General features: G+C 40.3%; 3 protein-coding genes across 5 annotated transcripts; 2 read left to right on the forward strand and 1 right to left on the reverse strand.

Annotated features, from left to right (window-relative positions):
• The first annotated feature begins 22,673 nt into the window (after positions 1-22,673).
• gria4 (glutamate ionotropic receptor AMPA type subunit 4) lies at positions 22,674-119,691 on the forward strand. Of its 3 annotated transcripts, none has more exons than XM_022748471.1 (18): positions 22,674-22,773; positions 25,943-26,101; positions 62,801-63,040; positions 66,386-66,438; positions 66,694-66,825; positions 69,138-69,191; positions 70,025-70,183; positions 74,928-75,095; positions 75,709-75,813; positions 76,706-76,816; positions 85,958-86,164; positions 88,410-88,625; positions 89,474-89,634; positions 102,127-102,325; positions 106,502-106,749; positions 110,614-110,728; positions 114,965-115,102; positions 119,477-119,691. In XM_022748471.1, exons 1-18 carry the CDS (start codon positions 22,680-22,682, stop codon positions 119,639-119,641), a joined length of 2,724 nt encoding a protein of 907 aa, XP_022604192.1. In that variant the 5' UTR covers positions 22,674-22,679; the 3' UTR covers positions 119,642-119,691. The 3 variants fall into 3 exon arrangements, with proteins under 3 accessions (XP_022604192.1, XP_022604190.1, XP_022604193.1); XM_022748469.1 differs by lacking the exon at positions 110,614-110,728 and adding an exon at positions 112,936-113,050 and having other exon boundaries at positions 22,680-22,773; XM_022748472.1 differs by lacking the exons at positions 85,958-86,164; positions 88,410-88,625; positions 89,474-89,634; ... (3 more) ...; positions 114,965-115,102; positions 119,477-119,691 and adding an exon at positions 78,347-78,382 and having other exon boundaries at positions 22,680-22,773.
• Positions 119,692-129,995: 10,304 nt separating this feature from the next.
• msantd4 (Myb/SANT DNA binding domain containing 4 with coiled-coils) lies at positions 129,996-133,411 on the reverse strand (the record flags this gene model as incomplete). Its single annotated transcript, XM_022748421.1, is given in 5 exon segments — positions 129,996-130,078; positions 130,081-130,753; positions 131,895-132,194; positions 132,331-132,426; positions 133,238-133,411. Coding segments are annotated over 5 exon segments (1,326 nt in total), but the record flags the coding sequence as incomplete, so codon positions are not given.
• Positions 133,412-135,486: 2,075 nt separating this feature from the next.
• On the forward strand, positions 135,487-143,356 carry aasdhppt (aminoadipate-semialdehyde dehydrogenase-phosphopantetheinyl transferase). The gene is made up of 7 exons (XM_022748497.1): positions 135,487-135,879; positions 135,974-136,087; positions 136,630-136,750; positions 137,713-137,834; positions 138,621-138,782; positions 142,383-142,451; positions 142,630-143,356. Exons 1-7 carry the CDS (start codon positions 135,709-135,711, stop codon positions 142,795-142,797), a joined length of 927 nt encoding a protein of 308 aa, XP_022604218.1. The 5' UTR covers positions 135,487-135,708; the 3' UTR covers positions 142,798-143,356.
• The last annotated feature ends 823 nt before the right edge of the window (positions 143,357-144,179 follow it).

A 144,179-nucleotide genomic window follows, 5' to 3' on the forward strand; every position in this document is an offset into this window, starting at 1 on the left:
AGTGTCAGTGCAGGGTTCACTCTGCTCCCGTTTTTTATTTCATATGATTCAACAGCTCCCATCTCCAGCCATTTTCTGGCGTTCAGATGTATTCACAGCCAAGTATTGCCAAACTGACCTACACAAAGCGTGATGGTTTCCACCTCAAACAAACTGTGTTATTGGCCCAGCATGCATTGTTATACAAATGTCACTTATCCCTTACTTACCCTTATCTACCATTAGCAGTATCAGGTTTTTCTTTTCTGTGAAGTCCAAGCTGTGTTGAAGTACACCTGCTATAAGTATCTGTAGTGCAGAATTATATGATATTAATAGAGGTTTGTGTCAGTTTCCTGCTGTCAACTTAATACCTGACGTGATCGTTTATCGCTTACACCGTAGTCGTGACAGATACAGTCACAAAAAAAGCAGTGCTGTAAACCAGCTTCGTATGTTGTTGTGATCTCACTGTGTCATGAGCTGCTGGTTTGTGCATGTGCACATGGATTGGTCCGCAAAAGACAGACAAGAGTAGTTTATAGAAAATGTTTTAAGTTACATGTTGTTTACAGTTCAGTTCAGGTTTAAGGCTGTTGGATTCCACATAGCAACATCCCTCAAATTCCATTTGCTTTATTTTTCTTCCACAGAATGATAAATGCGTGACCAAAAACTGCTTCAGTAGTATTTGTAGGTTGACACCACAAATAAATGGAAAGATAAATGTTGATCCTGTAAAGATGAAGTTCATCTTCTCCTCTATGTCTGTCCTTGTGTTAGCACAATTAATTCTCTAAGTCACATGTAAAACCTTGAGTGTGTGTTACTGTAGCAAGGCTCCTATATGTGTTAGAGTGGTGTTGACAGCCACACATGCATGTACCCCCACATATGATGTCTACACACACACACACACACACACACACACACACACACACACCGCTCCCTGTCACCCCCCATTATCATCATGATCATTTATTAAATGTGGCTTCCGCCAGAACAAGTGAGACTAAGAGTGAGGGAGCTCAGGGGAAGGAGGGATTGCTTTCTTAATTAAACGAGAGGAAAAAAGAGAAGGAGCATGGCGCCACAGGCTGGGCTCCTTTGAAGAAAAAACATTTATCTCATTCACTGCATTCCCCTGCTCCTCGTTTCTCCCTCTCTGAGTTGGCTTAGTTACTCTGTAGCAGAGAACAACACACACTCACACACACACACACACACACACACACACACACCCACACTTGGAGACACACACTGCAGTGCGCTGCGGCTCATTTTCTTTGTAGAGGTGTAACATGAGCATTGTTTCTTTCCAGGTCACATAAAACCATGCTAAATTATATAACATTAAACATTCTTGTTTGTCTTGAGTCTCTCGCCACTCACATCACAGACACACACACACACACACACAGACACACACACAGACACACACACACAGGCACACCTTAGTGATTTTGCTTTGGAGGGTCAGCACACATTCTTACTATTGTTTCTTTGACTTTTTTCATGCCATGTGCAGCAGTAAATAAACTCAACTCATCCATGTGAAATATTCATCCATGCAGTCAACATCAACCTTTACATACTGGAGTCGTGTGGGATTTGTGATTCGCCCAGAAAGAGAAGGGTTAAAAGTTGTTAAAAATGTTTAACCTTCTGGAACGTCACATTGAGGCAAAGCTGGAAAGTTTTGGCTTTATCAAATGTTGGTGAAAGACATTATTATTGCAGTTTCAAGGATGAATTCCTGTTTTGAACAACCCCTTGTGTCAGAAATTACAGGCACTAGCAAAAAACGAAGTGCTGTATGAAGAGGAAGCATGTTCCATATTGCATGATGCTCGCCGGCATGGCCACACTCCAAATAAGAAGGAGCTGTTGCATGATTTGTTTTTTCTCTCAAATAAGCTGGTCTCTTCGAAACTGACAAGTCACTTAGGCCGAGTGATGGTTGATGGTGAATGGTACACAAATTATTCTCCTGGTTTGGCTAAAGTAACAGCCAGTGGAAAAGCTGTCTTGGCAGAGGGAACCTTAAATGAAATCTCCTCGATTTGCTCAAACAGAACTCCGGAGAGCTTTGAGCTCCAGTGGAAGCTCTGAGGGGATTTAAACACACACTGTGTCCTTCGCCTCTCTCCCTGCAGGAAGCGTGCAGAAGGAGCGTCACTGAACATAGTCCTCTTGCCAAACCCAAAATGACAAGAGGAAATAGATGACACATACACCTAACAGTAGAATGCGACAAGCCTCTGCCCAGGAGAGGTTGGAGTAAAACACTGCTGAACTAACTGGACAGGCCGTGACACTTTTAAAAGCCCATCCGTTTAGAGTTTTAGGCAGAAATGGGTGACAGAGCAAGTTTGTTTTTTTCCAAGGGGAAGCAAACTTAAATTCAACAGACTGATCCGCTCAGATCTCAAAACATAAGTGCCCCCCCCCCCTGTCACTGTCACCTGGCCGATTGCTCGTTTCAGCTGAGAACATGTTCCCCAGAACTACAAGATTGGCCAGGGCGACAGCATCATTACCTGAGTCACTCTTGTCACGCACATGGTTATGTGCATTCTCCTCACTAACTGCTCCTGCCTGACCCTCACCTACAGAGAGGGGTGGAGGGGTTGGGGGGGTGGCAGGGGCAATGCATCAAACAGCTCTCCACAAATGCAGCCACCCCCGAGAACGGATTGTCGTGTTGATTCAAGCGAAACCACGGGGGGACAATGAGTCTGCAGCTGTGATGCAGAAAGAGCCATTTCCATACACATGAGCTGAGCCTCATGATGCAAAGGTGGTGACAGTGCAGCATTTGTGTCGTGGTGGCCTGAATCTAGATAATGATATCAGCGCTGAGGTCGGGAACGCCTGGGAAATGGAGCTGGAGCTGCTGAGGAGCAAATGTTCTCTACAGCCCAGCAGTAGGAGTACCTTTCACCCCGTTGTGGATGTGTCTGTAAACACTGACACTATCCTAAGAGGTGTGTTCCTGCAGCAGAACCTGAAGGGTTCTCCAGTTGTTTCATGGCAGATTTAGTGCTGTAGAAACAGTTAAGTGTCAGAGTGTGTGGCATTTCTGGTTTAATGGAGTGCACAGAACCAGCAGTCGAGGCTTTCATGAATTTGATTGGGACACTACAGTTAGTTTGTCATCATGCTTACAGCTATAAACATCTGGTAAAGGTTAGGGAACTGCCATGATAAGAGAAAAAAAATAACAGGAGGACTTCTTTTAAAATGGCACAAAAGACCAAAATGTGAAGGAGGGGAAAATGCAAAAAAATCAAGTTAAATTAAATAAATAAAGCCTGAAAATGGTACTGACTATTTCCTCCTCAGCCCTTATAATAGTTATTGTTATTTATTTATCAGGATAAATACCTGCACAAAGAAAGAGAGAGAGAGAGAGAGAGAGAGAGAAAGAAAGCTTCTTGCATTGCAGATAAAGGTCATGAAAGGTTAGCGACTTCTCCTACTGCTCACAGTCAGTGCTCAGTCAGAGAGAGAGCAAGAGGTGGAGACAGCTGAGAAGAAGTGAGAGAGGAAAATGGAGGGAGAGTTATAGGTGGAGTTACTGTAACATACAAAAATATGGGGGTGGTGGGCATGAGAAAGAGGAGGAGGTGAAAGATGTGAACGCGTGGACGGATTAGAGAAAAAAAAAAGGGAGGACAGAGAGAAAAAATGGAGAGCAAGAGATAGGACCTGAGAAATGGAGGGAGAGACATAAACCAAAAAGAGAAGAGGGTAGAGATGGGACGAGGTTGAGAGAGAGAGAGAGAGAGAGAGCGAGAGCGGATTTCACACAGTAGACCTCTGACGGATGGTTGGCATTTAGCTCCTCACTACCTCCGGAAATAACTAATTAAGCATGGACTGGTGTGTGTGTGTGTGTGTGTGTGTGTGTGTGTGTGTGTGTGTGTGTGTGTGTGTGTGTGTGTGCAGGCAGACGTGTTGGCGCATCAGGACAGGGCTAGGAGCTGTGAAGTGAGAATAAGTGATTTTATTTGAATTGTAAATGTATCATGTTTGTAATTCTATTAAAAGTAGCTTTATTTATTTGGTAAAAGCACCATCTTCACTGTGCTGCCTGTGCCCGGTCTTGTAGGTGCGTCTGTATATTTTTGTTTTTAAAAGGGAATTAATTCTGTTTACCTTCCAGCGCTTATTTCCTGAGAATGGCTGTTTTTGTTTCGCTAAAAACCAGAGAAGGTGTAAAAGAGTGAATGTGGGAGAGAAGTGAGGCTTGTGCAGTGAATAAAAATATTACCTTTGGTTCTCTTAAGATTGATTGAGTACAAGATGATCAAAAACTGCACAGATAACAGCAGGTAGTTTAAGGAGACACAGCTCTGTTAGTGTTCATCCCAGGCCTTGAATGATTTTACACACACACACAAGAGAGAGTTTAACTTTTGCCAAATGCCACCAGGTCCTGGCACATAAGCTTTTATTTTGATTACCTTTTCTATCCAGTCCATATTTTAAATTGTCAGACTATCCCCTTCTGGAGTACATTTCCACCTGTTTTTTTTTTTTTTTTGCTTCTCTGCATGCACCCCACATAGTTCCTCTAATGCCACTGAGTCTGAGAGGTGTGGGATTGCTTTCGTGGAAGAACTCCAACACAGCTACGGTGAGCCAGGGGTATATAACCTCCTGGCAAGTCACAAGATGATTTTGGAAGGGCATTTTCATATTTTCACCCCTTTTCCCTCTAATATCGAGGCCAATCCAACATCTTTCTGATCTGACATTACCTCCAACGATCGAGGTCTGTTTATCAGATACGTGTAAAACTGTGAGATTCACAAACATTAAAATTTCTGTGAATTTTATTTATTCTTTTCTTATCAGTGCAAATCCACAACTAGATTGTGTCAAATCTCCATGTCAATATATTACATAATATCCTTTGCACTGAATATGCATCATGACTACAGAAGAGAAAAAACTCTGGAGCTAGCTACTGAAACCATCCAATTTTGAACATGGCTGGCATTACCCTCAATTATAAACACCCCAGTGGACAAATGGCATTAGCAATTTCAGCTGCGTGGGCATTCAAGACAGAAAATGAGAGCCCCTGAGAACATGTTTACTTTCAACACTATAGTAAAGCTAGTCAAGATCACACTTTGAACTTTCTGTAAATCATTCTGCGACTTTTTCCCTGCTTGTCAAGACATCATATGACGTATCCACAGCCTTTATATACACTGTCCCTGTCCTCCTTCCTTCCCTTGTTTTGTTTAACATCCATATCCTAGTCATTAGATATAAAAGCAAAAGATTAATGAACACACCAGAATGCATGTTTGCTTAGCAAATACAGTAGCTAACACAGCTGATGTATAGAAATGTGCAGGAACCATTAAGTGCAGTTTCATAGACAAGATCAAGGCCTTGGCTAGAACTCGGATAGATAATACAGAACAGCTTATTGTTGCCAGTGTTTACATTGTATATCGTGTTTGTTAAGTTTGAAGAGTTTAACCACAAGCTTTCCTCTAAGATATTTTTTCTCTCGTCCATCTGGTATCTCCCTCTGTAGCTTGTTTGTCCTGTTGATTATATGGAGGTTTGCCAGTTAGTCAACAAAAAGTCGTCCCCAGACAGATTTTGTTTTACTAATCAGAGGAGTTTCTATAACACAGTTTTGATTTATTAAAAGTACAAAATTCAGACAGTGTGGAATTAGTTGTAAGTTTTGGTTTAGCAGCAATATTTCAAGTGTGTAGCTCTCCTTCAGATTTCTGCCACTTATTGTACAGACAGTCGCTTTTATCAAAACATGTCATACAGTGGACAAGTTTCACTGGGGCATTCGTCTATTGACTATTGGACCTCTGTGAACCAATGTGTTTACAACAACATGCTCCAGGATTTTTTTTAAAAACAGAATAAAAATAATGCAAGAGAAATTCCCAAATAAATCACATTTCATGGACATCATGTACGGTGGACGGTGTACAGTGTTGTCATAGATGTATGCTGCACGATTGATCCACTGTGTGAAAGGATTGTTCTGCGAGAACAAACCCTGCAGTGATAACTTTGCCCCCCGACAGAGGGAAGAAATTAACTGGAGTCCGGATTAATTTATCTGAGAGAGTCTGGTGGATGACAACTAGTGTTGCTGCTCCTCCTTACATCCTTTTGGAGCTTTCAAAAAGGATAAGCTTTATTGAACATTTCAAGACAACAGAGTTTCAGTGATGTAAAGGCCATTACCAGCACATAATAGCTCCTTCTAGGGAACAGAGTTGCAGTTTTAGAGCTGAATTCAGAGGGAAGGTGTAGAAACACGGAGCTGAGGAAAGAGGCAGAGACGCCAAGACAATTGACAGAAATGAAGAGATGAAAAGGGACACATGGAGAGAAAGCTTTTATACCAAATGGTAAAGTGACAAAGTGCTCTGGAGAAAGAGGGGGAAAAAAACAGTCAGATATACAGAGATGAAAGGAGACAGGTACAGCTTTCCTACTAAACCCCACCCAAAGTGCTCTTCAAGTATCTTGAGCTACTGGCAAACACTTCTCACGCTCTCTCGCTCACACACACACACACACACACACACACACACACACACACACACACACACACACACACACAGGCCTACACATACGCATTCTCACAATACTGTAATGTCGAAAATGCTCTGCAGATAAATTTTGCACACCTGAAATACATGCACACAGGAATACAGACAGCGTAGCTTTCTAAGGGGGGGGGGGTTAGACAGAACATGCCCGCACCTTCACTATATATAGATGTCAGTGTTAAATCAACACACACACACACAACCTCCCTGGTTTTATTTCTTTTTCAAAACAGACCAAAAAAAGCTAGTGTTTAAAAAAAAAAAAAAAAAAAAAAGGGTTCACATGTGGCACAAATTATAGATGTAAAATTTTCTCTTGTTTATATTCAATACACTTTTAAATTGATTAACACATCTGCAAACTGTCATAAATCACACACAAATGTGACATAATTAGTCACAATTGTATTTACGCCATGACTGTCATGATTAAAGTACTGCCAAGTCCTACACAAGACTTGGCACGAACACTCACATGTACTCTCATTGCGCATACACACACGCACACACACACACACACGTCGAGTCATGTGGTTGTAGCACAGACATGATTTTCTTCTGTTTACAGTGAAAACAAACAAGCATTCATTATTCATGTTGATTAAGGAAACAGCTCTGTTTCTGTGTTCCACTAACAAGCCAGACAAGGGGACGGGAAGAGAGGGAAAACTGCATTTGTCTTCATTCCCATCAGCACATTCATAGGCACAAACACACACACACACACACACACACACACACACACAAATACTGTACTGTACACTACACAAACAAACACAGCGACATTCAGCTAACTGCTCACTATCCATTAATAACATACTGTAGCTCATATCCTATATTGTTGTGTTGAGATGCTTTGACCTCATGATGTAGGTTTTTCAACAATGCTGACTCAGCAGCAGTTGTATTGTCCAGATACATGTGTATTTAAAGTAAAGGTCACCACACAGGTGATCTCCATTTAACCAGTTATGTTATGCGACCTCTACGACTATGATTTAGTGTCCTATTAAAGAGGGTGGATAATTCTGCAAACATGCAATTTGTATTTTATATTTCTAATTTATTTAATTCATTTTGTATGGGTGAGCTTTCAGTTTGACAGTAAATGCTCTTTTTCTGTTGATCACTGTCAAAAAAAAAAGAAACTTGAACTACCCACTGATTCACGTTGTAAAACAAAAAAAGCATGGAAATCTCAAATAATACCATTTGTAGGCATAGTATGTATTTGTGAGTAAGTATACGTGTACATCAATATTCCAATGATTTAAAGTTAGGAAAATGCTAATGCTTCTATACTGTATACTGCATAAGCTGGATAATATTAACTAATCTGAGATTACATTGCGATATTCTTGAATATCATTGTGTGTGTGTGTGTGTGTGTGGGGCAAGATTTGTGTTTCCTGTGTTTTCCCCGAATGCGTCTTAAGCAGCAGCAGCAGGAATTTTTAATTACTGGTCTGAAAAAGGAGCTCAAGGAAACCTTGCTGTATGGTCAAATCACAATATGTAGATGAAATCAAATTGGCAAAAGGCAGAACAAGGCTTCATTACAGATGATGGGAATTCATACCTGGCTGTCATGGCGCAAGTATTATCATTTGTTGGAGGCATAACAGAGAGGGAAATAACCTTGAGATATCTGAATGGCTGCAACGTCGCTGGCACAAAGAGAAAGTAAAGTTTCTTGCCTTCTTGCAGAATGTGATTATGAACAATTTGGTTTCCCATGGTGATCCCAACCATGCATTCTGATGAGAGACAAGACAGAAGTGGCAAAGAGGGTTTTTTTCAAATTCAAAACTGAAGTCGCGATAACTGGAACACTGATACAAAAAAACACATGCACACACTCACACACAGCATACATGGATATATACGTATATATATATATGCATGTTCTCCCCCGTGCCTGTGTGGGTTCTCTCCGGTTCTCTCCGGGTACTCCGGCTTCCTCCCACAGCTAATTGGATACTCTAAATTGACCGTAGGTGTGGCTGTGAGTGTGAATGGTTGTCTGTCTATATGTGTTTGCCCTGCGATGGACTGGCGACCTGTCCAGGGTGTACCCCGCCTCTCGCCCGAAAAGATGCTGGGATAGGCTCCAGCCCCCCCGCGACCCTACTAGAGGATAAGCGGAAGAAAATGGATGGATATATATATGTATATATTCCTCATGTTCTCATTATTCCATATACTGTAAATACACTTCTACACACACACACACACACGCATGCATGCACACGGATAATGTTTGTTGGGTTGAAAAGGAGACATTTGGACCAATTCCCTTCTTTTGAATATTCATGAGCACCTGCTTTCTACTAAACACTCATGAGATAACCAACACAGCATTACCAAAGACATGTATATGTGCTTTGTACTTTTATGTGCGTGTGCATCTGTCTGGAGTAAGTTTAATTTTAAGTAGAGAAGACCATTTGGACTTGAATAGATGGAACAGCTGCCTTAAGAAAAAACTCTTGTATGACAAATGTGCTGAGTTTTGTTTTTTTTTTTCAATCATATCCATATTCAGCAATTTGTGAGACAAGTTGATTTGAAGCTCCATTAAGAACTAAAGTGGGAGTTGGACTCAGGCAAAAGTATTGTTGACATTTATTGTGGGCAAAACTTTCAGCATACACGCTTTTATTCAAACTCAATTACAGTAACAGTATATTTTAGCCAAGACAAGTTCTGCAGTAGGAAAACCTCTGTCTTTTTCTGGTATCATTCACATCTAGCCTTTTTTTTTTTTGGTAATGCCATAATTAAAGCAGCATGAGACTGAACAATAGCATTGGCTTTTCAGATTCTGATACTGTAAATGCTTCATTCTTTGCTCAAAGGATGAACAACCTTGTCTCTACAAAAAGTGGATAGCAGAAATGGCTGCCCTTGTGATAATGTACAGTATAATGTGATGTAGTGTAATATGCCTCTTTATAATCGATTATAAAAAAAAAAAAAAAAGCCAAGATAATTTAGCAAAGTATGGAGGAGTTTTATTCTTTTCTTGGAAATGTACTCAGTGCCAGGAACCAGAATTGTATAATACCTAAATTGCATTGTTAACAGGGCTTTGCCCTTTGTTGTTCTTTCCTCATTCTATATCATCTTTAAGTGTTATAATTGTGTTACTGTCTGAAGGTAGCACTTTTTCGTGGTTGTGTGTGTGGGAGTGAAGATGTGCTCTTTCAGGCAATACTTATTGTGAGGATTTAGGGTGGGATGGGATTCCAACAGCGGACTCTACCTTTTAATATCATAAGAAATGCAAAGGCTGAGTTATAACACCTACTTGTGTTGTCCTGCTTTATTGCAGGAAAATTCAGCAATATTCAAACAACATGGCTAACACTGTCAGAACACTGTTTTTTTTCTCATGACATTATCACTTCAAATGTTTACTCTCCTGGTCGTATTCACCGAGTTGTGGATGTTTTGCCCCAGCAGTCATAAACACTTTCCAAATGTGGTTTATCTGTGTGCAGCAGTATTAGAGGGAGGGGGTGGAGGGTGATGCATGCCTCTGCCTGTTTCAGTTATCAGAATTCAGCTGCCATTTGGCCCATTTTAAGCTGTGGTTTGCTTATAAGGCATGTTTTTAGAAATCCTAAATTATTGGCAACATTACTTGAAGGGCCGTTACACATATTCATTTGTAACAAGGCTTTAAGTATCAACATTACGAAAAAAATTATGTCAGGCAGAATTTCAGGACCAACCACAGACAACAAATCAGCAGATTCGGTTCAAGGATTTATTCAAACAATAAAACACAAAAAGCTCACTGGATGGTGAGGCCGGGGATCAAAACTAAAGAACTAAACTAAGCAGAGCAAAATAGGCAAACTAATCCAGAGCCAGGCATAAATGAGTCCAAAAAAACTGGAAAGCTAACTGAATCACAAGGAAACACCAGGGGAGCAGAACAGAGGCACGAGGAGACACCAGGGAAACACTTCAGGCTAACTGACAAAGACAGAGACTGAAATACACCAGGGAGGCAGGGATGATTGGAGACAGGTGTAACACATTAGGGTGGGGCAGACAATCACAGAAAGGGAAAACAAGACAGGAAGTAAAATGACAACCTGACTCAAAAGGAAGTAATTTCAAAATAAAACAGAAAATAAACAAAAGTTCAAATTCCATACAAAGCAACCAAACACTTTAGACATTTTAGGGGCAGATCATGGCTTATTAGACCACACGCAATGAGCACTCTGATGATGTCATGATGCTAATTAAAGCTTGCTTTGTTTTGGTTTTTAGCAATACATCCAATCATTTAAAGAGGCCAGTGTGTTGATCTCTGCGAACAATGAAGATTGATTGCACTGAAGAACAGTTCCAGGTGATGAATTTTAACACAGTTCAGGTCAGTAGTGTCACTCGTGTGTATGTGAAAGACTGACTTCTGTTTTTTTAAGCTGTTTAAACATGTTCATAGTCCCTTTATAGTCCACTCCATTCCTCAAATTTCCACACACACATACCGTATGTTGCATTTGAGGTAAGGTATATAATGCAGGCATGCACTGACGCTGGTATTGACAAGTAACCAACAACCTTGTGGTGAGGACATATCATGTGATCTCCACACACTCGCACCGACACACACACACAGAACACAAGCCATATCCAGCTGACATGTAAGCCTTGATGTAGACCCCCATGTCCCCCCTCCAATCCAATAATTTCTCTGAGGCCAGTTCTCTGCAGGCACATTCACATCACAGAAAATCTTTTCTCTCTCTTGCGCTCACTCACTCACTCACTCACTCACTCACTCACTCACTCACTCACTCACTCACTCACACATACATACACAAACACACACACAGCTGTAAGCCATGATTGGGGTTAAGCCTCAGGTTATTACTGAGGAAAGTGGGTTGGGTGAATGGAACATGGAGATGGTCAGATATACAGTTTGTGTGTTTGTATGTGTGTGTGTGTGTTTGTGTGATGTGTGAAAGAGAGGAGAGGGTTACAATCCGCTCTTTAACTAAAAGACCTCAAACAAGGCGTAAGAAATATGGAAATTAAATTAAAAACAGTTATTGTGGCTTGCAGGCATCAAGTTTTATTTTGATTATAAAATCAGTGATAAGATTTTAAAAGGCCTTTAAGGACAAAAAGCCTCAACCGATTAAACAGCCACCATCCACTGTAGATGTATAAGACATACATTAGAATTTTTAGCTGTATATCTAATCTAAGTTACAAAATCACTCAGATCTCAAGTTAAAACATCAGAGGTCTTTTGAAACTACCATCATAAAATGAACAATAATAACACTTGCTGAGCAAAAAACAGCAAGCGATTCAGAGATTCTCGCATAAGTTTTATTTGATTGATCAGATACAGCACCTGGGAAAATAATCACAGCAACAACAACAAAAAAAAAATCATTATATTATAGGCCACATACTGAATCTATAGACCTACATTTGAACATTGTACATGCTGACAGGCTATGTTTCAAATAAATGCATCTGTACTCTGATAGAGAAAAAAAATATTTTCAACATGTGCAAATGTATTCATTATTTATTTACTCTTGAATAACATATATATTAGTAATATGACATTCAGTGTCAGATTCATTTCTTTCTTCTTCTATTTTGGGCTTGTTGCTATCAAAATTTGATGCACATTACTAATACCAATACCTCGAGTATCTGACTATTTGCATAACAGAGATACTAACTCATAATATTTCTTCGAAGTCCTGGAAAGATACATAATTTTTCATCTTTATCAGGCATTGTTACGCAGCTTCTCCTGAGTTTTTCTCATTAGCTTTTCAGGTTAATTGGTGACAGAACAATGAGGAACAGAACAATGCAAGTAATATGTAATTTTGTATGGTGTATATATGTTGCAGTCTAATTAAATGTGCTTTAAATTGTTTGATACATGACAGTAGCCGCCCATATAAATAGTAGATTATAGAATGGTTGAGAACGTGTAAATGTTGCTGTAAAGTCGAAACACATGGGAGTTAATTGCCATGCAGGCACTAATTAAAACCTACAGAAGAGTGAGAACTATAGTTCAAGGCTTAAATCTGTAAGTTTCTGCACATTGTTGGTGCCAACAGTAAAAAGACAGAGTATCCACAGTGACTGTGTCGTACCTCATTGTGGTGTGCATTCAGCTAAATGTAAATGTCCTCGACCAACCGGTGCTTTTATAATGTCCATCTTATATAACTGCTGAAGTGATTAATGCAAAATAAAGGCTGGACTGAATGGCATATATTCATAAAAGTTAAGTTCACAGTAACTTTTGAATAGCATTTACTGGCATGAATTGCAGCACATAGACAGTAAGTTTCACAATAAATGTGCCACTTTTAACCTTTCAAAGTTTTTCAGTTTTGAATAAATTGGTGCACAAGGTAAAAAGAGAAGATCATCAAGTCAGAGAGAAGGAGAGAAAGGCAAGAGATGGGTAAATCATCATACTAGTGGGGAGGAAAAGAGATAGAGAGATGGAGGCAGAGGTTTGTGACCGCTACATTAGCCTCTGTGCTTGTCTCCCTCCAGCACCATTAGCATATCATTAGAAAACATCTGAACTCACAGATGTTGGACTCTTAGCCTGGCAGGCTTGCTGAGAAGCCAACACACACTAACACATCCACACACAGGCTGACTGCAAAGCTAGTGCACTCTTAGGGTGAGCACACACACACACGCACACACAGCGTGAACTCCCAGATGTTTTACGTTGGCCCATGGCAGGATCAGAGAAGAGGAGAAAGGAGCTGGCACAGATCTGACTGAGAGATGCAGAGAGAGATTCTGTATGCATCCAATCAGTAAAAGCATATTAAAGTACAAAATATGGACCTGCAGACCCAACAGCAAAGTCGGTCCAATTTTCTGTTTCTATTTGTGCTCAAATGCATATGCATGTCTTTAGATCTATATTTGTATGCATAGGTAAGCATTTGTGTGTCAGTGTGCATATGTGCTCATACACTCATATTATCAAGGCAGTTTACAGCCATCTGCCAGCCTGTGGGGACAGTGCTGTCTATGATCTGTCAAACAGTCTGTATTTAGTCTGCCTTGCCAGAACCCGGGCAGAGCATTTAGACAAGGTGTGTGAAGATGCAGGACCATCGCACAAGCAGGTAATCATTATCTGACAGGCACCCAGGGATGGCGTTTAATGGTTTTGGCAACTAGCCCAGCTAAGTCATTTACCTGTCGCCTCCATACCATCTCCACAAGCATTCATCAAAAACAAAGCGATAAGAGCATGGGACATGTGCAGACTTAAGCACAGCAGCTGCAGACTATGTAAAGTCTTGTGTTGCATAAAGTGGTTTTATAAACCAAATGAAATGATTTCAAAACGTAGACATTCATACTCTGCATATTGTATATTGGCAAAAAACTTGCCAAAGTAGTACAGGTTAATTCTTCAGAGCAAAGGAAGAGGATTCTGGGATTTGTAGTGTAACATTTGAAATTTCACATTTAACACAAAAATCTTGGTGATGATTGAAGATGTTCTGGGTAAAATGCACAGTTCGTTTCCTAACATATTTAAGAGTGTCTCTATAATGTATGGAGACATATAAAATGCAAATTTAATGTATACCAACCCAAAGTGACATTATTTAAACGGCTTGGACAGTGTTAACACATTAATATAAAATATCAGCATTATACAGTACATATACAAAGTCAGACAATCTATTCAGTTCTCAATCAGGTGTCTGCAAATAGATGTCATTATAGATACAAGAGATACATACTTAGAGCAAATGACATGCTTTACCTGTGACAGACATTGGCAGTGTTGAGTTTGATTGTTTGTGTGTAATGTACAGTATGTGTGTGATTTTTCTTTTTCCATAGTTTTAGTGTAACATTTTTAAGTCACTAGCTAACAAATTATTTCGAGCACAAGTTCTATAGAAGGAAACCACCTTGTTGTGAAAATCTCAATGCTATCCATCTACATGACAAGTGGTTAAAAAAACAGCACTGCTCCCTCCACTAGATCAGTTGTTTTTCTTAGACCATGATTTCCATTTTATTGTATTTTTAAGCAACACGTAATGATATAATACATAGTATTTAAGATCCATGTCTAAACACCAATTTGTGATTGTTAGTTTGTTAAAGTGTTTCTACTGTTTTGTCAGTAATATAATCCTACAAAAAAACTTTATACATGTTCATGTGTTTTTGTATGCACAGATAGTAGGGTTTTTTCAATTTGTGATAGTTAGAGGCACTATGTAAGTTTTTCTCCCCCTAATTTAGTGCAGACATTTCGATCAAAGTCAAAACAAACTATAAGAATACACTGTACATGAGAGAGTACTTGTACATGTGTATTGTTAGTGCACAAATACTGTTTGTGTTTTTCCACACATTGGACAATCTCAGACTTTAAACAGAACAAAACAATAAATTGTGTCTTTTTGAGACAATGATGAGCACAACTGTGCTGGCTTAATCTCTGATTTACTAGCTACCTCGCAGTTCCACCTGCCTGTAATTTAGCCTGACGTTAATTCTTGCCAGTCGTCATATTGATGCTGCACGCTGCCACTCTGTCACTGAGTCAAACCATAATACCATTTATTTACAAGTCACGGTTTATCGGCGCAGAGGGCTGTGATTTGACAGGTCCGGGAGACTGAGTGGAGTCTGTAACCGTAACGAGCATGCTCGCTCAGTCAATCATCAGTGTGTTCACAAAGACCTTCAAAACTCCTCAAAGGTGTGTGAAACTACAGGATGCATGGGCTCTTGCTTCAGCCTTGCACTGTAATAGAGCAAGCTGCAATGAATTGTTGTGACACTTTGTTACTGTTTTATTTGCGTCTTGGTATTTCAAAAACACAAGGGCACATCAATACTCACTTTTAATAGAGATGCTTGTTTTCTGAAAATAAAGCTGTATTTTGCCCAAATCCAGGAAAGCTGCAGATTTATAATAAAAAGGGTTCTCAACAAGGAAGAGCATGGATTTGCATAACAATGAGAAAAACAACACCCATGACTCCTTTGCATGCCAACTGCCTTCTGTTCATTACTGTTGAAATATTCCCTCCATCTTTTCAATGACAAAATCAGCCTGAAGTTACAGGGGCTGAACAGTTGCTGCATGTTATAAATGCACTGCTCGCCATTGACTTGCATTGATCCTCACCTTACTTAGAGTAATGTGATGAGTCCCCAGCTGCAACCTCACAGTGTAACGCCATCAATTGATTTGTATCTGCTAATGTTCTTTTTGTCTGTTTCCAATAAGATACAAGATAGCTGCTGGGTTTATGGGAGGTTGGGAGGGTGGTGGTGGTGGTGGTGGTGGTAGAAGGGGGTTAGAGAAAGAAAGAAGTGAGTGTTGAGGGTATGGGAAAAAAAAGAGATATTCTTCAGCAGAAATGAGGAGCGATTTCGCTTGGCACAGTAGGTTGAGTTGCAAGGAAAGAAAGGCTTCAGGGCAAAAAGGAGATGAAAAGATAAAGGTGACGGAAGGATACAGAGAGGGCTGGTGGATACTGATATTACCCTAATGATGTGCTGAAGGAAACGGGTTAAGGGAGGAATGGAAAGTTGGAGGAATACAGTTAAGGGGGTGAGTCACAGGGTACATGGCTAAGGTGGAGGACTGTGCTGTAGGAAGAGGAGTATGAAGAGGGTGGGGAAGGAGGAGGTGATGGGAAGGAAGAGAGGGACATTTAGATTGATGAGTCATCACATGCAGGGTATGGAGAAAGAGAAATGGAAGGATGGATGGATGAATAACCAGAGATGAAAGTGGGGGGGGGGGGGGGGGTATTCTTGTAACCTTTCAAGCAGGAGTGATGACAAGTTGGCTGGATGACTGCTGGCACAACATCACACTTGTAACACACCGCGACACAATCTATAATGACTTGATAGATAGATAGATAGATAGATAGATAGATAGATAGATAGATAGATAGATAGATTGACAGTCATATGTTGTGGCTACTAGGATGGTCTTTTTTGTCTTTCCTGTCTTTTTCACTGACTCTTTATCCCGTCTCCAAGGTCTGTGGCTACTGTCTGTGGGTGCTGCAAGGGCAACTGCGAGGGTTAGAAGTCACATTGTTCATCATAGCACAGTAGAGCAATACACATCCATAATGCCATGGATAGATTCACAGGTGTGTGATCTCCAGTTCTTTGAAATCTCATCTTTAAATCTTCATATTTATCATTTTTCATTTTTCATCTAAATAGACTAAAACTCGCTTCACCCATTGGGATATCGCATATGTGGACTGAAACAATAACTAGAAATAGGAAAACAGGAAAGGTATGAAAGATTCAGGGTCGGATTCTTGAACATATAGAGTACATATGGAGTCAGACATGCTCATGTTCACCCTCTTAGTTTATTATGTTAGCATGCTAATTGCTAATTAATAGGTGATTAGTGGTTTGTCGACTAATGCCAGGGTTGGCATTTCAATCCTCGGCGCGTCCTGTCCTCCAAAACTTTGAGCCCCAAATTGCTCTCAATGGTTAGGCCAGTGTCGTGCATATTAGCTTGCTGCCATTGGCGTGTGAGTGTGTGTGAATGGATAAATGAATGAATGAGAGTCAAATTGTAAAGCGCTTTGGATACAGTCCATTTACTCAGCACAAACAACAACAGAACAAACACAAAGTACAACAGAGGCTGATGGGAACATCTTTAGTATTGCATGTATGTCAAAAACCAAAGTATTGACAAATTAAAAATTTGACCTGATGATGCTGCTGTTGAAAAGTCAGGGGTTCACCGAAGTTGATACAATTCATCCTGAGGGAATCACAATCCATTCAAAAGTTGTTGAGATATTTTAGTCTGGACCAAAGCAGTGAACTGACAGACTGGCCAACATCAGTGTTGCCTGAAAATATAACAAACTTTGTGATTTTGGTTTAGATTAAAAAGAAAATGATTGTAGGTTTGTGGGCTCAATAACCACGTTTCTTTCCACTTTTTCTGACTTAATGGTGAAAGCTGTTGGTAGCTGTTTCAGTCATGATCCAGGTTTGGCATAGTCTTAAAAGCAGTTGAGATGCTGGCATTGGGCCCGATAGTCCATGTCATGTTTGAACTCTGGCCAGGAGAGACTTGTCATTAGACTTGTTAATTTGTTCTACAAACATGTACTGCTGTACTACCATATTGACTATCATCTTAATGTGATTAAACACACATTTTACACCATGAAATTAGGCCACACAGTACAAAATTGAATTGTTCATGTGATTTACCAAGAAATATCCAAATGAGAGATGAAGATTTCCTCCTTAACATCACCATGAATGTGCCGATTTTCACTCAATGTGGTTTGAGTCAGAGTACAAAGTTAACATCAGAGTGTCAATTACCACATGCCTATAGCACTCTCTGTTGATGGGTCTTTATTACCAAGTTGGTATATTGACTGTGAACTAAGTAATTGACTTTGGTCAATTCAGCAGACAGAGAGAATGCCTTGGAGCAATGGGAATATTGATGAATGGATTTAGGTACATTGGATACATATATAGATTAGACACACTGTGAGATATTGGAAAAAGAGCAATATTTTTCCACTGTGGCATCATCCATATGTGGCGAGTAGAACAGAAAGGTGTGTGCCACAGTGTGTGTATTTATGTGTTTGAAATAGTGGTTACGACACTACATTTCAAAGTGTTCAGATAAACTGTGTAATGAGAAGATGTCGGTCGTGCATTAGCTGTGGCATTATTTGTTTTTGGCAGCAATGTGGAGCACTTTGAATTCACTAAATTCCACAAAAGACTTGTTTCACAAAAATGTCTCTTGGGTTAAATAAAAAAATGTATTCTCAGCATTTTAATATAAAATGCATTAATAATTTGTCAAGGGGTCATGATCCATTTTCTGCCTTTTTAAGGAAATCGCAAATGTCAGCTGCACAAAATGGGTAATACTGATGATACAAGGTTTCAACAAGAGACAAACAAAATGCAATATTTTCAACAGTAGTGGCCGATGGTTGTGTGTTTGCTGGTGTGTAAAAGAAAGATTGTTTGGTTGTTGCTTGCTTTATTGATTGCTTGAATCTTTCATTTAGTTACTCACAATTCCATTCTTTGGGAAAATCCTCTCAAAGACAAAAAGGATTCAAAATGCATTTTCATTTTGAATACACTTCCTGTATGAAACACTATCCTTTAGATACAGTAGAGCTCGGTTCATCTTATCCTTGATCCTCTGTACCTGTTGTTCATCTGGACATCACAAACTAATCTGGTAGTAATACAATAGTTTGATTCATTTGTTTCGATTGATATATGGGCTTACACTCAAATACAGTACATGAGCCATTTGGACATTTCCTTGTACCAAGCTATTTCTCTTTAGACTCTGAAAACTTGAGCACATAGAAGAGCCCTGTGCAAACCTGGTGGAGAAAACCCACAAACGGACACAATCCACTATCACAACCTTCTTACTTTGAGGTGTATTGAAGTACAGTATACTAGTTTTCTACATTTTTCTCTTTGAAAGACACTAGTAATGAAGCCACTACCTTTCATATATGTATGAAGGGGTGTCACAGTTCCCTTCTCTTTAAAGCGTTCTGATAATTTACTCTTTAAAATTGGCCTGGTCTATATAGGAAACAACATATTCACTTGGCTAACCTTGCGTAGCATGGTTGATATGGGCATGCACATGATATTGTTAACAGCTAACACCTTGAGAATTCTACTGTGTTCTAATGCTTGATTTTGGTTGCTTTGTTTGATATGAAAAACATAATATTCAAAAGGTTTCTTTTAATGATTACTGACATGGATTACTGGTGAATAAAAATGCTGTTCATAATTCATATGCTTTCCAAGAGCCACTGAAGTGTCCCTCTAAAGATGCCTTTAAACACCCAACAATTCACCCCTCTGTAAAAGGACAATATTCCCATGGACAGGCCTCACAAAACTGTAGTGTGAGTGCAGTCATGCAGGCAGAACTAGAATGAAAAAATATACTGTTTGTTGCTCATATTCATTTGGCTTATATAATTCTGTTGGAAAAAAAAATAAATGTGTAAGTGTGCCACAACCCTCAACCCACTCATAGTAAAACCTTAGGTCCCAAGTTGGACTGTACAAGCATGAGAAACCTCACTGCTAAGACACAGCAGTACAAGTCATTATCACATTCAGTGAGCACCCATAAATAAGTAAGAGAAGTGAGTGAATGAACTCCCTTTACAAGACATTTTGTTCAGAATTTCACATCTGCAGTGATGGTGAGCTAAAAATAAACTGCAACGAATCACCATTACCATCAAAACAAACAATGTAAAATATCATCATACAGATGGCTTAGCCCTGGTCTACCAAGACAAGTTTGGGAAAATGCCTTTAGATGAATTTTCCTGCTCATCTAAAGCTGGCTTTTGTATAAAGCCATTATAAAGCACAGCAGCTCTCCAATGGCTGCAGGTTTTGTGATAAGTCACAACCAGGACAGGCTCTCTCTAAAGTAAATGTTTGTACTGGAAACTATGGTGGGGGGTGAGGACGTTTCACCATGCTTATGTTGCAAGACTGAGAGCATCATGTAGTTTGTACTGAAGCTGCTGCTGGTTTTCTCTATCATTTCCATTTGCAACACAGTGAGAAAAAGAATCACAGTGGTAGCCTACATTAAATAGTGAGTAAGCCTTGGCTCTGCATTTGTGACCTATGTCAGTGTATAGGCAATGATACTGTATTTCTGTGGTAGTCAGAGGTTTTCCCACTTAACATCACAGCCACTCAGTAGTTAAAGTTTGGTCTGTATCCACAGTTCAGTCTCCGTGAAGCATTACTGATACACATGATTATTATCAAAAGGATTATGACGAACCCATGTTGACTTGGCTAAAGTTTTGTTTCAAGAATGAAATACCAGAAAATAAGAATCTGCACCACATGTTACGCAATACATAATACATAAGTTTGTATGTGTGGCACTCACACACATTAATATGCCATGAAGGCCAGTGAAGTCGCAGCCTGCAGGACTGCATAAGGTGATTTTACCAATTAGCCCATCTTCCATCTAGAGACAAGTAACTAATCAGTGAAATCTCCTGGTGTGGGATGTTTGTTTTCAGCAAAAACCTGCTTGCAGACTCTGTGCTCACTGTGGAGCACGGTGAGAGAGCTGTGAGGAGCCCGTCGATTTCAGCACCATGGACAGAGTCTGGTGGGGGAAGTGGACGCGGGCAGCATGAAGTTGAAAACGGCGAGTGCTGTGTTGTTTTGGTGCATATGAAATCTGCCTCAACACACAGCCAAACGTACACGTGTCCTGTTGTGGGCTATATTCCATTACACCAGTAATCAAATAGGAAACACCAATTGATGGGAAGCAGATCACTGTGCATTGTGTAGAGTTTTTCGTTGGCTGTATCTTCTATTTGCTTCATGAAATCTACTTTAAATGAAACTGGAGGCCGTCCCTGTGTGCATGCCGTTCTATTACGGAAGGAGAGCTGGGTCCAAATCTCATTTTAAGTAAATTAACATCCTGTCTGTATTTTTTTTTTTTTTTTTTAAAGTGTGGTGTAAAAACGTTGAACTCGCATTTTTTTCAGCCTATTTGATTTACTCGTATGTTCTGCAATCGGCCGGCAAAACCCCTCAGAGATGGACAGACCGCATCTTTCACTGGGACAACCGTGAAGCATCCCTTTCGTTTTGCCATCTGGAAAAATGAAACTGTGCTCTCCACCGTGTAACTACGCGATCCCAGACCGTCTGTCAGTTTTACCGACCTGCTACCGGCAGGCTAGATAAAACGACTCTGAATGGGTTACGGCTATAACACAATGTACTCTAACAGGATGTAGCCTACTGCAGGCAATGATTCTTTTTTCTTGTCTTAAGCTGCACAAAACACCTCATTATCTCTGGCTTTTGTCATTCTGTGTTGCTGAATGATCGCGCTTTCCTTCTTGTGCAATATCTGCTTTTTTTTCCCCCCTTTCCGTGGCCAGATGTTTGTGCTCATGAGGTCTTGACGTTGAAATAACGAGGACTTTAGCGGGTCCCCAGGGCGCCATCAGCGTCCCGCAGCTGTAGGCGGCCTGAGGTTTCCCTCTCTGTCAGCTGGCCTGCACGCTGCTGCCTTGGTGGGACAGACAAGAGTCAGGTTTGGCCGCGGAGTGAGTGGACCGATGCGTCAGGATGGATTGGGTTTGTAATGCAATTAGTTAGGCGCAGGCAGAACGTCTCTATCTGTCTCTCATTCTCACTTCAGTCTGCATCGCCACTACAAACACAACAAATCTTCAGTCTTCATTTTCACTTGAAACACTTTAATATTTTTTGCTTCCATTGCTTCTTTCTCTCTTGCGCGCACACGTGCATTTGTGCATGATGTGTAGTGTACGCGGACGGGGACCATGACAACAAATTAGTGCGCGGAAAGACGCACGCACACTCACTCACGCGGATCCTTTTTTTTTTTTTTTTTTTTTTTTTTTAAAGCTTCTTCTTACATGTCCCCTGACCAAACCTTATCAATAGACTACAGCGGAATTCAGTGTAACAGCAAGTTAAAGACAGCAGACGGGGAAGGGAAAAGTGGGAGATGGAGAGGAGGAGAGGGTACAGAGAGAGAGAGAAACAGACCCTTTCACTGAGAGAAAGAGAGAGAGAGAAATAGAGGGTGTGTGGGAATGAGAGAGAGAGAGAGAGAGACGGGGCGCGCATGTCCAGTTCCTCCATGCAGACTGTTCTCCCAGCTCGCCAATCATTCTAGCGAGTTTCCCCACTCTTCCCTCTCTCTCCCCGTCTTTACATGTGCACCGGACACACAGCTCTCTCCTGAGCGGACACTGCAGGGGAAGAAACGAACGAACCCACCATGGAATAGGAATACTGCTGGACAACACGGGGGAAAAACTCTCATCTTTTCTTCTTTATTCCCCTTTTTTTCTGACGCCTTTTTTTTCTCTCTCTCTCTTTCGCATCCCCCCCCCCCTCTCTCTTTCTTTCTCTCGATGTCTCTCAACAGTTTCTGAAGGGATTGAAGGAAAGAAAAAAATGAGGATTATTATTTTTTCTTGGCACTTTCTCGGGGTGTATTCCGCCCTTTGGGGGCTGGCGACGGGGGCTTTCCCCAGCTCAGTGCAGATAGGTGAGTTGGAGGGTTACAGATTTTACGCACGGACACTCAGATCAGACACACTACACTGAATATTTGTGGATTTTAGCGGATATCAGTCACCTAGAAAAACAAGGGGGGTTGCACCGGGACCCTTCATACACCAAAACACAAAAATCACTGTCAGACACAAGAAATTCATGCAGGGGTAATGGAAAGGAAGAACACACAACTATGGAAACATTTTCCCTCTGGTGCATCTTTTCCCTCTTGTTTTGCATCCAAGACATTTTGCATCTCTGCTGTGACTCATATGCTTTTTAAATGCACACTAACTCTTTCACTCTGTCTATCCTTTCGCTGTATTTGCGTGTATCTTAAAGGCTGTTCTGGGCTCATGAATGTTTCAGGGAGCTTTGTTCCCCTCTAGTCTTCTTCACTGTTTAGACACTGCAGCACTCTCTCTCTTTCTCTCTCTCTCTCTCTCTCTCTCTCTCGCTCTCTCTCTCTCTCTCTCTCTCTCTCGCTCTCTCTCTCTCTCTCTCTCTCTCTCGCTCTCTCTCTCTCTCTCTCTCCCCCTCTCTCTCTGCCCTTTTCCAGTTACCATCCTCCTGTCAGTGCGGGTGAAGCCTGTCTTTCAACCCGACTTAAACTTAACAAATTCTGGATCATCATTGGTTTGCTCAGTGCATATGGACCACACATGCATGGAATCTCACCCTCTCTCTCTGTCTCTCACTCTATCCCTCTCTCTGGCACACACACATGCACACACACATTCGTGCAGGCATGTGTGTGATAATGAATGCACTGCATCACTCCTTGTGGGGGGCAGCTGGGAGGTCCTATAATGAAATTCAGCTCCTTGACTCTGTCTCCCTACAGCTGCCAATAAACTTAATACGCTAAATATTTTCTGCTTGGCACACACACACACACACACAAACACACACACACACACACACACACACACACATATTTGCACTGGTTTTCAAGCATGCATGTGTGCATGTAGAATGTGCACATGCAATCATAAAAATGCACGCATACTGTATGCCGTGCGCACAGCTTCAAATGTGCATCCACACGCATGTGCAACGTGCCCGTGCACACTTTTACACTGGTATGCATACATGTGTGCACACAGTGAACATGTATGCATGCACACGCATACATACTGTGTACAGCATATGTTCTCATGCAGAAGAACACACATGAACACTTTCCCTCTCGCACACTGACCATCTTCTTTAAACACTCAAATATACATACTTGATCATTCACTCAGCTCTCCAGCAGTTCACTTGAGGAGTCATTTGCATATCTCTGCATTGCACAGAAGTGTAATATCACTGGAAGCACAAACAGCTTCTTTTTGTCTTTGTGTGTGTGTGTGTGTGTGTGTGTGTGTGTGTGTGTGTGTGTAGAAGAGAGGGAGAGACAGGGACAGACAATGACACAGATGAGAATGTTTGTGAAATGTATTTGAGAAACTGGTGCAATAACATGTCATATTGGGACATTGGCATGTCTGTGAATGTGTGTGTGCTATAAGGTGGAATTCTACCCTAGAACAGAAATCACAGTCTTTCATTGTAACCATAAGCAGGAGATTTAGTGTCAATTAAACTTAATCAGATAATTATAGAAAACAAAATCAATATATGCTTCACACATTACCCATACATGCTCAGGATGTGTTGTCTTTATGTATCCATGTGTGTTTAGTGTCTGGCCTTGGTGACTGATCTACAGTGATGCTTCAGAGAGACACAGAGAAAAGCATAGGGGAAGGTTCAGCATGAATGACACATGCAGACACACAGATGAGTGACATGTTATGTAGTGACGATCGCTTTGTTCAACATGCTCTGCCTCCCAACACCTCTCTTGTTATCTTCTTCTCCTTCCCTCTCTTTCCTCTGCCCCCCCCCCCACCACCACCACCACCAATGCGATGTCCAGGCTTCACAGTCTGCCAGTGTAATCCAGCTGAGCTGAGCTGAGTCTGATTCAGTTAAACTTGGGTCAAATCACTTTACTTCAGTCCAACATACTGTATGAAGAAATGTAGAAGTGTGGTATTTCATGGAGACAGACAGTGGGCAGTTACATTTCCAGGTGTACCAGGTGTCATTGGGAAACAAATGTTGCTGCTTTGATTTCAGCTTTAAGTTTTCCCAGAATGGCACTTGAACTTTTTCAAATTCTCTGTGAATGTTTCATCACTTTATACTGATCATGGCTCTATTGCAGTGATTCTATCATCTCTGACTGCCCATGTCCACCTACAACACTCTGAATCATCTTACAGACTGACTTTGCCAGTTGTCTTTCAATTATAATATTTTGGTATTTTATATATTTTCAGTTTATTTCCAGCATAGCTTTCAGTGTTTTCTTTTCTTCTTTCTTTTTTTTCTTTCCTGTATTATTAATCAGGCTTCAGATGACTCCCCCAGCTTTTCTCAAACAGAGGTGGTAATCTGCCAGTCTTCACTAGAGATACCAGATCTCTCTCTTTCCAAAATTTCTGTCACGTTCTTCTTCTCCTTAACTCTTCCTCTGACGCCGTCTCCACTATTTCTTATTATCTCTCGTCTCCCCTTGTTCTCACTCTGTCAGACGCACCGTATTGAGGGATACTCTCATTTTTAAAGGCCAACTGACACTTAGCACTCACCTCCCTCTTCCTTTCTTTTTCATGGCCCATGCGCCTCCTTTATTTAGCTGACACTTTTTGATCTGGCCTTCCTCCCTCCTGTTTTTCTTTTATATCCTCTCCTACTCATTATCTCTTTGACTGCCTTCCTGTCGGCTTAGTTGTTTCTCTTTTCTCCTCCTCTCTCTCTTTCTGTCTGTCTCCAGCTTCATCAATGAAATACACACTGTGGGTATCCGTAAGTGTGTCTATAGTCATGTTTATGTGTGTGTAAGAGCGAGGATGTGCCGAAAGACAAATTACCTTTTGTAACAAAGCTAATGAAGATCTTGGCTTTCTTCTCTCCCTCCCCTCCTCTGTTTTTCTCTGCCCTCCCTCTCTATCTATCTTTCTTTCCCCACATCACTCTCCTTCTTCCTGTCTCTCTCCCTCTCTCACCACGCACCCTTCCGACCCCTCTCCGCCCTACAATAACTCACTTCCTTTCCTCTCCATCATGTTCCTCTCCTCCTTGCCCTCTCTCTTTGTCCTTCTCTCTAGGCGGGTTGTTCATTAGGAATACTGATCAGGAGTATACAGCGTTCCGACTAGCTATCTTCCTTCACAACACCAGCCCTAATGCTACGGAAGCTCCCTTTAACCTGGTCCCGCATGTCGACAACATAGAGACCGCCAACAGCTTTGCCGTCACCAACGCATGTAAGTGTTTAAGTGACTTAAAAATGAGGCTGGAACAAATACATGCAAGTATTTATTCCTCTTTCTTTCTCTTTATCTTTGTCTTGCTTTCTCTCTACATGTTTGTTTTTCAGTCTCTGTATTCTCTCTCCCCACCACACTGTTGGGTAAAGATTGCTTTAATTAGGAACTCAAGTTATTTAAAGGATCAGATTGCAACCTCATTATCTTTGTCACGCACAATACAGGAGCTGAGTTTTCTGTGGCGGACTTTGTTTGAAAACTGGCTTTTGTGCAATGGTTGCTGAACAAATTGCCATTTTGAAATGTTGATTTGTAGGTGCTGGGCAATGTCACTGGTTAGTTTTGCCAACAATTATGGCCAACACAGGTTTTTAATCACATCCATATGTTATCCACATCTAATCCCACTTAGCACTATCCACCCCATCTGCAAAAAAGATATTATCCATCATGAAATACTGCAGCTTGTTACAACCATAAAATTAGTCTCGGAACAGTTGCAGACAGTGGTGAAAATGGGTCCTTTGTGTTCAGAACAGAGGGGAACAGTTGGTACTTGTGTCCTCTCGGATCATTTGAGGGATGACAGCTAATCTTTCACCATCCCTGTCTGTACTGTGGGAGTTGAGATCTAATCCTTCACATGGCCTCTCAACCTGGAAGCCTGTGAGGAAGACTTTGAGATGTTTGTACTGGCAAGTCGGTGTTAACAAGGCTTAACAGTTCAGATCTGCTCAGTATGCTACAGGTGTGGGTGTGTGTCGAAATATGAAAAATGCTATCACGATGAAAAATGTCTGTGTAACGAGAAAATATTTATCAGGATGTATGCCGATCCTGTTGAATACTTGAAAATGTTTTTGACATATTTTACAATGGGCACTGGTCTGTTTTGTGTTAGATCAGGAAAGAATAAGAATAACCAAACATGAAATGCTGGGACATTTTCTTGTCGACAACATAATCTTAAATTGAATTTGTGCTTATTTGATGTTCTCTCTCCGCACTCTCTGATATCCTGATCATCCCACACTTTTGCTTTCATAATGATTATGGATGTTTTTTTTTCTCCATGCGAGCACACAGTTGGCTGGTGGAAGGCTTTTATAGTAAATGTATTCCTTCAATCTGACTGGTGTCTTTAGGCACAATCATTGTTATTCTTTTATCTCCCAGAACAGTGAGATGTCCAAACTCCAAGCGGCTTTGTTATAGCTGTCTGTGTTTTCACATGACTTTGCTGAGTGACACTGGGTGAAAGCCCTGCTAATCTAAATGCCTTGAACGTGGTTAGATGTATCTCTGTGTGTGTTCTTGTGTGTGTTTATGATTGAGATGGCAACAATCTCCACAGGATACCCTTTGTGTAAGTCTCTTGCTCATCTGCCTCCTGGTGAGAGAAGTGTGTGTTATAATGTCGTTGCATGAGAGGAGACAAAGGTTCAGTTCTTACTTTTAATAGGTTTTTGAGAAAGTTGATGCACTTTGATAAAAAAAAAAAGTAAATTAAAAAATAGAAGTAATGGGTGTGAGCAGTGTGTGGAGGTTATGTTGATTCAAGAAAATAGCATGAAAATATGAAAATCTGTGTTTCCTTTGCTGCAAAATGAACAAGGTGCTCAGTGTTTTTCATCATTGTACGGTGCATCTTGAATAGCTTTTTGTACTGTCCTTACAAGCTGAATTTCCCTCAAGAGTATCCTATCATATCATATCCCCTTATTAACACAGTACCATGGTGCATCCATCTTATTTTGGGGAAATTTTCGAGCGATTGTACTGTAATGTTTTACCTCCTTATCTCATTAAACTTTAACAAATCGACCACTCAAGCTGTTAACTAGCCAGTGCGAACAAAATCAATACAGTATAATACAACAATACAGTGCTTCTCCTTGTGGTATTATATCAATGTGTTTAACAAGATTCTTTAAATATCTCCAATTGGTGAACGGAAGCTGACTCAAGCTGCCCTACTGTCAAACACGGCTACTGAAAAGGGCAAAAAATGAATGCTTCAGAGTCTGAAATGTTTTGATCACCTGGCAATAGCTTTATGTTGTTTTATGCATGAGAAAATGAATTTAGACGTCTTCTGTCCCCGCAAGGCATTATTATAGGATTTAACTGCAGCCAAATGCAAGTCACATAGAATCATAAATCAAACTGTGTAATGCAATTTCCAAGTTTGTTGTTTCCCACCCCCTGTATTGTTGCCCCACATGAATGAATAGACAACCTACAATGATTGGAAAATTAATAGTCCATCTGCCTCCTCCCACCCACGAATACCATCACATGCTGCATCTATTTCTGTTCACTGTTAATCTGTGTGAGTGGGAAGGTACACACTGAATACACATCAGGTAGCTTTGTTATAATGTGAGGGGAGGAGTATGGAATTTACTGGTGATGAAGAAAGGGGTGTGCTGAGAGGAAATTTTGGCAGAGTCATTTCTTAGAGTTTAAAACCACTCAGCAGGTGTTTTACAATCAGCATGCATGCACTGAAGCCCAGCTGACTGAGATATGTTACAGTGGGTGCCGGAGACCAGGGTTGGACTGGGAAAGAAATTGCTCCAGCCCTGGATTTATTGACTTCGACTGGGGTGCGACCACGCTTGTATCCCAAGTGACAGGCACACAGAGAGGGCCAGTAAAGAGACTGACAGGGCTGGTGAAAACTTTATGGATTTTTTGACGTTCTACCCCCCCAACGATGCGACGGTCCACCAGGATTTGTCCCGTTATGCTCGAAGGCCAGTCCAACCCTGCCAGAAACCTTTCTCTCTCTTTGTACGCTCATTCCTATTTCTACCACAGTATATCCACCAATGACCAGTGGCTTAGTTATAACAAAATCAAGCTGTGCTCTATGTGCAAGACATCAAGAGTGTTTCCGTTTGACAGAATGGTGCAACCATAAAAAAACATGGAGTCTTGGGTTTTAAGATTCCAGCAAGTGTAAACATCACATAGCTTCAGTAAAGAGTTGAAACAACATGATACAGAATTTATATCTTACACTGTCAGATAGTGAGGAATAAGATGGATTTTCTAATCTGCTTATTGGGAAATGAACTTGAGAAAGGGTATGTTAACGTATAAGACCAGCAACATTTTTTATTGTCAACAAATCACATTTAAAGACCAAAACCAACAATGAATTGATCCTGTTTAATATTGTCTGTGTTGCCAAAGCCTGGTAGCTTGTTCCTGTGTGTGATAGATTTCAATATTAACAAGTCAAACTCCTTGACAGACTAGCAGATCACCAAAGTTAACACAGTTCATCCTGAGGAGGACATGTATGTCTGTACACATTCCTTTACTACCGTGCACACAGCCACTGTTGTGTTTATTTTGAATCAGTCCCACATGTAATATCCTGCTGTTTTATACGCTACCATAGCTGAAAATAGTCCCGAACAAATACACAATTTATTCCTGTTTGAGTGAAGTTAGCTAAAAGCTACAGTGCCCAGCTGTTTGAGGAAATTAAGTAGCCTATTTAAAAGTTAAACTGTATTTATGTAAGTTTTTATGACCCCATTTTAAAGATTTATGTCTTCAGTTGAAACACATGGGCTGAGGGCTCAGAGCCACAGACGGACGAGTGAAGTCAGTAATGAGCGATGGACGAATGTATTGTTGTCTTTGGTCTTTTCATGGGACGTATTGACAAGAGGAGAAGTATACAGGAGAATAAGGCATGCTTTATCCTTTGTATTATATATATATACTGTATATACAGTATATATATATATTCTCTCTTGTGTTTTACTTTAAGATTTCCTTCATTCTACTCATTCTATTCAGATATCAACCCTTTCGCTGTTTGTCTTCCTCTTGTACTTGTTTGTCTATTTCCATTTCTCTTTCCTGCCCACATATCATCTGTCTATCTCTTTCTCATAGGTGTACAGATATACACACACACACACACACACACACACACACACACACAAATGGAGGCATTGGGCCATAAGAGGAGGAGTGTTTTGAGAATGAAGCTGTTCTATGTGAACCGTCTGCTCTCTCTCTGCAGGCTACATATATCCACCTCTCTCATTCTTTCATACCCTCTTTCTGTCCCTTCTTCGTCCTTGCCCACTTGTTCCACCTCTGTTGATCTGTTTCTCCATCTCTCTCTGCTTCTCCAACCTCTACCCTTGTCGCCCTCATCTCCTCACTCTATCCCCCTTCCTCTGCTCCTCAATTCTTCGTCATGTTTTGCCATCCACCCCCTCACACCCTACACCCCCATACCCCCCCCCCCTCGCACAGGCGTGGTGAATGGATCTCTAAATTAATCCCTGACTCTTGCTTTGGGTGGTGAGCAACGCTCCAAATTAGAATAGAGAATTCTGCCTCTGACCTTGGCCAGTTCCTCTCTATTCTAGTATTCAGGAAGCCTGAACGGATCATAAAAATCCCTGGTCCCCATCGTTTTTTCCTATTCACAGAGGGAATACAACCCATTTTCTTCTCCCAGGGTCACACATCCATATATCCTCTGCTGCTGTCAATCTTTCTTTGTTGTTTCCTGTGTGTGCATGCATACCTGTGTGCCTGTCTCTTTTCTAGTATATAGATATGTATATCTGTGTCCTGTAGATGTGTTGTTGTGTCTTACTTTCTTTCATCTGTTCATATAGTTCCTCTTTTTTGATGTGGAGAGGCAAACTATTCCACTGGGCTCACTATGCTGTGTCTCGATTCACTGGCCTATAGAAAATAATGCACATGAATTAGCATAACCAAAACCTGCAGTGTGTGTGTGTGTGTGTGTGTGTGTGTGTGTGTGTGTGTGTGTGTGTGTGTGTGTGCGTGTGTGTGTGTTAGTGTGTGTGTGTGTGTGTGCGCGCGTAGTGACACATCTGTCCATACTGAGTACACACTGTGTGCACACCTGTGTGTCACTGTGGTGCATGGGCATGCATGAATGTGGCTGTGCGTGTGCCGTGGAAGAAACCCCGCTGAGACAGCATGTGATGAAGATAGACAGAAAGTGATAAGGTGAATTAGGGACGGAGGAGAGAGAAATGGAGAGGAAAGGATTTGTAACAAAGAGCTGGTTATGCCTGATTTGTGGTGCCAGAGCTGAAAGACACAATGATGTGTTGCCACGGCTGTAAATGTGTTTCTTGATATGTGGGATGATACTTGAGTTTTAATCCATTTTTTAATCCAAAACTAAAACAAATGATAAATGATTCTATTCTATTCTATTCTATTCGTACTGTACAGCACTTACTCTAATGATGATAATGTGTGGTGTGGTCTGGGGGTTTGGATGGTTGATTATTGCGGTGATGCATAACCTCATTTGTCATCGAGAGTTAATATAGATTTGTTCTATAGTGAATCATTCACAAGTCAATACTGTTTATGTATTATTGACTGCCACAGATTGCATTTACATGTAGACTTCACCTGATTATCCTTGCAGCCTGATTGAGTTAAACTGATGGAGTCAGAATCTCCTTGAGGTGTCAGTCATTTTGTCCCTGTTGTTTGGAGTTAAGGGCAAAATTAATTAACGTGGAGATGTGGTGGCGATTAAGATTCTGGATTAGATAATGGTTTTTAGACCTGCACTCATGACAAGACAAAAGTTCAAATCTTATCTTCCTTCACATCTGTATTTACTGTATTTGGATTAATATAACAATCTAATTAAATATTTATGCTTCACCTCAGTGTAACCTTGGCTTTTCCATTAGTTGTTGGTGCTTGTCACTTTTAGAATAAACCTGTTGTCCAGAATCCAGAATGTGGGCCATAACAAAACATTTCTGATGCAGTGTAATTGGATGGCAATCAGTGTGTGACTCCGTCAGGGTGGGTTAGATTGAATCTGTAAACTCTGCGGGGTTCAATCAAAGAAAGACAGTATGTCATAAAAACAGTATCATAATAGTAAACAACACAGGCATCATTATACAGAGTAAGTGGGAATGGGGTCACTGGGTGTTCTTTTCTGATTGCCATTATCTCTCTATTCATCACAGTGACTTGTGTGAGGTGAAAAAACGAGTAGTTCCACCACTAACATACAAAACACAGAACTGCTATCCCTCTATTTTAAATTGTAACTTCACATCAGGCTTAAAAACAGTGTTCTGGTGCCCTCTCTGGCTGAAAGTTTCAAGCCTTTGTTTTTTACCTATGTCCCCAACCAGCAGCATTGATGGGTGTGGTTGGGTGTGGTCAGAAGTGTGCTTGGTTGCACCTGTAACCACACCCAACAGTGATGTCACAGGGTCCTGGAGTATACTTGTACATCACTGCAGCAAGGAGAGAAGTTAAACCATTGGAGATCAGCAAAAGATTTTCAAGTGTTAAAGGTTTGTTGGCATCAGTGACATCTGAAAACACAGGAGTAAAACAGGTAGCTTGATTTATGGATATGCTGTTGCTACCTACGCACGTAACCATTCCAGCAATGCTACACTTAGGCTTCACCAAAGCTGACATGCGCCTCCTGAAAAATGTAGCTATACGTCAGGGACAGCTACGGAGCTACCACATAGAGACCACTGTGCAGAACTGTGGAGACAGATGATAACAGCAGAAGCCTGATCACATGCAATACATGTGTCTAGTGTTGCATACATGTGGACTCCTGTTAACCCCTTGTGTGCACTATAAATCTATCCTAAGAAACATCTTACATTAGAAGGGTAATGTGAACAGTCAGAAAAAGAACAGATTTCAGTGGCTTTACAGTTCAGTGTAATTCTAAAAATTAAAAGTCTCTCTTCACAAACTGATCAAACTCGAGGCTGGTAGACATTGTTGTGGACAGCTCCTAGTGCTGTTCTTTTTTCAGGGTTTTTTTTTCAGAGTCTCTTAGCACTTTCCTGCCCATTAAAAATGGAGAGTGGAAACACACCCTTACAAGTCTTTGTTCCCGCATTGACAAGAAAATAACTGCGTTTGCGGTGATTTAGTTGTTAATTGAAAGGCTGTTAATACAGTGATGAATGTAAAGACAAACATGTACAAAAACACACACACACACACACACACATAAACACACAATTTCAAAGAGTTCATCAGTGTTTTCACATTCACTATACATATTCAGGGCTTTGATCACGTAGATTCCTGGAACACCCTGCTACAACTCTGCAGCACCCACCCACGCACCCACACACGCACACACACACACAAACACACACAAACACACACACGCTAACACAATTTATTTTGCAGTCCCATACTCTCGCTCTCTCTCTCTCTCTCTCTCTCTCTCTCTCACTGACACATATGCACATTGATTTGCCAACCTGTCCATATATATTGCAACTTCCTTACAGACAGCATTTCTCCGAGCCTTTTCCTAGCTCACCTCTTTCATTAAACGGCTCAGTCATCTTGTAGATGATTTGAGACGCTCAATAATAGCACTGTACCATCATCTTTATTGGTGACGTTTTGCATGGTCATATGTCTTCTTAATGGCCACACTGAGGGAAATAGAGTGGAATGATATCTGAAACCCTGGCAGGGCAAAGAGATTTACATTGCAGCAAGCCTTCGTTTATTCATGTTACTGGCATACTGGAAGTGCCGGATGACTCTGACAGGGCCCTAAATGCTTTTCCCGGCATCAAGATGCATTATAGCATAGCATGGTAATAACTTATAATAATAATAATAATAACTTATTAATTTCAATTTTTTCCCATTCACAGGCACCTTTATTGGAGCATTATTTTCTTAGTCACCAGTTAGTAAAACTTTGAATTCCAATTCAGTGGTGAGTTAAAGTCAGTTTTTGTTACTGGAATAGTGATAATGAAACAGTGGGAAAGAGCAACCATATATACAGAGATGCATTGCAGCTCAGTTGATAATTTTCTATGCATACTGTGCCTTACATAATGTCATGAATCCTGCGCCTGCAAGCTCTAGAGATGGCAACTTCACTGATCAAGAGGTTCAAAGCTGCCTCTCAAATTTAATGGCTCTTATTTCCTCCAGTCAAGCTAACTGCCTGAAAACCAACAGTTTCACAAAGTATCTGGGCTCATATTCAAAGTGTTTTGTCTGAATTGCTGTGTAGAAGTTCATCTAAGTTCCAAGTTGGGAGTTTATTAAGAGCTGCTGAGACAGGAAAAAAAAACAAAAAAGGTTATGGCGGGAAAGAAAAGAAACTATAGTGAGCTCTACTGGATGTTTTGAAATCAGTGTCTGATGTCTGTCACACACACACACACACTCACAGAAATTGTAACTGTTGTTAAAGTCAAAGTTATGTACTGAAAAAAAAAATGGCAAAACTTTAGTGGCCATATATACACACAAATAGTGCAAAATGAAATTTTCTTTATTTGAATCCTTTAGGTCTGATCATGATTTGTTTGCTATATGAGTGTGCCTGACTCAGTCTCCAGCCTCAATGATAAATTTAGAAATTTTTAAATGGAAAACATCTTAGAATTGCAATGTTAAGACTGACAAAACCATTGCTTAGAATTTTCTCATAATCAACACTTAAAAGCTCATGGTAATGCAATATGTGGATTACTGCCACAACGTGAAGCTGTAAAAAGGGAAAATCAGATGTTTAATTCCCTGCAACTGTATTACACACTAAGAGAATGAGATTTTGCAGAGAAATATCTTTTTGTTTTCATGCAGTATTTCAGTTAATCACAGATTCTATTATTTTTGCAGCACTGGGGTCATGAAACTCAAAATTCTCCACTTGAAACAAGGTCAAGAAAACTGAATAGGGGCTCACAAACAAAACCCTCACATAGAAGGAGCAATGTAAGATATTCAGGACTCCATGTTTTTAATTATAGAGAACATACTTGCAGTGCAATGTAGAAATAGACTGTAGGCTTTCCACCCTCATGATTGTCTGCACTGGATTAAGTTTTGTTCAGTTCAGACACTAAATGTAATTTTCACATCTGGTGACAGTATGTGCACACAGACATCAGTGGCAGTGTTCCTCACCAAGGTGTCAGTTTTCACATTCTCTCATTTTCCTTTAATCACCAGTGACGATCAAAATGCTCAACAGTATTCACTGCGTGCATATGTATTGTGGCTCTTGTGGAGTGCTGTAAGTGCTCCCTGAAGAATCGCCCTGTTGCATCATTTTATTCTAGCCTCAGCAGTAATGACCAAACAGCAAGCAATGTTGTTAGAGAATGCAGCATGTCGCAATGAATCCGCACATTTGCTCCAGGTAATCTGATTTCATTTAGTGGCACAATAAAACAGACTCTTTCTCAGTGTGTCTCACTTCTTTCATTAAAAAGTCCACTGCCAGGGAGTAAAACTGACATCTCAATGCACTAGAAGTAGTGAGAGGGGTTTTTAAGGGCAGTAAATGTTCGTGCTTTTGCAGCTAGAACTGAAGGCTGTGACGCACAGGCAGAATTAGACTATGGTATTTAATAATGTTTGTCAACAGTTCTGACACATTTTTGTTCTTTAATACCAATTGTGCAATAACAGTGGGGTCCTTTTTCAGTATCATCTGAAAGAAGATATCAATATTTTTATATTAACACTGGATTGCATAACTACATGTATGTGAATGGGATTACTCATAGTTATTAGCCCAAAGACAAGTCTTTTGCTGTCTCTGCAGATTCCCTCGCCTCTACAAAGGTTTTTAGCGTCTTTCAGCATTTTGTTTTGGTTTCCTAGTCTGAAACCGCATCATTTTTAGTTGTAGCAGGCAGCTGTTTTTTAGTGGGTTCCCACCCTGAAACCCTACTTCACACTCGTTAGCCAACATCAAACGACACACACAGTCAGCAACTAGCTAGTGAACAAAATGGAACATTTAGCAGCTTAAGAACCAGATATTTTCCCTCAAAACTTAATGGAGACCAAAAGGAGAGCTAAAAGGAGAGTGAATAATGGACTTATATTCATCAGTTGTAGAAACACAACTCGAAATGAATGATAATGCTGCTTTGAATATGCTATATGTATAAATAGGCAACTATTTGCTAACACTTAAAAGGTGATAATATGTCATTGTTGTGTTTTGCAGCTTTACCAAGGCCTTAAACTTACAGGGTGCTGGTGGCTCAGTCTTCCACATCGTTCATGTGCCCAGAACATGTCACTAAAGATCTATTCACTCAACCTTTATTTAACTCTCAAAGAATCATTAAGGGCATGCCTTCATTTTCAGTGATGTCGAGAGTATACTTAAAACAGAATAAATATACACGAAAGAACGCACGAGAAAAGAAACAAGCAACAGCAGAACACAGTTAAAAACAGTTATATTGAAGAGCAGAGCAATTTGTGATGATGGTTTTAAATTGACCAATAGGTACAACTGTGTAGTTTTAATGTGTGGTGTAAAATGTCCCAAGTGTGTGAAACACAAGCACTAAAGGCAGTTCTCCGAAAGTTAGTGTTTTACATGTGGGACTTTGAGCATCAGCCATCACTCGAGTGAGTCGAGTGGTGAGAATGGGACCACTTTGAAATGTCTCTAAAGACATTTCAAAACAATGTTGATCAGACATTTAAAACAGTCAAATACAAATTAAAGCCAACAGAGGGAGTTGTGGTACTTCACTGTGAATGTGATGAGTTTTTAAAGACCAATAACTTCCCAAATATTTTTGGACTAACGCTGCCAGTTGGCAATATTTTTACTGATGTTCAAGAACTGAAAGTACAGAAAAACTTTTAGTTATTATAGTGGAAACAGCCAATGAAACAGCATTTAGGGAATCATACTGATACTAAAGCTGCACTGAAACTCATATTAATGAAATTCTTTTTTATGGGTCTGCAGTTCCTTGAAGCAAGATGAGACAGTCTTATTGCAGGTCTTACAGACTACCAACCCTGAAGCTGGTTGAGTTAAATCCTCCCACAACAAGCTGCAGTGTTTGGTCTGGTTCAACCAAGTGATATTAAAGTAACAATCAGAAAAACAGCTTCATTATCTTGCTGTGGTCAAGAAGGATGGAGGGTTTTTTTTCTTGTTTTTTTTTAAAGCTGTATATGAATTCCAGGTCAGTGCTGTATTCTCTTACGTATTTGTTCATGCCTCAGTAGTAATGAACAGTGAATAATATTATTAGACCATTCAGTATGTCTCACTGAATATCCGCATTCCCTCCAGGTAATGTGACTTCACTTGGATAAAAGGCAGACTGTGACTCTTTAACAGCTGACCCGCACCCACACACACACACACACACACACACACACACACACACACACACACACACACACACACACACACACACACACACAATAAAAGCCTCTGTTAAATGTGTTTCATTAAGACCCCTATTTTCCCACTGGGCATGATAGTTGCGCTGTAAACAGAAAAATATCTGTTTCCTCTGTGTTTGTTTTTCACGCTCTGGCGTTTGGAAGATGAAAAGCATGAGATGAGATGACAGTGGATTTTAAGTGTTATGCGTCGCTTTAGCAAAACGCAGGGGTATTTATACTGAATAGAGACGTGTTTGCAGTAATTGTCTGTGACGTCTTTTTGTTGTTCTTCACTCTCCCGGCTTAGCTGCTGTTGTTGTCATGTTCTGATCAAAGGATTTCCATTTGTGGACTTTCTTCTCGTTCCCTTTCATTCCTCTCACTTTGCTTTTGTTGCTCTTGTAAGCACATGCATGTTCTCGCACATAATCATAACAAAACATGGTGATTTTCTGTTGTCTGATTTTTCTCCTACTGTCTTCATTTCTTACCTCCAATTTCCTTGAGTCATGCTCACACATTACCTTTATTTTCGCCCTACTTACAGCATTTCCTTCCTCTCTTGGTCTCTCTCTCTCTCACACACCCTTTTCTGTGTGTCATTGCTCTGTCTCATTACTCATTAGCTGTTAAGTGGTTTGTGGTGTGGGTCAAACACTGTGACGTGTGCATAGTCAGTTTATTTCAGCTTAAACTGACACATGAGTTGCTGAAGCACATCCTGTACCTACACCTACATCGTCACATCTATCACCATCTATGTGTCTCTGTGGTTGTTTTGATTTCCTTGTTTTGAACTTGGATTATACTAACAGATACTAACAGAACTTTCATTTCATTTCCTCTTAATCATAATGGTCACCATGCTATTGCAGTTTTTCTCTCTCCTTAACACACCAAGACACACACACACACACACCAACACACACACACACACATAACTCCCCATACCTTTTTTGTGTGTGTGTGTCTGTGTGTGTCTGTGTGTGTGTGTGTTTGTTTCCATGGATTTATGATGTGGATGAAAGGAAGGGCATTAGTTAATATTGATGAGTACTGCCACTCAGTCCTTCTCACTGAGGCTCACTTAGAGATGAGAGGCATGACCTTTACACACTCACACTCACACACACACACCAATGTGTGCACCCCGACATACACACTCACAAATGCAAACAAGTAATATACGAAAAACACCAACAAAGGTTCAGGCCATTCACTGTTCTATTATTATAACTATTAACTATTCCCATTTTGTGTCTTTAATTGGAGAAACCCAGCGTCTATGTTTGTGTGTTATGTGTTGTGTGTGTGTATGTGTTGTGTGTGTGTGTGTGTGTGTGTGTGTGTGTGTGTGTGAGAGTGCGTGCGTGCGTGCGTGCGTGCATGTGCGTGCGTGTGTGGTTAGAAGCGTGTGTGGTTAGAAGCTGCATTTGCTCACACAGAACATTGAGATTCTCCCAGACCTCAAAGCCAGTGTCGGCCTTGGACCAATTCATCGCTAATGGCGCATTGGTATTCAGCAAAGGTAATAGATTCCTAGGTAACCAGCAGGTAATTCATCACACTTACAAATAGGAAGAGACAGAGTAGGAAACGAAAAAGCTATTAAACTGATCAGAGCAGTAGCAGAGCTCATATGAAGAGAGAGAAAGGCTCTTGCGGATGTAGAGGAAAATAATTAATTAAGCATTCTCTGGCAATCATCATGGGGGCAGGTACACATAAAAAGGCAGGGAGGGCGGGCATACATGAACACATGAGCATAGTCACACACACACACACACACACACACACACGCCCTGCACACACATTACACACACAGAGACTCACCAGTGCAGCTCAAACGAGTCATTTAACCGCTGTGCTAGACTGAGAGGTGGCTGCTGTGTATGTTTGGACGTGTTTTTGTTTGTTTGTTTGCTGGCCTTAGAGGTCAATTTCTTCCTGACAGCATTGGTATTTATCTCCTTAAGCTCCCCTGGTTTACCAGTGTGCGCTCATGTGTGTGTCTGTGTGTGAGATAGAGAGAGAAAGAGAAAAAGAGAGCGCTCGTGTGTGTTTGTGTGTGTGTGTGTGTGTGTCTGTGTTTCAAAAGTCACATCACGGTTTGCCCACTCACATTCTGGCCCCGTCTTGCTGAGGTAGTGGAGTGCATCAAATAACACACACATGCACACACACAGACACACACAGACACACACAGACATGCACACAATCGATCTGGCTCTTCAGACAGTCACTGTGATGGATGGACACTCCCTTGCTTCTATTTTTACCTCTGCATGTCTGCCTTCTTATCCTCAGAACTATAGAAACATGAAGAGAGTCCCTGTATCATAATACCAAACACAAACTATCTGTCTGTATGTCTATGCCAAGAGGATATTTGCAATTGTCTGCATTCTCATAACTAGTGTGTGTTTTTCACGCCCAGCAGGTTTTTCCTGGCTGAGCCACATCTCCGTCGTTCAGCCTCCTGCCTCTCCCACTTCTGAGACAGCAGTGAGGCACAGCACCACATGGCACCACTTGCTGCCTCACGAGGAGGTTCCTGAGTAGTTTTACTTCTGTAATCATACAGAAATATGTCGAGGCAAAACGCAGTGAAGAGTGATGGAAGGCCGGGCATTGCTTCAGAAGCAAGTTGCAGACTCTTGCTCTTGCTCGTGGTGCTTGGATATGCAGTGTTAATGGTCCAGAGAGGGTCTCATTGGGCTTTCACTTCATCTTATGAGCCGAGGCAAGGCATCTATCTTTTCCATGAATAAATAACCATGGGTGTGCATATAAGTATAATAAGTTGTGAAACTTATTTTGTGCCTCAACCAGCTACATTAAAATGCTATTTATACTTCTGATGCATCAGAAGTAACAAATCAATATTGTACATAAAAATAACACTGACAAGGGTGCACTCTCAGTATAGTACTTTTTATACTGCTAGTGCATTTTGAATGATGATGCATTTGTTTGCTTCTATTGATAATAAAATAATAGTTGTACTGCAGTTTGCAGTAGTTTTACACAGTGGTATTGACACTTTTAGTTAATTAAAGCATCCGAATACTTCTTCCACCACTGCTTATGGTCACCCTGCTAATGAGCTGGGTGCTCACAGTTGGCTGTAGGTCTCCAAGCTCCCTCTGACTGTTGGCTATCTTTTTATCCTAAGCATCGTAATTGCCTTAAAGCTATCCTGCACCAGGGACAATGAACTAAATATTCTTTTTTTTTCTGCTGACCTAACTGAATGATTTGAGAAGGTGAATTTGAGGTAAAGGGGTAAGCTGTGGTTAATGATCACCATATTTCCTCCTCTGACCCCTTGCTGTCCAATATTATTAGAAATATTCCTCCACAAACTTTGACATTGGCATCGTTAACACTAAAGGACACTACAGCTCTTCATTACTGATAGTATGTGTCCTCCCATTGGAAGGCAAATTAAACCAGCATCTACACAATACAACTTGATTGGAGACTCATTCAAAAGAAATTGATGTAAGTGGAGTCAGCGCCCACTTAATTAAGTATTGGAGAATCACCCTGAAATTATAAAATCAGTCATGTCAAGCTGTGTGTGTCAAACACGGTTGGTCTGTGCGATAATCATAGTGACACATTCTCAGCTGTTGCTTCTGTGACGGCTCCATTTAGAGAGGCATTGAGTTGGGAAATGTAAACTAGCTGAGCAACCACATTACCTCTTGGCGGTGCGGAAAGAGTTCAAAACAAGGTCAAAGCCTTCCCATCTGGGGCCCTTTTAGTTGGAGGAGCCACCAGAGGGTGCTTACTAAATGGGATCACCAACTGCCTGGAGGACCCCAGTGCTGTTGTCCCCCTCCTCTCTCTCTCTGACTCTCAAGGTAGAGGGCACTGCTCGCTGTCCGCTCCACATTAATCTAACAGTCTCTAGACTACTACGAGTACCTATCATCATAAGAAGATATATTTGTATTTCTAGAATCCTGTCTCTTTCTTTATAGCCTGTCTGTGTCCATCCATCCATCTGCCTGCAGTACATACTGCGTTTTAGCTAAACAAAATTCATTCTCAGCCATTATTGCGTGTTGACTGAGCAGCTGGAGGGAAACACTCCACTCTGAAGCCCTTGATTGCAATAGCTGTCAAAGTACAGTTGGTAATTACACATATAGAACTCCCATAGGTAAATGTCAAACAGTGTGCGGGAGCGTGTTTGGTGTGTCAAGACTGAGCCCTTTAGTTTTCTCTATTTAATTTTCTTTCTTCTCTGAGAGATGGAGAGGAGAGGAATATTACCTCAGACAGCTTTTGGTGTTTGTAAGGCAGTAGGTGAGACTAGAAAGGAAAGATTTGGGTCAGGAATGTGTTTGGTGTCTGCTTGAGGATAGAAGGGGAGGGACCAGAGAGGGTGAGAAAGGGAAGAGAGGAAGGGGAAAAGGGTAAGAAATGAACAGGAAGGCAACTCTTCAGCTCACCAGGAGATACAGTTTACACCTGTGCATGTGTTGTATATATATCTCTATTTTAGTATATGTTGCCATGTTTAGATAATCACATCTTTCCTCTTGGTGTAAAGCAAACCTGTTAAACCTGCTGCATGATATAACACACATCGTTGTCTGCTTGACGTTCTAGAAAATACTGTTTCGTTGTCCGCGGTGTGTGCATGAAATGATAATTGTGTTTGTGAGACAGTGACAAAGTCATGAAAACACTCCCACAGACAAGGAGCAACAGCTATGACAATCAGCTCTCTGTGGGGATTATTACACTGAGTCTTATCATGGCAGTGTTATTCAGACGGTGAATTACTGGCACCGATGCGCATGCACTTAAACTCTCTCCCCATCTTGCTCATTCACATGATTGTCGACATGCACATACACACATGTCCTACTCTCTCTTCGCTCATTCTCCCACAGGCTCTAGTCCTCACACACACACACACACACACACACACACACACACACACATGGTCATACGCTCGAGGGGGATGATAGGATGATAGTACAGATGGCATACTGGAGTAATATTCTCCATATGGGAAGGTAATTTTGTCAGAGCAGTCGTCTGGGGAGAAGGAGAGAGGGAGATTAGATCTGCAGAGGGAGAGAGAGAGGCGGAGGTTCTGTAGTACATGGCCACGGGATCATGCAGGACTGAATTTAGTCATTTAGAATAATTGCTGTTTATATTATACTAAGTAGATAGCAGTAAATGTAGTTATAAAAAGCAAGATAACACAGCTGTGGGTGTCCACTGAGGCGTGTTAGTTTTTTATTTTTTATCTGTATGATGTTTTAATGTCCCTCGTGACTTGGCATGTAGCTGTATGTATATATTTTAATTAATTATTTGTAGTTTTTTTTTTACAGCATACCAGACTTTAGTAGTGATACCAGTGGAGGGACACTGTGTGGTTAAAGATGAAGAGCACCCAAGTAAGGTCTTTCGTCACCGTAACTTAGAACAGAAGGACTTACTCCATGCTGTTACTTTAAATTAGACATTGACGTTCTCAGAGATTGAGTCAGATTCTTGTCGTTCCAGTAGGTTATCACAAGGTAACTGTAGAGAGAGCACAGGGATTCTGGAAATGCACATTTAAACGTACACAGATGTATTACATTACATTTATTTGGCAGATGATTTACATTAAGTGTATTCAAGCTCTAAAGGAACAAGAGCTAGATAAATTGGAAGTGCAAGCCTCCCAAATAAATGGCTAAAAATGTGTTCAGAGAGCTGTGGTTTGTGGGGGTGGGAAGGCGTGGCTCCTTTCACTACCCTGTAGACCAGCACCAGAGTCTTGAAGTGGATGCAGCAGGGAGAAGGTAAACAGGATAAGACTGATGACTTCAGTTAGTGTGGTGGTGATGCTGGTGCATTCCTGAGCATGTGCCTCTCCGGGGTGGGTTATAGATTCAGCACCACGGATAGCGCCTGTGACAAACGGCGTCTCCACTGGGCCTTTGAAATGTAAGCTTCAGCCAGACTCATAGCAACTCTTGCTTAATTCAAGTATCTAAACCATCTATGTAAGGAAATGAATACAGAAATGATTAAGTAATAAAGTTATTACCCAAAATATCCATGACAAATGTCTTTTGCACTGCAGGGCCGTTCTGTTTCAAACTGAGGGGATGATCAGATTTAACATCTTCACACAGTTTTATTTCATGGTATTGTATTTTCTTCACATTTGGCAAAGCTAAGAGATAAATCCAAATCCTAGTGAAACTGCAGCAAAAAATGCCATTAGGTATTTTCTCTTTGGTCGCCCTCCATATAAATTTTGACACAGACGAATACAGTACACAGATAAAGAGCTACATCCAGTTTCATGTTGCTAAATTGGCAATTGTTTTAATTGCATACATGTGAAGTTACAGTCGCTAATAACCTGAAAATATGTTTTAGTTAATGACTCCATGTTGTGGTTGTTTAATATGTTGTAATTAGCACTTTTTTTATACTGCTGCTAACTACTAATTCATATAATATAGATTTTCACCCGCATACAGTCGATATGTTTGAATCAAAATAAGTTTGCCTTAATTGGGTTAACGATTGTTCTGCCTTCCATAATCACCACATCTTTGATACCATGGTCTGATAAATGCACATTTCTAATTGGCTGCATGATGTTTGGAACCTCCAGCATGGACACTTGGTCCGTTTAGCTGGCATGTGTATTTTCAAAACCACTTACCGTGCACCCATCAAATATAGATTTCTTCTTAAAAGTCCACCTCGTGTCTCCCCCAACCTTGTCTAATTTGTGCTGAAAACATGGGACATTTCCTCATTCAGCACTGTTTATGCGATGCATCTGTGTACCCCACCCCACTGAACAAATGAGCAGCTAACTTAGCTTCCTAACCTCCTTTAAAATGTGCATGTTCTGTTTTTGACAGATGACCACGGCACATGCAGAATAATCAACCCTCTATTTGATGTCATGTATTATTAGACACACTGAGAGTCATTACTCTGCATAATCCAAATCACTTCCAGTTTTGTAGAAACAACTGGAAAAGACTGGAGGCTATAGATTGTAGGTTCTTTTTATAGAGCAAATCTATTTTTCATGAGAAGACTCCTGCGTTTTGAGCTCCCTGGACTTTTTGAGTGTTTGCCTGCTGTGGATGATGAGAAATGGGAGGTGGGGGGATGAGTTACTGAATAGACACATATGACACAAACTACACATCAAGCTTGGGAAAGATGTCCTTTGTTATTAATTGTAACAAGAAGGGATATTTTCTCTTGGGCAGATTATAGGCGGCAAACTGCAGTATTCACTGAATCTGTGTGTGTGTGTGTGTGCGTGTGTGCGTGCGTGCGTGCGTGCGCTCCTGCATTTGTACTCATCCAACCATCCATCTAAGCAGTTGTTCATATCCTTGCACATGTCTTTGCACATTCTTCTTCATATTTATTGTGTGTGCAATTATCTGCCCTGTTTGTTTGTGGTTATCTGCATACAAACAGCTTAGCCTCAAGAAGGACAGAGAGTGAGTCATTTTCAAATGCTCCTGGAAGCATGATGTGCAGATAAGGCCCTGAATGTGTATCTGCACATATCTGATGATGTGTGTGTAGCGTTTGAGCCCAGCAGTGTGTGTAAATAGCATGGTTTCTGCTAGGGGGAAATTAGTATGGCTGACCTACGCCAGTGCATGAATATTACTGCATAACACAGAAACGCTGGTTTATCTGGTAGAAATGAACAATTAATTAATTTAGCCCTGCAATTAAGATACACAGAGATATGAGGTCTGTAAAGCAAAATGCAAAAGGAAAGTTGTTGATGCTGCTTTGAGTATGATTGTTTGTTTCTTTATTTGTTATGTACTGATAGCAACTAACCCCTAGCTGTGTGAGCCAGGCTAATAATGACAAAGCCTTTGTTAAACAGACTTGGTCAATAGTGAGAAGCATTCTGCTCACATACAGCACAGTCTTCCACTAGTCCTTGTCAGTGGTTTGGCCCAAGTTTCCAAGCCAATTACTTGTAAATTGATTATGTTTACTGAACTCACAGGGCTAACCTGCACCAATTTGTGTATTTTCCTGGACTTTAATTTATCTGTCCCACATGTATGTTTTCACTGTGGTTGTTCTTCTAATTAAAAACAGCAATATCAGCTGCTGCAATGTCTTTACCAGAAAAAAAAGGAAACCTGCCGAACACTTCTTTTTACAGAATTTCTCTGTCAAGGAGAAATGTGCTTCAGACAGCTTTCTAACTAGGACATTCCGCTGCTGTGCGTCTCTGATAAACTTTTTGCATTGTATTTGCTGGGCAAATCCTCGGCATTAGATTCCCTAAACAAGAAAAAAATAAATAAATCACTGAAAAACACAGTGAAGAAAAATGAAAAGTAGAACAGAAAGCTGTGTCCACATCAGTGTATTGAGACTCATACTGCAAACACAAAAACCTGTACAATAGCTGCAATGTGTTTATACATCTTGCAGCACTAGTGCATGTACATGGGCATTTGATCACTGGACAGCATTCTGGCCATCATGATTTATGGTCCTTTAAAAACTGCAGGGCTTCAGCTTCTGGTTTATCTAGCTTTTAGCAAACCTAGAGAGGTGCAGAACTCTCACCTCTCTTTCGCTTCATGAACGCCGAGTCAGCTGCTCCTACGGTGCATATTCATCACTGCTGTTCAATCTTTGTTCATGACCGTTTTGTTGGCAGCTCACAGAATGTCTGCTCTTCTTGTTACTATAACTGATATCTGACTTTGCCCTAAAATTACATGATGTGCAACTGTTCATGGAAAAAATTGGACTTTGATTTTGATTTCCAGGAGCTCATAGCTTTCGACCCTGTTCTGAATTAGCTTCTGTTACGCTAACTGTCAGTTTTCGGGGTTTTTTTTTTTTCTCGTAGAGAGTTTCTATTATCACTCTTTCCGAAAAAGTTGGAACTACGTAATGGGGTTTTCTGTCCATTCTATCCTTCTCTATGATTAAAGTTTTAGCCATGTCTATTTGAAGAGGAGCTGAATACTAAAGACATTTTTCATTCATTTACTGGATGCCTCTCTATACACCCTTTTCTGTCTTTTATCAGTGAATAGTTTCACTGGAGCAATACAGACTGAGTACCTTGTCCGACAGCACCTCAGCAGTGGTTGTTGAGAGAATTTAGAAAACTATTAATTGGTCTCCCCTGTAGCCATACTTGAACCAGCCATCCTCGGGCTACAGTCCTATCCAGTTTACTTTGACATTCAAACATGTTTTACATGGTTAATCCACTAGTGTTTTGACTGACTATTCTATCACAGTATCCTCAGGATTCCAGTCTCTTGTTGCTGGAGGTGTTTGACCATCATGCTGAAACTCTGCTTACAATTCTCCGGATGAGGACCTCAGCGAAAAAAGCTAAAATGTAAATGGATAAATGGATATGTTTTGTAAAGGAAAGGGATTGGAAGAGCATGAAGGGACCTTTAGGGACATAAGACTTTTGGAGCTAGTTCATTATCCCTTCACTTAGAAAGGGCAACATAAATCTGCACTCGTAAACCAAGGACAACGTTCAGAATAGATTAGGTTCACAGTTATGTTTTAGAGGTCAGTTTAAATGCTTATGTGGGCAGTGGAATTCTTGGATAGGTTTCTGTAGAGGACTGAAGAACAGAGTTCATCCGTCATGAGTGGTTTGGTCTGATAAGGCTTAGTCTCCGGAGAACTTGTGTTTGTTTCATTATGACTTCTGTTGACGTGTTTGTAGCGTAGCACTGATGCTGTAAAATGTTAGTAAGTTCATCTAGGGTTATGGCGGACTTTCTCAAGGGAAGAGGGAAATTTATGAGCACACTTCGATGGTGAATAAGAGAGGGTGTGTGTATGTATGTGTGTCTGTGCAAGTGTGTGTGTGTCTGTTTAGCTTCCATCAGCAGAGGTTGACTTTTTGCTTGGGGACAAGGACTGTTCGCTGTGCTGCTGCCCTGCAGTGTGTCTGTGTGTGGAGGTTCCTGGGGGGACTGAAAGTGTAGTTGCACTCAGAGGAACAGGGAGGGGGGGAGGTCTTGTTCTCTTACACACTTCCACTGTCTCCTCATCGCTTCCGCTCACATTTTACTTCTTTTTTTTTTCTGTAATTCAGATGTGCTTTACTAAGCCTTGTGAGCCAAATGGTTTCTAAAATTCCAGGAAATAAATGGAGCAACAGATATATCAGGCAGCGTCGCCTCTAACAATCTGAACTGGGGATATTGCTGATTATATCATGCTAAGTATTAATCAGTCACTGTGTTTTGTGTATAAAGTGCATACTAATTAAAGATCAAGGCAATCACAGTGTTTTCTAAACAGACTGGAGTTAGATGAAATATAAAGGTCTAAACATTATTACCACCAACTATCAGCTGTTTTCCTTCACACCCAACCACATGTCAAAAATGTTAATTAAAAGTAAAGAGAAAAGGAGTATATTATTACTGCAAATCTTTAAGTCATATTTGTGTTGTTCCAGTAATGGTAATGCCCAACTGAACCAGCCATGGTCTTGTACATTTCTTACCTACAATAACCAGCTAACTCTCTTCTGCTTCCATCAGTGATGCAGTAGATGCAGTCCTGCCCTCCGACCTGCTGAAACATGGTATTAGAACATCAGATCTGACTTGCACTCCTGTTCCTAAAACGTTGGGAGAATTTATTGAGGTCAAACTAATTTTGACCAGCCACTAGCTACCCTATAATCCAGCAAATTATGCAAGATTATTCAGTGCTCTCTTACTAATTAGTGTCGGCTGTCATGCTAAGCAATGTGTTTTTTCTTTTTTTCAACCCACTTGTCCAAATTGTTCTCTGGAGCTCATTTAAGTCCTTGACAAGTACATTAGCATTGGAAATAGCTTGTCATAACCAGACAAGTTTTGTTCACACGTTTTCTTTAATGATTAATGTGTTGGTTTTGGATTCCCAAACCTTCTGTCTAAGACAATCTGTGTTTACCCAGGCTGAGAGCTCAGCAGACGCACAAACAGTATAGCCACAGTCTGGTGGTGGGTTTGAGAGGATGCAGTTTTTGCTCACAAGTTTTGACATTTGGTTGGACATTTCACAATCCCATGAAAATGATTTGTCTTTGAATACTGATCAACTTGCTGGTACATTACACAGAGTATGATTGTACCCGTGGCCAGACGTGTCCTCACAGTTACTGGAGCTGCACATGTGCTCCTTTGGATTTGATTCCAACATGTACCATCCAGTGGGGCTCCACAAATCATACATTTCTTATACAGGGGAGATACAAAAATATTTATAGCCAATTGTGCAATAACGCAACAAGTGCAGATAATGTCAGTCAGTTCCTAATGTTACTGTTATATTGCAGCAGTTAAAGTATGCACTTGTTATTTTACTATAGAATAAGTTGTGAAAATTCTTGCACTTGCACAGCCCTCAGCTGGTGCCTACACTGCACCATATAAACTATATGTCATTTAATTCATAAAGTAAAAAAGTTGTTATTAAATCAACAAAATGTTTATTTTTGTCTTGTAAATTGGAGTATGAAAACATGATGGAGGCTGCCCATGTAGATCTGATCCAAAGTCAGAGATACTTAATCCCTTTGTAGAAACACTATCTCCTCCCCCATTAGCAGGTCAGAGATGTCAGGGCCAGCTGAGGAACAACAGTCCAGAGAATGAGTGCCTGTGGGAGCAGGAGGCATATCACTGAATTGGAATAAATACAAACAAATACGATTTGGTTCTCCTAATTAAATAGCTGCCTTTGCCCATTCTAAGAGAGAAACGAGGCACTTAGAGCTTGTGTCCACCAAGCAACATTTTTTTTTTTTTTTTAAAGCTAGCAGCAACACTCAGCAGATGCTTGGGGAAAGTGCTCGTCATGGTTTCTACTGTTGCTATGAGACGATATGAGACGACTGGAAGCACAAAGCTCTTTGGGTAAAATTGGTTTTTAACTTTAATCACACTGGCACACTGAGAAAAAAAATATGCTCAGCTCTCAGCACTTTAAGAAGCAAGCATCTTTTTCTCTGCAAACAAGGAGGTAATGAGGCCAGCGAAGAAGGCTTCAAAACACACAGCTTGACTGTGTATGTGCAGGCATTTACAGCTGAACTGTAAACTTCAAACATCTGGGAAATATATTTTCAAAAGACAGACATCACTAGTTATATAAATTCCAATAAATTGTTTCATTTGTCAGTAGGTTTTATCCTTTATACCAAGAGCTGCTTTAATTGCATAAAGGTAACTCCTCCATATCTAAACAGAAAATAATAAGTCTGAAGGTGATGTTTTTGTTGACTGCATGTATACAGAAAAAAAAACATGGACAATGACAGTAGTTTACTAAAAATAAAATAAATACTTACAAAATACTACAAAACTTAATCATCTTAATAAAGTGATGTGTGTCATGAATGATGCTTTGCAGACTATTATTAATTTATGTGTATATGGCATTTTTCCTTATTCTCCTCCTAAAACTCATATAGAGTAATCCAAGACGTGGATCTACTGTAGAGTAAAGCAGACCATACGCTACTGCACCTTATGCATTACATGCATTTTGTACATTCTGTAAAAACTAACAGCAGTGTAGCATTGGTAGATAATAGATGCATCGCACCTTGTTTTTTTTTTTAGCTCTGGTTAGCTTTTTGATTAGCTTGATTAGAGTAACCTAAAAGGGTAAATGGGAAAACAAACCACCCTTTTGTGGCACTTTTCTACCAGAGCGGACAAAGCGATTTACAATTTGGCTCTCATTCACTCCACCAATTACAGTGTAGTTGCTCTCTAATGCCTGGTATTTCTAAAGGACACTTCAACATGAGGACATGAGGAGCCGAAGATCAAATCACTAATCAAACTGTTTGTATACCTCCTGAGCCACGGCTGCCCTAGCGTGACCTGTGCTCTGATAAGACGAGTCAGTTGAAATTAAATTGAATTGAAGTGAACTGACCAAAACATATCAAATCCAGTCAAATTCAAAAAAAGAGAATCAGCGATGAGAGGCCAGAGGAAATGGGGGGAGAGAGAGGAAGAGAGGCAAGCAGGAGAGTGAGATGGATAGACCTAAGGAGGAATGAGGAATAGTGAGGTGAGGAGTGAGACAGCAGGAGAAATGGGTGGTGGGATGTCATTTCCTCTGTTAAATTACTGCTCTGTTTATCTTGTGAGCACACTCAATCACTGTGGACCCACTCAGCTGGAAGGGCATACACACACAAACATGTACACACCTACACGGCGATGAGGACATATTTTTATTACTTTTTAGGACATTCCATCAAGTAATATTCCTCCGTTCTTTATTGTTGTAAGGATGGAAAAGGATAGATATACAGCACACACACACACACACACACACACACATACACACACACAGACACACACACACACACGCACACAGACACACACACACACACACACACGCACAGGTGTAGTTTTTGGCTGGATGTGTTTCTGTCTCATCTCTCTGGTCCACTGGGAAACCACATTCCCTTTCAGTTCACACTCAGTATCTCTGTTACTCATACTTGTATATTTTATCGTCAAAGAAGAAGAGGCAAGGTCAGAAATAAAATGAAAGTGATAGTGACAGAGAGACATATTGCATTTTTTAGAGCAACAGCAGGCGAACAATAGTTGCATTATTAGAGAAGGTTAAATAGTTTTTTCCCTGGCAGATTCTCAATCTGTCGCACAGCCTGAATCATTTAGCATCACTCAGTCGTCAGCGCTTTGTTCTATTATACTGCAAGAAAATACTTTTGAGGAAAGATGGACAACTTTGTGATCCCACAATTTCCTACAGCCAAAACTGGAAATCCGACAAATAACCTTCATTGTCTCTGAGTTACTTCTCGGACTTGCTGCTTGTTAAAGAGTGTCAAACTGAGCTATTGTTCTCATGCGGAAAGCGCACCAGATGCAGCGCTACCTTTGACACTGGACACTAATCCAAATCCTCACTGCTGCACTCAAAGTTGAAATGAGTCGAAATTCAGTCCAAATTGCACCTACCGTTTCCAGACTGTCCTCCCAGCACAGAACAACAACATCAGTTGTTTCAGCAAAGGCTCAAAAATGACATTTCACAGTTTTATGTTCAGGTGACAACGACCTCTAACTGCTGCAGGGATGATAACTCAGCAAAGGAGGAAGTTGGGTGCACGCATAGAGAAGGTTGGGGTGGATGATTGGGTCAGCAAAACATCGGCCTTTGCCACAGGAGAACGCTGTTTGTTCCCCATTTTCCTCAGTTCACGAATGTGAGGGGAAATTTTGATGCATATGTGTCGGAGATTTTGGTGGGTGCTAACTGATATCTGTGAATTCCCAGCCCTCCTGCCACATGCACACTTCTGTATTAATGCATCTACGTATGCCCTAGTTAGCTCTCTGGGGGATTACAGAACTCTTAAGGAGCAATCACACACAGGCATATCAAAAATGGAGGCATCCGCTTCTAAAATGCCTATAGGTAAAACATGTCGAGAAAAAATGGCTTCATGCACCTGGGGCTGTCGGGCCAGAGCGTGGAACTGACAAGCTGAGAATATTTGAAGGGTTACGCGCGGCTACAACACTGCAAGGAAAATAAAAAGCACATCATAAGAGAGGAGTGCATGCCAAGTGTGCCATACCACAGGAAAGCAGGTTTCACTGTGTGAAGGGAGATGAAAGCGCAGCACTTACATACAGTATACAGAGTCGAGCATAGTGAGTGAGTTTCTCCTCCCCTCCTCCTCACTTTCTTCTCTTCTCCTCCTTCTCCCCCTGTCTGCTGTGATGAATGGTTTTGATATTGGCTGGCCGTGTGTGTCTATTCTGTGTGTGTGTGTGTGTGTGTGTGTGTGTGGTGTGGTGTGTGTGTGTGTGTGTGTGTGTGTGTGTGTGTGTGTGTGTGTGTATATGTGTGTGTGTGTGTGTGTGTGTGTGTGTGTGATGAATGGCTGTGTTTGTACCGGACAGGCCCGCAGGGCTTTAGCTACTGTTAGTAGTGCTTAAAGATGACTGGAGTAAAAAGGCTCTCTGTCACATCTTTCTCTCTCTCTCTCTCTTTCTCTGCTTCTCTCTCTCTTTCACACACAGACACACACACACACACACATATGCACACACACAGATTAGCCCTGTTTAAAGGGCTATGTCCTAGGGGTATGCAGCACAGCACTGTGACAGGTGACATGTCGTTTCTCTCTTATCTTTTCCCTGCCTCTCTCTCCCTCCTTCTATCTTTTATCTCCATGGCTGCAGACCTCATTGGTGAGGCAAACTTTCAGTTGCACATTTTTAATATTGTATATGCACCTCCAAACATGTGTGAGTGTATGTGTGTGCATGTATGTGTGTGTGTGTGTGTGCATGCATGCATTTTGAACCGGTGTATCATGCTGTGAGCAGATATGCTTTAAGCCACAGTTTTGCCTTGAGCCTCTTTTTGCCAGGTTCAGTATTACAAGATTTATAATGCGCCTCAGTGAACACAGGTCCTTGGGACATTTTTTAATAGTGTTGCCATGATAATGAGAACTGTTTTATTCCTTAAAGGGCACGTGATTTAGAAAGTTGGAATAATTATTGTAGCTGCTGCTTGAATGCTTAACAAAAATGATCCTTTGCCATGATGACACATCACTTTTTTTTTTTGGATGTCATGAAGCAAACTGAATATTTCCATAACAATGTCAGTGTAATGTGTATGGCAGCCACTGTCAGCTTAGCAGCCAAGTCATCATTCAAGGATCCTGGTTATGGACACACTTTCTTTTCCTTTCTGATTTAAGTGAGCTTTAAAAGCAATGAATAATCCTGCTGTTATCAGGCTGTGGTCAACTGCTGTCCTGGTACATTGTGGTGCAGACTGCACACCACATGGAGCACCAGGCAAGAATACATTATGTAGGCAGCTTGTTTCTTTTTTTTCTTTTTCCACAATCTGGTAGACATGCCAGTTAAGCAAATGGTGTCACCGTTGTGTCTATTTTGGAAGCTTTAGTCCATGGATCCTCTGCTTGTGGTTAATTATCTAAAATCATTTGGTAATGTTGTGACAGGTTTATGTGCTTAACATGCAACAGATACTGGGTTGAAGAACAACAGCTCAAGGCTTGTGGGTCCATCACTGGTTATGGTAGGCTCCAGTTCCAGGAAGTATCTAGAATACTCGACTTCAGCAGTTTTGTGGGTGTTACTTCTTTTGATGGAAAAGCAACAACCGGGCCCAAGTCTGACACTGTGTGTGTGATTGTCTGTGTGATACAAGCCTGATGTTCTAAGTAATGTGCTGAGCTAAGAGATATGAACTAGAGACACTAATGAGATGTCACCAAAATTCGTTAATTTCTTCATGACTTTACAGAAAAGGAAACAGAAATGCTGATTGGTCGTATCCATGGCTCATTGGACTGAGATGGTACCAGTTACAACCGACATTAATGTTCAGTCACTTTTGCGTGTAATTCCCTTCCTCCCCATTTTTTGTCACTCTCCATTTTCACTTTTGACTAATGCAGAGAAAGGCCACACATTTAATATTAAGATGTAATTATTGAAGTCTGAGATTTCCCTAATGTGCAGGGCATCACACCACATCACAACAGGGTATTAAAAGTTATACAGAGAAATCCAAAATTGGCTATTTATGAAATGTCAATTTCATAGTCGTGGCACCCATTTGGCATTTAGAATGCAGAGAGACTTTTTTTCCATCAAAATATTACTTCTACTTAAATTATATCTTTTTGGAGGATGTTATTCATGTCTTAAAGTTTTCAGTCTCACCGTTCATACAAGCAGAAAATAAAAGACAATAGATTCCACATCATGATAGATGATCGCTTCTACATGGGTGGCATGTTTGTGCAGTGGTTAGCGCTGTCACCTCACAGCAAGAAGGTAGCAGGTGTGAGCCTGCAGGCCGGCTGCAGCCTTTCTCTGTGGAGTTTGCATGTCCTCCGTGGGTCTGCGTGGGTTTTCTCGAGGTTCTCCGGTTACTCCCACAATCCAAAGACATGCAGGTTAGGTTAATTGACGACTCTAAAATTGCCCGTAGGTGTGAACGTGTGTGTGAATGGTTGTTCGTCTCTGTGTGTCAGCCCTAAAATGATAAGCAGATTCTTCATCATAGCAATATGATAATGTCTTTATCAATAGAGGAAACTCAGTCAGGGAAAGGAGTAGATGAGCTGTTAAAGAAAAGTACAATAAAGAAAAAGAATCATATGCAAATCATTATCTCCTTTGTATCTTAAAAAATTACCATTATAAGCAACAGAATGTGGGTACCATTACATACCCATGACCGTCTTTTTTTATTTCACTTTGTAACTCTTAAGTTCTCATTTCATCTCATCATAGCCAACTGTAAAAATCATAGTTTTTTAAAATTGCCCTAGAGCGAGCTGTGTCATGGGTGATTGTGAATGATTTTCTCTTTTTAAAGAGTTTTTTTTTTTTTTCTTGACTTCACTGCACAAGGGAGGAAGCCTTATGTCAGCAACTATTAGCATATTCACTAACTGCGACAGCACCAAAGGCCATAGAGATAACTGTGCCCCCCTCCTGGGTACCTGCCCTCATTTTCCCCAATCAGTACTCTTATTCTTAGAAGCTTTATTCATGCAGCCTGAGGGCCAAGGCCTGGAGGAGAAGTCGGGGGGAGAAGGAGAGAGGAAGAACAGGTGCAGAGGAGTGGAAAGATGTAATCAAAGAGAATAAATAAGTGACAATGGAGTGAAGCAGTCTCACACAGGAGGCTTTTCTCCTGCTGTCCCTCACCTCTGACCTCATACTCAGCCCTGTATTCAGACGCAGGTGCCAAAAAGAGAATTAAATATAAAAAATTAAAAAAAAACGATGTATTCTGGATGGCCTTTGAGGCAGCTCTGCGAATACATGTGTATGTACTGTTTTCATTTGATGAATCAAATCCAACACATACACACACACACACACTCTCACACACACACACACACAGTCAAAGAGCTGTTAGAGCACTTAAGGACTAATTTCCAGCCTTTTGTAGTCCTTCACCGGCCTACAGGGCAGCAATTCCTCACTTTCTCTCTCTGCCTCTTTGTGTAGATCTACCTTCAGTATCCAATTTCTCCTGCTCTCTCTCTCTGCAGTGTCAGCTTGGCAGAAGTGCGCTCTCTCTCGTCAATGTCAGAGCCCCTTGTGGGTTTTGGAACTACTCTCTTCCCCTCTTGCTCTTCCTCTCTCTGTCTGCTTCTTCTTTCCTTCCCCTCACTGAGAACAACTGAAGCCCCCTTCTCCCCTTCTCTCTGCGTGAGGCAGTTTTGTGAAAGAGGGAAGATAGACAGACAGGAGAAGGAGGCAGACAGAGGGATGAATGGCCTCATTCACAAGCACAGCGAACCAGACACACACAGATACAAGCGCAGCACACAATACACGATCACTCTCAATGATCATTGCCCTGTTGATGAAGCTATAGCGGCTCAGTTATCTTGTAAATCAGATATGAAATCCATAAGGTGGCTGAACTCCCCTGCCAGACTATTGATTGTCAAGCTTTATCTTTTATCTTGTCTTTATAATGCTGCTGATGAGCATACTTGAGGCATCAGTATTAACATCTCACCAACTGAACTGTGTTTTGGCATGCTTGATATCATAGATGAATCTTAATAAACCAGAGAGAAGCAAATTACAAAGTATCTATTAGTTATAAGCTATAACAAGCATATGTTTCCGGGAAGGAAACTACAAAACCATTGAATTCTCATTCATGGCGCTTGTCTTGGTGTCCTTGGCTGAAAACAGTTGGCCACTGTTTAAATAACTCTCCTGTATGCCATCTCATTTTCGTCGGAAGCGTGCACGCTCTCTCGACGAATATTGATCTTCAGGCTTTTAGCTTGTCATCATAACATTGCTGCTTAAGATGGATGACAAGTTGTTGCCTGGGTTAAAAATAATCGTCCATATTTATCTGGGGTTGCATGTAATGGAGGGGCATGTTTTAGACTGCTTAAAGTCTATTGAAAAGTATTATTGAAAACAAATAATTGCTTATATACTCATTTCATTCATTTGTATGGATGTTTTACCTCCACTGGATTTTTTTCCGTTAAAACAACCTGTAAGTATTTTACAAGCATTGTATTTGATAAAATTCCCTTTCTAACATCTGAGGTGCCACTGCTTTCTTTCTGAGAAGTTGCTCCATTATGCCATAATCCATGTTATGGTGTAGAGGAACAAATATGAAATCCATACAGTGACAGTGCTCTCTGCCAAATACTATTGATTTCCGGACTTTGTCTCCTCTGTTGTCTTTATAATGCTCCTCTGTAGTGGTGCTCAGGTGCCACTGTCAGTATAAAACTATAGTGTTTCACTGTCCCACAAAAGGAACCTTTACATTGGTGTTTTATATTGAACACAGTCACAGTTTTAAACCAGAAATGTTGTGACAGGTTGTTATCAGTGGTTAAAGCGGATGCAGGAAACTGCATGCACTATACTTTTTGGGGAAGGCTACTCATTTAAGTCTATGATTGCATTCATATAATCCACAAAAAAACCTTTACAAATTCTATTTGAATTTCATTTTATGTGTTGTAAGTCCTTAGCCAGTATTTTATATAATATATAAATTACATGCTCTAGGTTCTGTCTGCTTTATTACTGAACTCCAGACTTGATCTTTTGTCTGTCGTCACAATGCTGCTGGTTTGGAGAGCTGAGAGCAGCTATCAAACACTAGAGAAAAATAGGCAGTGTTACCCAGTGAGCAAGTACCATCCACCTATAGTGAGAGCTATGCAATTGAAATCACCGAGGCAAAGAGAGCTCCACTCTTCATTGAATGTTCAGCAAACGAATGTTACCCAGAAACCCAGGGGCATGCACAGACATTTGAGAAGCAGTGGCTCAATTCATGAAGTGGCCACCACTGAACAGCAGAGACGACAGCAGAGAGACAAAGTTAGAGACTAGCTGGTGAACGTTGTGGAGCATTAGCAAGATTCTGAAAACACATTTCACTCAAGCTGGTGGAGACTAAAAACAAAGCTTAAAGGAGGGTGAATACTTGTATTCGCTACCTGGACAGAAACACAACTCGAAATTAAGACTAATGTTGCTCCTGGTGGATGTTTAAATAAGCAACTGTTTGCTAATGGGTTAGTCATATAAAGTGAATATGTCAGTGTTGTTTATTTGTTTTATCAAACTTTGGAAAGCTAAAAAAGCAGAGCAATAAAGCGGCTGTATTTCTGTTTTGCTGCAAATTGTGTCTTAAATTGTGCTGATTATGAGCTCGCATAGCTGGGGGCTGCTAATGCTTGCCATGTGACTCAGCATTTTCTGTTTCCAAAAGATGGAGCCTTTAGCACATTGTGTAGGCTATTGGTTTGGCTCTCATTTCTGTGTGTGATTTGTGTTTTTACTGCTAATTCACATTCATGAATCTTATCATGAGTATGCAAGATAAGTTGCATTGTGTTTAGTGGAGGACTTTATGGTTTACTAGTATTAGCTAACTGATGTAAATCAATACTTCTTGCAATAATTAGTCGATCATTTCAATCCTTTTTCAATGCGAAAAAAGTTCTGGTCCCAGCATCTCAAATGTGAGTATTTGCTGTGTCTCTTAGTCATATCTGACAGTACATTGAATATCTTATGACTTTAGACTAACTTGAAGACTCGAAATGTCTGCAATTTGCTAGTTTTCTCCGAATAAGAAATTGTGAGTGCCATTTTTTCACTATTTTTTACCATTTCACAAGCAATTAATCAATTCGTCATGAAAAGAATCAACACGTTAATCAATAATGGAAATAATTGTTAGTTGCAGCCTTATCATTGTTGTGATATTGTTGTTTGTTATTGTTTGTATGTCGTACATATACGTACACAATACATGAAGTAGAAATTGAATGGCTTGACAAACAATTTCACCCCATTCGTAATTTCATGGATAATTACTTTCACCAGTGAACTCATTTAGCATGCGAAACTACTGATAAGATTATTTTGGAAATGGAATAACTATAGGGGCCTCAATAAGGACAACACACTCTGTTAGTGATGATTTGATTTGTAAACGTTTTAACCAACTTAACCAAGCGTAGGACCAACCCCAAATTTTTTGTGCAGTAGGTTTATAGATGGTTGGAAGAGAGAAGGAGGAAAGTATCCAGAGCTGGAGCTAGAAATGAGGTAAACTGGTGAAATAAGGTGAATTTCACACAACTTCATTTAACTGCTCTTGCAACTGCAAAACCACTCTTCTTCAATTTTTTTTTTTACCTTTGTATCATTTTTTTGTTCTTCATACCCTTTTTCAGTACATTAGCTGTTCATAAGTGTTCATTTATTTTACACTAGAGCTGCAGTCATTGTAGAAATTCAGAGCTGAAACTGAATATACAGGAGCTTACGTCTCTAGAGGTAACCACTGTAAATGGCTGAAATGTGAAATGTCAGTGTAAGGCATTGGGCGGTAGATTCCTCTCTAATTATATAGCTCATGAAGCTTATTATTGGCATTGACTGTGCTGCACTGTAGGTAGCCCCGAGCAATGCCAGGAAAAATGCACCTTTGGCTTTAATCTAGTTTGTATTCGTCATTTATTCAGGTGATTCTTTTATCTTGGCCTTTATGTGTCGGTAATGAGAGTTTGTAGTATTTTTGCAGTGTTTCTGTGGCTGTCTGGAGAATGTCTCCACAGCTAGAGGATTGTTATTCAGACTAGTGGGTGAGAAGCAACTGCAGCATCAGGACAGAAAGTCTGAAAGTTGTGTGTGTGTGTGTGTGTGTGTGTGTGTGTGTGTGTGTGTGTGTGTGTGTGTGTTGGAGGTGGGGCCGTTATGCTAGATTTGTGTTCTCACACAAAACAATGCGTATAGCTGACTACGTGTGTCTGTATATGTGTTACTTTTTATGTTGTGCTGTATTGCAGTGAATTTGTTCTTGCTGTCATGTGAAATACAAACAAGCGGCCGGTCTAGACACATAAGCACTATACAGAGAGAGGTAAAGAATGAGGGAGGGGAATGTATGGGAGAGACACACAGAAAACAACACCAGAGAAGCAAAGAGAGCTAAGATATATAGTGTGTAAAGTACTGTGTTACTTCAGCATCATATTTTCTTCCCCGTTATGCAATCTGAACAAATATGAATTCGATTTTGCATGATTGAGGGGGCTTTCCAAATGCACAGACACAAATGAAATGAATCAGCGAGAGGCTGGGATAGCTGCAGAGGAAGATGCAAGGATGCAGAGGCTGGATATACTGTGTCGAGTAATGCAGATAAAGAGTGTGCAGTTAAGAACCCGAGAAGACAGGAGATTGTACACAAACAAACAAATATGTGGAGATGCTGAGACAACAAGTGAGGGGAGGCAATGAGAGGTAGAGGTAGAGGAAGTCCCAGGAGACCTATTGTGTCCGATTCTTTTACTGTGATGATGATGCACCGTGCCGCTGGTCCCCTCCTCTCATTAAAGCTTTATGAGGCAAGCTTAGCACACATTTTATTACAATGACGCCACTGTCTGGCACATTCCAGCCTTGCGGCGGGGTGGTGGTGGGGGTGGTGGTGGTGATGGTGGTGTTGGTGGTGGTGGTGGAGGAGGAGGAGGAGGAGGAGGAGGAGGAGAGTCTTGCAGAGAAACAAGCCCATCGAGACACACATCAGAAAGGGAAACATGGGAGAAACTAAGAATGAACAAGTCAGAGAGACGAAGCCAGGATCAGAAGGCATAGATAGAAAGTAAGGGAATAAGGGAGTGAGGAGGTAAGGATGGAGGAGGGCAACAGAGAAAGAACGAGCGGAATGAAGAATATTTGTTATGTGCTCTGGGCCTGTGTGTCTGAGTGTATGGTTGCAGATGTCTTGGTATTATTTAAAAATAGAATGGTTAGGGATTAAGGCTATCAATATTTCCTTAAGTTTTGATGAAGACCCAGGAGGTTGGTGAAAAATACAATTTCCAGACAGTGATGTCACAAACTGCATCTAGGCCAGCAGATTTAGTAAAGTTTAAAAAAAATAAGTCATCTGTTGGCATGGGAGCAGCACTCCTGTTACCCAATATGCCAGTTCACATGTGCAATGCTTTTCTATTTTTGCTCTGTTCCTTAAAAACAGCTGATCCCAGAAATACAAATTCATTTAAAAGCAAGAAAGACATTTGCTATGACACTGTTGTCAAAGAAATTAAATTGTATGTGGATTTTCTTTTATCCTTAGACAGTATAAGGACATAATTTCCCTCAGCCAAGAGCCATTTCTCATCATGCCATCATGAATTTTCCCTGTGTGTTTCACTTTGAATATGTCTCCACTTGCTATTTGCTATAATTCTTGTCATTTCTCTGTGATTTTGATTTTTAGATGAACATTTGCTCTTCCCTTGTGAGCACTTAATTATAATGCCACCTTCAGTGATTTAGCATAAACATCTTTGTGCATTCCAGGTACTAGACTGTTCTGGTGTCTCGGTAAAATATAGCACCTGTCATTAAGTAGTTTATCACACACAGCCTCATCTCTGCAACCATCTATCATGTTGGTATGTGCCCTGACGTACCAAATAAAACCTGGAAATGCCATAAAAAATCAACTCAGAAGACACTAAGTAAGTTGACTTTGAGGACACCATGACTCAGCTCTTGCTGAATGACGCATTCTAAGTACGTAGAATGCTAGTACTCTGAATTGAAGACATTTAGCTCCTGTCATAATCGGAGACTAAATCCCAGCCTTATCGCCTCCTGGGTGCAGAGGCCTCGGCTTTGTTTAATTGCCACAAGCCAAACCGTCAAAGCTGCATCTCCCTCAGTGTTTACCCCCACTGAGGCTTATAGCTGATAATGGAATTACTCTGAGTCCCAGGAGGAGGGAGAGAGAGGGAGGAACAGACAGAGGAGGCAGTCGTATAGGAGGAGAGGCAGAAGAGATGAAGGAAAGTGGATGGTGGAAGCTGAAAGAGATAGGATGGATGCGGTGTCTTCCCTGAAAAGAGAAGAGAGAGGAAAAGGGATGAGATGATGTGATGCACAAGGAGATGAAGAGAGGGAGAAAGAGAGAGGAGGTTACAGGGGGATGGCCAGCTGTTGCCAAAAGCAAAGTCTGCAGTCCTCCCGTCTTACTGTTTACTCCAGTGTGACGTGTTACAGGCTGGAGAGTGAATTATGACGCAGGATAGAGCTCAAGCTCAAAGCATGCCTGCCTGACAGAATCTAGCTGAAAGGATGAATGGAGCTAAAGAGAGAAAGGAGGGGAGGAAATAAAAGGATAAATCATTAGATAGAGAAAAGCGAAACATCAAATAGAGGAACATTAAATAGTTTAAAAAGACAAATGAGTTGATACACACTTTTAGTCACTTCACTTGCTTAATTCTTAGAAAGTGACATGTTTGTGTGCACACTTTGGTTGATTTGTCTGAATATGCAGGACTCCCTGATTTACACAGCAAGTACCTTTTTTTTTTTCTTTTTTTTTTTTTTGGTGGAGCCGCATGGATGAATGACAAACCAAAGCAGAGGGAAGATTTTTGTGGAAGCGAGATAGCGGAGGACGTCAGTGCCTCTCTGTCATGGTTGAAAGCTTCAGGGTGTTTGAAGACTGAGTTGCAGTGTTGTAGTGGAAAATGACTTCACATTTGAAGTGAGCTCGCTACTCGGTCAAGGGTTTTGTATCTGTGTGTGTGTGTGTGTGTGTGTGTGTGCGTGTGTGCGTGTGTGTGTGCGTGCAAGCATGGAGGGATCTTAAGGATATTAAGCTCTTAGCAGGTGGGGTTATTTGACTGTAATTTCCTTAACAACTGTAATGGGCAGCCATGCCAGTTTTGGCTCGTAGGAATGATTTTATGCTAGTAAGAAAATTCTAAAATTGCTTGCCGAAGGCTTGTAGAGTAGTCTGATTTCCACACGTTCGTACAAATGTGTGGGCTTACACTTTATAATTACATGTGTATGTATGTGAGGTGGGAGAGGAGGCTGTGTCTCATGTTGCTTTGGATAAAATAAAAGTAATTTTTCAGAGGAAACTCAACAAAATTTTAGTAAAAATATTTTATCTCAAATTTCATTAGACTTTTTTTTTACTACTATTTTTAGTAAACCAGTCACACTTATGGATGATCACACACCACTCAGAGAGCGGTGTTTGTGTGTCTAATTAGCAGTGAGAAGATGGAGCTGACACAGGCTGAAGCTGTCGCTCATTAAAATGGTTGACATGTTTAACCAGATTCCACAGTGTGAATTTATTTAAGGACCATATGTCTTTCTCTGTTCTATCCTCTTCTTTGCTCTTTTTCTACTCTGTTAATTTGCTAAATCAATTGGGTCACTGGGTATACTCTATATTTGTGTTTCCTAATTTCTTTCCATTTAATCTTCTTTTTTCCTTCTTCCCTCCATCCTCAACACTCCTCTCTCCTGTTCTCTTACATCCTCACATCAGTCTGTTCTCAGTATTCAAGGGGCGTCTTTGCCATCTTCGGCCTTTACGACAAGCGCTCAGTGAACACGCTGACGTCGTTCTGTGGGGCCCTGCACATCAGCCTTGTGACACCCAGTTTCCCCACTGAAGGAGAGGGCCAGTTCACCCTGCAGCTCCGGCCGTCCATCAGAGGGGCTTTGCTTTCACTGCTGGACCACTATGACTGGAGCCGATTTGTCTTCCTCTACGACACAGACAGAGGTAAATATACACTTACACTCGGTGTGCAAAGAGCTGGTGTTACTAAAAAATGCGAAAATATACGATTTGTATAGTGTATAGTCCACATTAAGAAATATAAACAGGGAATACAATGATTCACTCAGTGTTATTGTTGGACCTTAAAGCTGATTTGTCCTTTTATAATATGAAAGCTTAAAGTAAAAAAATGGATAAGTCATTATTGGTCAGTGGGTTTAGGGATTGAGGGAGGGGAATGCATGACTGGAGTGAGTTCAAGTAAATGTTTTAAATCACACCAGTTGCCATCAAAGTGCTGCAGTATCACTGTTTTGTTATAAGCAAGTCTTGGCCTTACATTACCTCATGTATCTACTCTATTTTCCTCCCTTGTTGGTTTTAAAGAGAAAGGTCAAAGAGGGATTTAGGGAAAGTATGCAAAAGGAGCTGCAACTCACTATTATAGTCAACACTCATTGTATACCAGAACTGTCCAAATGACTATAACTGGAGCAGCATTGTGTTCTTACGGCAGAGAATCATGAGCTCTGCTGTGATAACAAGAGCCACTGTAACTGTGTAGATCTGTTGTCTTCAATCTCTAGGCCTGAATTCAAAACTCAGTTATGGAAGATCAAAATAGATTTCCAAATTAGTCTGGTTCAAAACACTTTTTTGCATGAGGAGTTATCTGCTAATTTGGTTTCATTTTGAGAACAATATTAGAATATCATTAAATCATAATCATATTGTTCAAAGTCTATTTGCCTGGGATTATTTGGCCTTAATTTAACTCCCAAATTTTGCTTCATTTTCTGTGGAAAAAGTATAAACATGGAGCCAGTGGAGCTGCACTATCCTGATGAAAAGATACAGCTGCAGAAACAAGGGTGTAATTTGGCACTTTTCAGCCAGAAACTCGGGTCTGGCCTCAACTCTTCCAGCGTTCACCTGCCTTTAATTTAACCATCCCATCATGCAGTGCATGTAAGTTAGTGAAGCGGGCACAGCTGATGCCCTCAGCCCTTAACTACTGTCATGGGAATGCTTGGCACGTTATCTCTCTCTCTCTCACACACACACACACACACACACACACACATACACACACACACACACATATGCAGACACGCACACACGCACACAAACAGAGACTAATTCCCTGCCACAGGGAGAGAAACACAGGTCAAACATGACGCAGAGTCCCCAGACCACAGAATAGCGGCGTGTTAGGGAATCAGTGAGCTGCACTGTGTGTGTGTATATGTGTGTGAGTGTGCAGTTGTGTGTGCCCTGTCTGTGCCTCTGCCAGCCTCCCTCTGGTCCAGGTTGTCTGGGTTAGTACCCAGGGGGAGCAGAGGGAGAAAGAGAAGGGAAGAGGGGGAGCAGGAGAGACAGGTTAGGAGAGCTGAGCCGGCGGAACAGCGAAAAAGGCGAGAAAGAGGCAGGGACAAGTGCCAATAGAGGGAGGAGGAGACAAACAAGGTGGCAGGAAGAGGAGATTGTGGAGGTAGATGGGAGGCAGTGGAGGGAGGCGGGGGGGGGGGGAAGGGGGAGGTGGGGGGGGGGGGGGGGGGGGGGGGGGGGGGGGGGGGGGGGGGGGGGATTACAGAAAGGGCAGAAAGGAAGAGCAAGAGGATAGACAGGATCACAAGCCTCTGGGGATATACAGTAGCATATAGCAGGTGGAGGAGGGGTGAAGATTGAGAGAATGGGCAAAAGGAGGGGGGAAATGGAGCGAAGGATGGATGCATAGAGTTTGGGCTGTGCTCACCCGTGACTTGGCCAAGGCAGTGCCGTTCATTATAGGCTCCCATCAGGCCCTGCTGCCGGTAATGTGCTGGAAAATGGGCAGTAACGTTGTGATCTGTTTTATGCTCCCTGCTCTGCTCTGCTCTACAGACAGCCTGCTGACACACACACACACACACACACACACACACCACATATACACAAATTGAGGTGTGTCCACGTAGCTGAACACGGGCACACAGAAAAAATGCATACACACATGCACACACATACCAAGACGTGCATAAATTCACATCCAGCGGATGAATGTATGTGCATTCTGTGCATGCCTTAAATTATGATGGTGCAAACAAAACACGTTCACATAAACAACTCGCAGACAAGTTCAACCCTTTACAAACATGCATTCATTTAGACACACTTATTTACAACCTCACTTGTGAGGCTGGAAAGGTGAAAGCACAATCTCCCAGCACACATGAGGACGGACTCCGCCTCTTCGCAACGTAAACCACAATAATACACACACCTTTGCACGCATAACCGTGATTACTGAGGCTTCAGATGTGCTCTTTGCTTCAACTGACGCAGTAAATAGCTCCCGACACAAAAGTAGAAAACGCAGGGTAACATTTCGTAATGTTGCACTGCAGTGTTGGTGTGTGTGTTTTATGTCATTTGGTGTTGTTGTATACATGTGTGCAGGCCGCAGGCATATGCTGTGTGGGTCTGTGATTTTCAGTGTGTGCGTGTGAGTGAATTTTGACTTGTTTTTAATTTCATTTTCATCCAATTTCCATTCCGTGTCAAAGCAGGGTTAAGAACATATGTGGGGGTTTGAAACAGGTTACAACCATCAAATGCACCAACTGTGCTCCAATATTATAAATTATTATTACCGTAATATTGAGCTGTTTTTCATTGCTGTCATTTTTTTCCAGTTGTTTGACCCATTCAGACAGCTGTTCGATCTAATGCTGCTCACTGGATCATATTAACTTTGAAACTCTGTCTAAACCCGTCTAAAATTACAGGAGGCAGACTCACACTGTTCAATGCTGCACTCAATCATTTTGTAGAAAAAGAAGGCTCCTTTCTGGGTTTTGTTCCAGGCTATAAAATTGATAAGTGGCAGTGTGTTCTCAGATGAGTTGCATTTGAATCAAAGTTCACTACTAAAAAAGAAGCAATGAGAATTTCAATAAAAATGTCATGGCAACAGTATCACTTTCAATTAAACTGGCAGTCTATTTTTTTGGCTCATAACTCTTTGTCCTGATAAGCTCTGTGGGTTGCTTGATAAAGTCGCATTCAAGACAGAACTGTTGCTCGGAGTGCTAAGGGCTTTACCCCCTCTTTTGAAGACGAGACATTAGAGTATTGTTTTGGTAAATGATATCGGCTGATGAAGCTGCTGGAAAGTAATGAACACCTGGAAACGCTGTGCTGATTTAAGCATTTAGTGCAGTCACATTGTGGTAATTGGCTTTAGGTTTTACTTGCAAAAACTGCAAAATATAATTACTCCATGTTCCACCTACAGCCTCTACCTACCCAACCACACCATTAATTCTTTCTCTCTTTTTTCCCCTTCCTTTACTCTCTGTTGTCTAGGTTATGCAATACTGCAGGCAATTATGGAGAGAGCGGGGCAGAACGGATGGCAGGTCAGGACACACACAAACACGCACATTCTTGGAAAACACGACAAATAAACAAAAAAATACACGCAAGGACACCCCTAATCTCATGCGCCATACATACAACCTCACACACAATGCATACATAATACTTTGGTTTGTGTCATATATTCTTCAAACACCATTGATAACTTGCTTGTGGTGTGTATGTATGAGCTGATTCCTACATGCATTTTGCGTTTGAATGCATATACACACATGCATGCGTGTATGTTAACCCAGGTGAGTGCAATCTGTGTGGAGAGTTTCAATGAGGCAGCGTATCGCCGACTCCTAGAGGACCTGGATCGACGTCAAGAGAGGAAGTATGTCATTGACCTGGAGCCTGAGCGACTACAGAACATCCTAGAACAGGTAATATTATTGATTATTATGAGATTAACCAAACTACCTTAGCACATAACATTAACCATATGGCTGCAATAGACATAGGGGTCAGCAGGATCATCAGGATGTAAACTCACCTTACTTCCATGTGCCACCATTTTTACGCCAGGATAATACTTATGCACTAAATAATAAGTAGGTTGGAAAAAAATTAAAAATGAGGTAATTACTAATAATTAACAAAGAAATGAAGTATAAATTAAACATGTTAAACTTGTACTTTTGTAAGGCTCTGTTACAATCACTGAGATTACTACAGACAGCAGAGATCACATCACTGACCTGGACTTAACAGCACTTAATATTTCATAATGAGGTATAACCACACTACAGTGGCACATTATTACAACGTTAAACCACAGTCAACGGAATCGGCTGTGGTAAGTAATGAAAATGAGACCCTGAGAGAAGAATTTTAAGCAATTAGAGTCAGTATTGCATTACTAATTATTATTGTATTGCATAATATATCTTTTTCTTTATTTTGCTATATTACTGGTGTCTGTCTGCCTGCTGTCTGCTCCAGTCAGCTAGTTGCAACAGCACTCCTTATGCTTTCTGACATCTGGAAAGAAAACAAGGTTTGAGATTTCCCCTGGAGTTCATAATGTGGAATGAAAGATGTGGCTTCCCCAACAGCCACATCAGTGTGTTATTGCAGTAAACACACCATACTGTCCACTCAGATACAGATATCGAGAAAACACAGCGCTCCTGCACACAGTATATGAAGACACACTCTGGCACCTTATGCTTGTCCAAGTTCATTAGATTATCTGTCTTGCTTGATGGTTGAGTCTTGAGCTCTGACCAGGTGGTGCAGTAAATGCAGATACTCGTACAGCTACACAGACACACATCAGTAGCAGCATCCCAGACAGACAGACCAACAGACTGTTTCTTAATTGGCTTCTGTGGTGAGTGAACACACAGGCAGAGACACACACCTACACACGCACACACACACACTCACACACACACACACACACACACACACACACGCACAAGCACATAAGTGTATCCTGAGACAGGCATACAGACACAAACACACACTCCCATCACAGTGGGCTCTACAGTGCTGGCATTGGCTAGTGTTCCTGCTCTGAGACAGAGACTGCTCTGTTTGTCTGCCCCTGCCAGCTGCGATCGGTGGGTGTGTGTATGTGTGTATGTGTGAGTGTGTGCGCTCTTCTGTCTGTGTCAGTATATAGCGGTTGATATGTGTGGGTGAGAGAGACGGAAAGAAGAAATAAAATTGGACGTTTTAATTAGGTTTATGCACCATGTGAATATAACACAATGTGACATATTTCACTCAATCCCACTGTAGAGAAAAAAATGATGTTTTAAAAGCATTGGAGTTTTCTGTTTTGAGCAGATTTGAAGTTTGACTGAACTACGGTGCCAAACGTTCTGCTATGATATCTCGCACAAATATACCAGCAGCAGCAGCACACAAGACAGACAGGCAGTAGTAATTTCTGTTCACTGGTAACATGTAATAAAGTGCATGAAGTGGAAAAGACAAGGTGTTGAGGTCAAGGTGGTATATAATGCCGCTGCCATTTACATAGTAAATTAGGTTTTATGGTTTTAATTGCGTGAATTTAACCATATCCCAAACAGGCTTTAGTTGCATTAAGTTGATGTTGTAGGGAAACAAACAATACTAAAAATGTGTTTGTGTGTTCGCATTTAACAAATCTGCAAAAAATGTTGTCATTGACCATTTAGTGTGTGTGTGTGTGTTTTTCAATCAGTTGACATTATATTTCCCCAATCTGTACTCTGCTAATACAAAATGTGAATTCAGTTCTTGTAATTAAAGGTGCCTTATCAAGGATTATACTAAAATAAGTTGAATCATCCTTCTCACGAGATGCAGGCTTTGTTCTTTTTTTTAATTAAGTTGAATCAGGCTGGTTAACAGACCCCTGATCCAGACAACGCTGCTGAAGCTCTTTAAATGTTCCAAGAGGCTGCAGCGCCAGTATGGTACCAATGACCAGTCGAGTCCTCAAAGGCTCTTCCCGGTTTCTGCTTTTAATCAGCATAAGAAAACTGTTTGGGGGAAGCAACGGAGCCATAGATGGGAGGGAGTCTCCTTTACTTGTAGTATGACTCTGCTGCCTGTCCCTAAAACTTAATTAACACATTGTGGATTGTGAATACACCCTGGCTTGCCACACTACAGGCATGACAACAGACAGCAAAGAAATAATGTTTCTCTCTCTCTCTCTCTCTCTCTCTCTCTCTCTCTCTCTCATTTTCTTTCCCAGGCCGTCAGTGTGGGGAAACATGTAAAAGGTTACCATTACATCATAGCCAACCTGGTAAGAACTCTTAATGGCATTGCTTTTAGCTGTTATTTGGACATGTGTTTGCAACAGTGCTGTAACATGCCAGAGACATCAGAGAGCAGGTTGTTTGGACCTACAACAGACTCACAAATATTAGCAATATGAAGCTTTATATAAATATTAAATATTAATCAATCAATGTCCTACTTGCCCCTACTTTGACATTCAACTTGTCCCAAAGTTGTTTATTGAGCTGCAGTTATTAGCAGAAAAAAACAAAAACTGTTTGACGGACTCATATTCTTACTCCCATGTTCCCACAAAAGTGCCATTTTTCCTTTTACTCAAGAATTAGCATATTACCATTTGCCTCTCCTCGAGAAAGTCACAGCCGTAGGATGATGCCAGAACCCACATCAGTAAATGAAGTATTGCTACAGCCTTAATCCCTAAAATCTGTTCAATAGCAGTTCTCTCTGGGACGGCGAAAAAAGGGGCCACTGAGCTCAGGTCAAGCTAGATAGGTTCTCAGAGCTTTTAGCAATTAGCATCCATCAAACCAGGATAACCCTCACATGTCTTTACTCTCTACCTCTGTGTCTGGCCTTTTCCCAAATGGATCGCTCTTCACGACTGCTTCACTATGAAGTGTCACACTCGCAGCTGTGGAAGCCACTTCTTATTAAGTAGGGGTATAAATAATCAAGTAAACTCTGGAGTATGATACATCAGTAAAAGTGCACATACTCTTTCAGAGGGTTTTGTTATATATATTTCCGCTCTTCGGCATCAGGTCTGGCATGGTTTTTCAGTTTTTTTCTGTGCTTGCATCATTCCTTTTCTCATATTATTTCTTTCTCTCCCAGGGTTTTAAGGATATATCTCTGGAGAGGTTCATGCACGGCGGGGCAAACGTGACTGGTTTCCAGCTGGTGGACTTCAGCAAGCCTATAGTCATTAAACTGATGCAGCGCTGGAACAAACTGGATCAGAGAGAGTACCCTGGATCTGATAGCCCACCTAAGGTGATAAAACATGTTGTCCCATCCATAAAATGTACAGATTGGAAACCTATGTGTCCATAAGAGCTGCCATAACCTAAGCGAATGTCATTTGCAATAAACACAAAGGCACACACACAGTCACATTCTGTGGTGGTGGCATTGTTTTTTTCTCACCTGAAATTCACCAGCAAAGCCAAATATACGGCTCGTTCAATCAGGTAACCAGTCACAGGGTGATGTGCTGCATTTCGAACCATTCAGAGATGTGATATGTGATATGGTACATTCGGTACAGCTCTTTAGCCAATCAGAGTGTGACCTCAGGATGTAGCACAGGTGAATTAGCTTGTGATTGAGTAGATAGATTCCTGTATGATTCTGTCATTCAGTGTCAAGGTTAACGTGATGTATGCAGATTCTTCAGGTTAAAGATTTCTTTGTAATGTCTATCCAGCACGATGTTCCTCCATGATGGCTCGGTTGGCCCTTCCCGTTCCCCTTCCCCATCACCAGTTTTGCCTCCAAATGCACAATTCCACCCCTTGTATATATGTGTATCTCTCACTGTATATTCACCATCCTCAGTGTCAATTTCCTCTCACTATCCATGTCTCTTCCTCTGTCACATTAGTGTGCCTCTATTTAGTCTCTTCCATTCTGCCCTTCCTTTCTGTCTCTGTCTCTTTGTCCCTCTCTCCTCCCTCCGCACACCTCTATTGACCGGGTACTGACCTGCAGCCAACTGCGGTTGATTTGTGCATATATTAACTGGAAATATGTCCACCTACCTATTAAAAATACATCACGCTGCAGCTTTCTGTCCCTTGCTCTCTGGCTCACGCTCACAGGCATGCAGCCACTTTCAGAAGACACATGACGTAGTAACTATAAAAGGTGATGTTGTTTGTTGTGCAGTCTCTCAGTGATGCAAAAATATATTGATGGTCATGTTCCTTTATTATCGGCATGTCATTTTTCACCCGTGGACCTGTGTTAATGGACCAATCATCATTCTCAGATTCACCTGATGAATTCTCATTAGCAGACGTCAGCTGCATCAATTGTCCCTTAACATTTACGCAACACTTTGTGTGTTAATCGAGGTAAACCTATTATGCATGTTTGTGAGAGATAGACCCAGTGAACATGCTTAGATATTCACAATCAAGACAAACACAACTGCTGTTGTTTTCAGCTTCCTGAACTGTAAACATCTTTGATAAAGTGCATTCAACCGTTCTCTGCCCGCTGCGACCACAAAAGATGATGTTTTACCTTTGCCTTTTGCAAATAAGAAACACGATTTTAATGATTTAACACAACAACAGAAAACCAGATATCTCTGGTGACAACAGATGCCTCCAAATTGCTCAAGGCTAATTGGTGCTATGTAAAAACTGAGCTCAGTTTAGCCTTGGGCCAACTCATAGCCTCGGGCCAAGTAGAACTAATAATGTGCAGTGTGAAAAGCACTATTGGGACTTGTCCCTTTTGCACCGGAGACACGATTTTGAGCTAGCTGCTTTTGGCCATCAATCAAAATCTCTTAACCCAGCGATTCTAGACTGGTGTGCCTTGAAATGAGCTCCGGTGTGCCTGGAGATTTTGTTGAAATGTAATGAAAATGATCAGTGACCTGGCAAAGTAATATTTTAACTTCATCAAAATGCCGCCACAATGCTTATGATCACGAATATCTTTTCCAAGTTGCACTGCTTTTTGAGCATTTTCCATCTATTTTTTTCACACATTTCCCCTAATTGCATGATCAGAATATGAATAGATTTAGAACATCTGTGTTTGCATATTTAACCGATAATCAGGGGTGTACTTTATCAATATTTGTCCATGTGTAAAGCATTTAATGCTTGCCAGACACCAGCGCAAAGCTCATTTTATAAGATAAATATGAAATTCAAAATGGATTTAAAGCTAATGTCTTCAATTTCTCATCTCATTTGACAAGAACAATTGATGTGTGTTTTTGCGTATGTCATTTACGCTGCCTCTATATTTTGTTCCCTTTAGTATGGTGTATGATGAGGTTATTTAATGTCATTGAAAAGCATAAATATGTAGCAGTCTTTGCACTGAATTTATAAATGCATAAATATTATCCTGTTCAGCTGCACACATGCATGAGGCAAATGGCCACTTGCACAGTTACAAGCGATTGGACACCAAACAGATATGTGCCGTCCTCAGCTTGACACTGGCATTGTCCTCGAATGGTGCAACTTTTAATTATTGTGTCCTTATGCTGATGTTGTGACTCGTAACTGCCTGATGATTGATTCCAAATTATCTGATTTGTTTTATGTATATTCCAATTTTACTTTATGATGTAGATTACAATGTCATATAACAAGTCAATATTGTTATTATGTAGAACACATAAAACAAGACTGAGAGTCTACAGCCATGATAACAGCTCCGTGAGGCTGTACTTAGGCTGTTCACCATCTTAAGTTACCGTGTTCGTATGCTAACATTTGCTAATTAGTGCTAAACACAAAGTACAACTGAGGCAGATGGGATTGTCATTAGTTTTGCAAATCTCTCAAAAATTTCATGAAAATTATAGTTGAAACATTTCAGTCTGGACCACAGTGGTGGATGGACCGAAAGCTCAACCACAGTGCTAGTGTGTAAAAAATATGCATGAATACAAAATGAATGAAAAGATTTAATTGCTTTATCTCACTCAGGTCAGTTCACTCATAAAAGTCTGTATACAGAAATACAGAAAGATATATTTTCTGCATACATTTTTTATATTATAGTTTGTGTGTGAAAAGTGCTGCATGCTTTCTTTTATTGCATACATAATTTATAAATATGGTCCTTGGCCTTTATATGGAACAGTAGAGTAAACTTGAACTAGGCTTTATGTTTTATGCTATTTGAGGATTTTCAGAGGAAATCTGTTATGACTTTATGGATTTTAGCTGTACTTGGAGATTTGAACTGATCCTAGAAATATTATCTAGAATTTGGTGTTTTTGAAAGCCAACACTGTTTTCTATATGTCCCAAAGGTGTTTCTGTCCTGCTCCTGACAGAAACAGAAAACAGTATGCTAGTTGGCTCAGTTTTGTTGTTGTTTTCCCCTTGATTTGGATTCCATAGTCGTCATCTGTCAGTTGCCCGCCTAAAGGCTTCTTTAGTTTCAAAGGGGACAGATGAAAGGAGGATGACATGGTTGTGCAGCCTTCCAAAACACGCCTTGTGGGATACAAATCAAGGGATGTCAGTAAGACAGAAAACTACCTGCAGAGGCGTGGAGAGCATCAGCAGAGTTTCCCTCTTTCCTCCCATTTTCATCTCGCCTCTTGTTTCTGCCGTGATGTGAAGGCAGCCTGCTGTGTGTTTGACTGCCTGTGTCTGTGTGGTGCTGTGTGTCTGTGTGTGGGCTGGGTATGAGTGTTGCTGCTGAGTGTGTGCTGCTGTTCCCTGCTGTGCTGTTTCTTACCTATAATGAATTTGTCAATCTGTCAAGATCACAACCACTTTTAAGAGTTTCATTAGAGAAAAGATACTGATAAACTCTTAGCCTTTTTTTATTCTTTCTATCACATTTCAAAGGTCCCTTCACACATTGGATTTTTGTAATTTACTCCTACTCACTCGGGATGGTTTATGTGATAATGGGTCCCTGGGCACAGACGTGTTAAAGGCCACCACACCTCCTACAGAAGAGGAAGAGTCACAGATTCAAAGAGACTAATTTTTGGCCGTTTTGTGTCTCCTTTTGTTTTGGATCTGTTTTTAGTCCCTTTATAGTAGTTTGATTGACCTCCCAACCATTCCCAGTAAGAAATGTTAACAGTCATTCAAACCAGAGACTCTGCCCAGTAGGCCTGTTCAATTATGCGTCCTTGGCTATCATCCTGTTTTAGAATATAACCCAATGAAGTCACATTTATAAATCTTGTTATGAATCCAAATTTCACCACTGCCACCATTCCGGACAGAGTGGAGTAAATGAATGGGTTTACAATATGATTTGATGAACACATTTTAATCTCATTTTAATGGCTTCCACGTCCTGCCCAGAGACTGTATTTGAAAACTATAAGCCCATTTAAAACTGGCACATTTACACTGATGTTACATTTACAGTGGTGTTGATCGATGGTCACTGCAGTTAACTGTGGAAGTAAAATAAATGTCAGAGCACTGAGATAGACTGAGGCACAGGTCAGCATGTTTACATTCTGGTGAAGTTAGTGCATATGGAGGTAGGATGGCCGGAGGTCACCACAAAAATTCAGATCACATGACTGGAAAAAACTATGACTCTCAAGTTGATTCACAGACTGCTAGCTAAATGTAAGTTAATGTTTTCTGATGTTACAGGTTTGTTTTATCAGTTAAGTCTTTAAAAACAGGGGTAAATCATGACCAAATCCATATTTTCAGTCTATAATTAAAAAAAATGTATGTAGATACAGTATATCTCAGCTGTATTTGGTCAAAAAAAACAAAAAAAAAATTGGGGCTTTGGCTATTCTATGCCCAGGATTCACCCTGAGCAAAGTCAGGATGTCATTACATTTTTACAGGAAACTGCCTCTCTCATTTCAAATTTTACCTGAGAATTAATTATTTGAGAGGATTCACTTCTGCCATACTATGTACTTTGACTGACAAGGAAATAGTATTTATTTTCCCGTCAAAAACAGTTTCCAAACTCGTCAAAATGATAATGTTTCTTTTCCTTTTTCTGCCTCTTCCCTCTATCTGTTTTTCCTCCTATTCTTCAGTATACCTCTTCTCTAACATACGATGGCGTCCTTGTGATGGCCGAGGCCTTCCGCACCCTTCGCCGTCAAAAAATTGATATCAGTCGCCGTGGCAACGCTGGCGACTGCCTCGCCAATCCAGCTGCTCCCTGGAACCAAGGAATAGATATGGAACGTGCACTCAAACAGGTTGGCACAATTTTGATGTTGTATGGTTTAGTGTGGATGGGTTGGCAAACAGTTAGACAGATGTTCACAAACACACACATGCACACACACACACACACACACACACACACACACACACACACACACACACACACACACTCACATACAAACACACACACATACAGTATCTGTGCCAACAAAACAGCTGGCATGGAAAAGGAGAGCATGTTCCAGAAATCCATGCTGACATTTATGTATTTTAAATTCTTGTTGGGACTTTGATGGAGAAGCCACAAGAGTCCACACACACTTAACACACAAACTTGTATTGCTATACTTATGGGGACATTGCATTGACTTCCAATCACTTCTCGGGAACCTAATATTAACAATGATAAATATTTGCAACAAGCAGTATGTGTCTTACTCTAACCTTAGCCTGGTTATAATTCTAGCCATAACTCCACAACCAAGTCTTTAATCTAAAATAGTTATGACCCAAGTTTTGATACTGTTTGCGGACAAAATTTGTTTTTCTGCAATAGCCATCCAGTGAATTTACACTCAGAGGCTTTTATTTGTTTGTTGTTTTTTTTTTTACCAGTCCTTACTATCATTGTTGCTCTGACTCCAGGTGCGCATTCAAGGCCTGACTGGGAACATTCAGTTTGATCACTATGGTCGGAGGGTCAACTACACCATGGACGTGTTTGAACTGAAGAGCAACGGACCACGCAAGGTAAACTCACCGCATGGCTAAGAAACAAAGATAAGCACCACTTTGAATGTGTGATTTGAACGCCATCGAAAACATACCACTGTCAACTTATTAAAAGCCAGTTTTTTCAGCAAATGTGACTCTTCAGCGGGAAAGTTATTTTCAATCTCTGCTGAAAGGACATGAGGTTACTGTTACTGTTTCAGTGTGTGTTGCATGTATCCCTTATGATGGTTGATTGTTAAAAATTAAAACATTTACTGCATAATTTTCTCCATAATTCTTAATTAATAACTGTCTTACTGCATTCATAAATATCTTCAAATAACTACAATTGAACCATTGCAGCTTGTGTTTTAATAGCTTTTTGGAGCAGCTCCCAGACAACCTGGGGGCACATAAAACTCTGCAGTGGCGTAAATAAGGAATATTTTAACATAATTCTTCTTCATGATTGCAAAAAGTAGGAGGATAAAGCTCCGGTTGAAAGTATTCATAATTTTTTCTTTACTGGGAAAAAAAGCATACATGTAGCTCCTACTGTATAATAAAGAAATAACACTATGTTCCAGCTACTCAAGTGTTCCTTCGACAGCAATGTGTGTTTATTGAAAGTTCTTGGCTCACGCTCAATATCTCTCAATATCTTCTACAGTTCCAATGGGAAATTTGCTGGAGTGAGCTCATTCTGTTGACTCTTTTTTTGCTTTCCATTCCTTTCTCTCCATCTCACTTAGCTTCTATTTCTTCCTTTTTTTATGTCTGTTTTATTGTTTTTTTTTCTCTATCTTGATTTTATCGTAAGCACCTTAAATTTCATATTTGTTTGAACTGTGCTATAAAGACTGATTGATTGAACTGTATTTTCATCCCGTCACTCTCATTCATATCCTCTCTCTCTTGTTTCTCCCAGATCGGCTACTGGAACGACATAGACAAACTTGTGTTGGTCCAGAATGAAAATGCCCTGTCTAATGACAGCTCAGCGATGGAGAACCGGACTGTAGTCGTGACCACCATCATGGTAACGTACCTTCTGACTGCTTTCATTTCTACATAGTTGGGGTACTGTGTGATTGTAATTGTTAAAGGATCAGCTTCACCCAAATCTCTGTCTTTCCAATTAATTCCAATTAACCACGGCCATGGAAATCTGGGGTTCATTTGCCTTAGTGGCCTCAAAAGATGTGTTCAGTGTCGGGAAACCAGGGGATACAAGCCGTGTGGCAGAATTAGAAAAAAATCAGCTTGGTACTGGATGAGCTGTACGGGTTGAAGAGAGCTCTCACAGCACAGCCAGGAGGGAGTGGCACTTGTCCAGCTGGAAGATTACACTAATGTCTCATTAGAAGGCAAATCTAAAACTGACCTCAGATCACCATTTAGGAGTGACCTCAGTCCAGTCTCTTCTAATGGCTTTCAAACAGACACCAGTCTGCAGCCCGGTTTAATTATTCCTCTTTCCTCTACCAACAAGGATAAAGGAGGGCTAATCGGTAGATTTGTGCACATCCTCTGCTTACATTTGATTTCACTTCACCCATCTGCAGCCTTTTTATGGTGGCCATCCCCTTCCTGTAAATGCAATCAGTCTAATTCAATTGGGCATGCAAAATGATGCAAGTGAAAGCAACTCAAAAGACTAATTTCAGCCCAGAGATAAAAACAAGTCACAGATGCTTGAGCTTCAGCGGTTCAGTATTTTGTTTCAAGGCACATTGCTTCATCCAGCAAACTCATAAGTATGTCCAAAATATCTGTCATTGCACTTAAGGAAATGTCACGATGTGAGCAAATATCTAAAAGACTGTTCAAAGCTTTTGCCTTGATAATAAAGTGCCCCCAGTGGTCAGACACAATAGTAACCAGTCAGGTCTGCACCGAGGAAAACAACCACACATGCTGCAGGAAAGGCTTCAGAAAAATGAATTCAGCTGCACTAAATGTCCCCAGTGACAGCCCCACCTCCAGACACGCACACTTCAACTGGCAATGTATTAAACGCTGCTGCAGTGTGTGCTGTGGTGCCTAGAGCCAGACCCAAGACAAGCAAATACAAACACATCAATGCAGTCAAATAAATTAAAAGGCAAGTTGTTATTCTGTTACAAAAACCTATTTCGAATACATGTCTATTATGTTAATAGAAAATTGTATCAGACTGTTGTTGTTCGTATGGCTGTTTGGCTTGTGTTTCTAATCACATTCATTGTGTGTAGCTGTAAAAGAGATGAGTGTGTAAAATGGGGAGTCTAAACTCATACCGCATACATCTTTTCGAAGTTTGTTCCTTCCCTGTTTTTTGCACCCCTCCCATGTCTGTCTGTCATCTGACTTTTTCCAACGCTGCTATCCCTTCGCTCTCTCTCTCTCTCTTTCTCTCTCCCTCTCTCACCGTGCCTTGCTGTCTTTCTTTAACTCCACCCATCTCTTCAACCCCCCACAAGCCCCTCGTTTTTACCTCCATGCCTCCCCCACCTGCATATTTTTCTGTGGATGGTGACCTCAGCAGGCCTTGGCTAATGTTAGCTCAGCCACCTCCTCCTCTTTGCAGCCTCTGATGATGAGGAAGCCTCTGCTGCGACACTGATGGCGGGTCTGCAGACAGAGCAACAGACTGACAAGCAGACTCACCTGAGTTGCAAACCCTCGGGAAAGACAGAGGACAGACAGACTGATAGACTGAGTGTCTCTAAAGCTCTATACAAGGACACAGTGTGCTCTGTTTTCGTTTCGTCATGATGCCTTTTTTTTTTAATGTCTAATTTGTTTGAAAAGATGATTTTTAATTTTTTTTTGTATGGAAATGATTTCTTTGTTTAGAAGTGGTTGGCACTGAGCCTGTGTGTGAGACACCAGGATGCCTTGCTCACTGCGCTCCTGTCTTCCTCCCATGACAAAAGCCACAGTCGGACAAGAGCTCTGCGAGGGATTCTGTGGCCGCTGTCAAGATTTGACATTCAGCTGTGCAAAATCACCAGACCATTGGACAGGCCTGTTAATTCAGATTCTTTCACTCTTTCTGAGGACACCACAATCACCACCACATTCTCTGTTACACTATAGAGCACCTGCAGGAGGAATTACCTCAACAAATTATTTCTATGTTTTCTTTTACTTTTTTCTTTCTTTTTGGGAGGAGAGTGACACAAGGGCAGGTGTTCGTGTCAGTCCTGCATTTTGCAGCCCTCACCTTTTGATACCACTCTCCCTCCATCTTCATCTTTCTGCTCCGTCACTCTGTAAATCTACTCAGTCATGCCTACTCAGTCAACTTTCCTCTGCTGCATTTCAGTTGCTCTGAGAGGGTTTCTGAATCCTCACATCTGGATGAAAGGGTAAAGTGGAGAAGCTCTTTTAGTTTTGGGTATTCAACACTAACACTTGCAGAAAGATTTGAAATTTGAAATTGAAATGACACCGTTATTTATGTTTTAACCTGTGTTTGATGTTACTTTCATACTGACGTTGCAATTGTTTTTTTTAACTCTAAAGGTGTGAAAGTATAATATGTTCAAAAAACTCTCCTGAAAAACACATTGATGTGACACTGTTGCCATCACCCAAATGACAAATGAGAAGGGATACTGTACATACACACATTTCCACAAAAGCTTATCTGCTGGTCATTCATACATGCAGGCTCGTAAGCCTTCAAGTAATGTATACACATGCATGTATAAAACACATGCACATTTACTCAATTAAAGTCAGTATGAGCAAAGTGCATTGGTAGGGATTGATTGTTAAGCCTGTTTGAATTTGCCTAATGTGCACTCGCAGGGCTTGTTAACTCTTAACACAGCCCCTGTGGATATGACAATCGTTTGTTTCTGATGTATCTGACTACTAATAAGTTAAATTAGCCTTTAAACTTTCCTCCATGGTATATTTATAATCTCCTCTATACGTAGACGGTACATGATTTGCATGATTTTATAAAATACGTCAAATTGTATAAAAGAGAAGATAAAATATACAAGCTTCTGAAAATGTTGGCTTTGGAAAAATATTCTCCAACCAACCAACTGCTACAACCAAGACTGTGACTAACAAAAAGTATTGTGTATGCTGGTTTAAGAGGGAGTTTTAAAAAAGGCTGACAGGTTGATCTACTAAGTGGTTGGTGACTCTGTTAACATGCTGAACCAAAGGTTAGACAGACAACCAGGCATGTTTTGGACTGGCTGGTTTGTTGCCTGATCAACTGACTTACTTAGCAGCTGACTGGCTTGTGATTGCCTTTATGGCTGGCTGACTAATTGGGTGTAAAGCTGTTTTACTAGCAAGTTGACTTGGTGACAGATCAACTGACATGGTGACTAACAGACTGGGTAGTGGATTGGCTGACTGACTGTTGACTGGTCAAATGACTGATTGCTGAACTGCCTTTCTCCCTTAATGACTGAATAGCTGGGAGATAATCATGCTGACTCACTGGCCAAATATGTGACTGGATAGATAATTATGTACTGTAACCGCAGTAATTAATTAATGAATGAACTGATTGACCAACTGACTGAATCAAACGGACTGTGACTAACCGACTGCCTGGCTTGCCTCCCCCCTGCATCTAAATGAATGCCCGCAGGCTGATTAAATGTTTCTGTGGTTGGCTAACTCGTTATGTGACAGTCTGGCTTTTTAAATGCTGAACTGATTGAGTGTCCAGTTGGCAGCCTGAATGAATGACTGGACAGTTAGGTGACCGTCCAGTTGGGTGCCTGTATTTTTCATTGGCTGGCTAACTGGCTTACATAGCAAGTCCTGTCTGCCTTTTTGGCTCCAGTGTGAAGTGTTTCATGTCTTATCAGCCCCAACCATTTGCTTCTACAAAGCCATTCTCCCTCTTTCGCCCACCCATTTTCCCTCTTTACATCTGTCTTTTTTAGCCCATCCCCTCTCTCTCTTTCTCTCTCCCTTCCTTTCCATTTTTCATTTTGTCATATTCTCCCTTTCTCTTTATCTCTCCTTCTCACTTTCCCTTTTTTTTTCTGTTTCTATCTGTCGTCTATTCTCCCCGTAGCTATCTCTGTTTGTATTCTGATCTGTGCCTTCATCTTTCTTCTGTAGTTTCATGCAGCCAGCACACCACACGTCCCTCTCTCCAGATGCTTTTCCACCAATTTCTCTTCCCAATTCGCTCCCTTTCTTTTCCTTTCAACCTCCTGATCTTTAGCCCCTCTTTTCTCTGCTCTTTTTCACCTTTCTTTTTTTTTTGCCATGCTCTGACTCATGATGCCACATTACACCAAAACATGATGCTTTCCTCCCAGCAGTAGCTACGTGCACTAACATCCAGTACACACACAAACACAACCACACACAGCGTTGGCATTACTACCTTCACACCGAGACAAAAGCGTCTGGGGCAAACTGATAAACCAAGGATCCTTTAAAGTGAAAATGTGCCACTGTTGGCAGAGCTCCCATTGGTATGTGTGTGTCTGTATGTGTGTGTCTGTTTATGTATAGTTGCTTACATTGTACTAAATTAAGTCAACAAAGTAGCCTGATCTGATTTCAAACACTTGACCTTCTAACAACCTGTGGGTAATTTGATGAAGGAGGAAACAGAGATGGCTGCATTCTGCTAAGATAAATTAAGGAAATTATTCCCCTTGAGATTCACTGATTTAAGGTGGAAAATTAAGCAAAAAAGCACTTAAATTTTTTATGGCTCCTGACAATCACAATCTTCCTCTGTAGAATCCAGACATTAGATATGTGGAGGTCAATAATCAATACAAAGCACCTGTTTGTGCTTCTGACATGGAGAAAATCAGAAATCATCTTTTACATTCCAGTGCAAATTATAGCTGTGAATGAATATGCTTAAAGGATTTTAATTTTGCTGAGAGTTTGATGAGAAGATCATATCTAGCTGGAGCTATCAGCCGGTTAGCTTAGCTTAGCACGAAAACTGGAAATACAAAAATCTGTTTATTGGCACCTTTAAAGCTCACTAATTACAACGTTATAGTTTGTGTTTTTAAAAGCTATTGTATGTAACTTTTTTAAAACAAATTTTTTTAGTTGAAATATGCCCCAAAACATATCTCGATGTTAACCTTTATAACCAATCAGAGAATCAGTTGATAATCAATATGTGAACACACTTCTGGTCTACCACTCTTCTTGTATGTGCTGTATCTGAGTCTAAGCTAGGGGCAGTGACTTCTGCCAGTTTGCCTATCAGTCTCATTGTGAAGACAAAACTCGAGGACAAGACTCCTGCAGTCTCTGTGATAAATGAAGCTAACCGTCTCCTCGCTGTAGCTTCGTATTTAGCAAACAGATATGAGAAAGGGACTCAATTTACTCATTTAACGCTCAGCAAGAAAGCTAATAATTATATTTCTCAAAAGGTTGAACTATTCCTTTAAAATTTACCATGATAACTGTGAAATTAATATTAATTGCCCCAGGATCTATTGTATATTTTATATTTATATATAAAGCTGGTGTTTTCTATCACCTAATGGATTGGGAGAAAAAAAAAAGTCTGTATAAAAAAATGTCTGTTCATGGCTCCAGACTCTTGAATTTGCGTTTCATTGTACAGTCTGCCCAGTACGGCAGCATTTTAATGTTTTTTAACTAACATCATTGGTTACAGTATTATCATTCATTCTTCATGACTTGCTTAAAAAGAACCTAAGCTTAATATTCCCTCATAATAAAGTCTAATTTGCTTTTATTTTGTAGAAAGTTTCTGGTTTATCTTTGACTTTGTGTTCATATGGAGTTGTTTTTGTAGAAGCATGCACCAAATGTCACAGGCAGCTTAGTGTCATTCACCTGAGGAAAGGCACCAAGTAATCTCTGCCACAAAATTCAACCATGTTCTCTCACAAACTGTAAAGTCACATTTTTGTCAGTAGTATTTGGTTGGTCTTTGCGCAGTTTATATGGTTGGAATAGTTTATGATTGCAAAACAGTAAAAACTGAATTGAAAAAAAAGAAATGTAATCATTCACTATATAGGTTACATTTTTAAATCAGCGGGGTTGTACTTTAAAACATGTTTTTCTGCTCGCATCTTAATTTCTTTTTGTCTTGATCCCTTCTCCAGAGCAGTCTTGATGGCTGTGTTGATCTATTAGAGGGAATTTACTTGGAAATGTTTTGCTGTTCATTAACACTATGATTCATGTTGAGTCAATGGAATGAGCGCCCCGGGACCTGCTAATGGCTCTGATAATGACATTTTAGGAGAAACGCTTTTGTATATTCTGACACTGAACACAATGGGCCCAGTTTTTTTTTTTGTATTTGATGATGAAGTGTTTGAGAAAAATGTTCAGCTTAAATGAAGAACTGAATTCTTATTTCTGTGGTTGTTTTTCAAAGACGTGTATTTTGTTTTAACAAATGTTATAATGATGACTGAATAATGGTTTCTGAGAAATATGGTAATGTATTGCTTTGGGTGTTTTTGTTTCTTTTAAAATGTGTGTCTCTTTCTCAACCTTTCATATGTAAATTTAAGATTATTTTTATTACTCGAAAAGAGGAAGAAAACTGAGGCCCTGTTCAGACCTGATATTAACATCCACTCACACGTGGACAGTTCTAAGTCTGTTAGTTCACACCCGGCATTAAAATGCGTCTCCACATGCGTCCGAGTAACCACTTGTGATCGGATCTCACTTCTCCGCTCTATATGCAAATAAACATGTGCGTAATTTCTGTTTGCAAAGACCAAATGCGTTGTTGTTTTTAGCCAGTTTGACTATGACAAACGGGTCCATTGTTAATGTGTTTGTGTGTGTGTATGAGAGACAGAGAGGAGGAGGGGCTGAGTGAATCAATGCATTGTCCACAGCTCCGCAATGAAATACGGTTTTAGTCATTTCAAACAGTAAAAAAAAAAAAAAAAAAAATAGAAAATCAATATGTGACAGTCAATGTTGATATTGTGGCAGCCACAAATAAATCAGTGTATGAGAAACACTGTGAGAAGTGTAAAACTATTTTTGGTTCATTATGAAACTGTGGTAGGACTAATTAGACTGTGGCAGAGGACGTCAGTTGAGTTACATTCACACCACATGTCGCTGAGACCACCTCCAAATGTCGTCCAAATGAGTGATTGGATCTCACATGCGTCCTCAGTGCGTCCTCGTAGCGTCTCGGGTGCATTCACACCTGTACTCAGAGCTGTCTACCGGAGACACGTGATAATTCCAGGTGTGAACAGAGTGTGAATTATTAGGTAGAAAATGAGGCTGAACTTTCTGGATTTAAAAAACAAGAAGAATCAACATTCATGCTCGTGGCTCTGTGAGGCTGTATGCCTTTTGCACAGCGGCGTTTTTAGCTAAATGCTAATGTCAGAATGCTAACATAGTCAAAATGGCAATGATGGCATGTTGATGTTTATGAGACATGATGTTTACCATGTTCACTCTCTTAGTTTAGTGTGTTAGCATGCTGACATTTGATAATTAGCAATAAACAGAGGGAATGTAATCAGTTTTGCAGGTGTTTGGTCACAAACTAAAGTACGTGACAAATATTTTTACATACAATATTTTTAGTACATTGACTATTTATTTAGAAAATAATTTCTCCCTAGTTTACCTATTGGTTATACACAAGTATGAAAGGTAATGGTTACATTTCAAACTCCTTACTATAGAGAAAGAAAATCAATTTCGTAATCCAGCTTCCCTTTCTAGGTTTTGTTTGTGTTACTCAGTTTCAATTGTATGATTTTTTAAACCCTCTGCCTGTCTTGTTCTTTACTTGCTCTCAATGTAATTCAGTTTAAACACCAGATGAAGATTTCCTGTTGCCTCTGTAACAGTCATTTTAATGCTCGTTTGACACCTTTTAAAACATGTCTGTCTAAAAATCCCCTTTGATTTCACTCTTCTTGTTTCCAATGTGAACCAATTTCCTGAATGAAGAATTCAATACAAAACATGTTATCATTTTTTATTGTGTTTTATGATCTCCATAAACCGTTTCATAGCTTGGGAGTGTTGGATATTATAAAAGCCTGCTTGATTAATTAGATGAGATTAGTCTTTGATTAAAAAGGGTTTGATAGCATTTTAATAGGCTTGGTTTCAGTTGGATTACAGGATGAGCAGCCTCAGGCATAAAACCATAACTCACTGCTCCTGATGGATATGCTGTCACTCAAAAGTCTGTTTGTGTGTGTGTGTGTGTGTGTGTGTGTTTCTTTCCCCTGTACAAATCAGAGCCACTGTAATGTGTGTGCTATTTCTGTGTGATCATGTAGATGCCTGTGTCTGTGTGCATGTGTCATTCATAATGCACTCACCATCTCACAAGGCAACATTAAACTCTGCCCTTGCTTTCATCTTTGTTAACTGCACGCACAGCAATCATTTTACCTCTTACCACACATTATCAAAGCAGCAGTCGCCCTCCCTTCCTTCTTCTTCCATCCTCTCTCTTGTACATTTCTCTCCTCTCAGCGTAGGTGTTGTTCTGAGTCAGGTGAAGGTCCCAGTGGAGTCATGTAGAGTCAGACAAAGGCATAAAACAAGGCAGTGGAAGTCAGAAATACAAGATATAAAACATCTACCTCAGACATGGCCTTTTAAAATCCAGCTCTAATATTTGTTCCCTTTTTATAAACTGTGCAGCAGTTTTTGTCAGGTTTTGGTGGCTGTTGTGTTTTCTTGACAAGATAGGTTACCTGAGAGACGTCCGTCTCCTTTAACAGTTTAAAAACATTCACATGTGACTTTTATATTGCCTTTATTGTCCTACATCTGCGGTAAAATTAGTCTCCCATGACAATGTGCATATATAGTTTTGATTTCTAATGTTTTGATCAAAATTCTGCTTTTATATCTGTTGGTTTTCAGGTTCATTTCTTACAGTAGAATTGAATTCTGTCAGCAACATTGCATTGGTGTATTGCATAGAGCTGTGCCCCTCTGTGTATGATAAAAAAAAAAAAAGTAATATAAGTTTCTTTTGAAAATGTATGTACCTATATTTTTTCAGAGAAATCATTTTCATTTTTGTCATTTTTCTTTGTATGTGATTTTCCCTGGTGCAGTGTTTACAACCAAACTGTGGGCTCCTCTTGATAAATTTTCATTTCCCTTCTTTTAATAAGCGTTGCTGTCATGTTCCTCCAAACAGTTGTGTCTTTCTCCCCTTATGCTGGTTTTGTAGGAGGGTCCCTACGTGATGCTAAAGAAGAATTGGGAGCTCTATGAAGGCAACGACCAATACGAGGGATACTGTGTGGACTTGGCTTCAGAGATTGCCAAACACATCGGAATCAAATACAAGATCTCCATTGTACCGGATGGGAAATATGGAGCCAGAGATCCAGAGACGAAGATATGGAACGGCATGGTCGGAGAGCTCGTGTATGGGGTAAGTTTGGATGGAAAATATCTGGACTTTATTGATTTTTTTGTCAGTAGCTTTTGTGGTCAATTATTTCATTTTTTTGTCTCTATCTCTATCTAAAGCCAGAAAAGTGTTCCTATCAGGAGATGTCAGCTCCAAAAGATGACGATGTCTTCTAATTGCTGTTAATCCAATTCAATTCAACTTCAGTTTATCTATAGTGCACATCACCCAAAGAGTCTCTGGCATTCCTTACAGGATAAAATACATTACAAACATTGGTTACTGTATTACAACAACAGGATTGAAGTTAAGAAATTATTAGAAAGTTCATACAAAAACAATAGAATAGAAAAAAAATTGGTGTTGGTAGTTGCCAAAGCATCAGTCAGTTGAATGTTTACCCAACTTTCAAAAGCAGGAGGGAGAATAGCACGGAGACAAAAGATGAGTTTTACAGTAAACCTGGGTAAGCGATTATTTGATTACCATGATAGTTTAAAATTAATTTTCTATCATTTGTCTTACAGATTAATTTCAAGATGTTGTGTTACAGCCCCATTTGAAAAAGTGGATTCAATCTCTACTTCATGTCAATAATCTATACACAATAACCCATAATGTAATATGTTCAAATATTTATGAAAATGTACTATAGAGGATAGGGGAATATAACAGGTTCAACTTAACCACATACTGCAATGCAATCCAGTACAGCAATATCACACATTTTGGGCACAGAAAATGTGTTGTATCAACACTTCTGTAGCAACAGTTCTTCAATATTGTAATCTTCATAGAGGTCATATGTACTGCAGGGCTATTACATTGAATTTTATTTGATCCAGCTATTGTGACCCCGCCATAGTCGTTCACGCTGAGCTGAGGAAGGCTCAAAATAACTCTCATGTTGGACATTAACTCTCTGAGCTCTGCGTCTCCTTAGTTACCGTGTCAGTCTGCCGCAGAGATGCTGTGTCTGGAAGGCTACGCTTATTTCTTGAGAATTTTGGCAAGCGTGCTAATTATGCCATTGACGCCCTTGCACAGTCTGGGATTTCACATCGCTTGTCTCAATGCAAACTTTATCAGCATGCAGAAAACAATGTCAGTCGTCACTTTGCGGAAGAGTGAAAGTGGAGACGTTGCTGCAGAACAGCGACAGAATTAATTAGCCTCCAGAATCCGTATAGTGGAAGGTGACACAGCAGAACGGCTACATTGACTAATCAGGTCTGATTTGTTCCCAACACTCGCCGTCCTTTCCAATGACTCCTCTGCCACATAGGGAAGATTTCAGCCCTTTGTCCTCCACGTCTCTTCACAGTTGCCTTTATATCTTTATGTCCCTTACTTTATGTTTATCTGTGTGACTTTCATCTCCTTTTCTTTCATGTTGTGTACTTTTGTCTCTCCTGCTGTCTTGCTCTAATTTATTTCATCTCCCTCTGTTGTGCATTGTGGGTTGTTTTTTTTTGTTGTTTTTTTGATATTTCTCTGCCCTCTCCTCCCCTGTTTTCTTTCCATATCGCTTCTGATTTCCTTGTCTTTCTTTTGCTGTTTATTCTCCGTACATCGTAACATCTTCACTCCTTGTAGAGAAGGAGGTTATTTGATATGCTGTTATTGTCGCCTCTTTTTCCGTTAAGACTGCAGACACTGTTTAGACACACTTAGCTTCTCAGAAACAGATACTCAGTGTGCTGAATGAATGATGTTTTTGACTCTTACAGATTTCGTGTGTGTGTGTGTGTGTGTGTGTGTGTGTGTGTGTGTGTGTGTGTGTGTGTGTGTGCGTGTGTGTTTGTGTGTGCGTGCGCGTGCGTGCGTGTGTGTGTGTGAGCACACATGCAGATGTGGATGAGCTTGCTGACTAATTTATATTCTGGCAGTGTCACTTTCATGCCTATGTATGAATTACTTCTCTGTCATTCTACTGGTTTTCCCTGCAGCTCTACTCTCTCTTTCAACCCCTTCAATCTCCCCCGTCTTCTCTCATCCACAGCACCAATTCCCCTTCTTTGCCTCCCTTATTTCCTCCATTTCCTTCCCTGCGTCGCTCCTGCTTCAAACTCCACTTATCCTATACTGATCTTGTCTACTATACCTGCTTTTTTATTTCTCCTCCTCCTTCTTTTATCTTTCTCCTTCTAAAGACATCAGAGTTCACAGACTCTTTTGCATGTAGTTGCTGCAAGTCTCCTGCACTACCACATCATTAAACTACACAAAACACATTCTTCTCTCCCCACCCCCTCTTTTTTTGCAGAAAGCAGAAATCGCTGTGGCTCCGCTGACCATCACTCTGGTGAGAGAAGAAGTGATCGACTTCTCGAAGCCCTTCATGTCTCTGGGTATCTCCATCATGATCAAGAAGCCCCAGAAGTCTAAACCAGGCGTTTTCTCTTTCCTGGACCCACTGGCCTACGAGATCTGGATGTGCATAGTGTTCGCTTACATTGGAGTCAGCGTCGTGCTGTTTTTGGTGAGTAATTGTTGAAGACTAGAAATCAGAGGATGAGCTGGGTGGACTGGACTGTAACAGTTGGAAGAGTTATTAAAGACTTGGGTTCAGAGATGAAAGTGTAGCGCTCTTATTTAGTTTCCTGGGTAAAAAAAAAAAACAAAATTCAGAGTCAGTGAGCTACAGCATGTGATCCTAATAGGTCACATTTCCATCATCAATATAGATAGAGGCGATGAGATGACTTCTTCTTTGCATGGCAGGTTTTAATGTTACATGCCCTTTTATGATGACATAATAACCTGGAGTGATCATGCATATTGATGCTTCTGAGAATACACTGTCTGGATGTTTTACAGATTCTTAAAACCCCTCAATAAATTCATGCAGTTAATCATTTTTCAAGTATGTTGACATCGTCTTTATCTTCCTCAGCCTCAATGTGTTTTACAGTGTTTCAGAAAGCTTTTGTCCAGGAAATCATTAGCTACTTAAAGGCATCCTGTCTGCATAGAAATCACATCACAGACAGCTCTGTATGCAAGCCATGCAAATATTTAATGAAAGATTTAAGAAATGCAAGTTCACATTTTCGAGGTCATGTTGGCATTAATCCTGTGATACCACAGTGTCTGCATATTCAAGGAGACATTTTTCTCTTCCTAGAAATTCGCCCTCTCTGGTTTTGTTTGTGTTATTTAGCCGTTACGATCATCGCTGAACAAATTTGTCGCTCTGTTCATTTGCTTCTGTCTGTATAAGGCCTTAAATTCCTTTTTATTTGCTATATTGATATATCTCCACAAGTCTTTTGTCTTTTATAGACCTATACGATCTCCATCATCTTTTCTTTTCCTTTGCTGTCCCAGGTGAGTCGCTTCAGTCCGTACGAGTGGCATGCAGAGGAGCCAGAGGAGGGTGCCCCGGAGCAGGGTCCCACTGACCAACCGCCCAACGAGTTTGGTATCTTCAACTCCCTCTGGTTCTCACTGGGAGCTTTCATGCAACAGGGCTGCGACATCTCACCACGGTAAGGGAGGTGGAATGGAGTGTGCGAGACAAACAGAGAGCATTTGTGAATGCACGAGTCAGACAGACATAGAATGAAAGTATTTGAGTCAGTAGGCAGGAGTGTTCATAAGAGTGCGTGTGGGCTGGGAATAGTGTGTGCGTGTGTGTGTGTGTGTGTGTGTGTGTGTGTGTGTGTGTGTGTGTGCGTGTGTGTGTGTGTGTGTTTGTGTGTGTGTGTGGGTGTGTGTGTTTGTCTAACTGTCTGCAATGTTAGAGTGCTGTAGTATTAGGCTTTGGTGATTCAGACTGTTGACAATGTGAATCACCTCTCTTAGCACTTTACTGGCTTTCACTGAACTGGACTGATACTCCAAGACACCGTGTGCTACAGAAGCTTAAGATGTGCTATAAAGGCACATACACAGACACAAGCATGAACACACACACACACAAAAACACAAAAGTGAGAAGAAACCACCTGCACACAGTCCAGCGGTTCATGTCCATATGGGTGCGCAATGGTGGGAGATTTAGCGGGTTTTCTAGGTGTGTATGAATTTTTAATGTACCACTGAAGAGGCAGAGTCCAGCTGTATTTTTAGAATATTTATAAGAATATGGCATTTTATTATTGATAACCTGAGAATGCAGTTTAGTGAAATATTCATGGCCGTCATCCTCAAGACCTTTAGGGAGCAAATCTAAGGAGAGAAGGAGCAGTTGGGAGAGCGTCCGTCCAAAGCAAATGACAGAAAGGAGTGATAGGTGATGAGCTGAAAGAAGGAAAAAGTGTGAGCTGTTCAGCAAAATGTTCTTGAGACAATAATAAGAATTGGTTGCAGATATGTGAATGGACACTTCTCACTTCATCATAGAGGTGGAGATGAAGCAGTTGGTGGTTCGTATTGTGCTGTAAGACAAAGATGAATAGTTACAAATGAAGATTTACTTTTAATACACACAGTTTTGTTTCACGTTTTTGATTCTGTGCCTCTAACAGGATAATGTGCTAATTCTTTTTTTAGTGACCTTAATGAGAATCAGTTGTTTGGCCCTTAATGTGCGCACTGATTCAACATGTTATAATGAAAACACTGTCTGTGTGGACAAGAACTTCATTCTTTTCTTTCTATTTGTTCCAAACAAACGTCTGTTGTTGCTCTCAAACATTTTTACTGCATTCCCATTAGCACTTCTCGTTCGAGAAAGGTACAAAACTTCAGCTGCCCAAACTTTGTTTTTGTCCCCATTCTTTTGCTCCTCTGCCTTTCTCTTTTGCTCTCTCATCCATCTCGTTCACTCTCTCTCTTCTCCCCCCTCCACGACACCTGTCGTCTCCCACTCCTCCCCACTTTACTGTGACTGACAGGCCAATTCTAGCCCCAACACACAAAATGGAAAACGCCCACACCACCTGCACTCAGCCACACTCACACAAACACGCACGATGTGCACATAAATACACAGAGGCTTCGCACACTAACGTTGCTTGCACACGCATATGCGGAAAAAAAAACACCCAGTGCGCAGTTTCACAACAACCCAACACACATGCAGACCTTTCTCTCGCTTGAAGGCCCTGTTATAGATGTGTGCACATAAGCTACAGCTGTCAACTCAATGATGTGATACTAAACATGAAGTCAGTGTTCATCATGTAAATCACCCCCCCCCTGTCACTTCCAATACAGCACAACTCCTCTATAGGTAAGGATTACTAAAGTCATAAATGCCAGATCATATTCTTACAATGTGAAATCTGTCATTTACACACTTTTTCTTCCTCTTGTTCTTTTTGTTTTCTTTACTGGACTTTTCAAACAAGAAAAGAGGTTTCAAAGTGAACTTTTCTCATCTTAGATGTCTTTCTCATAAAAAACACAACAATAATAATTCATCGTGTCGATTCAAAGGCTGGCACTGCAGCGGTATTCAGTGGCGTGACTCTGTTTCCAGGACGATCAGGGAGTAAATTGATGGAAACATTTATTTGAATTGTGATATGAAACTCCCTGGTGTGTGCACAGCAGAGGTTTGGAGATGCATAGCATTTAACTGCAATATAGAGACATTCTATCAAACATAAGTTAAATTACTGCTCCATAATAAGGAGGAGGAGGCTGCGGTGGAGGAGTGAAAGCACATAATGATGGCTAACAAAAAAATAATGCTCAAACATTGACTCCAAACCATAAATTAAATACACAACATTTCAGTCGCACTCATTTTTAAATGAAAGTGTGGTTTGGAGTCACCGCACAGGACTTATTTTTTCATTGATACTTTTTTCAATTAACCCTCCACCTACATGTGTTGTGAACATGATTCTTCCTCACTGATGGCAGCATAGGAAATAAAAAGCAGGATCACACTGTACAGCAAAGGGTTCAGTATGCTTGAAGCAAACTAATTCATAGAGCATGATATCTGACCATGTCTAAAAAGCAAGAGCGTTGAAAGAGAGGTGTGAGATGCAATGAATTATATGCTGTACATCATGAGGTCAATCATGGTGTTGCATTTAGCTGTACAGCTGCCTTTCTCATCTCCACACACCTGACCACTTGCTGTGTTAAAAGTGGACATGCATGTCCTGTTGTCATATGGACATTCGGAAAGTTGTCAGATGCAGTTCCCAAAATTCCAGTGTTGAGGGAGAGGGTTTAAGACACTGTTAGAAGATTTGATAAGCACTTTGTTTTAAGAATACTGAGGCTTTAAGACTATGCAGGATACAATTAGTTTTACAGGGTCTCCAGATGTCATTGTCATTATTGATAACCATCCAGGTCAGATGACATGACTAAAGCTCCCTGCCTGAACAACAACACTTGTCACTGTTTCTCAATGGCTCTAAGGCGAATGTAAACGAAACACAAATGGAGTGATGCTGCACTCATTACACTCTCTGCTCGTTGCAGCACATTCCCAGCGCACTCGTCTGGTTTAATCTGTCTTACTTAAACTGCTACACCACTCACTGTGAGCATTGCTACATCATCATCATCATCATCATCATCATCATCATCATCATCATCATCATCATCATCTTCATCACCATCACCATCACCACCACCATTCTGCTTAGGTACAGCGTTTAATCAGCCTCACCTCCACCCCAGCATCCACCTGTAGCCACTGATTGTAGTCAAGGAGTCTGAGGGAAGGGAAAATTGTTATCATCACTCCCCGGGCTTAAGTGTGTGCTGCAGGGAATGATGAGGCTTGACTGACTTGCTCAGACATCAAACACTTGACTGTACCTCGTACTCACATAAAACCAGTCCACATAAACTGAGTGACTGGAACACCTAAGTAATGACACAATTTATGATTATGCAAGAAGAGGCAGAAAACTCAAAAGAGGTCATGTTCAAAGAGTTAAATTAAGTTGTTCATCAGATTAATTGATAAAGAAATTGAATAAGCCTGCAGACCAGAATTTTCTGCCTTAAAACCGTGTGATGGATGAGCCTCCACTGTAAGAGTGTGCTCCGCAGAAACATGAGATCAAGTCCTTAGAAAGGGAGACCTGTCATGCATATCATCATGTCATATCATTTTTTCTTTCCCTTCTGTACATTTCCTTTAATCTCTCATTCCTTTGTTCACCTCTGCAGGCAGGTAAAGTCATAATGCTAACTTCACTGACAGCAGAGATGTGCCGTAGCTCCAACAAAGACAAAGCTATTATCAAATAGCAAGACATGTTCCTGCTGCCCGTACGACTCCTTCAAGTTTCCTATAACTGAAATAGCTAGTGTTTACATTAAGAACATAGTAGAGAGCAATGTCTACAAACAACACACTGAACTAATTTCTCATAAAGAAGAACACACAGAATTGGAGATCATTTCTCTTTTGATCAATCATAGAGCATAACACTCTTCTGTGCGGTGTGTAATACAGGTGCAATTTTACATGGGAATTTAGGCTAGCGGAACCTCACTCCCTGTATGCGTCAATGATCAAGTAAATTAAAATGTTTAGTATTTAAAGTATTTAAAAATACTACAAAAGGTGGAAATAGTGAAGAATTAATTGGAAATGAGGATGCACCACTGAACTGGCGCTATATGAGTTTCAATGCAATGAAAGTATCAAACTACAAATTAATCAGCTATTTTATTTATGTTTTGTTTTTTTACATTAGTCCTGTGATCTGCTGATTTAATTGACGTTGACTGAGACGTCCTGATCTGCAAGTATCTGAAAACACTCTGTACTTTGCAGTGTGGTAACTGCTGCAGTGTTGAGGTTGACTTTTACTGTGGAGCTGGGAATAAATGGAAAGTAGGCAGCCTCTACCAGAAGAGATTTTCTAGCAGACTACATTGAATGCCCTCCTGTCTATTATATATGTTGATTTCTGAATGCGTTTGTGTCTGTATGCTTTACAGTCATTATTTGTGTTTTTCTTAGGGAAGTACACATCCTCTTCTTGTTTTATCTGTCGTCCCACTCTGTCTTATAACCTTCATGAGCATCTGTCGGCCAACTGGTCCATGTGTTGAGACTTGTGTTGTTTGACTTTATACGCTGTGTATATGTGTGTGTGTGTGAGTGAGACTGTGTGTGTGTTGTGTATTGTGTATTGAGCTGCAATAGTAGGTCCATTGATATTCAGTGTGGGTCCCTCTCTCCTTGCTGCAGTCATCTCTGCAGTCTGGGGTCTGGGAGACACAGTGTAACACACACTCCTACTCAACTCTCCCACTATCTATCTATCTATCTATCTATCTATCTATCTATCTATCTATCTATCTATCTATCTATCTATCTGTGTGTGGTGGCACATGAAACACTTCTTTCTCTAAGAAGCTTACATGCTCTGTCTCTTGCAGACACACCAACTTGTGTTCCCTTCACCTTTCCAATCAAGCAGAAGGTAATCGCAGGCAGCAGACATGAACGCACACACTCACACTCATTGTCAGAGTGACCTTGAGTTGGCATTTGCACCATCCACCTGTCATTTTTCAAGCCCAGGCTTTTGAGTCCTTAATATCGGTGATGGACCTGGTCGCCACATGAAAAGGTGGGAACAAAGTGACGGACAGTTAGGTGATAGGACTGGAATTTTTAAAAAGTGGAAATGAATAAATGGCAGAAAAGTGACAGGGTGTACATTGAGAAAGACCAAGAGCAAGTGCAGGAGAGGGGCAGGGAGATAAAGTGATCACCAGTGAACATCCCAGAAGGATTGGATCTGTCTCAGTCAATAAACATCTGAAATTACAGCCCACTTCTCGTGTGTGTGTGTGTGTGTGTGTGTGTGTGTGTGTGTGTGTGTGTGTGTGTGTGTGTGTGTGTGTGTGTGTGTGTGTGTGTGTGTGTGAGAGAGAGTGTGTGTGTGTGTGAGTGTCATGTGTAAGTATTGAGTAAATGGCCGTGGGTGTGTTGAATAGTTAATGGTAGCAACAGATCCAGCTAATGGCATGACTAACTAACTACAGTTGAGCAGTGGAGCTTACTCACTAATTAATGATTACTCTCAAAGTCACTGATTAGAACCCAGTCAACCCTGTGTTTATGAAATTTTTGTATAAATTCCACAAATAATCTTCTCGCTGTTCTACTCACCCTGGGTGTCTTGTTTCTTTTCTGCTTCACTTTTATGATCCTGCTTATTGTTTTATTTTATTATGCCTTCCATTATCTCCCTGTTGCACCTTTAATCTTTAATCTGGTAATCTGATTTGCTTCCATGTGTGTCTGTTTGCCTTCACGCCCTTTGTTCTGCCTCCATCTACCGTAGAGTCTCTCCGGCTGTTTCAATCAATCAGTCAATTTACTTTCTTTCACACCTTTCGTCCATGTAAGAGAATGATACAAGAGATGAAAAACAAGGAGGAGAACCAGAAGAAACTTTTTCAGTGTCCTTCTGATCCTCTATTGTGTCCTAATCAAACATTCATGCTTTGGTTAACCGAAACATCAGACACACTAGTAACTGACAAACTCAGCATTTATTAACATATCTGTCATCATCACTTGATAAAACATGTCTCGTTTGCTCCCCAATCAGCGAGCAGCAGAAAGTGTTGCATTTCCCCTGTCAGCAGGCCTTAACAAACAAGGAAATTAGTTTTTAACAAGCTCATGATTTGCATAATCAAATGGAACGCATGCCACCCGTGATGTCTGGTGTGTCCGAAATAGTTTGAAAATATGATTTCATCATTTTTCTGGGAGGCGAGGCAAGTTTATTTATACCACCCCATTCAAACACAAGGGAATTCAAAGTGATTCACAGAGGCATAGAAATACAGTAAAATCTAGACACTAAGAAGACATTAAAATTGCATTTAAAAGGCGGTAAAAACAGAAACAAAAGCAAAAGCATAGAAATACTTTAAAAAATAAGACAATAAGACATTAAAATTACATTTAATAAACAATGAAAACAGCAAAAAGGCAAAAGCAAGAAAATAGTTAAAGATTAAAAAGGGGTTACACATTTAATTCAATAGAAAGCCACAGCAATCAATAACATTTTAAGCCCTAATTTAAATGAGCTGATGGTTTTAGCAGAACTCAGGTTGTAAGAGAAAGAGAAAAAAATACCACCTGTTAGAAGCCCATCTTGGTTTACTTTTCTTTTTTCCTTTTACATTAATTGATGCTTGTAAAACTACTACTTGTAAAAGACTAAGCATCTACACCACCATTTTAGATTAGCATGTTAGCATGCTAACATTTGCTTATTAGCACTTAACAAAAAGTGTAGCTGAGGGTGATGGAAATGTTATTTGTTATGCAGGTATTCGGTTATCAACTTTTTAACAATTTAAAGTTTTTAATAGATTTATGAGCTAAAAGTCCAACAAATTAATCAAATTAAACAACAATGCTCAACACTTTGTTCATGCACTCCATAACGATTTATAGAGGCGTTTTCCGATCTGATGCTCCAATCGGCAGGAAATAGTTTTAGGTTATGACAAAGCAATGGTTATGGTTTGGTTAGGTTTAGACACTACTTGGTTAGATTACAGGACCTTTGTCATTATGGTTACAATAATAAACACATGGTTAAGGTCAGTGAACGATCGTATTCATGCTGTAAATGACAGATAACACTGATGATGATGGTTGAATGATGATGAAGTGTGATGTCTTGTTGACTCTTCCATCCACCCGACCTTCTCCTTGCACAGACTTTGTCACTCCACAATAACATCTTTATAGTGACCCCTCCGTCATATTTGCTACAGCCACTAGAGCACTTTGTTACTTAAAGGTAAACAGGTTTTGGGGTGCTTGCTTGACCAACTGATTCAGTTGTTTAACTTGGGAGGACAGCCTTGATAAGGCAGGAAATCAACATCCAGCACTGGTTCAGTCAGTTGTTGTTTGTGGTTTGTGTCTGTATTTCTTATAGGCATATCTTCCCATATGTGTGTGTGTTGGGCTTTGTTGTGGCAATTGTGTCGACAGGTATGTCTAGATGATTGCGATTACTATCAGTAACAAAAAGCAAAATTTGAAGAATTAAGTTGAGATCTGACCTACGGGAAACATCTTTATCTTCCATTAGTTCCCATAAAGATAAAAAAGAAAACACGTGCAAGCTCCTGTGCACACACTTCTGTTAGGTGCATTGAATGAAGAGAAACTGCATAGCTCAGAACTGTGTGTGTGTGTGCGTGTGTGTGTGTGTTCGTGTGTGAGTGTGTGAGAGAGAGAAAGAGGAACAGCATGCCATTAATCTTTCACACAGAGGATTGCAGAGGCAATCTGTTGGCTATCATAGATGATACATGACCCGCTATAGAATGACTCGCCTGTTGCATACCAACACACATGACACAACTACACACACAGGCGGCACACAAATTTACACTGCCTCAAACGCGCATGCACATTCACACGGGCATGAAAAAAAAATCAAAATCAAGGACGTCACTTCCGAAGCTCATCCATGTACATCACAATGCACATGTCCTGAACGGCAGCGAAATATATGTGCACATATAAGCACACACACTTGAACATGCATGCCTCTGCACTCTCTCATGTCTTCTCTGAATCAACCGCACTCCATCGGCCTCTAGTAGGTAAACGTGTTCTCCAACTTCACTCCAAGGCCAAACACTAGTTATTACCTCCCCCTCTCTTTTTCATTCACACACACACGCACGTACACACACAACCAAATCAAGGAATACACATTTAGAAGCAGACATGTTGTTCATCATATTGTCCTCCACCAATCCATTTCCCTGTTCTCTGTAGTATAGTTGTCTTTCATTACCCCTGAGACACAGAACCATTCTTAGATGACACGCTCCAATCGGACATATACAGTAATGGGCTCCCTTAATGACGTGATCTGGTTTTATTTACACCGTCATTTACTCCATCAGTATCTGTTTTTGCTCTGAAATCCTTACCTGAACTTAAATTGACATGATAAAAGGAATAACATTTCTTACTCAGTCATCTCAGGTTAAATGTATGGGTCTAATATAGTTGTCACTATCCTAAATAAATTTGTTATAAAACTGCACCATAGGCATTTAGCTACTACAGGTAAATTTATAGACCTAAGGAATCCATCTGTCAAGCAAATATCTTGAACACAGCTAGAAATGCAATTTGGTGTTGATGAATGCAGCATGTTTGGTTTTGGGTGACAGGGCTAACGCAAGAAGACGCAACTCCAATCAGCTGATGAACACTGTTTACATATGTATGAAATATTCTTTTTTTTCACATTCAAATTTTTATTGAGTTTTCCCAAGAATATAAACAGCATCAACACAAATAAGACATACGTACATAACCAAATAAAAAATAAAATAACAATAGAGTTTATATATATAGTATATATATAATATTTCAATATTCATACAACTATTGTGATTAGGCATTAATTTAGTCAGTCGCGTCTCATATAAATGTTCAATTTTTTCCAGTTCTTTTTCAATGTATTTTCTCTGACTATTAAAAGATATGTCCTCTCAACATTCTCAAAAATGTCTTGGATAATTTCCAGCCGCTGTTTGTGATTTGGAGTGGAATCCAATTTCTGGTAACAGCTTTCTTACTCGCTGAGAGTTGAGCTTTGGTCAGGCAGAAATCTTCTTGCATCACAGTACCTTCAATGTTTCCAAGATACATCACAGCACAAGTATTTGTGACTTCTTATCCCAGAATATTTTTAATAACTGCATTAACATTTTCCCAATATAGCCTTATCTTTGTAAAGTGCCAGAAACCCTGTGAATGGTCAGTCTCCATGGTCCCAGACAGCCCCCAACAGGGCTGTTGTGCAGCAAGTTGTCTGCTTTTTATTTTTGGTGTAATGAAAACAAATCTGAAATTCTTTGAGCAGAATTCTCTCCATATCAGTGAGTCTGTGGATACAGCATGAGGAGTATTCTGAATATTCCTTAGACTTAACTGAGTTTGTTACAAGGCTTGTTACAGTGGGTATTTAACACACAAAAATACTTGAAGCTTTGTCGGTGCTGTAGCCAAAGTCCAATCCAAAATCTGACTTTATTCTGCCAACTCAAAATAAGGGTCTATAAATAAGGTAATTTTCACAGCTGAACAGTTTGCTGTTAGTAAAATTGTATGTGCTTTCTTACTACAGAGTCTGTCTGCTCCCAGCACCAGTCCAAAAGCTTAGCAGGGTTAAAGTAAAGTGTTAACAAGGTACTCTTGTTACTGGTTTTATCTAAAGCACTGACCACAGGAAGCAATGCACTGTGCCTGCTCATTGCTCCTAGTGTTTGGAACAGGTCAAATACAGAGGACAGATCTCACTTAAGTGATCAATAAGGCTGTAACTTAAACTTCTGCAGATTCCTTACATGCTACAGTCGCTTAAAAGTGACACTCCCAAATCCTGATGTACACAAATCAATGCACCTGCTCTGAGTGGGTTCATGAGATGGAAGCAAGGGTGTTCTGTCACATTTTAGTAATAATATGAACATACTGAGCGTCACTTCATCTTTGTCGTCCTCTTTCTGTCTGCATTCCTGCCATCCTCTCTTTTACTGCTCCCACCCCCGCCCTTCTCTTTCTGCTTGGATGTCCGCTCACTCCATCAGGTCAGATTAAAACGCTGTCACAGCTCGTTTACCATCTAACCAATCATATCACACGCCCCTGCTGGCCTCAGTAGGAGACCCTGTAAAACCTAGGGAAATGAGTTTCTAAATATGCCAACCTTGTTCCTTCCTCCTCTTCTTCATCTTCATCCTCCTCCTAACCACTGTCATCATAATGATGTTATTATTCTGAACTGCAAGACATCATCATCATTCAAACATCCCCAGTAATATTATTTTTTGGTTTTGTTTTTCATCATTGTCATTATAACTATGATACAATGCTGATATAATGCTGATATAATACTTTCAAAGCTAGTTATGTAAATGTTTTTAGTCTGTAGTCTCTTGCCCATTGCTTTTGAAAGTTAAAAAAAATGTTTTTCTATGCTCTCCTAATAAGTATAAACACAACCTAACAACTTCTTCTCAAGGGAATCCATTACAGTATACACCAGTTTCATTAATTCAGGTAAACAGATCAATGCCTCAAGGACAAACGCTATCAATTCATATTTGAGTGTGTGTGTATGTGTTTGGGAGGATTAAGAGGTGCGCTGGCTTTTGAAGAGCAGCAGAATGCGGAGTTGCTCCAAAAGGTGACAATTTATGCCGAGTCAGGCGTCACTGCACCTTTTCAGCTCTCTTGCTGTTCTTTTCTCTCTCCAGCACGCACTCCTTAAAACCCAACTCACCCTAAAAATAACTCACGTATGACTGCTTTCACATCAGAGTGGAGGTTATCACCAAGCAGCTACCTGTCCAATGAATGTTTGGTCTTCTTCTCTAAATGCGTGTCAGAGGATATGAACATAGGGGTTATAATTTTTTATAATTTTATAGGTTTTTATAATAACATAACTGTGTGTAATGTGAAAGGAGTCGCTTGTACAGATGAACCCACGGGTAATTATCACACAGTGCTGCAGTTTACCTCAGCTCCACTGCTGGAGCATCATTCAGCTCATTGCCTTTGTTTTTTGGTACACAACTCTCATGGACAGCATCAGCAGGCACCTTATAAGACCCGCTGCACACTACCTGCCCAGCACCACACAACAGACAAACTTAGCAACTCCCTGAACATACTGGTGTATTTAGCAGCTAAAGAGCCAGATATTGACCTCAAGAGTTGGTGATGGAGACAAAAAAACAGAGCAACTAGGGAGTGAACATTGGACTAACCTTTGCCAGGCAGTCACAAATATGAATCCAAATGAATGCTAATGTTGGATGTATAATCATAGCAAATTGACTTTAAAGATATATATATATATATATATATATGATAATATGACAGTGTTGTGATTACAGCAGTTCCCACTGCCCTTGAGTGGCCAAAGAATCATTTTTTGACCAAATAGACAAACTTTGATGAACACATTAAATGGTGGTTGTTGTTTTTTAAAAGTCTTTCTGGAAGTTAGGTGATTCAACATCACGCATTTTCAAACCTCTGATTTACTGAGGAATATGAATAATATGGATGTATTCATACTGTGAATGTTCCCTTGAACTAAACTTTTTTTTTTTCTTTTAGCATAGATTCATTAACAGCTGAAAAAGAAGGGCTACAAAACACGATTCATGTTGTTCTCTGTGAACGCAACGGCTCTCTTACACTTTCATGCTTTAAAGAAAACCGAGGAAGCGTGAACATATGTCTCACCCGATACCCTCTTCTCTTTCTTTCTCACTCTTTCTAAAGCGTGGGTGTTTTATGTCCCTCTTTGTGCCCATTAGAATTTCATGGTCTTTCATTGACTGCAGCGCTTAAAAGAAAACTTAACATTGCACAACCTACTCTCATCTTTGTCTCCTTTTTTTTTAATGTGGTCACTCTTGCTTGCTCTCCTTCCCTTTAGCCGGTGAAAACAAGTCCATGTAAACAAAATGAATTGCCACTTACTTTGGTGCTTCTGCTCACAATTGGTAGATAAAGAGAGTAAACATGGAGGAAAAGGAAAGAGAGATGAGGATAGTAGAGATGAAGGAGCGCCCTGATTACAATCTGATTCATGTAGCCTTTGTTATTGTTGGTGCTGAATCGGTTCGAGGGTTGAAAGACAATTACTTTGGCAGTACTGCCATTTTCAGAGTCATGCACACATTGGTATTGAAAATGCTTTGTTAAACTGCACTGTGTTGTGTTGCATGTCTCTGATTCAGGAACTAACCTTAATTATGTTTCCCTCTCTCTGTTTTTTCCTGCTTTCTTTTATGTTCTTTTTATCCCTATAACCTTCACCCTTATCTTTTCCTTCGTCTTTTACTCATCATTCTGCAAATTTCTCATCTGCAATTCCTTTCCCTCATCTCCTAAATCTTGCCATCTTTCATCACATCCTTCTTAACCTTCTGTATCTTTCCACCTCTTACTCCTCACACCCCTCATCTTTTTTTTTTTTCCCTCCTTACCTCCCCTCCATCTGTCTTCTCTACAGGTCTCTGTCTGGACGTATTGTTGGAGGTGTGTGGTGGTTCTTCACCCTCATCATCATCTCCTCTTACACAGCCAACCTGGCTGCCTTCCTCACTGTGGAGAGGATGGTCTCACCCATAGAGAGTGCAGAGGACTTGGCCAAACAGACAGAGATTGCCTACGGGACATTGGACTCAGGCTCTACTAAGGAGTTCTTCAGGGTATGGACTCAACACATTCTGCTCATTTATTTTATTTCTTTAGAGGTTTCAGGCTTTTGGGTGACCTGTGGAGTTATTGTCACAATGAATTTATGAGACACCCCATTTTGTTTGTGTCTGACACACACAGATCCAACACTATGAACATTTTACGAAATGTAGCATTGCCATAGCAAATGCTAGGAAAAAAGAATACACACAGTGCATTTTGGTGAAAAACACTCAATGTGTGTGTTTGCAAGAAAACTGCACTGTTCAATATTTCATGTCTCTTTTGGTTCTGTCAAAGGGGTTGTGGTAAAGATATGATGGTGCATACCGATATATTCCTGATGGTCACCAGAGAATGCGTTTTGGTTGGTTATATCCTTTACCTACCTACTCTCACCCTTTTCATTACAGCATTAACAGGGTCGCATGGAAATATGAAAGGGAATATCAGGGTGCAAGGGCAAAAGATCCTGTGGCAGTTGGATAATGTCGGTAAATAAGAAAGAAAATCTTTAAATCACTTCCGAAGTAAATAGGCAGCCAGCAAGAGGAAGCAAATATGAAGGAGGTGTCTCCTTCACTGAAGCCAGACGAAAGCTAAGCAGCAGAATTCTGCCGTGACTGTAGGTGGAACAAGGACGAGTGACTAATAACAGTGTAAAGCGATTTACAATAGTCCAGGTGGGAGGAGAGGAATGAATGGCTGACTTTCTCCTCATCTTTAACTGAGAGAGGCTTTAACTTCGGAAATGACGCTGTGATGAAACGTCTGGCTTTCACTTTGCAGTAAAGTTGTTTATAAAAGTTGATGGCCTCATCAAAGTTCGCACCAAAGTTTTGGAGGAGTATGCTGAATAAGAAGAGGGACTAGCATGGGGTTGTGATTGAAATTCAAATCATCATGATTAAAGTGGAAGAATGATTGTTTACCATACTCCTGTTACATTTAATCAACTCTCCTACCCTATCAAATAAACCAGTGATGAACATGTAGTATAGAGCAGTGAAGCAGGGGTGGGCTTGCTAGGCAGAAGAGGTGGCCAGAGCCGCAACAGAATATACCGCAGGGAGCTGTTAACAATTAAATAGCAAGCAGGAAATGATAGCAGAGTGAAGTTAAGTGACCCAGAGCAGACCTGGAGTGACTTTCCCCCATTGACCTATTCACCCATGTGGATTGCAATTACATAAGTTCTCATAAACAAATGCAAACACACACATACACGCAACGCTGATGAAGACAGACTTTTCTGCCGACATGTGAAAAAAACACCTGCGTCACCACGTGTTCACGAACAGATCTGCTCTGTCATATTGTCTGTCACATATTCAGTATTGATTGTGTGCTCATGCATTGTGTGTGTACATATATATATATACATACCAACTTACACTTGGGCTTTGTGAAGATGTGCACATTAGTGTTTATCTGTTGATGCGGGGGGAGGCAGGGGGGAGGAGGGAGGTTGTAGCAGACAGTTTGTGCTTCTGTGAGCGGCTCTGGCATCATCAACATAACGAGCGGGCTGAAATCTGTGGAGGGTGAAAAAGCAATTTACTCTCCCACAGCTGAGGGGGATTCACCACCACCATTAATTATCTGTGTGTGTATGTCTGTGTGAGCATGTGCGCGTATGCAAGTGGGCATGTATGCATATTCAGCCATGTATGCATTGTATGAGTGTTTACATATGTGTAACGTGAGAGCGTGTAGCTCACATGAGCAGTTTCGCGTGCTGATATATATTTAAAAGTGTTTTCCATTGTGCAGATGCCTGAAGGTGACTTGCAGCATCTATTTCCTCCTTCACAGCCTCACTCATTGTTAAAGAATCTGGAAAGAGTCACACCGTATTGTCACACATCCATCCCTCCAAGGCCAGACGCTGTTTTACATGTGCACGGCCGTCATCATCACCCTCTCTCCCTCTCACTCTCTCCAACACTCACATGGGCAGATACACATGGTGTACAAAAGCAACACACACACAAGCGTGCACACATTTTGCCAGGGCAAGATAGAGAAACTGTTTGATAGAAAAATGTTAAAAATTGGAATGGATGGATGGATGGATGGATGGATGGATGGATGGATGGATGGATGGATGAAACTTGGGGAATGAGAATGATATTAGCACTGTAGGTGTAAAGAAGGAGAAGGTTTTTTTTCTCTGATGGACTTTGGCAGACTAAATAGAGAAAAAGAGAGAGAGAGAGAGTGTAGGATGAGAGACGAGGGGGCTGCTGGTCCTCATGGGTGTGAGTGACATTTTTATGGCATAGGTGTCCGTCACGCACTAGCACCACACACTCACACACGCACACGCACACACACGTACACACGATCCCCGGGCGCTGGTTTCGGTGGCTGAGGCCATGGCTTGTCGCTTGCAGAGCAACAGAATAACACTTTATCACCAGGAGAGAAGGGGAAGAAAGAATCAGGACGCTTGTGGAGGACAGTTTGACTCCTCCACTTGTTATTTTCACTCTTGACTACACACAGTCCACACATACATACACAGAAACACATCAATTCACACACTAACATGTAAAACTATACACATACACCACACACACTACACTACACATTCTACACATACACACACACTAACACTCACAAACATGCACAATCTGCACAGTATATACACAATATAATACATCATACCAGACAGATATCCTCTGAAAAGCTCTTCAGTTAGAGCAGGTGACCAAATTCATAACTGCACAATCAGATCAGTATGCCACTGTTCCAGTCATAAGCTCATTTGGAGAAAGATTGATGCCCGACTTGTCAAGGGAGCTGTAGTGTTACATTTTAAATGTGGTTATAAATGTCATTATATGCCGGAGGATCAAAATGGAAGATGGAAGACACAGCTCTCCATCAGCGGTGTAATTTTATTCAAGGACTATAAGAGTCAAAAGCCTCAGCAGTTTGCTCTACATCATAAGAAACTAGAGCGATAAATGAAATGCAGTAAAAACTCAGCACTGTACAGTTGTTTCTATCGAAGAAGCATGGGAAAAATACTCGTGTCTAATCAATAAACAGAGTGTCATTGTGTCAACGTACTGAATACGTTGTTTTCATCTCCTCGGCTCTCATATTTACATCTCAGATTTTTCCTGTTTGTCTCAGTAAGGATGGCATGTTGATTTGAATAATCAAATCTGTGTTTAGAGAAGCTGCTTTGGGCATCGCCGCGAGGTGTGAATGGCCATCCAGAAGTAGACAAACAGCATGGCTGCATTAGCAATAACACACCAGTCTGAAATGATGAAATTGTTTTTCTGTGTTTTCTTAGGGTCAGCAAATCCTCTGAAAAGCCAAGAATGTGTTAGTTCGTTTCTCAAGACTTTCAAAATCCCCTACCCTGTCTGTGGCCCTCAGCCCCACACTCATCCCTTCCTAGAAGACACATCTTTACAACAGGTCACATACAGTATATATAGTTTTTTTAAGGGCTAAGTACTGTACTAAAACAGCTGGGCACTGTAGTTTTTAACAAACTTCATTCAATCAGGAGTAAATACTTCATTTGTTAGTCCAGTATGTGGGACTGACTCAAAATAAACTACAGTAGCTCTATTCATGTTAATGAATGAGCACAACAGTCACAGCTCACTGATGTGTTCTCAATTGCTTTTTGACAAAAATAAATGTCCTAACACAGAAGAAAAAGTTAATTGGTAACACAGGCAATAATTGATTTTCATGATATATAATTAGTATGATTAATTCATTGTTGTTTTGCTCTTTTCATTGAATTTGTTAATAGAATTTCACTGACCATATTCTTTAAGTCCTTCTGTAAAGGAATAAACAGGAAGTGAAAAAAAAGAAGTACCTTGAGTGACCTACTACAGTGTCAGTTTTTGTCAAATTACCTGAATTGTGTTCAAAAGGTTCAAAAGTCTTAAAACTCACACTGTTCTTTGCCTTGTCAGACCTTAGCCACACAATTCTTTCTTATCTACAGCTGTCAAAGATTTAGGCTATTTAGGAGGGACATGCCTATCTCTCTCTCAATCTGCCATCTTTTTTTCCCAATTGAAATAATTTCTCTTCTCCTCACTTGACCACAAAAACTATCATCCATCTAACCTTGTATGTCAGCAAAATGATGTCCATTCACTCCTCATTAACCTCTGCTCTCTCCTCTTCACCCTCCACCATCCCAGAGGTCCAAAATAGCCGTGTACGAGAAGATGTGGTCCTACATGAAATCTGCCGAGCCGACTGTCTTCACCAAAACCACAGCGGAGGGCGTGGCGAGGGTCCGCAAGTCCAAGGGGAAGTACGCCTTCCTCCTGGAGTCCACCATGAACGAATACACGGAGCAGCGCAAGCCTTGTGACACCATGAAAGTCGGGGGGAACCTGGACTCCAAAGGATATGGCATTGCTACACCGAAAGGCTCACAGTTAAGGTGGGTGGAATAGTGTAACAATAGGAAACAGTAACAAAGCTGATACTGTACTATTGCTGCGATATTCCACCTACCCTGCTGTGCCTTTTATACTACACCTAGATTAACCTGTCACTGCTGTCAGGTGAAAACATCTCACCCACAAAAAATTAAGAATTTAGTCACATTTGATGTTTTGCTAAGGGTCATAAGAACTCATACAGAAAATGGCACCTGTACAATTTATTTATTTATAATTGAATAGTTTTCACCCAGCAGCAGCGATATACATAGACAAGTGTGTTGGGTCTGAGATTACATATTTCATCATACTTTTCTTCCCTTTTTGATTTCTTTCTCTTTCTCTTTCTGGCTCTCTTTTTCTTTCTTGTTTGTTTTTTTTTCCTGACTCTATACTGCCACCTCTCTGCTAATTTAGGGCCTGTTAGCTCCATCTCTGTGTCCCGTGTCACTGTCATGTGTCCATCCCTTTGTGCTCGTATCCATCCTCTCTTCCCTGTTGCTCCTTCAATCACTCTGTTTCTCCACAGGGCCACCTTACAGGTAACTCTGCTCATTTGTCTGTTGTCTCGTCCTTTTGTTCCTTTCATCCTCAGAAATGGTAGTCATGATGGTGATGATGATGATGATGATAATAATGATGATGATGATGATGATGATGATGATGATGATGATTATTGTTGTATTATTATTGGAGAGATTTTTAAACTGAATATGACTGCAAGGAGGGGCAGAACCTCAGACTGCTGCCACTACATCCAGGGCCACAAGGGGAAATTTATAGACGAGCAGGAAACAAAAAGTGAGAGATGGGAAGCAGAGGGGCCTGGCCAATGGGGGGACTAGAAAGTAATCACAATACAGGATCCCACACCAAAAAAACTGAGTCACAAATGAAAAAAGGACAATGTTATTTAAATTCTTAAACCAGTTAAATTGGTTGGTAATTGAACAATGCTAAATTAAAACCCAAATAAATAATTAGTCGTTTATTTTGTGTGTGTCTTAATAAAGACAATATAAAATGGAGGGAACAATTGAGAAAGTGAGTGAATATAGATACTAAAGTTGGTCCTTCTGTTTTGATTTTCCCTTAGCAGACAATTGTCTATCTGGCTTGTTAATGTGAGCCTAAAGCAACAGTCCCACAAGTTTTCACTGAGGTATACTAGCAATGCAAATAATTCATTTTTCATGTGACTGTGACAGCAGTATAGAGACTTTGTTTTCACGACGTGGCAAGTGCCTGCCGAGGGAAAATAATTGACTAAATTCAGTAAAGCCGGACCACTTGCTCTCTCTTCTATCCCTCCATCTCTTTCTCTGTCAGCATTTCAGATTTGCCTGGTGAAAGGCAAAACACAAACAGCACATCAGCCTCACATCCTGTCCCTATAACTTTCCCCTGTGTGTGGTGCAGACAAGTCCCTCAAAACCCCAGTCATTGTAGTTTATCCCCTTGTTCTTTACAAAAAAACTAAATAAAATAAAAAAGGTTTTTCCGTTTATGAGGGAAAAGTGACAGACAGCGGGTGGATAGGTCCCTTTTTAAGCCCCCCTCAAAACACATTCCTGGGACTATCCACGGTTGTCTCTGGCTTCTCTCAATCAGCGGAAACCCAATTTACCTGGTGCACACATGTGGCTAGGAGTGTGCACGTCAGGTGTGCCTGCCTCTCCTCTCAGTGCTCTAATCAGAACGCTAATTTGACTTGATGATGATGATGAGGAGGAGAATGAATACCCTGATGATTAAAATGAATGTTAGGAATGTGTGCTTTCTCAAGTATAGCTACTTTTGATATGATCGTTGATGTGTGACTGTTATTATCATGACTCGCAGATATGTTTGAACTGTTTTCATCCACACCTCTTCTGTTGATAAGATCAGTCATGGCCTGTAGCTTAGATCACCCCAGAGAACACTGTCTCTCTCTGAATCTCTTGATTATCTTTGCTCAGAGAGCTAAACCTATAGAGGATTTTATGCCTTTCAATTTAGCATTGGCAAAATGTCAATACACATGTAAATAGTGAATTGAAAAGTACAGTATTTGTTGAGTGGGGAGAGTGTTTTACTTTACTTTTTCAAGATGAGATAGGACTTTCAGATAGGCAGGTGTACAGACAAAGGGTCAGACTAACAAACAAGCAGGCAGTGACTGCAGTGACCTTTTTGTAGAGATTAGCCCGGCTGATTAGAGCATCTCTCACAAACAAAAAGAGTGGTCAGGGTGGTAGCAAAAGAAAAGAATGACAGGAAAGTCTTTTATGGGCTGCTTTAAAAAGCAGAGAGAGAAAAGAGAAACAAAGAGAGAGAGAGAAATAGACAGGAGAATATGAATTTATGAAGGGTATGCGGCAAATAAATTGACAAAGTCATTCAGCTCCTGCAGCCATGTTTTGTAGATGCTCTTGTTGACATTGTAGTAAGGGAACAGTCCACAAATATAGGCAGTCGAGAGACACTTGCAGGAACACTGAAGTGGTGAATACCAGAAGAATCATCAGTACTGCTGATTGCTGTTCCAGTTTTGCTTGCCTGCCGTTGGATTGTCCGTATCAAAAAGGACAGCTCATTATGTTAGAATATTATCAAAATCAACTTTCTGATAATTAAAACCAACCGAATTAAGTAAATCAACTGTTTTTCACCACTTGAGAGTCAGCCTCTAAATATTATAATAATATATCCTAAATATTAGGATATAAGGAAAACATTGCTTACACTTCATGTCAGGACAGTACCAAAATCAACTTGGATAGAAAATTTCTCAAGAAAAGTAATCCATTTTGTCATCTCTACTTCTCCTTTAAAGTTATTGTTGCATGGTGACACAGTTGAAAGCACGGATTCTTTGAAGTCTACTGGGTGATGTACTGAAGTGCCAATGAGAAGCACTCACATCTGACAGCCGAGAGTTTGTTTCTAAATAGCACAGCATTCACAAAGTACAGTATGTTTTTTGACAAATCTAACTGAACTGACAAAACTGACAAAAGATGGTTTCCTTTTATTTAGAAGCTGACTCTCAAGCGGTGAAGCTTTCAAGTGTTGACGCTCTCCGCAATGCAACTGATTTGAAACCCTTTTGAAAATCCATGTTGTCAGCTGCATTGCAAGGCAGTGATCATAACAGATTTACCTATTTCAGTTGGAATTGATAATATTCTAACATAATGAGTTGCAGCTCCTCTCTTTGTAAATGGGCCAGAAATAAAGAGCTTAGATGAATACATGTGCACTAGCAGCATGAATGCCCAATATTTAGCCCTGTGTCCCTGAATTTTGTTTCGAGGTCAATCCCTTCAGGGGTGTGAGCAGGAGGGCTGCAGGAAACTGGAGCCACACAACCACACACACACTCTCACACGCATACAGACAGCAGGAGGGGGGCAAGAGCACCATCAGCAGGCTGCAGAGACCTGGTTAACACAATTTATACCAGCAATCTGACACTCACTGTAGAGCATTCTCTGTTAGGCCAACCTGGTAAAGGAGAGGGACAGAGGAGAGATGCGCAAGAAAAAAATACCACAGAATAACTGGAAGTATTTTTTTTTTATAAAAACAGAAAATGTGAGATGAACAGAAATAAATTTTGGGGAAAAAAAAGTGTCTGAAGTAGAAAGAAAGTCAAAGAGACAGAGTAAGAGAGAGCGTTGTCTGGGGTGCATTCTTCCCCACTGACCTACCTTTGTCCCTTCAACCCATCTAATTTCTCCTCCCTCTGCTCCCTCTCCTCCTCATTTCCCTCCCCTTCTTCCTCCTGGCTGTGGTCCCCACGTCCATCTTGTCTGTTTGTCCCTCCATCCTCTGCTCTGACCAAACTATCTTATCTGTCCCTCCTTTTTTACTTAAAGAAACGCGGTCAACCTGGCCGTGCTAAAGCTCAACGAGCAGGGCCTGTTGGACAAATTGAAAAACAAGTGGTGGTATGACAAAGGAGAATGTGGCAGCGGGGGAGGGGATTCCAAGGTTAGCCCTCTCTGTCTGCCCACCCCACCACTAGGGGATGGGGGCTGCTCACCGGCTGGGCAGCCTGCGACAGTCCCCGTCCTGGGAGAGTAACGCATGCATCTGCCCTGGGAAAGAGTCAAGCAACATACAGGGAGGGCAAAAGTGACACCCTAAAATCTCCTGAGACACCCTGCGGCTTCAAAAATAGGCACAGTGTGGCATCTGTTGTCAGTGGTGTGTGCCTTTTTTATATAAAAGGTTCAGACTCAATGACAAAGGTATAACACTTTGCTTGTTGAGATGCAGAGAAAGTGAATATTATGTCCCGGCAAAGAACAATTTCCAAAAATAATGAATGAATTTGAAATGAACCAGTTGACCCAAAAAAGAACCAAAGTGTTTTTTTTTTTAAATGATCAATGTATTATATAATTTTATGTTGAATCATCACAAAAATAAAAAAAAAATTAATTCTCAAAATCATACAGGGAAATGTCTCCTTCACGGGTGAGTGCCTGCCAAGATAAATAAAGTTCACCTCATAATAATAACTATTTTCAAATGTCTTTGGCAAAGATCTGGTTAGATCTGAAAGGACAGAGTGTGAAATGATGGGAGGAGGGTTCATTGATGGATATGTGGAAAATGAAGAGAGAGCAGTTACTGCCAAGACAGGAATATTCGCCCCCTAGTGGCAGCTCTGGGGAGAGGAGAGAGAAGAATGACAGAAAGACATGAAACCGAACCTTATCACTCCACTGATGCTCAAGTGCACGGCAGACGAAACAGGTCTTAAAACATTTAATGGGAAAATGAGACCCAAGTGAAACTATACCTGTCTCTCCGATTCTTTTAGTCTCGTGTTGACTTGTGGCAGAGGGGAGGATGAATAATTGATAGAAGCAGAATGCAATTACAGGATAAAGTTTCCTACTTCTCCTGGTCGTTTGTAGAATTTCAACAGTTCTGTTCAGGGTTGTTTTTCTTTCAGTTCAGTTTCCTGCAATGTGTGAAAGACTCAAACATTTAAACAACTCTTGTTACTCTTAGGTCCTGAATATCCTTGTTATCTCCTGTATGTTTTATAGGCAAAGCTGTAATTTGATTACTATGCGCTCAAATGCTATCTTTGATGTATTTTATACAATAACAGTAAAGGTTTAGTCACATGTACCCACCTTTTTTGGAATGAAGCAAATCCCTAAATTGAGATGTGAAACCATTTTTCAGTCCATCCAGATTCTTATAAATTTTTAACAAGTCTACAACAATGCTAACGACTGTATGAGGCTGATAGCAAGCTAAAGCGCTCACAATGACGATGCTAACATGCTGATGTTCTGCAGGTAATGTTTACCATTTTCTCCATCAATAATTTGGCATTTTAGCCTGCTAATTAGCACTACACAGGAAGGTGAGACTGCATGATGGCATTTTAGACCGGACAATTTTAAGTATTGGACAGAACCAAATTGTGACCAGTTGAGGCACTAGAGGAAAAGTAAGGTCATTCTGTCAGTCATTCGGACCAGGAAATTTCAAGGCTAATAGTTGTCGAGGCATTTCACTAAAAACCACAGATATAATCTCATGGTGCCACAACAGGGGATCACCAAAGTCACTAGGATACATCGTCTGGGAAGCATGACTGTCTGTACAAAATTTCAGTCCAGCAGTTGCTGACACATTTTGGACCAAGTGTTATAGGGCAACCTACAAATCAAAATTACCGTTCATGGAGCTACATCGCCTGGGACCTGGGACCTCAGCGCAACAAGAAAAGATTGTTCCTGTAACAAGTTAGGAGCTTCCTCTGGCCTTTAATGTTTGTAGAGTTTATGAAATCCTCAGCTACAGATTCAGACCTGTCTCAGTGCAGCTCTCTCTCCCAGCAGTAGCACAGTGCTAGCCTGATGCCAATAGTCCTGGCTTGACAGTACTCGCCTCTGGTTCAGTGTAGGATCAGCTGGGGCAGTATGGGTGTGTTACCTGAAGTGACAAAGGTGGGTCCCACTCATATGTCTGTAGCTCGCCTTAGCTCCTCGCTCCCCCCAGCCCCTCCTCAACGAGCATACACACATGTACTCAGTGGGATCCATGCTAGGTCACTTGATCTAAGCAAAACGTTTTTATGTGACTGAGCTGTGCAATGCAAATGTGAAATACCCTAATAACATAAAATAACATGACCTATGATGTTATTTATGTTATTTTTACACGCGAAGAACCCCGGTAAACCTTGCAGTTTTGAAACTGAGCGAAGCAGGCGTCTTAGACAAACTGAAAAACAAATGGTGGTATGACAAGGGAGAGTGTGGACCCAAGGACTCTGGAAGTAAGGTCAGTCTCACGCTGCTGCGGCCCACAGAACGCTAGCCTGAAACTCTCATCCTGAATACGCTCCAGATTACTGCAACTACTGTCTTAGAAATAGATTTTTAAACACCTTCTCAATTAGCCTGAAACATATCTTGAATGTGCTCCAAAATAGACTAGACTGTCCATTTAGTGACTTACTCCAAATTTTTTCCTGTCTATTCTGATGGTGGACCACATTTATCTAAATCTGCATCAGATTAAACTCAGATTCTTGTTCAGTTTCTGTAGCAATCTGTGGCAATCCCATCTTCATTACAGTCAGCATTAGAGCTCTAATGTAAATTGTGATTATCATCAGCCAATTTTCACTCTCATGTTTTTGTTTTGATCTCATACACAGCCCATTTTTGGTAACCTGAAACACATCCGCCAGATGAGAATATCACTGTCTGTTTAGTTTCAGCAATAGCAAGTTGTTTGCAATTATTGGCCTTTGCCCTCGTGTTTGAAATTTACTCAGGACTAGGCTACCTATTTATTTCCATAACTTCAAGTAAGGCTTAGTAATGCTTTATTATACAGGTCCATGTGTTTTTAAATAATGTCCTAGGTAGCTTTCTGGAATAACTATTATTTGGTACTAATTAAATGCTCAGTTTGTACACTTGCAATTTAATATTAAGGCTATTATAAATTGATTACTTGTATATCCACATTGCACATCAGGTCAACTGAACATTCAAAAAAGTGACTTTTGTCAACAGGTGACCATAAAATATAACAAATATGGAGATTAAAGTTTTCAATAATCAATGAATGATGAATTAATAAGTTCATTCTGGGTTTATTTTGGGTCATGGGTTTAGTAGAGCAGTTCTGTCCTCTGGAAATCAACAGCTGCATTGAAGCTCAATGCAAATAGTTCAGTTATAACTATAACTGCCTGTAATTAGAACCAAATGACATTGTTCTCATTCAGGATGTTTCCTATAAAATTATTTGGAAATGACAGACCTGTGAAATAAAGCATTACCATATTTTATATTAGCATTGCTAATTTATACTGCATATCTTGGCACTTAAAAATATTCATTACAGTTATTTCTCAGAGTAGAAAAGAAATTGTTGGACAGGAATATTTTTAGGATAGTTACAATATAGAAAATGGGAGTTGCTGTAGATGGTTAGAACAGGCTACTGGAGCCTTTAAATGTCATTAAAACTATTGTGAAATGTCATCACCGCTCAGATTAAAGCCTGCTCTATCATTTATTCAAAGTGATTTACACTCTTTTTGACTTACTTCTTAATTTAGATGTTGAATCAAGCTGTTTTTATATGACTGTGTTGCAGTAGAAAATGTAGAGTGTGCTGTAGTTGTACTGACTGATACAGATATGTAGTATATGTATGTAGTAGCTGTTGTGTTGACAGTTGTAGTAATTGTAGCTGTAGAAATAGAATGTAATAATGTGATAATTTGTAATAATACCATAATGTAAAGTAGCATAGACGTAGTACCTCAGTAACAATATAATACCAGAATTTGTCTCTGAATGTTATTTTCTCTGATGGTCTCCATTTCTTTGTGTCTAATCTTTTGTACTGTATTGTCTCTGTCTGCTTTTTCCCGCTTCTTTATCTGTGCTCTCACAACTCCCCCATATTTTGACATCCTCCTCCTTTCTTTTCTTGCTTTCTCCATGTCCTGTATCCATTATTTACTTCCTCCTCTATCATTCTTCTCTCCATAATTCTCCATGTTTCAAATTTTCACTCCGCCTCTCTTCCCTATACCTCCTTATCTTCTTTTACATGCACCTACCTAAACTAACCTACCGCCTCACCTCACTTTTCCCAACAACCGTCCTTTAACGCTGCCTACACCTCCGCTCCTCCCTCCCCTCCTCCCCTACTCTGGCTCCCTCTCTCCAGGACAAGTCGTCCCAGGCTCTGAGCCTGTCCAACGTGGCTGGGGTCTTCTACATCCTTGTGGGCGGCCTGGGCCTGGCCATGCTCGTGGCCCTGGTCGAGTTCTGCTACAAGTCCCGGGCCGAAGCCAAGCGCATGAAGGTGGACCTTAGCCCCCCCCACTGCCCCAGCCCCTCCCCCAGCACCCAGAATCTAGCCACTTATAGGGAGGGGTACAACGTGTACGGCTCCGAGGGGGTCAAGATATAGGGGTAGGATTTAGAGGCTCCCATATAGGTGGGGTAATGGTGGTGTTGATCATGGTGGTGGTGCTGTAGATTATTGTATTGTCGATGTAGCGGCTGTCGCAGCAGCCCCACGCAACCGTGTTGTTCTTCATGTGGTGATGAGGATGTGGTCAAGCATTGTGGAACCAATGTAGCTTTTTATTTTCTGTGAAAGCTTATTTTGCCTGTTTTGTTTATTTATTGGCCTAATATTTTCTTAGACTTTTTGGGTTTAAATTTGTTTTGAGTTTTGTTACAATTATTATTTTTCATTATTTAGTACCTCACTAGAATGGGGTTAGATTTATGTAACTACAGATTTGGTTCCATCGTCTTTGGCTGCAGATGATGATGATGGTGATGATGATGATGATGATGATGATGATGATGATGATGACAGTGATGGTGATGCTCTTTGCCAATGGATTGACTAGGCACCTGCATTGTAATCTTAGCTAATACTGAACAAAATATTGATGAAGCAGGGATGTACAACTCCAGCCTCAGGGTTTACCATTGTATTACATCATTTTTATATACTGTATAGGGCTTCAAATAACAATTATTTTTATTATCAATTAATCTGCCAATTGTTTTCGCATTTATTGATTCATCATTTGGTCCATAAAATGGCATAAAATAGTGTAAAATGCCCATCACTGTTTCCCAAAAGCCAAAGTGAAGATTTTGCATTTTTTAACAGTTTGAAATACTCTAAACTGAGAAGGGGAAACTAGGACATGTTTGGCATTTTTGCTTAAAAAAGTTATTTAAACGAGTAAACAATTAGCAAAATAGTAGATAGTAATAGCCAATTGATTTTCTATTGACTCATCAATTAATTGACTTATGATTTAAAGGATCTATTTGTAAGTTTTGCTATTGCTACATAGCCAGTGTTAGCATTAACAGCTGTTTACTTACCAGTCTAGAAGAAATGTTGCAAGTTCAGCATCAAACTTTATTCCTGTCACCAGTGGTTGAAAGCAACACCAATCTTAACTCTTGTCTCTATCACATCTTTACTTATACTTAAGTTAGCATGCCAACCAGCCATTATATAACAAGTTTAAAGTTTATTCATAATAACACCACAAATTCATATGCGAGAGATTTTGTTCTAATGTTTCAGTATTTTCTTGGCTAAACTATTATAAGTTAGTAGGGATAGTATACTTATCCTGCTATCAAAAAAGTTTGTTAGTGTTAGTGTGGCATCCCTCATTAAAATCTGTGACTGCTTCTAGCTGCAAATTAATTAGCTAACATCTATCATTATGGATTTACCAAAAATGTTTTCATCCATAGCATGATATATATCTCTGGAAGAAAAACATTGTAAGACAGTTTTATGCCTGGATGTGTAGTCTTTTACCAGAATTTTCATAACTGGACATCTCAGTAATTCCTCGCAATGTCAGAAAAACGTACAGGTGAGGTTGGTATGAAAGCAGAAAATACATCATATTCGGTGCCTGTTAAGCCGATTCAAACCAATTTAGGGTAAGACTGGGCTTTTGACAGCTTCAGCTAAGTTTCTGTGTTCTGTGAAGTTTTTGCCCAGCAGCAGTTTTTAATTGCTTTTAATTTTTGTCCCTAGATACTGTATTAGTCAAACTGCAGCCATGATTTTATTGAGTTGTACTAAGTTTTATAAGTTCTAATTCCTTCACTGTGTACAAATGGTTATGCCTAGTGTCTAAAATGCTACTTATTATTAGTCAATACCTTATAGGGAAAATATTTACTAATCTTGACTCACAGCAGTTAATTAAATAGTGGTGGTGCATTTATTTGATTATCTGATAGAGCTGCATTTACTAGGTTTTTTATTTCACATGTAAATTGGTCAGACCAGGACTAGAAGTATACTCTTTAAATGTAAATCTAATTTACCAACATTAACAATAAAGGTTTAAAAACCTAGGTAGCTAGAGTTAGTTTATTCCTGCTGAACTGACATTTCCCAACTCCGATGGCTAGTAGTTGGCACTGTCTCCTATATATATACTGTACCTTTAATGAGTCATGCATGAAGTGGAGTTGTGCACCCCTGCTGTTGATGATCCAAACAGGCATTTTAACTTATTCCAGCTCTGACAACTTCAAAACAGCCCAGTTACTCAGTATTAATGCAGAGAAATAAATGATGAATCAAACACTTCATATAGAATGGCTACTTAGTGATGTTGTTATAAAAACATGACTCATGTTTATTGATGTAAAATTAACTGAAGCAATTAACTGAAGTGAGGAAACATTGGGCTTCATTTTGATGATCTGCTGAGCAAACCATTCAGAGGCATTATAAGGTCATATTTAATGACCAGCCTAAGATAATTAGCAGGATCAATACAGAGGATGCAAAAGTAAAGACAGCTAAATGTGGTACACTAAATATTGGCTGTCTGTTAAAAGATAACAATACCGACTTTAAATGAGGTACAAAGTTAAGATAAACCAATATGAGAATGGAGCATTTTGGTCTATACTCAGAAGCAATAACAGTGATCTTAATAGCATTCCCGCTCTGACTGCAGTGTGCTGTGAAACTCTCTGGACTGATGCCATATTTTTCCGACTTTAATCATCCAAGAGAGTTTCAAGTTGCAATAGTACCATCCAAAAAAATATTGGTTCCTTGAAAACTGTCTTAAATGTTCCTTTAGAGTAGTCAATTATATTTTTTCTCTTTAGTTTTTAATTGAGCTGTACATCAGAATGACAGCACACATTAAAACAGGAGGGGAGGAAACTTTTGTCGCAGTTCCTGGCAGCTTGTTTTACCAAACACAGTTGGCTGTTTGTAGATGCTGTTATATAGAATTTTTTTTTTTTTACAAGACTATATACTGTATAAAGGCTATCAGTTTATATGCAGAAAATCAAAATGCTATGTTTCAGAAATCAAAAATGAAGCCATTTTCTTTCCTAGCATAATTGACAGATATTATTCTCTACTGATTACCAATGGTTTCTGTTTAAATCCCTTTGACTTTAGTTATAATAGAGACATTTTTACCCAGGCACAGCACATGGTCATCTACAGTATCTGAAAATAAAGTTTTCAGCTGTCACAGATATGAGCAGAAACACAGAGTTTACTGATAAAAATCACAGAGTAGCCCTTCTGTGTGAAGTGTCACCCGACTCTGAGCAGTATAGTCAGTCACTCCCTCTCTATAAATCTGAAACCTTGAAAGAAAAATCACTCCTTCATTTTTTCCTTTTGTCTTTCCAAAGTCCTCACCTTCCAAATCCTATCCTTTCAAATCCTCACCTGGATCTGTCAGATTACTGAAACCCAGAAATGCATGGTCACCTATGAAATGCAGATGTCTACAACCTAAATCCTCTTGTCCACTTTGTACATGTTTGTTGATTGTTGCCTGCTTTTACATTTACTTTTGCCTTCATTAGAACTGTGCTAGTATTTGAACGGTGTGATAGCCTTAGTGAGATTTGAATGTTTATATGTTTTGGGGTGCATTCACACCACACACACGAGCATGCTGGCAGCCTGATTCACATCCTGCTGTAGTTTCACGCTATTCCACTAATCAACTGTTGGTGGCAGTAACGCGCTAAGAGACATAGTAATGCACCAACAGAGGCATGGAAGAAGACTTCTAGCGAGTAAACATGGATGTAAACAACTTAAAATGTAAAATATTATAAGAAAAAATCTGTTATTTTTTGAGGAAGAAAATGCACTCAACATGTTAAGACTTGGAGAATGTAAACAAAATTTTTGTTTGCAAGAAAACTCCACAAGGCACCTTTAAAATCTTTAATTTCACAATTTGACTGGTTTCCAATACGCAATTTACTTCTGAGTTCATGCTTTTGGGCTGCAGCTAATGATCTTAATGAATAATCAATTTGTTTTTAATGTTAGAAAATAGTAAAAAAAAAAAAAAATGATGAGCATGGTAATATTTTCAACAACAGAAATAGACTGGAATGCAAAAAGAAGAATTTTCATGAAATTGTTTTACTACACAGTATATGTGATTGCACCCTCAGACTTTTGTAACTGTTATCGTACTCGTGGGTATAGTGTGTGTACAGGCACATGCATGTATAAGCGTTTTTAGTGCATGTGTTCGTATAGAAATGTCAGTGTCTTTACACAAGTGGTTGCATTTGCTGTACAGTCTCTATGTCTATGAGATGATTTTTTTTCCAAACAAGCTCTCTGCCATCTCCACCCTCTCCTCTGTCCTCCTCTCCATCTTCTCTCGTATAGCTGTCGTTTTCTGAAGCCATGCGAAACAAGGCCCGTCTGTCCATCACAGGAAGTGTGGGGGAGAATGGCCGCGTCTTGACGCCAGACTGCCCCAAAGCCGTGCATGCTGGCCACGCCTCCCTCCGACACCCCGGCCTTGCAGTGGTCTCCTCTGGACTGCCCTGAAAACCAAAAACACCTGCCGTGCCTTAATGACACAATATACAGACTTCGGAAAGGACACACACACACACACACACACACGCACACACACATGTGCATACATACAGTTACACATACCATATCACACATAACACACACACACTCATAAAGTTACAGAAACTCAAATACAATACTCAGACACAGAGACACAGAACACACATTTTTACACACTTGAATACACAAATACACACTGCGCATCATCATCTCACTTTCTTGTTGCCATTGACTTATTTTACAAGAGACAAGTGAAATACAACTGTGGAGTGAACAGCGGAGAAAAAAAACAAAAACAAAGGACAACTATGACTATCACACTTGCCTGCAGCATTTTTTTTTTTTTTTTTTTTTTTTTGGGAAGATACCATCCTGATATCTACAAGCCGACAGGAAAGCCAGCACAGACTTACATGAAATGAAATATGAGCTGTGAACATGACCACAAAACTGATCATGATGATGATTGTGATAAAGATGATGATCACAGCTGCCGGTAAAAAAAAAAAAAGAAAAGAAAAGAAAAGACAACCAAACAACTCTGTTCCTGCTCTGTCTTCATTGGACAATGTTGGCCAAAAAGCCACACCCCTTGACAACGCCTTACTAAGACTACATTGTTTTCATCATCATCATCATCATGGTCATCATCATCTTATCTTGCCTGCAAAGACTGAGTGCCAGGTGTTATCACCCTTAGAAGACCAGAAAACTGTAAGCTTGAACGTTCGGACTGTGCAAACCCACTTCTTTGCCATGGACTGTTCAAACTGAATGAAAATGCTTTCTTACTACGCATATAGAATGATTTCTCGCCCCAAACCAGCGAGATAATCAGCCAATATAGAACAGAAGTAACCTCGAAACACATATGTGTGGCCGATCTCGGCCACAGGATTCACAGGGGTTTGTAAAAGAAAAAAATTAACAGTAGTAATTAATGAAGTTCGTCATCAACAGCATCATCGTGACAGTAGAAATGCTAAATAGTGAAGATTACTTTTTTGCCAAGTGGCAAAGGCGAGGTTTAAGCTGTATATTCAATGGTGGAAAGAAAAAATAAAACACATGGGCAGATCTAAAATGGCTACCTAACAAAGTGCTTCTCAGCAGAAGCACTGGGCCCTTACAGAAGTTTGAATGATGGAGGAAATGGGAACAAATATGGTGTTTATAACAAGTAGGAATAAAACCCTTTCAACTGTGGAAAGAAATTCAGCCTCCATGTCCCCTTGAAAAATTGATCCAAATAGCCACACAATGGAAAAGGCGAATCAAAGTAAATTTTTCTTTGCGCTGTTTCCCACAGTGGAGCTTCCCGACTGGTAAACAATTTGTTTCAAGGTCTGTGATAACACTGAAAATAACTGGTCTATTCTGTGTGCACCTCATTTGACTTAAATTATATAGACCTACAGGTAAAATTTTCAATTTCTCAGAAAGTATAGACTCTAATGGGCAGTTTGGTTGTCATTTGAGATCCTCAGTCTTCTCCAGTGGCCGGGGAAAGGTACTATATCAGAAAGCTTGCTTTTTAAAACTGTTGTAAATAACTGCGTAGCAAAACAGAACTCACCTGTCTTTTTTAATCATCTTAGATAACAATTCATTGCAATAATGAATATAAAAGAAAATGCCACTACTTGTAATTAAGATAAAATCTTTTTTTATAAATCTACATATTATATATAATACAAATAAATATATATCTATAGAGAGCTATAGAGAACATTGATCACTGATTGTCAGAGGCCATGGCATACATTCTGTTATATGGCTGTTTTTTGATAACTTGAGAATATTAATATGCCACAGTCTTTGTGTGTCCTACTCAACACTGAATGTCCATCTGGTACTTGCACGGACACACATGTAGAAATGCACGCACACACATTGCTGCATACACAGGGTCAGCTCTGAGTGATCACTCCAGCACCACGAGAGGTTCGGATGATTTTGTTTTTGCCTGTCTGTCTGTTTCACCATTTGTTATTCACTGCTTTTCATTGTCTACCAGTGTTATTACCCCACAGTCTCTCCGTTGGTGGGCTGCAAAGCCCCCTGAAAAAGCGTGTAGATGCCAGTATTCAAACACTGAAGCCGATACAATGAGAGGACATTTTGGCAGGCCTCAAGAGAGGATGGGCCACTGTGATTACTGTACCGTAGGGAAACAATGCTGTCTGACATTTCAAGAGTGTAGCATTTGTGTTGCATTTCATACCACCTCAGTGCTTTTTGTTGTTTGTCTTCTCACCAAATGTGAGTCAGCAACAGATTGAAAATCCAGAGTTCAGACTGAAGGGGGTTTGTACTTTTTGAGGACATGATTGGATCCATCGCGCTAGGCAAGAGCAAGCAAACCTACACAATTTTAAAAATCTGTTATATACTATATGGCAGACTTTTTGGGCACATCTGTTTACTGCCAGATGAGGATAAGAAAATATACATAATACTTGCATAGGGACTGTGTCATTATACAGTATGTGGGACTGAAATATTGTGTTTTCTGCCCTGCTCACCTCTGCTTTTCTTCCTTGTACACCTTTTTAAAAATTCAGCTGTTTTTCCTGTGCCCTTCCTCACCTCTCAAATCTTCCCTCTCTTGTTTTGTCTTTCCCTCTGCCTCTGCTTTCATGTCCCCTCCTCTCCCACTGACAGACAGAAAACTCTGTACAAAGTGCATCTCAGCAATGGCAAATGACTACATTTTCTGCCCTGATACACAGCAAAATAATGGGCTGAGATGAATCAAGAATCCGAGACACCAGTTGACAATCTGAGTTTCTTCTGGCGCCTTGTTCAGAACTTTGCATAATTTTTGCATTTTGACCTTTTAACATTTCACAAAAAAAAAAGAAAATCATTCTCTCGAAAAACACCCACTTCTCTGTTAAATTCACACACATACCTCATCATGCATCTGATGTATTCAAGTCAGACTCAACAGACAGAAGCATAAATGGGAAATAATATCATAAAACAATGAGTATCTCAAACAGAATATTAAAACAACTTTCTTAATGTCTGACACAAACAAGGGGATCAGTGCAGCAGTACTGCAGCAATCCAGCATGTAGGAAATAGTGGGTTTCTATAATGGATACATTTATGAAAGACAGTTAACACTGATCTAGCTCTCACCAGACCAGATACACCAGGCAATTAAACTGTACATGACACTGTTGTGTTTATTTCGTTGCCACCTCCAGCACATAAGATTTCGTGCGTAGACAGCAAAAAGCTGGCTGCTGGCTTTAACACTCTGTTTCTTTCTTCCTTTATTCCTTTCTTTCCATTTGGTTTCTTTTTCTAGTAAAACATCAATGCTGAACCTGCCCTCTCTGTGTGGTTATTTATCCATTTTTACAGCCAAATCATAGGAGGTTATTGGGGAGTTTTACACCAGATTGGATTGACGTTTTCTTTGTTTGATTTATGATTACAATCCTGTTTGTATATCAGAATATTGTTAGAAACGCACCAGTAATGCAACGCTTTTTTGGCAGCACACATAAGTTAAATACCGTAAGAAGGCGTGTTACTTAGTTACTTAGAAAAGCAGAAAGTGTATAAGGGTTTGGTATTTCAGACTTGTTACTATATGCTAACTTGAATGCCAACTAAAGCAGAGAGCTGTGGGGTTACTGTTAATGGACTCAATGGTCACAAATGAGTAAAATTCTTATATTCAAATTGTCTGATTTCTAAAAGGCTTCCATATTTATTAAAGACAGAAATCAGGAAGTGGAGGTGTCACACCGCTCTGTTACTGACAAATTTTGTCCAGTTTTTCCATCTTGTTGTAGAATTCCCTCCAGTCATCCATCCTTAATGCGACTAATTTATAATAAATGTATCAAATGAATGCTTATTAAATTACTGTACATCGGTTAAAGAAACACTCAACATTTAACTCCCAAATACAAGATACAACAACACCCTGCAGATTGAGGTTAAGAATTTAAGACTAGCTTCTCTTCAAGAACACCTGGAAACCATCACATCATCAGTGGCAGTTTGTTAGTATCACTGTAGACTATAGAACCAGTTAAATCACACAACACAGTTTAATGCCTGAATTTCTTATTTTAAAACTTTTTAAATATAATGAAGAAGACTGAGTGTCTACAGTCATGCTAGCTGGTCTGTGAGGCCGTCCAGATGATGCTAATGGGATTTGGTAATAAACTCTAGTACTGAACAAATAAAAGCTTTGACCTGAGACCTAGACAAAAAGTTAGGGTATCAGCAAAGTGATATCCAAAGGTGGACATGAATGTGTGTAGCACAGTTCCATCCAATTGTTGTTGAGACATTTCATTCAGAAGCACAAATGTCAACCTCGTGGTGGTGCTAGAGGGAGAGTCAGGGGCTCACTAACATTAATAGGATTCATCCTCTGGGGACCAATCTTTCTTTCCAATAGATGTTGAGATATTCAGCTGGGACCAAAGTGGTGGACAAGTGACTGACTTTCCCAGAGCTACCCCGCTAACATGGCTAAAAATGACATTTGTTGAAATTCAGTAAGCAGTCATGAGCCTAGTTGAAGATTTTTATTATATTTGTACCCATCAGGGTCTTGAAAATTACAACACAGGTGCAACGGAGGATTTAACAGGAGATCACATTCAGACCACAGCCAGAATTTGAATCAATTACCCAGTGGCTTTGATATGTCTTGAAGGACAGCTGGCTTTTTGAGCCATACCTGAGTTTTTTTTTTTTTTTTTATCCGCAGTTCTGTGTTTGTGAGCAGTTTCTTCTATTGTAGACCAGCAGCTACAGGGTTAATAGCTCCCCGCTGCGATTTTGTCATTTGGGCCTCTTTTTTCAATCCATGGAGACCTAACACTCCTAATGCAGAGCCATCACTGACAAGCATTTCCCATTATTTCCCATCTCACTCACACTCCAAGACACACACACTCACACACACTTACATACCATGCTGGGTTATTACTGACAAGTATTTCCCATTTACCCGAAGATGAAGCAAAATAACAATTTTGAGGCAGTTTTGCCACCCTTTTAACCTTGCACCTTCTCATGCAAATGCACACACACACACACACACACACATACACACACACCTTCAATCTGCCTCCTCTATCGCCACTGGAGAGTGAAAACAGCCTTTTCACCTTTTTATTTTTATTGGCTCATTTCATCTCCTCTTTCTCAGTCTCTATCTTCATTTCTCCCTCTCTTAGCTCTGCATTATGCCCCATTCTTTTCAGCTCCCCTCCTCATTTCCCCTCTGTTCTTACTCTCTATTCCTCTCCTCATTCTCTTTATCCTCCCTCCTCCTGTCATACTCCGTCTTTCCATTTTTGCATCATTCTCTCTTGGGAATCCATCTCAAACCATGATTTCTCATCCACTGCTCGTTTTCCATCATGACCACCTCCTCTGCTCTCTTTTTCTTTGAGGCATCTCAAATAAGAAATTAAATTAAAGCTGCAAGCAGCATTGAACAGGCCCTGGCACTGTTGTGCATGTTTGGTGGGCTGGCAAGAGGTCATTTGACGCAGTTGTGTATTTGTGCAAGTATCGGGCACCACGCTGATGAGTAAGAAGTTATGTCATTCGTGGAGTGTGTGGTGGCGGACATTATGTATTGCATGTTTTGTATCACTTCCTGTGTCCACTATGTGACACTAAAGAACATGCACCAAATATGCATTATGTTCACCCCTTGCCCCTCCAATGCTAAAAGTAGTTAGGGGGTGCTATAGAGCCGATATGCCACACCCATGCCCAATTGCGATATCAAACGAACTACTTAGTAGATGTAACATGGCTGCAATATTTCGTGGGTTTTTGCACATCCTCATCCTAAAGATCACAAAAATGTCTTTGAATAATGAAAATTGAAACATGAAATTCAAAATGGCTGACTTACTGTCCAGCGAAAAACCATCCAAGCAACTTTATCCTAACTTTATATACAGTCTATGATCCTAACACGGCCCTGTGTGTTTGGGGACGCAATGGAGCCTTAAGCTCCTGAAATATGCATTTTTCCAAAAGAATAATAATAATCTCTACAAAAACAATAGGTTCCTTGCACCTTCAGTGCCAGGGATCTGGCACCCCTTGGTGCTCGGGCCCTAATTCCAAAACCCTAATGCAAGCAGCTCATCCCTAATGCTGTTTTATTGTGCTGCTGGTGGTGCTGTGGTCTGTTTATTTCAAGACTGCTGCTCAAGTGTGGTTCCTGTATACAGTACATACTTATATACAGTGCATATACAGATCTATAGTCATTCAGATGCACCATGAGATGACAAGAAACAAACACTCAAAGCTGTGTTTCTACAGGGTTGATTTGATAAGAATATCATTTTCTGACTGACTAAAGAATAAATCATTTTCGTAGCCATCTGAAAAGTGTGACTAAATATTTTCATTTTAGATTTAAGAGTGAATCAAATGGAACTGATTACAAGTGATGAAAAGCCAGGATTGGTATCTGGATGATTATCATAGATCTTTTCATGCACTGTGAAAAATATATATTTGCTGCTTTTCCACCAAGTATTCCTTCATCCTGTGATTAAGATATTTGACAGTATATATCACATATTGTGTACATTCACAGTCAGATTGACCGCTGACCCTCAGGATCAGGTTACATACAAGTGCATGTCACATACTCTTTACTGCAGGTCTCAAAAGAAATTATAGAGAAAGAAATACTTCAGTAATGCCTTTATAAATGCAACTGAGTTCACTTCTTGAAGCTGGGTGCAAAAAGCAGCATATCCCCAGAGTGCTTTTTAAAACTACTGACAGCCTCTTTAATGCAGTGCCCAATGGCTCCAACAATATCACTTTCTCTCCTAAATGTGATGAGTTTGCTGAATATTTCAAAGACGAGATAACAACATTTAGATCATATTTAATCAGAAAGCCTTAATAGCTCTTGCTCATCCACTCTGTGTCTGAATATAGAGCTGACATGGCCTCTTCTTAGAGTGGCATAACTGAACTCATACCTTCATGCTCTTTGATCCTTTTAAAAACAGTTTTGTATTGTATAGCATGTTTCACATTGCCACATCCAGACATCAAACTTAAATAATCCTAATTAAATAGTGATTCGTCCACCCCAGTGAGGGTTAATATGGGCTCAAATAGGAGTTAAAGCATTAATACACTGTTGCCCATAAAGTTGGAATAATTTTGTTTTCAGACACAATCCTCTGTTTATTCCTATTTAAATGCATCAGTAATCACTTTGGAAGAGATTGACTACTAAAGCTTTAAGAAGATATACACTGTATCTGTCAAGAATAAATCACATTGTCACAATCATTTCATGGAAAGAGGTAAAAAATATTTTATTTCAACTTTATGAGCAACAGTGTATTTTAACCTAAATCAGTGCCTCTCTAAAATATTTTCAATTAAAAACTGAACATCATGGAGGTAGGATTTATTACAGGAGCTGTATTAGTCTGCATCAGTTTAAGCTAGATGTACCTAAAAATGGCAATTGAGTGTATTTATAGTGCTATGCAGATGACACACAGCTATACAGTATGTGTCACCTAATGATGTAATCCTCATCACTAATTACTTATGATGATGATGTCTTACATCTGAACAAGAGCACAGCAGAATGTTGAAAAGTTGCCAGTGATAAAGAAAATGCATACCTTTACTACCAGCAGGCTAAACTAAACTAAACAGCAATAAAATTATTGGTCAAATAAAAATTCTGCAGCAAGTCTGCTCAGAAATACCTGTAAGGTCCATCCACTGGATCCTCAAATTTCAAAATACCAGGGTTTACTGAATATCAGACATGTTTTTAAGGTGTTAGGGGAAAAGATGGGCAAAGACCTGTAAAGCTGTACCACCAGTGAGGTGTGTGACCAATGGGCCGGCAGCTTGTAGTTTTTATCATCATCACCTGTGGAACAATCTGCTAGATGGCCTGAGGCATCTCAGTCTGTGGACAATGTTTCAGCCCAGAATGTTCCTTTTCTTCATTTTAACTGTAGCTGGCTTGATTTTCCAAATTCAAAACTGTGTACCACAAAGAAAATATTATACCATTTTATTCTCCACCTCTGGCCAGAGTTGCCATGTCTCAGACACACACATATAATCTGCGCAGCAGTCAGTCAAGTCTCTGCATGCCTCTAGTGCTGCTGAGGTACTCTTCTCATAACAATATGGTAGATTTCCTTGCCAGTTCTAAATCCAGATAGAGCTAAAGAAGGACCTTTTATATATATGTAGCTTTCATCTCACAGGCAGACAGCAAAATAATCCTTAGACGGAAAAATAAACTAGTCTTTGTGATTCGATCTGCGTGCTTTGAGCCCCCTGTTTGTTTAGGAGCTCAGGTGATTCTAGAGTTTAAAAGAGGTCTCACTTACGGATTTAGATGTGTCTTTGTCATCCCCAACTAAACAGCTTTAGTGTATCTGTTCGGTTAAGAGTCTGTGGCTCCGGTTTTGCAGTTTTTACACAAAACATATTGTCTATGCATTCATGCCATTGGGACATACTGTATAGTACAGTAAGACATTTTAAAACTGAAATGTAAAAAAAAAAAAGCACAAGTGTCACCAGGTTACATCAGTTTTACTGAAATCCTCAATAGTTGACTCTTTAAGGAAACAGGGTTTGTGCAGTGCATCAGTGTTAAGCTTTCAAAGTGATTTTTAATGCTTGTCTCTTTCTCCTCTCATTTGCCTGCACTGATCTGGGAACCCCCAATTGTCTTCTTATTCTCTTTTGCCATTATTCTTCAAAGGCAATACAAAGAACATAAAGACATGAGAGAGACCACAGAGGCTGGTCGTCAAAAGTAGTACTTCAGGGCTTGGACGTGTAATGCAGATTTTATTCACCTCTGATCACTACAAAATTTGTCTGGAAGTCACATTTCCTGTACTCAACAAAGATTCCTTACAAACTTAGTGACATAGAGCCACAGGGACTGTAAGAAATGATAAAAAAAGACATATAAATACATGTACATGCATATCACAGATAGAGAAAAGAAAATAATAAAATAAGTCTGCTGGTCGGGTAATAAATTCTGTAAAGAGACAAACTGGTATTTACTCAGGATGTAAAAAAAGTAATTGTTTGTTACAACATAACCAAAAGGTATTGTATTATGGGGAAAGAGTGGTGTAGTTTCCAGTAGCCAGTAACACTTTACAGTATGTTTATAGCACAACAGAACTTAAGTTGAACAAGTTAAGTATAAATTGAAGAAAACATAACTTTAAAGCAATACTTTAATTTTCCATCATGTAAACCAAACATCCAGTGGCTGCTCACCACAGATCTTCTTTCCCAAGTCCACAAATCTTTATGTCAAAAGCATCAATAGGCCTTTTTCACAGAAGACATTTTCACATATGTCACAGTGGGTAAAGCACAGGTGTAAACAATAGAAATGATTAGCTGCTTCAGTTTGAGGGTCCTCACTGTCACACTGTCGTGGCTTAGTGGGACAATTGAATAGAACAGAGCCATTGTCAATGTTATTGTTAAACACACTTGTCACACACGCTTTTCCTGCTACAAAATTCCTGCTGTGAAAAATAACAAATGTGAAATATCAGTTTAAAGCTGGCAGGCGAATGCACAAAGTCACAACTATTTCCATGTAAACAATATTTTAACACAAGCACTTGACAGCAAAACATAAACAGCATAGAAAATCTCTCTGTACAAGTAACAGTTGTGTGCTTTTGTTTTTTTCAATGTTGGAAGCTACATTATAGAGGCAAGCACCCATGCAGTAGATTAACTGGCACAGATTTGATGCATAAATGCAGGGTTAAGACATCACGATCCCATTCTGTCATATATACGAATACAAAACATTTATACATATATCTCGGCATTTAATGTTCTATACCGCACATTGTGTGCGTTAGTGTATTTGCATGGGGCACTGAACATCTGCAAACAAATGTATGTTATATGTTCCGCTAATAACCAGCTGTGTGTGCCAAACAACTCCAACATATTTATTATCATGGCATCTTTTCTGTCCTGTCAACCCATTTCATGAAGACATTATAAGGCACTGCTTTATCGTGATGGTCATAAATATGCCAGCCCTCCATGTCTGTCTTCTCCTTGGCCAAATTCTAATCGGTAATGATCGTTTAAGTGGCTCACACCTTCTTTAAGGATATGTGGGTGTATGAAATTAGGGTTGATTAGGAAGCAGTCTCTGATGCAAATGCTGTGTTCTTTTCAGTATTAAAAGAAAAACTCAGAAGCTGGTGAAAATCTGATTTATTTGTCACTTTCACCCTCCACTTTCTCTCTGTAATCAGTGGCTCTGATGATCTTTGTGCAGCTGCATTCTCTCTTTCTCCACCTGGAGGCGTTCTCTCTCAATCTGCAGTCTGCCGCCTCAAATTTGAAGAACTGCAGTCTCTCCTTCTCCAGCTGCAGTCTCTCTTTCTCGAGTTTTAACCTCTCTGTCTCCAGATCCACCACCGACATCCATCCTTTACCTTCCTTCTCTCTCTCCCTCTGTCCATCATGAGTACAGGATAAAGAAGGCGTGGAGGACGAGGGCGGGCCTTGTTGCGGTGGCAGGTTAAAAGAGGAGTCTATGTGCTCTGATTGGCTGAGGAACAAAAGTCTCAGCCTCTCCCTCTCCACCTGCAACCTCTCTCTTTCCAGCTGCAGTCGTTCCCTCTCCACCTCCATCTGATGAAGTCGCTCCTTCTCCACCACCAGCCGCTCTTTCTCCACCGCCAGGCGTTCGGTTTCCACAGCTAGGCGTTGTTTTTCCAGCTCCAGTCGCTGTTTCTCAACAGCGACCAGAAACCCTGCGCCCATGTTTTCATGATTGTTGAGTCCACTCAGAGCATGAGGCGCCATTCCCATCAGGCCGGCAGCCAGCGGCAGGTCTCGGTTGGTGGTGGAGCTCGGAGTCTTGGAAGAGCCGAGCGTGCCCAAGTCACTGTGGCAGTAAACATCGCCAACATGCCCGTCGCCACGTGACTCAATGTCGCTGAGGAGGGAGGGAATATCATCTTCATCTATTTCTCCATCTCCCACATCACCATCACCATCCAGCTGGAGGGAGAGAGTGACATCATAAAAGGGACACTTGCGATTTTACATACAGTATGTAGTTCAGTTTACTCATCATGCAAGTACTGTTACTCAGCTTGTGAGAACAGCTGTGTAATTTCACTCTGGAGAGACTTTTTCAAATGTCTAAATGTCTAATGAAAGATGAAGGAAGATGTGATCAACATGCATTATGGGAAATGTAGGTTTGACCTATACAAAAGACTAAACATCAGAATATGCAGACTTCTCCAGCTTCGATATTGTTTATCTATGATGCACAGAATGTTGTACAGTTTTTATACTGACATTAGATTTATTTTGTGTGTTAGCATATTACCATTTTTGAGTCACTGTAAGGTAGTATTTTGTATCTCAAGGGTTCGTCTCCTAAATGATTTACACCCCAAAGCAATGAGACTCCAACTGATACTTTCATGTGCTATACGTTTACCATGTTGTGGTCTGACACAGAAAACCACCTCTAACACTACTGCAGATTGTCTGGCTGATGATATTGAGACTGGATGCGCTGTAATAACACTGGTAAGAAGTAAAATGGAAGATTTGTTCAAGTAACAATTAGTAATAAAAGGACTTACAGCCAAGGAGGTCAGACATTTTCAAGATAACTGTTAACAGATCTTTGTGCAATCACAAAAAAAGTTACATTTCGATGTCGAGTTTAAACTAAATCCTCATTAATTAATACCTCTTTCATTTAATTCGATCTCCACCTTGTGAACCTACATGAGCCAAATCAAAAGACTGGATTAACAAGAGCCACTTGAGCTACATAATGTGTCACATAATCACAGTGATATATTAAACCTAACTACCTCTGCTGGTGAGGACATTCATTAAGCTAATTAACACATTAGCAAATACTTACATGTCAATACAGACTACTTGTTCCCTCATAACAGGAGTGGCTTTAACACGAGCTCTGTATCAAAAAGCATTAAAGTGTCTGAGAGAATCACTTCGTCCTCACGTCCATGAAAATTTATTCAATAGACTTTGATAGGTTTAATCAGAATATGTAACCTATAAAGGGAATCTGTGGGGTAAGGACAAAGGTTCTGTCTTCTGTTGTTACTGTACACACACAGGCACTACTGGATGATGCGTTTCTGTCTCTTACTCTGTATTCACTGACGTGGTCCTCCATCTTCATGTCTGGCGGTGCCATCAAGGCTTGACCGCTCGGCTCACCGAGAGCCGCCAGCTCCGGCCAGTCGCAGTGACAGTCCTTTGGGAGGCCTGAGAGGTCGAGCAGCTGGTCGCACCCAGACCCCAGAGAAGCTGCCTCATGCTCAGGGGAGGACTGATCGTACTCCGTCTTTGGGGCCAGAGACGAGGGTGAGGAGAAGGAGAGAGAGAACTCGGCCTGAAGCTGTTTCCTCTTCATCAGTGCACGCCAGTCCAGGTAACGTCGCTTCACCTGTAAAAGAGAAGTTCAGGAACCAGCGTTAATTAAGAAATTAAAGAGGGTGAGCTTTTTATTTTTCTGAAGGAACTCCAAGAAATAAAGACTGGAAGATGATAAAAGTGTGATTTCAACACAGAAATAAACACACTTCAGCAGCAGTTCGTAACTCGCCCTCCCCCAGTGAGTTGACACCTCGTGCCACTTCTTCCCATGCCTGTCTCTTCAGCTCATTAACAGCTGTGTTCTGTTAAGACACAAAGAAGAGAAGAAGATCAAGAACAAACAATTACATTGTTTTATTCTGACAAGGAGCTTTATTGGCTGTGGAGTGTGGTGATACATAATTTAAAAATCTGCTAATCATATATCAATCAATAGTTAGATTTTTTTTCATAAATGCAAAATATAAACATTTTTGACAAGTATCCCTTAAATGTAAAGTTTTTTTTTAAGAACTGTGACCAAAGTTTGTGTATGCAAGACATTTTTCAGGTGGAAAATAAACCATCAGTGCTCTCTGGTGGTCAATGGAGATAATGAGACACTGCTTCTAAATGATTTTAAACATATCTTGGCATTTCTGTACTGCAGTTTCATGTAACTTATTGGCCTACATAGATGTTGGTGCCAGTGTATCTATTAATATTGGCCAATATATTGACCTGGGGGATAGATCAGTCTAGTTTTTTACCTGTAGCTGTGACTTGCTTTTTAGATTAGCATGTCAGTAAACTGTGTCAAAACCCCCCTAAACGAATCTGTGCTATTCTGTATATATTATAAATCTGAAAAAAACATGAGTGCAGCTTTTTTGGCGACAATGAGTGAGTACACTCATTGAGACTTACATGAAAAAAACTGGTTTAAAAACTTAATTTGCACATTTAACTTTGAGGTTTCAAAGAGGTACAGAAAGGCAGAAAGTTGCTAATTAGACAGGACAGGAGAATTAGCTAATTGGTCTGTGCCGCTGTTCTTGCTGCTGCTGATGTGCTTAGCTTGGCACACGCTTCAGACGACAGAGATCACAGAGAATGATCAGAGAAAAGCTACACCTGCTGTCTGGAGAACAACACATCCCTCCTCTTGTGGATCTCCCTGATGAGAGTCTGTGTTTCTCTCACGCTGTAGTTGCTCTTCCTTTTCCTCTTCAGATGTTTCACCTGCAGGAAATCCAGCTTGGCAGCAAAGAGGGTAAAGAAAGATAGAGAGAATAACAGAGGGACAAAGAGGTGGAGTTATCAGAAGAGAGAGGGACAACAGAAACAAGGCTACAGAGAGAGGCAGGTCAAAGGTCAGAGTAAAGAGGTGACAGCCCTCAGATGGAGAGAAGTGTGGACATCTGTTGTAAAGGTTAGTCCATATGTAGCAGTATAGCTTCCCATCAAAAACACAACAGTTTTCATTGGGGAGGAATTTTGCTGTGGCTCCAGCAGTCCTTGTGATGTTTCCCACGTGGGAGACTGATCCCAGCTGTTATACTACAGGCTGTGTAACGACATCCGAGACTTGGAGTTCTGAAAATATCCAGTGGAAAGAAGTGTGTGTAGCTGCAGAGGTCACGCCAGGTGTGCTGGAGGAGTAAATCGTCAAAAGCCCTCTTTTTTCCCAGATTCAGTGGAGGGTTCACTCCCTGCCTTGATGAGGCCCTGATGTGATGTAGGTGAGGCCAGAGAGAATTGTTCTAACAAGATTTGCTGGATTCTCCACCTGTATTTTCTGGACTGGATCGCTGCCAGGCTGCCAGGAGTTTACATGGGTAGAGAAGCATCACAGGCTGAAATGGCTCAGCAGTCTTCCTGCAGATAAAACAGAGTAGTTAATGTTGAGAATCAGAACATTAAAAACCTTTGATGTGAAAAAAGGGAGAAATCACAGATGAATGATATCCTCTTCCAGGCCAAACATACATGCAACAGCTGTATGTGACCTAAGAAGCAGCCAAATTACAACATAGAGAAAACAGTCTGCAAATAAATAAATAAATAAAGTGAATAAAGCACATAACATGTAGTTTAAGTATAATACGTTACTGTCACCTTTTTTTTTACATGGAAATGCTGACATGTGGTGCCTTAAGGTTAAGGTTAAGGTGGAAAGGTGGAAACTCATTTTATGGTAGATCACTGGAAAGATGCTCTTTTTATGGGTCGCAGTGTGGGAATTATTTTTGTGATTCATTCATTCATTCATTCATTCAATCATTCATTTTTGAGTCATTAATGATCCCTCATTAACTAAAATATAAAACAATCGTCAATTAACAGTCAATAAACAGAAATGCAGATTTTTTTTTAGGTTGAATGAAAACATGGTGAATTTGCAGATGCTGACTTGTCAGCAAAGAAATTCTGCTGATGTACCAATTTTTTCTGCAGCACTTTAACCAGCAACGTGGCTCTTACCTCTCCTGTTTAGCTACTACAGCCAAACACTCAACAATCTAATACATATATTTTATAAAATATACTAAAAATAGTCAATTTACATAAAAACATACATTTCATGAATATTTTACATGTACGTTCACTGTTAGCCTATATGCACACAAAATACCTATATATGCTATATGTGCTTCTAGGTTATGCCCTCGTGTGTCTCCTAAATATTTCTAATTAAAATAACGATTTTTTTTTTCGAGGGATATAAGGAGATTCTTATTTTTCTAACCAGACGAACACAATACATTTTCATCATCACGATCAGAAAAGTAATGTTCTTTTATGCATTGTCTGTCCTCCTATCACCTCCAGTGAAGCATTATTTGTGATATATCGTGAAAACAACTCACCTTGAGCATACAGATATACCGCAAGCAAAACAACATCGGAGAAATGCAATTTTCATGCTGCTTTCATGGACACCTCGGAAAACTTATAATACGATTTTCAAATTGTGCAGAAGATTCAGATGCTAGTCGGAAAGTCAGTTGAAATAGCCCTGCAATAGAAGAATTTCAGTTTTTGTTTTTGTTGTTGTTTTTATTTACACGCAGCACATCGCTACTTTTGCAGTGGAGAGGGGGTACCCACTTATTCAGAGTTGTACGCGATGTGATATATTTCAGGTAACCTGGGTGACATACGACACTTTTACCGTTTTCACACAACCTCACACATTTCCCTCTCAAGTGTAACATCTCAACCACGCGAACACTGCAGTACAATCAAGGCATTTTTCTCACTACTTCAACGCGACTTGTTTGTATTTAAAATATTCCTGGCAGCATGTGAAGGTGTCGTTAGTTGATCGCTCCTATTGGTCAATCCTCCACCGCGCCCACTTATGACGACATTGACTCTCGCCGGGACTCACTGCTGTCTCAGCCAAACTGTTTGTAACTCGGGTCTGTTTAGAGTAGTTTTATGAACAGCTCTCATGTCACTGCTCACCAGTGAAACCCGGAATGTCTCAGATTGAACATTTCCTGAGTGTTGTTGCCAGTCAAACCCCTACATGCTAACGCGTGATGCTAACGTTAGCTCACTAAGAGTGTGTGAGCAGCCTGAAGTTAAGTCGAGTCCAGATGACAGGGTGGGACAGAGGTGAGGAGATGGGGTCTGTCCGGTGGGCTTTTCGCTGTGGGTCGTGGACACCGAGCAGGTGCGACTGGCTGTTCGCTGCCCGCTGCATTCAGAGAGAAGAGAAAGACAGGATCGGGCAGTTTGTGTTTGCCAAGGATGCGAAATCAGCCATGGTGAGTCTGACTGTAAAACTTTCTGTCAGCTTCCCCTCTCACATCATATCAGGATACCCGTTTGTAACCTTCTGTGTGTATGTTACCCCGTCAGGCTGGCAGGTTGTTGCTCAGGAGGTTTGTCTGTGAGAGGATGGGGGTCCCATGGACAGAGATCAGACTGGAGCGATCTCCCAGAGGGAAACCTTACCTGACAGCACCGCTGATGGTTAGTTGGTCTTCTACAAATACTGCAGTGCAAGATGGGAGACACACTTGGATGTTTAGTACTTTAAATCATATTTGCACACTCTAACACTTTACTTTAAGTCCCCCCCAGTAATAAGCAGTATATTAACATTTAGTTTTAACACACTATGATGTAGTTGTGTAAGCAGATGTAAGTGTTTATTAGTGTGTCCTGTGGGCACCCATAAGAGGAGTCCGTTAATAAATGATAATTTAATAAAACATACTTGTAACAATATAAATTATGTCCTCATTGAAGAAGTTATAATTGTTTAATTTTTTTCCACGAACAAGCAATACCCCATAACCCTAGCCTAAGTGCAACCTCGACACTGGTCATCCTAAGCTCAAGACATAAATAAACACTACAGCCTGAACAGTTTTGTTTGACTTACTTTTCTCTATTTCAGTCTAGAACTTAACATAGAAGCCACCAAGTAGTTCCCTGATACTCATGTTTATTTTCCTATAATTGAGTATATTTATTATTGCAATATCTCCCCTCTCATCGTCTGCACCCAGGACAGTTCAGATTCAGATGCTGCCTGGAGTTTCAACCTCTCTCACCAGGGGGACTATGCTGTACTCGCTGCAGAGCAGGGGGGGCAAGTGGGAGTGGATCTCATGAAAACCACCATGCCAGGTAAATGCTGAGGTTAACTTTTAAAGCAACACTAATAATATCAATTAATATTTGCAGATGTGCTGAGATCTATGTATATATCACTGGGTATTAAATCATAAAAATAGAGCTTTTATAGTTTATAGTTTTCCAATTTTTCAAACTGGATACAGATAATCCTTACAGAAACCAGTATAGTCCATGAGTAAAATGACATCCTCCTTAGAGCTGAATGAACATGCTCACACATAACAGAGCAACCTGAAGTGGCCATACATTGTAAATTTGTTGTGTTTTTTCTTCAGGCAAAAAACAAGCCCCCTCATCCCAGGAGATTAGATGTCACTTGCTGAAATATTATCTGGGAAAAAAGGCAAAGGAAAGAAGTGAGCAGCTATAGTCAAGTAGTGGGCCAGATGAGACTAGCTTTGAGAGTAAGGTCAGCTGTGTGAAGAAAATGGAGAAAACGGAGTAAGAGAAGGCTTTGAGAGGACTGCAGTCTGAACAGTTTTGGCATTAAGCATGGGAAATAGTTTGACTTCGGGACAAAAAAGCACACACACATGTTATTACACACACACAGACACACACACACACACACACACACACACACACACACACACACACAGAAAACAACAAGGATAAGGCAGAGATGGCTTTGTTTGTGTATTTTCCAACTCAACCACAAGGGGTCAGTGTTGTCTTGTGGGTGTGAAAGCTGTAGGCCAAGGCTTCTTGTGTGTGTGTGTGTGCGTGTGTGTGTGTGTGTGTGTGTGGACTACATGCTTGCGAGTCCACAGGAATCACAAAAGCTTTGTGTTTGAAATAATCTTAAGAAACTCTTTTTCATTTGACACCTTCCTCCATCTTCGTCTTTCCTCACATTGCTTTCTGTTCATCTCCCTCCTCTCCTTCCCTTCTGTCTCCATCTTCCTCTCTCTTTCCTTCCTCTTCCCTGTCTTTTCTGCCCTCCCTCCCTCCAGGTAGCAGCTCTGTGCCGGAGTTTTTCCGCATCATGACTCGTCAGTTTACAGCGTACGAGTGGAGCGTCATCCAATCAGCCGGCTCAGAGCACCAGCAGCTTGCCGCGTTCTACCGCCACTGGGTAACCATAGCAATCACACTACCCTGTCGTCACATTGCATTGCTGCTGGGTCCTGCAGGCGGTGTTTTTTTTTTGTATATGTGTGTGTGTGAGAATGAAACATAGGGAGAAAATAACGTTGCCAATATCCTTTGAGATGCACTTTTCTTTATGTCTGTCTTTTCTTCACATTGGGACACATTGTGCATTTCATCCTCACAGACACACACAATCCTTTCTTTCTTTTCCCTTTTTTCCTTTTTAACATTAATCTAATTTTCTTTCCTTCCTACACACACACACACACACACACACACACACACACACACACACACAGATGGACAGCAACAGCAATGGTGGTGCTAAGTAAAGATGTTGTGAGATTGAGAGGGTGGCACAGAGACGTCAAACTCTGATATCATCACCACACTGTTGACTAATGACAGAGCTCGACGGTTGCCATGGCAATTAGCCTTGTAATACTGTTATTGTGGCTCATTGGCTGCCGAGCAGGGTTGGATTTGGCTGGACACACACACACACACACACACACACACACACACACACACAAACAAAGTTCCTCTTTTGTATACACACTCTGTTGTACATGTGTGCATAGATTCCCATCTGTTGTGGTTTAAAATTTTTGTGCTACTGAGCCAAAATACAAGACACACACACACACATAAAGAAGAACACACAGACTGTCCTTCTCAGCTGTCAGACATATAAACATAATTTTTTTCTTTATGTGCCTGTGATGATTTCCTGCATGCCACTGAAATTGTTTGCTCCCTTTCCACCAAGGCCCTGAAGGAGAGCTTCATCAAAGCCATTGGCACAGGTCTGGGCTTCAACCTACAGAGGGTAGAGTTTCACCTGCCTTCTGAACCACTCACACAGGGCCCGGTGCTGCGCCAGACCAAGATGCATCTAGATGAGGAAGAAGAAGAGGACTGGATATTTGAAGTGAGTCTGTTTGATGGCAAGTGCGATGAGTACAAGAGGAAAAAAAAAACTACTATCAACATTCCTTAAAAGCTTGACTTAGTCTTTCTTGTGCGTGTTCTGTCAAATTACAAATTAAAAACAGACTGAAGATGGATGCAATGGTTTAGCCACTACATTTCAAAAAAGCGTGGGCTTGCACACATCCCAAAGTGAAACAGCAACATGTCTGTGTTGGAAGCAGCCTACAATGATTTCGGCTGCTGATCAGTTGCCAGATTTAAAAGGCATTTTGCCAAACTGTTTTATTTTCTGTTTTCCACTAGTGTCATAGCTTGTTTAAGATGCAATGGGCTTAGATATTTCATTTGGATTCTGTGTTCACTGCTCATTAGTGTCCAGAATGGGTTCTTTTCTCAACTTTTAAGCCTACATGGACGAGAAGTCCTTTAAGTGCTTAGACGAATGGAAATCTGAACATCTAGTTTTTTGAGGCAACTCCATCTCTATTGTAAAATCATGTGATACATTCAAAAACTCTAATACAGTTATTGACTGGTGATTGTTTATTTTTTTATTTTATTAGGGAGATTCGTGTCATTTTTAGAAGAGTAGCATGTATTGCAGCAGTTGGAGGAAGCCTTTAGGAAACCAAAGAGCTTAAAAGCAGTGGTGCTGGAGGGTGCTGGAGGGTGCTGTGGGGTCCTCAGTGCTCCGCCTCCCAGTGGCTGCCCCCTGGGAGGTATTTGCAAAGTGAGTCACAGGTGGTCCTGTAGAGAAACGCAGACAAGGTGGATAGGGGGGCTCTCAAGTGGCCCTCCAGCCCTCCATGACAAGAGATCAGAGGAGTGCAGCTTTCTGTCAGAGCAGAAGAATCATCATTCCTCTCCCCTTCTATTTCCCATTTCATCTCCTCTTTTTCCGTTCTTGTCTTCTCTCATCACCTTCATTCCCCCTCCTCTCCACTTTCCCTTTGATGACCTCTGCAATATGTCCTTCTCTTATATATCTCAGGAACGCCTTGAGCGAATGTCTTAAAATTGACCACAAACGTTCACTTGGACTCATGGATGGGCTGATTAGATTTTGGTGGTCAAATATCAAAGGTCACAAACACTCACAGCTCTCCAACAGCTCACAAAACACATTTTTGGCCATAATTCAAGATTTCATACACTAATTATGACAAAATTTCACACAAAGGTCTAACAGGAGTGATGACATTTTATATCCAAAAGGTCAAAGGTCACCTTTCACTGTGACATCATAATCTTTTCTGGCCATTATTCAACACTGTAACTCAAGGGCAGAAGAGTAGATTGTGACCATATTTCCTGTAACTTGACTGGTGGGTGGAGGCATATAACCGTGAGATGGTAATTGTAGTTCCTCTCTATTCCTCCTCCTCTCCACCCCTCACTCCTGTCCTCCATGCCCAGTGGCAGAGGGATTAGGAAGTGACTGCTAAAAGGTTACCACTGGTTTGAGAAGGTTTCCTCTCCTCTTCTCTCCTCTCCTCTCTTTTCCTCTCCTCTCCTCTCCTCTCGTCTCCTCTCCTCTCCTCTGTCGAGGTCATGGTGGTCTAATGCTGTTTTTGTGTCTGTGTTTTCACACTAGGGAATAACAGCTCACTTGTATCGATCGCAGGTAGCTGGTAATGCATGTGTCCTGTTTTTAACTATAGAACTATAGACTGTAGGGCAAAAGTGAATTAACAGCAACATACTGTACAGTATGTAGGATTTGTAAAGGGTACAAAGGATGAAGAGATGCAGGTTGTTGCAAGAATAAATGAAGCAAAGAGGAAAAGTAGTTATTATTATTATTTTAATAATTTATTTTATAAAACTGAAAAAGTCCCCCTACACTTTTGTATGTATTTAGTGTTATAATTCAGATGTAGGAACAAGCTTCACAACAGTTCCATGTTTAGAAGAGCCACAAAGATTCGGTTGACTGTTAAATAAAACAGATTGACAAAATGCACATATGACCAGCTTAGAAAGTGACCAAAAGAAAAATAAGGGCAAAATTACCAAATAGAGGTAGAACAGCCATGGAATACCCTCCCACTGTCCACAGTTTAACAAAGTGTGCAAGTCTGCTTAAAAGATTGACATTAATGCCTCCAGAATATGCCAACTGTAGTCAGCAATGATTTAACCAGACAAATACACAAGTGAGTTTAGTGGTAACACTGAATACTATACAAAAACATGGAGGCTATAATAAATTATAACATCACAAACCAGGAGGTCACGCACTTGAATAAAATAAAATGTCATATTTTAGTAAAGTGTAATGACACAAAAACATGCACACCTGACTACACTCGGTGTAACAGCTCTTCTCTCTGTATTTCCTCAACAACAGCAACACATCATTATTTGTGATCAGCGACTGATTGCAGTCACCTAAAGAGGTCAAATGAACTCAAAGCGAATCGATTTCTCGGATTGGTCTCAAAAACAAATAGACGCACTCAGAGCTGTGTTACCAGAGAGATGAGCAGCAGTGCTGTTGACCTCACATCCTCTTCCGCACTGTGTGCTGATTGGCTGGATCAGAGTGCAGCTATAAGACTTATTACTTCCTGCTGACCTCTGGTGGTGTCACCCCTGCAGGCTTTTAGAGACAGATGCTGAGGGAAGTTATAAACAGAACACTCATACATTCAAAACAGACTGTAAAGACACCAGTGCTCTCCTCTTTATTATCAGCAAAGTGACAAAAAAGATGAAAAAATTTGAATACAGTTCTAGGTGGTGATGTCTCTCCCTGCCATACTCTCTGCCATTTTGTAACTAACTCCCCACTACACACACACACATACATACCATGACCACCTGTTACTGACCAAGTGTATTTTGCCAATATCAAAGGCAAAATACACAATTTTAATAAAAGAAAAAAACAATCACACCATTGGTATATGCAGTACATGTTACAGAGTGGACACAATCCCAAACCAATGGGTGTGGGCATGCTGAGAAATGTATGTGTTCTTTAAAATGTGAATATAAGATGCAAATGCAACCATAGCATGTTTTATGTTAAAGGAAGGAGGCCAACAATGGGGAAGCATCTGCATCGATTCACTTCACACTTCATACATTTCACAAAACTGGATATGAATCTGCTTTTGCCACATGTATTAATCATATGTACTGTAGAATGGATTTATTTCTACAACCTCTATGGTGACATTTTCAGTGAATACATATGCAGCTGATGTTTCTTGGTATCACAGGCACCGTTTCGTCTGGAGAGCAATGTGTTACATGTAAATGCAGGGGTTATCCGACTGCACCTTCACTCTTCTTCACGTCTTCTTAGAAATCATGCAGACAGATACTACATGTAGATATTCACATGCATATATTCAATGTATTCAAGAGATTATGCATGAGTGGACGCATGCTAGGTTAATGTTTGAATGAACGTCTGATAAGGATGTAGGAGTATGCAGTTTTTGTCATCGTGTGTATTTGCGCTGAATTTGAATGAGCTTAAAGGTGATTTTTTTTATTTAGTATGATATGCCAGCTATACACCGTATTTGCATGTGCTGATGTCTGTGTGTGTGTGTGTGTGTGTGTGTGTGTGTATGTGATTGTGCAGGAGAGCTTGCTGGATGATGACCATCATGTTGCTGTGGCACTCGGACCAGCGGACAAAGCAGATTCTGCAGTAAGGATACATAACATTTATAAGTTTTAACATTTGACAGTTGCTTGTATTCAGAATAACTTTGTGAGGAGTATAGGCTAAAGGTTTAATGGTTAAAATTAATCATTAATAGCAATACTATTAGACATTATAGTCTCTTTCTATAATTAAACCCTCTCTTCTTCTATCCCCCCATCAGCCTCATCCGTCATCTCTTCCTCCTCCCACCACATTTACCCTGCTGTCATTCAGCGACCTCATCGCCTCAGCCTTACCTCTGACAGAGGAAGACCCCGCCTACTGGGATAGCTTCAAGATGAAGGCTGAAGCTCCACAGAGACAGAGAGAGACACACCCATCCAAATAACCACCTGTCTCACACTGACACATACCTGCTGTACATACAGACACGTGCACCTTTCAGAAGTGCCAAAGAAGAAACACATGTAGACTGACACTGATGCTGCTTTCTCATTCAACTCAAGTCCACTCCAGTCCTTTCAAATTTATTTATAAAACCAAAAATCACAGGTTTGTGTGAGAGGACTTCAGAATCTATACAGCATCTGACACCCGCTATCTTTAGATCCTCAGTTCAGATAATGCAAAACCTTTACACATTTCATACACACACACAAAAGAATTTCATTAACTTCTTCTTGCCATGTGTTGAGTTTGTGTTTACAGTATGATGAAACTGTCTTTTACAAATAAAACACATGTAGATTATGTAATTTTATGTAATAACTGATCCTTGTACACCCCAACAGCTCTTGAATTGTTCATTGGTTGAAAAACATCTGTAATACAAAGTATGTGTATATAATGTACAATCTTATTTCACATATAAATAGAAGGTGAAAAATTACTTGTAGTCAAATTTCTATGTGGTCATAGATGCAAGGTTTCAATAAAAAGTGTAAAAATAGGAACATCGGACAGAGTTTCTTCTTTTCTTGCAATTATTGAGTTCAGATAAAACATCTGATAACTGCTGCACACTTGGTTGTAAATTTTTTATCTTTTCACTTCTGCTGTCATTCTCCTCTGTGTCCTTTCATTCTTCCTCTCTTACAGGTGCATGTGCATATAGCTGGAAAAATAATTCGATATTATTTATCAGTGTTCAGTGGTATTTCAGATCATGATCACATTGTGTTATCCTACAAAATTCTGCCGTTGATTGATATCATTGATATATTGATTTCAAGCAAAAAAATATTGCTTATAAAAAATTTTTAATGAAAGCTTTTGTTTTACACATTTGAAGTTATTTTATAATGTGAAGCACAACAGTGGAGCACATTTCATTTTAACTTCAATTTCATTATTTTACATTTGATGTTAATTTGCCTTATCATGACCTATATTGATATCCAAAATATTTTTTTTGTAATATTCATATATAGATTTTAGCCATAATGTGCAACCCCATATGTGCATGTATGTGATGTGAATGTGAGTGAGTGTGAGAGAGAGATGCTTGTGTCTGCTTCTGTCTTTCTCTTCTATAGCTAAATGTCTTTCACCCTCGCTTCTGTTTTTAACCTCAGTCTTATCTCGCATTCATTTTCTCCCTTCTTGCTTCCTCTGTGTTATCACTGTCATTTTGTATCTTTCTTTCCTTTTCTCCATCTCTATCTCGTCTCTCCATCTGGTAGTGTATCTATTTTAGTCGAGGACATTTAGTTGACCATCACGTTCTCGCCCTCTCTCTCTCCCTCTCTTTTTCTTTGCAGTTCATTTCTC

The sequence above is a fragment of the Seriola dumerili genome, unplaced genomic scaffold (genome assembly GCF_002260705.1).
Source record: "Seriola dumerili isolate Sdu_G_001 unplaced genomic scaffold, Sdu_1.0 BDQW01000122.1, whole genome shotgun sequence".
NCBI classification, from domain to species: domain Eukaryota; kingdom Metazoa; phylum Chordata; class Actinopteri; order Carangiformes; family Carangidae; genus Seriola; species Seriola dumerili.

Coding starts and splice junctions, on each gene's coding strand:
- gria4 (XM_022748471.1), top strand. CDS start 22,680: ATGAGGATTATTATTTTTTCTTGGCACTTTCTCGGGGTGTATTCCGCC. Junction 69,192..70,024: donor ATTACATCATAGCCAACCTG/GTAAGAACTCTT, acceptor TTTCTCTCCCAG/GGTTTTAAGGATATATCTCT. Junction 70,184..74,927: donor GATCTGATAGCCCACCTAAG/GTGATAAAACAT, acceptor CCTATTCTTCAG/TATACCTCTTCTCTAACATA.
- aasdhppt (XM_022748497.1), top strand. CDS start 135,709: ATGACAGGGTGGGACAGAGGTGAGGAGATGGGGTCTGTCCGGTGGGCT. Junction 136,751..137,712: donor CATGAAAACCACCATGCCAG/GTAAATGCTGAG, acceptor CCCTCCCTCCAG/GTAGCAGCTCTGTGCCGGAG. Junction 138,783..142,382: donor AAGAGGACTGGATATTTGAA/GTGAGTCTGTTT, acceptor GTGATTGTGCAG/GAGAGCTTGCTGGATGATGA.